The 132,377-nt window shown below is 40.8% G+C and overlaps 3 protein-coding genes across 6 annotated transcripts; 2 read left to right on the top strand and 1 right to left on the bottom strand.

Annotated features, from left to right (window-relative positions):
* The first annotated feature begins 30,206 nt into the window (after positions 1 to 30,206).
* On the top strand, positions 30,207 to 68,294 carry ITIH2 (inter-alpha-trypsin inhibitor heavy chain 2). The gene is made up of 21 exons (XM_036843654.1): positions 30,207 to 30,443; positions 33,153 to 33,227; positions 36,153 to 36,185; positions 37,742 to 37,911; positions 41,051 to 41,155; positions 43,426 to 43,588; positions 45,220 to 45,327; positions 46,147 to 46,275; positions 47,676 to 47,792; positions 50,038 to 50,206; positions 51,173 to 51,298; positions 52,702 to 52,883; positions 53,763 to 53,948; positions 54,322 to 54,461; positions 56,282 to 56,451; positions 57,980 to 58,117; positions 63,178 to 63,291; positions 63,730 to 63,928; positions 64,486 to 64,658; positions 65,906 to 66,017; positions 67,988 to 68,294. The coding sequence occupies exons 1-21, from the start codon at positions 30,360 to 30,362 to the stop codon at positions 68,133 to 68,135; spliced, it is 2,841 nt and encodes a 946-aa protein (XP_036699549.1). The 5' UTR covers positions 30,207 to 30,359; the 3' UTR covers positions 68,136 to 68,294.
* Positions 68,295 to 75,132: 6,838 nt separating this feature from the next.
* On the bottom strand, positions 75,133 to 111,472 carry KIN (Kin17 DNA and RNA binding protein). 2 transcript variants are annotated; one of them, XM_036844015.1, is made up of 13 exons: positions 111,306 to 111,472; positions 107,422 to 107,516; positions 105,396 to 105,439; positions 105,189 to 105,311; positions 104,188 to 104,369; positions 101,718 to 101,766; positions 100,699 to 100,756; positions 88,873 to 89,002; positions 86,877 to 86,927; positions 82,038 to 82,106; positions 80,819 to 80,918; positions 79,251 to 79,351; positions 75,133 to 75,744 (listed from the first exon to the last, which is right to left on the bottom strand). In XM_036844015.1, the coding sequence occupies exons 1-13, from the start codon at positions 111,417 to 111,419 to the stop codon at positions 75,682 to 75,684; spliced, it is 1,179 nt and encodes a 392-aa protein (XP_036699910.1). In that variant the 5' UTR covers positions 111,420 to 111,472; the 3' UTR covers positions 75,133 to 75,681. The 2 variants fall into 2 exon arrangements, with proteins under 2 accessions (XP_036699910.1, XP_036699911.1); XM_036844016.1 differs by lacking the exon at positions 111,306 to 111,472 and adding an exon at positions 110,692 to 111,265.
* Positions 111,473 to 111,618: 146 nt separating this feature from the next.
* Positions 111,619 to 129,602, top strand: ATP5F1C (ATP synthase F1 subunit gamma). 3 transcript variants are annotated; one of them, XM_036842972.1, is made up of 10 exons: positions 111,619 to 111,749; positions 118,726 to 118,760; positions 119,273 to 119,404; positions 122,505 to 122,709; positions 123,306 to 123,449; positions 123,574 to 123,638; positions 125,256 to 125,411; positions 125,825 to 125,921; positions 128,688 to 128,724; positions 129,461 to 129,602. In XM_036842972.1, exons 1-9 carry the CDS (start codon positions 111,694 to 111,696, stop codon positions 128,692 to 128,694), a joined length of 897 nt encoding a protein of 298 aa, XP_036698867.1. In that variant the 5' UTR covers positions 111,619 to 111,693; the 3' UTR covers positions 128,695 to 128,724; positions 129,461 to 129,602. The 3 variants fall into 3 exon arrangements, with proteins under 3 accessions (XP_036698867.1, XP_036698868.1, XP_036698869.1); XM_036842973.1 differs by lacking the exon at positions 128,688 to 128,724 and having other exon boundaries at positions 129,461 to 129,594; XM_036842974.1 differs by lacking the exons at positions 128,688 to 128,724; positions 129,461 to 129,602 and having other exon boundaries at positions 125,825 to 125,925.
* Positions 129,603 to 132,377: the final 2,775 nt, after the last annotated feature.

Genomic DNA, 132,377 nt, shown 5'->3' with positions numbered 1-132,377 from the left:
CCTCCCTTCTCCATCCAGCCTGTGGCACCACCTCCAGGCCCCCAACCCTCTCTTCCTCTCCCGCTTCTTCATGGACTCGCTTCATTCCTGTCGCAGGAGAACACGGTAAGGGCCAGCCTGACCCTCGGTACACAGCCCACCCCTTCACCTGCTATATATACCCCGCATATATACCACCCTCCCACTGCTAATATATACCACCCCCTCACCTACTGTATGTACCACCACCATTCCTCCACCTGCCAGCCTAAAGGCAACAAGAGACCTTCTGCCTTCTTCCGAGAGAACAGCGCATTCCCCTTGGCATCCAACTCTGACGCTCACAGGCCCAATGAAGGGGTGCTAATTTGTAGTCTAATGCAGAATGGCATTAGCAATGTGGTCCCGTTTTATGTGGCTCTGGCATAAGGGAACAGAAAAGAGGAAGCTAGGATTGGCACCATGTCGTAGTATTTCTGAGTTTTTGGTTGTTAATCATGAAAGTGAATGTCATTGTTATCACAGTTACAAACTATCGGTGATGTTTCTGTCCTGTCATAGATAGAATAATTATCTGGCAACCACTCACCCACTGGCCTTTTAGAGTCTGGGCTCCATCTTTGTACCTGGTAGACACACAATGAGCTGGAGCTGTTTGTTTCCTCTTCCAAAAGACAAACACCTCAAAGACAGTTTTTATGTCTCTGTAAAAATTGCATCTAAGTCAATACACTGAGAAGTAGAAGTTGGCATCAATCTCAGTGGCCAAGAACAGGGAAATGGTTAACTCAAATGATGGAACGTCCATCCTGTGGAATATTATGCAGCTATTAAAAATCACGAGGTCTATGGAAACAGGGAAAATGTTTACAGCATAATCTAAAGGAAAAAGATCACATGCCGTATCGAGAGTATGAGTGTAATTAGGTAAAAATACATATGCATGGACATCAGAAGCAGGGAAAAATGAAAACAGTGGGTGTGTTAGCTTATGGTGATATCTTTTTAAAATATTTTATTTACTCTTGTTGAAATGCTGATTGTTTAAACAAAGACATTAAGAGAGGGGGAAATGTTGCTATGGTAAAATAAATGAAAGGAAAATCATCGTCATTAGCAGTTGAACATATAATAGCCTAACCACTGACTAATTTTTTAAAATGCCACCAACATGAAGTGACAGTAGCTGGTCCAGCGGGGTTTCTGCAACAAAAACACTGGTAAAGGAGAAGGAAGTCAAAGGATTTTTATTTTTAGTTCTTTACTAACCGTGAGTTACAGATGTATCCCAGGCGCACTTAGAAACTTTGCAGCATACAAAGCCTGCCTACCCACCTCCTCATTTTAAAACTAAGGAGGAGAGCCCCAAATCTGGAATCAAGGTTTACCTATTCCCCCCACCACCTCCTCGCCGCCAAAGGGAAATACCTACTGGTGAAATGAAAGTTGAATTTGGACAAAGCTGGGTTATTTGAAAGGAAACAATAACAGCTACTGTTATTTCCATCAATCCTCCAACAGGACTGGGACCCGGTCTTGGTCTTTCTACCATCCCTCTCCTACTGGACTCTATTTTTGACCTTACATCTGCTCTTTGTCCCAATTTGTCCCAGCTGGTTTCAGCAGAGGTCAAACAGTCAAGAGAAGAGTTTTATTTTCTTCATCTGGTAGGACTCTCCAATTCTACTGTAGGCTGTGGTGCTAGTGCGTTGTTACATTGTTTTGTGGCCCCTTTGACCAAATGGATCCCACCTTCCCTGAGGGCAAGCATCTTCCACAACTTGTAACACTGTGCTGAGGGTATAGTTAGCATTGAAGAAGCATTCCATGAATGGAATTAGGAGACTGGAGGCCTGGGGGTGCCCCCCACCCCTGCCGCCGAGCTGGCTGTGCTGGGGCAGAGGAGGCCTGGGCTGTATTCACTTTCTAGCTATGTGACTTGAGAGAGTTTCTAAACTTCCCAGTATTTGCAGACTGTAGTAGCCTGGGCTTCTGTGTGATGTCAGAGCATCTGCATGACCAGATAGGGATGGTCTTTAAAAACTAGGTAGTGTGATACAAATAAAACCCAGTGAGACTTCCCTGGCGGTCCAGTGTTTAAGACTTTACCTTCCAATGCAGGGGGTGCAGGTTAGATCCCTGGTCGGGGAGCTAAGATCCCACATGCCTCGCTGCCAAAAAAACCCACAAAGAAACCAAATAACCCTGTGAAAGGTTTGCAAAACTCTTGATAAGCATAGATAATTATTTATATTGACCTTATAAATGTGGATGAAAAAAAATTTAACTGTCCTCCCCCAGAAGGGGCTGAGGTATCCCCACGCCTGTGTCCTTTGATGCCAGGAGTTGCTGACTTTGCGGTTTGAGACCACAAAGCTTCTAAAACCTCAAAGCCAAAACCCTATCCTGACTTTTCCAAGGAGACACGTCAGGGGCTTACCAGGCCCACACTCCAGTTAGGCACAAATCTCCAGCCAGGACCCAGGTGCTCATTGACAGAATCTGGGTCTAGGACTCAGCAGCAAGGGCTTCGTAGTGCAAGAACGAAGAGGAGCTGCCGGTCAGAGAGGCCCCCGTGCCGGCTCTTGCCAGGAAATGGCTCCCCTGTGTAACTGAAGAATGGGCCAGGGATTCCAAAATTTTAGAATCAGACTCATTAGGGTTAGGGGCTTTCCCCTGGTCCCCCACTTGAGACCACCAATTGATGGGCCCAGCTGGCATAGCCAGGGCAGAGACTGAAGAGAGAAGGCAGGCTGTCCATTTGGTTTCTTTTCTTCTCCCTTGAACTTACCCCCAATGGTCACCCCTTGGTCCCTCTATCCAGCTGCTCTGAGATTCAAGCCCTTCCTCCGGCCCCCACCCTCAGTCCCTCCCTGGCCTGTGCTCCTTTCTGAGTGTTTGCAAGGCCATTGTTCTATTCTGGGCCAACTCTTTCTCACCTCCTTGGTCTCACCTTTTTATCTACTTACATGGCCTTGTGTTTCTCCTGGACCCCTGACAACTTTGCATAATCCTGACAGTTTCTTACAACTTGCCTTTTTTTTTTTTAATCAAAAAGACTGGGGAGGAAACGGATTCCTTTTGGCTTTGGCTCCACGGTTTCTCAGGAGCCCTTGATATCTTGGGAGTCTAGTTATACCCACTGTTCACCTAGTTTACAGACAGTGAGTTTTACCCAGACAGAAGATTTGTGAAACTGGAAGCAGAGAATACAGTTTTCCAATTTCTTCTGATTGATGATTTGCTGAATTTATCAACTATTCACAAAGTGTAACACATCATATTTTATTTTAATTATCTGCTTACAGATTTGAGACCCTAATTAGACTTGATTTGCTCATGGGCAAGGATTGTCTCATGCTCATTTTTATATTCCCAGTCTGCCTGGAATAGAGTCGACATGCAGTGTGTTTGATGGATGGTTGAAAGAATGTGTTTCTGTCTTTATGATGCCCTGTGCTAGCTGTGTTATAACAGGGGTTTTAGACACGGTCCACAACCTGGAAGAATTTACCATTTAGATATGAAGGTGGAACTAACAGACAGCATAATTTGAGCTCAGTGGTGAGATGCTAAGTGGAGAGGAGGGTGAGATTGTGATTGTGGTCTAGAATAATTAGAAAAGTCTTTGGGGAGGAAGTGGAAATTATTCTTTGCATGAATCAGATTTGATTCCAGGTGGAGAAGACAGGGCATTAAGGAGACAGGGGAAGGAGAAGGTGCAAGAGTGGAAAAGGCTTTGACATCGGGGAAAAGAACACAGAATGCTGGGGGAAAGGTCCAAGTTTGGGGAGTTACCTGTAGAATGTTCCTGAGCTAACAGGTGGGAAAGGAGATCGCAGTAGTCCCCAAGGGCAAACCTGCAGACCAGTGCAGGCTCGTGACAATGTTTTGTCCAGCCCCTTGCAAAAGGAGATAAGTAAATGGAGGCATTATGGTATATTTTTTTCATCAAGCTAATTTTTTTTAAAGAACTGTCCTTGACTTCAAGGTTTTTGTCACCCTTATTAGTGATAGTGTCTCACTGGGGGTCCTTGGGGTGGGAGGGTGAGAAGAGTATGTCCCTGGGGGTGGTGCGGTGGAGGAGGTGGTGAACCAGAGCCTCAGGAAGGCGTTGGGGGGAAAACATGCCATTTGGGAAATCTCCCAGATGATTCTGAAATCCCGCCCACACCCTCCACAAACGGTACCGTATACCTAGGTGTTATAAAAATTATTACTGTTGCAGTGACCCATGCTTGCTGCCATTATTAATACTATAAAGTGAGTAGTTAAATGTGTATTTTTTTGCTTTTTCGAATAAACCTTTCATGTTAATGAAACTTTAAAAAATACATTTTTACTTGATAAACATGTGGTCTAACCTTCTCATGTAAGGAAAAAGTACAATTGCAAATCAAATAAACTTGACATTTCAGTACAGCCACGTGAAAGTGAGCAACCAGTTGTAAATCAAGCAAGTTGTTCTTAGTAAACCATTAAAGTTAAATTACATGGCTCATCGCCACACGCTGTATTGATAGGTTATGTTGTTTAGGAATCTGACAGAGACGTTTACACAGCCTCCAAAGCTCTCAGTGTAAATTAGGCTCAATAAACATTTCATGTGATGCATTATGCATTTGAAAGAGCACACATACTTTTTAAAAAATTCATTTTATTGAAGTATAGTTGATTTACAATGTGTTAATTTCTACTGTACAGCAAAGTGAGTCAGTTATACATATATATACATTCTTTTTCATATTCTTTTCCATTATGGTTTATCACAGGATATTGAATATAGTTCCCTGTGCTATACAGTAGGACCTCGTTGTTTATCCATTCTGTATGTGATAGTTTGCATCTGCTAATCCCAAACTCCCAATCCACCCCTCCCCCACCCACCCCCTCCTTGGCAACGACAAGTCTTGAGAAGAACACACATGCTTTTTAAGGACACCCATGCTGTGGACTCCCCACCTAGGATTCATCTGGGCTAAGTGACTGTGACGCCAGTCTATAGTAACATATATGTAGAACTCTCTCTAGATTTACGTGGTAGGCCCACTAATGAAAAGCCAAAGAAACGTAACCCTCTGGCAGCAATCTCTACCAGATCTGGACATCCATCTACTCTTTGACCCATCAGTCCCACTTTGGGGGATTTATCATACAAATAAACCTGCTCACATATAAAATGGTGTAGGTACAAGGTTATTCATCACAGCATTGTTTGTAATGCCCAGAAATTGGAAAGAATCCAAACGTTCATTAACAGGAGTCTGGTTAAATATAACATGATAGCATGAAGCTGGAAGAAAGGATGAGGCAGCTTTCTCCGTGTTGCTATAGAAAGATACCCAATATATTATAAAATTAAGAAAAAAGAGCAAGTGTAGCGTGTGCCGTCTTTAGTGTTAGAAAGGAAGAAGATAAGAAAGCATATTCATAATCCCTTGTATTTGCACAGAGAAATTCTAGGAAACATAAACATAGAAGAAGCGTGTTTGGGGAAGGCAGAATGGTGAGAGGGTGGGAACAGGTCAGAATCCAGGAGAGGAAGGGAGGAATTTTGTTTTTACACATAATATTCGATTTTTTTACTTTTGAACACTGTGAACATATTACCTGTTCGGGCTTAATTAATCAATTAATTTAAAATTGTAGCTGCAACAAAACAACAATAATAATGGAAAAGCTGACTCCTGAGGGTTCTCTCACATCAGACTTGATCTCACTTGGGCTTGTTGGGTTAATGCTAGCCTCAGTAGCACACATGGGAGGGACCTGTACGCCCCAAAACACAGACACACACACACACACACACACACACACACACACACACACACACCATACTCAATGACTTCTGGTTTCCTATACACTCTCTTGTTCTGTCTTTCTTCCTTGCTTTGCATGGATTCATCTCTTTGCTGGAATGCATTCCACTGACTCATCAGGTTGGTGAGTGCTGTTTACGCCTCTAGTAGAGACCTCATCTCTTTGTTTACACGTCTTTCTTACTAAACCAAGACCCAGTGGAGGGCAGGCTCTGTGTTCTGTTCATCTTCGTATGCTTCGTCAGCCCCCAGCATGTCCTCCAAGCTTGAGAAATATTTCTTGACTCAGTAAGGAAGACTCAGAATGGCCTACTCTGCACGGTGTGCCTTTCATTGGGAATTTCTACCACACCAGCCTGAATGGCCATAAGACCTTAGACAAAGTGTTTACCTCTCTGGGGGTGAATATTTTCCAAGAAAGAGCAGAATATTGACTTTCAATGGCTGAAAATGCTTTTAGCCCACAATTATCTCTCTTTATTACTTATTCATCTTTGTGAGAGTTATAATTAAAAGAGCAGGGGAAAGACAACAGAATTTGACCCTCAATATAACATTCTATCCGATGTTTAATCTTCTCTGAGAGGATTAGATCCTGATAGGCTTGAGTTCTCATGGTGAGAGAAGCGAGTTCTAATCTGTCACTTTCCCCACTCCTACCTCTATTTTTCTATGCTGGAGACCCTTGCCCCTTCAAGGATCCCCCCAAAAAATCTGCTCTCAGAAATTGCTATCATCTTTCTGCAAACATACAGACTAAGGTATCACCTTCCCTTGAAAAATTTTAAGGATTATATATAGTAATATATTTTTATTATTCCTGAGGTCATCAGAAGGCACAACTAGCATGAATTTGGCCTTATTTCCTGAAATGCACACACACGCAAAAAATCAAAGCCAGTTCCTCACTTTTCAGCATTAGCTGTGGATGGCTGTCTTTACTTTTCTGCATCTGTGTTAAAGAGTAATTCAAAGCCAGGCAAATCATTCTGAAGAAATATTTGTTCGTTGAGCAATGGTTTGTAGAAGTGCTCACTAAACACCGAACAAGCTCAGTGCAAAGTTAGGAATTAATCTTATCCTTTGGAAGGATGCCTAGGGCCCCGAGAGGTGTCCTGGTTTTCTGGGATTTAACCGGGGACCACAGAAGACTTGAAATAGCACAGAGACTTTGCTGATGCTACAACAGGGATGGAGGATCAGTTCAACCTGCCTCAGTGCCCAACGTGAATGCCCCACCAGGCTTTTTCTTTCTCTCTGAGGCACTGAAGATGGAGAAGCCAGCAAAACTTGGAGTTCATCCACAGCGTGAGTTTTCTCCCTGATGACCTGCTGGATCCTTTCCAGACAGATGTTGGGAGATGTCCAGAGAACTTCACTGAAAGCCACAGGTATGTCTTTGGAAGGGTTTTGACTAAAGCAAAACAGTGTTGGGTTTGTGGTTGATGCCAAGAGATAGATCGCACTCTCTGAAATCAAGACTTAACAACAGAGCTGTCATCGAGTTTTTTCTCTGGTAGTCACAGGCTTGCTGCCTGGCTGGTGAAGGAGAAATTCTCTTGTCTCTGGAACACATGCAGCAGGTTTGAATCTCACGGGTGCAGACTCGCTGAACCAAAATATGTAATCCTTTTTCCCCTGTATCTCAAGGTTTTCTCCATACTGAGTTCCCATCCTCCTGTGTAGAATGAACTTTACACTTGCCTATTCATGATAAACCATCCATATGCATCTTTTAAAAATCAAATTACTGTTTTCTTAGTCAATTTAGTGTTCTTTGCCTTCCTTCCTCTCCGTTGGATGGGTCCTAAGTTCCATCAAGTCATTAGGGAATGGATTGGGGGTATAAGGAAGGGTCCACTGGTCCTCAGTCATCACCTGTGTTATAGACTGAATGTCTGTGTCCACCTAAAATTCGTATGTTGGAGCCCTAACCCCCAATGTGATGGTATTTGGAGGTGGGGCCTTTGGGAGGTGATTAGGGTGAGATGAGGTCATAAGGGTGGGGTCTCCTCCTTCTAAGAAGAGGAGGAGACACCAGAGCTCTCTCTCTCTCCACTCTATGAGGACACAGTGAGAAGGTGGCCGTCTTCAAGCCAGAAAGAGAGCTCTCACCAGGAACCAAATCCACCGGCACCTTGATCTTGGACTTCCAGCCTTCAGAACTTGAGAAATAAATGTCTGTTGTTTAAGCCCCCAGTCTGTGGAACTTTGTTACAGCAGCCTGAGCTGACTAATACACCCATTAATGTTGGCACGTGCATCATCCCATCTGGTTGCCAGGGTCTAGGGATGCAGGGAAGGGCTGAGCGATGGAGGGATTGGGTGTAACTATAAAGGAGTAACAATTCAAGGGACATCTTTGTGGTGATGAAACTGTCCTGTATCGACTGTGGTGGTCGTTACACACGTCTACATGCGTGATATAATTGTAAAGAACTAACCCCCCTTCACACACACACACACACACACACACACACACACACACACACACGCAAGTGCATATAAAACTGGTGAAATCTAAGTCTGTGGATCGGACCAATGACAATTTCCCTGATTTTGATCTTGTGCTATAATTATGTGAGATGTTACCAACAGGGAAGTCGAGTTAAGGGTATGTGGGACTCCACTCCCAGGGTACCCGCCTTAGGATACTGGCATATAGAAAGTATTCAGTAAATGTGCCTTGCTCGACTGGCTGATTAGTTTACAGGAAGTAATTATCCATATCTTCTGTTTTCTAAGTGCAGCTCCTGAATAAGACTTAGAAGTGAATCTCTCTTGGGTATTCATGAGTTTCATGTGTTGTATGTCAGGATCAGTATTTTTTCTTTTTTTTTAAGGACACCAACTGTACTTGAACATTTGTTACTTTTTTTAAAAAATTAATTAATTTATTTATTTATTTTTGGCTGTGTTGGGCCTTCGTTTCTGTGCGAGGGCTTTCTCTAGTTGCGGCGAGCGGGGGCCACTCTTCATCGCGGCACGCGGGCCTTTCACTGTCATGACCTCTCTTGTTGCGGGGCACAGGCTCCAGACGCGCAGGCTCAGTAGTTGTGGCTCACGGGCCTAGTTGCTCTGTGGCATGTGGGATCTTCCCAGACCAGGGCTCGAACCCGTGTCCCCTGCATTGGCAGGCAGATTCTCAACCACTGCGCCACCAGGGAAGCCCAGGATCAATAATTTTAATACATGACGATGCCAGCGTTTTTGGAGGGAACACTGCATGGTTGACTGGTGATATTAGGCGTGTGCTTATGCAGTGCCACTACAGTAGAGCTCCTATGATTATTCTAGAATGACACGGGAGTTCGTTTCCACCCACTGCCTGGTCAATGCTTTACTGTTTTTGGTCCCTATTTTGCCCAAGGGCCTTTGGATCACCTCAAAATAGGTGAGCACCTTGCGCCATCTAGTGGAGACACATATGAAAACATTTCCGGTTATTTACTGGCTGAGATTTGCAGATCCACACCTTCCAAAAGCCACTTTGGTTAGACTTAGGAATCGCGGTAAAAACAGAAACTTCGAATAAAACTAAAATCTTTTCCCCAGTAAGCAGGAGCTCTAAAATCATTCTTCCAGACTCTGCCAGACTGTTCTTCCTGATTTCGCACAGCAGCTTTCTACTGAAAACACCCCCTATGTGTCCTAGAAGAGACCACTTTGCTGATCATTTGACCCCAAAGATTTCTTTCCTTCACAGTGTGGTGAAGGGGCTCCTGGCAAAGTCAGCAGTGCTGCTGGGTGCCCAAGGGCGGGCTGCAGGGTGTGGTGGGAAGTGCCAATTCCTGATTCCTGGTCACCCCTTGTCAGCTACTCACCTTTGCTGATTGAATGTGCTGTTCCATGCTTGATGGGAAGTTCAAGGGCCTCCCCAAATTTCTGCAAATTCTGGGCCTTATTCTTAGGTTAGTATCTACTTTTTATCCTGCTGAACCCCCAGTCTCAGTTCTAGCTTTCCTCTGCTGGTAGGCATTATTCTGTACCAAAACCCAGCTTCCTTCTACTTCCAGGCATAAGGAAAGACTACAGTTCCCTGCCCCACTGAAATTAAGCCTAGCCATGTGCCTTCCTCTGGCCAGTGCACTATGGATGGAAATGACGTGTGTCACTTCCAGATAGAAACATCTGAACAATGTACTCCTCCTCACTTTTTCATTCTCCCTACCATTCCTCTTTCAGCAGGTTGTCTGAGTGAGGCAACAGGGAGCAGAGCCCTCTGCCCACCTGCAGTGGACAGGTAGTGAGTGTATCCATGAAGCACGCAAGATTTTGTTGCTTTAAGCTACGGAGATTTGGGGCTTGTTTGTTACCAAAACATAGCCTAGCCTATACTGACTAATACACTCCCCAAAGCAATTCTCTCTCTTCTTCTCGCTCTCTTTCTCTCTCTCTCTCCTTCTCTTCTGTACTGATCTATTCATGGAATATGTCTCCCTCTCTTTTTTAAAATTCACCAAAATGCCACTTATTAAAACCTTCCATGAGTATAGGGAACTTTTAAAAATAAAACATTATATATTCTTGTTATTAAGGATTCTGTGTCCACTCTGTGGTGACCTAAATGGGAAGGAAATCCAAAAAAGAGGGGAGATATGTATACATATAGCTGATTTATTTTGCTGTACAGTAGAAACTAACACAACATTGTAAAGCAACTATACTCCAGTAAAAATTAATTTTAAAAAGGGAATCAGGAAAAATTTTTTTAAAAAGATTCTGTGTCCACACTCCCATCACTAGAACCATCCTTCCGCCTTTTTCTCTTCTCCCCTCAACTCGTGCTGCACACACAGCACTTCAGCAATTCCTGTGTCTGTCTCCTTCTAAACCAATGGTTCTCAACTCTGGCAGATCCAGTATTCTGTCCTTTATAATAAACATTTTTAACACTCCCTTTACTATCTTGAGACAAAATTCATAGCTAATATAGCTTACCTACACACATGATTTTTAAAATTCAATATAAACTCTTCCCTGTAATAGAAGGGAGAAATAATCCATAATAAAATATGATTTTCAGTAAGTTCATGCTCAGAACCAACCACAGGAGAAGATGTGAGGAAGGAGTCAGATGCTTGCACGCATATTGGTCACTGTGACCTTCACACTACGGAGTCAGGCTGATAAAGATACAGATTCCATAAGCACCATTGTCATCGATGATGCTGTTTTCCAAAATGGTGCAAACTTCTTGGTTCAAAGTACAATCATTCATTAATTTGCACAGTAGTTGCATTCCCACAAATTCAATTACATTAAAACATTTTTAAACTATCGCATGAAATAGAATTAGGTTGGAAGACCAAATAATTTTAAACATGCTTTTCACTTACACAAATGTCTGGTGGGGCATTCAAATGCCATGTGGCCCTCACTGTCCTATGCAAAGCAGGACACTTGTTATTCTTGACCTCACCCACCAATTGCTAGCAGCACCTTCCAATCATTAAGACAACCAAAAAGTGCCCCCACAAACTCCCAAAGTAGCCCCTGGTGGAGGCCCACTTCATGGTTCTAAAACATTCCAAAGCGGGCCCCATTTTTTACCATAAAGCAAGCTATTGTGTACATGTGTATGTGTGTACATATTTATTTTTATTTTCATATTTACACACACACAGAGGTGGTCCTCACTTTGCAACGTGAGGCCATAAACATGACCCTAGATGCTGATACTGTGCAAACCAATCAATAATAAATGGGAAAAATGATGATTATTCCTTGACCTTTAAAATTTTTTTGTCAAAACATTAAAAACTCTCTTACTGTTGGTTACAAATGCATAGGAAAATTTTAAAAGAGTAAAACTAGTATTTATTGAATACACCATAAGTTCAGGCATCAAAAACATTGAGAAAGTGTTTCACTTTTTGGTAAAAACTTACCAATAGTAGTTGAACAGTGCTGGCTTTCTTTTTCCCGCTGTGTAACTTCTGACATTAAGTGAACATCTTCTCTATGCCTCGGGGAATTGCCCTACCTCTTTCTAAGTTTGGGTTCGCTTCCAAAATTTCTTCCTTTTTTTTTTTTTTTTTTTTTTTTATATATTTTTTTTATTTATTTATTTTTTTTTATTCACACACACACACACTGTATTTTATTTTTACAAGACATAAATAGACTGACACCAAGCATTGTACATGGATGACCACAACAAAAGCAACAATGATTGCAATTACCAAACATGAAACACACTCATACTATGTCATAATATTGACATTCAGTCCAGTAATCCTCCACTGTAACAGCTCCTTTACTTTGCAGTGAAAATTGATTTGTATATTCTTTGCCTCTGAGTCCTTGTGGGATTTTTTTTTTTTTTTTTTAAATTCAGACAGAAAGTCACAAAAATTATACTCATCCTCATCAGTTCACTCAGTCCCATGTAATTAATTTTTTTTTTCATCTTGATCTTTTGTTGGCACTTTTATGAGTTCATCAGTTTTTCATTAGAGTTCTGAAAATGCTTATTCATTCAGTTCAGCAGTACAGTCAGTTACCAGAAACCTGTACTTGTCAGAGTCTTTTCCATGAATTTCTTGAAGATGAAACCCTTTTATAGGAACATATTTGCAAAATCATCAGAGTACACCCAGAACTGTCTGTAAATGACAAAAGACTTAAAAATGACCACGGTTAAAGATTTGATGAAAGTTCATAATAATGCAGTTGACAAGAAAATTAGTTATTTCTGAGATATACATTTTAAAGTAATAACTAGGATTATTACTTATAACATTATACCAGAACATATAAGATTTTTAGAAATTTCATGTAATGTCTGAAACATTTATATTAACATATTTCCATACATATTTCCATACAAATACAAATACAAGATTTTTAGAAATTTCATGTAATGTCTGAAACATTTATATTAACATATTTCCATACAAATACAAATATAAGATTTTTAGAAATTTCATGTAATGTCTGAAACATTTATATTAACATATTTCCATACAAATAACCCAATGAAAGTTTAGTATTAGTTGTTTTGTTTGTTTTTTTATACTGCAGGTTCTTATTAGGCATCAGTTTTATACACATCAGTGTATACATGTCAATCCCAATTGCCCAATTCAGCACACCACCATCCCCACCTCACCGCAGTTTTCCCCCCTTGGTGTCCATATGACCATTCTCTACATTTGTGTCTCAACTTCTGCCCTGCAAACTGGCTCATCTGTACCATTTTTCTAGGTTCCGCATACATGCATTAATATACGATATTTGTTTTTCTCTTTCTGACTTACTTCACTCTGTATGACAGTCTCTAGATCCATCCATGTCTCAACAAATGACTCAATTTCGTTCCTTTTTATGGCTGAGTAATATTCCATTGTATATATGTACCACAACTTCTTTATCCATTCGTCTGTTGATGGGCATTTAGGTTGCTTCCATGACCTGGCTATTGTAAATAGTGCTGCAATGAACATTCGGGTGCATGTGTCTTTTTGAATTACGGTTTTCTCTGGGTATATGCCCAGTAGTGGGATTGCTGGGTCATATGGTAATTCTATTTTTAGTTTTTTAAGGAACCTCCATACTGTTCTCCATAGTGGCTGTATCAATTTACATTCCCACCAACAGTGCAAGAGGGTTCCCTTTTCTCCACACCCTCTCCAACATTTGTTGTTTGTAGATTTTCTGATGATGCCCATTCTAACAGGAGTGAGGTGATACCTCATTGTAGTTTTGATTTGCATTTCTCTAATAATTAGTGATGTTGAGCATCTTTTCATGTGCTTCGTGGCCATCTGTATGTCTTCTTTGGAGAAATGTCTATTTAGGTCTTCTGCCCATTTTTGGATTGGGGTGTTTGTTTCTTTGATATTGAGCTGAATGAGCTGTTTATATATTTTGGAGATTAATCCTTTGTCCGTTGATTCATTTGCAAATATTTTCTCCCATTCTGAGGGTTGTCTTTTCGTCTTGTTTATGGTTTCCTTTGCTGTGCAAAAGCTTTGAAGTTTCATTAGGTCCCATTTGTTTATTTTTGTTTTTATTTCCATTACTCTAGGAGGTGGATCAAAAAAGATCTTGCTGTGATTTATGTCAAAGAGTGTTCTTCCTATGTTTTCCTCTAAGAGTTTTATAGTGTCCAGTCTTATATTTAGGTCTCTAATCCATTTTGAGTTTATTTTTGTGTATGGTGTTAGGGAGTATTCTAATTTCATTCTTTTACATGTAGCTGTCCAGTTTTCCCAGCACCACTTATTGAAGATACTGTCTTTTCTCCATTGTATATCTTTGCCTCCTTTGTCATAGATTAGTTGACCATAGGTGCGTGGGTTAATCTCTGGGCTTTCTATCTTGTTCCATTGATCTATGTTTCTGTTTTTGTGCCAGTACCATACTGTCTTGATTACTGTAGCTTTGTAGTATAGTCTGAAGTCAGGGAGTCTGATTCCTCCAGCTCCGTTTTTTTCCCTCAAGACTGCTTTGGCTATTCGGGGTCTTTTGTGTCTCCATACAAATTTTAAGATGATTTGTTCTAGCTCCGTAAAAAATGCCATTGGTAATTTGATAGGGATTGCATTGAATCTGTAGATTGCTTTGGGTAGTATACTCATTTTCACAATGTTGATTCTTCCAATCCAAGAACATGGTATATCTCTCCATCTGTTGGTATCATCTTTAATTTCTTTCATCAGTGTCTTATAGTTTTCTGCATACAGGTCTTTCGTCTCCCTAGGTAGGTTTATTCCTAGGTATTTTATTCTTTTTGTTGCAATGGTAAATGGGAGTGTTTCCATAATTTCTCTTTCAGATTTTTCATCATTAGTGTATAGGAATGCAAGAGATTTCTGTGCATTAATTTTGTATCCTGCAACTTTACCATATTCATTAATTAGCTCTAGCAGTTTTCTGGTGGCAGTTTTAGGATTCTCTATGTATAGTATCATGTCATCCGCAAACAGTGACAGTTTTACTTCTTCTTTTCCAATTTGTATTCCTTTTATTTCTTTTTCTTCTCTGATTGCCGTGGCTAGGACTTCCAGAACTATGTTGAATAATAGTGGTGAGAGTGGACATCCTTGTCTCGTTCCTGATCTTAGAGGAAATGCTTTCAGTTTTTCACCATTGAGAATGATGTTTGCTGTGGGTTTGTCATATATGGCCTTTATTATGTTGAGGTAGGTTCCCTCTATGCCCACTTTCTGGAGAGTTTTTATCAGAAATGGGTGTTGAATTTTGTCAAAAGCTTTTTCTGCATCTATTGAGATGATCATATGGTTTTTATTCTTCAATTTGTTAATATGGTGTATCACATTGATTGACTTGCGTATATTGAAGAATCCTTGCATCCCTGGGATAAATCCCACTTGATCGTGGTGTATGATCCTTTTAATGTGTTGCTGGATTCTGTTTGCTAGTATTTTGTTGAGGATTTTTGCATCTATATTCATCAGTGATATTGGTCTGTAATTTTCTTTTTTTGTAGTGTCTTTGTCTGGTTTTGGTATCAGGGTGATGGTGGCCTCATAGAATGAGTTTGGGAGTGTTCCTTCCTCTGCAATTTTTTGGAAGAGTTTGAGAAGGATGGGTGTTAGCTCTTCTCTAAATGTTTGATAGAATTCACCTGTGAAGCCATCTGGTCCTGGACTTTTGTTTGTTGGAAGATTTTTAATCACAGTTTCAATTTCATTACTTGTGATTGGTCTGTTCATATTTTCTGTTTCTTCCTGATTCAGTCTGGGAAGGTTATACCTTTCTAAGAATTTGTCCATTTCTTCCAGGTTGTCCATTTTATTGGCATAAAGTTGCTTGTAGTAGTCTCTTAGGATGCTTTGTATTTCTGCGGTGTCTGTTGTAACTTCTCCTTTTTCATTTCTGATTTTATTGATTTGAGTCCTCTCCCTCTTTTTCTTGATGAGTCTGGCTAATGGCTTATCAATTTTGTTTATCTTCTCAAAGAACCAACTTTTAGTTTTATTGATCTTTGCTATTGTTTTCTTTGTTTCTATTTCATTTATTTCTGCTCTGATCTTTATGATTTCTTTCCTTCTGCTAACTTTGGGTTTTGTTTGTTCTTCTTTCTCTAGTTTCTTTAGGTGTAAGGTTAGATTGTTTACTTGAGATTTTTCTTGTTTCTTTAGGTAGGCTTGTATAGCTATAAACTTCCCTCTTAGAACCGCTTTTGCTGCATCCCATAGGTTTTGGGTCGTCGTGTTTTCATTGTCATTTGTCTCTAGGTATTTTTTGATTTCCTCTTTGATTTCTTCAGTGATCTCTTGGTTATTTAGTAACGTATTGTTTAGCCTCCATGTGTTTGTCCTTTTTACGTTTTTTTCCCTGTAATTCATTTCTAATCTCATAGCGTTGTGGTCAGAAAAGATGCTTGATATGATTTCAATTTTCTTAAATTTACTGAGGCTTGATTTGTGACCCAAGATGTGATCTATCCTGGAGAATGTTCCGTGCGCACTTGAGAAGAACGTGTAATCTGCTGTTTTTGGATGGAATGTCCTATATATATCAATTAAATCTATCTGGTCTATTGTGTCATTTAAAGCTTCTGTTTCCTTATTTATTTTCATTTTGGATGATCTGTCCATTGGTGTAAGTGAGGTGTTAAAGTCCCCCACTATTATTGTGTTACTGTCGATTTCCTCTTTTATAGCTGTTAACAGTTGCCTTATGTATTGAGGTGCTCCTATGTTGGGTGCATATATATTTATAATTGTTATATCTTCTTCTTGGATTGATCCCTGTATCATTATGTAGTGTCCTTCCTTGTCTCTTGTAACATTCTTTATTTTAAAGTCTATTTTATCTGATATGAGTATAGCTACTCCAGCTTTCTTTTGATTTCCATTTGCATGGAATATCTTTTTCCATCCCCTCACTTTCAGTCTGTATGTGTCCCTAGGTCTAAAGTGGGTCTCTTGTAGACAGCATATATATGGGTCTTGTTTTTGTATCCATTCAGCCAGTCTATGTCTTTTGGTTGGGGCATTTAATCCATTCACATTTAAGGTAATTATCGATATGTATGTTCCTATGACCATTTTCTTAATTGTTTTGGGTTTGTTTTTGTAGGTCCTTTTCTTCTCTTGTGTTTCCCACTTAGAGAAGTTCCTTTAGCATTTGTTGTAGAGCTGGTTTGGTGGTGCTGAATTCTCTTAGCTTTTGCTTGTCTGCAAAGCTTTTGATTTCTCCATCAAATCTAAATGAGATCCTTGCCGGGTAGAGTAATCTTGGTTGTAGGTTCTTCCCTTTCATCACTTTAAGTATATCATGCCACTCCCTTCTGGCTTGCAGAGTTTCTGCTGAGAAATCAGCTGTTAACCTTATGGGAGTTCCCTTGTATGTTATTTGTCGTTTTTCCCTTGCTGCTTTCAATAATTTTTCTTTGTCTTTAATTTTTGCCACTTTGATTACTATGTGTCTCGGCGTGTTTCTCCTTGGGTTTATTCTGTATGGGACTCTCTGCGCTTCCTGGACTTGGGTGGCTATTTCCTTTCCCATGTTAAGGAAGTTTTCGACTATAATCTCTTCAAATATTTTCTCTGGTCCTTTCTCTCTCTCTTCTCCTTCTGGGACCCCTATAATGCGAATGTTGTTGCGTTTAATGTTGTCCCAGAGGTCTCTTAGGCTGTCTTCATTTCTTTTCATTCTTTTTTCTTTAGTCTGTTCTGCAGCAGTGAATTCCACCATTCTGTCTTCCAGGTCACTTATCCGTTCTTCTGCCTCAGTTATTCTGCTATTGATTCCTTCTAGTGTAGTTTTCATTTCAGTTATTGTATTGGTGATCTCTGTTTGTTTGTTCTTTAATTCTTCTAGGTCTTTGTTAATCATTTCTTGCATCTTCTCAATCTTTGCCTCCATTCTTATTCCGAGGTCCTGGATCATCTTCACTATCATTATTCTGAATTCTTTTTCTGGAAGGTTGCCTATCTCCACTTCATTTAGTTGTTTTTCTGGGGTTTTTTCTTGTTCCTTCATCTGGTACATAGCCCTCTGCCTTTTCATCTTCTCTATCTTTCTGTAACTGTGGTTTTTGGTCCACAGGCTGCAGGATCGTAGTTTTTCTTGCTTCTGTTGTCTGCCCTCTGGTGGTTGAGGCTATCTAAGAGGCTTGATGGGAGGCTCTGGTGGTGGGTAGAGCTGACTGTTGCTGTGGCGGTCAGAGCTCAGTAAAACCTTAATCCACTTGACTGTTGATGGGTGGGGCTGGGTTCCCTCCCTGTTGCTGTGGCGGTCAGAGCTCAGTAAAACCTTAATCCACTTGACTGTTGATGGGTGGGGCTGGGTTCCCTCCCTGTTGGTTGTTTTGCCTGAGGCAACCCAACACTGGAGCCTACCAGTGCTCTTTGGTGGGGTTAATGGCAGACTCTGGGAGGGCTCACGCCAAGGAGAACTTCCCAGAACCTCTGCTGCCAGTGTCCTTATCCCCACGGTGAAACAGAGCCACTACTCGCCTCTGCAGGAGACCCCCCAACACCAGCAGGTAGGTCTGGTTCAGTCTCCCCCAGGGTCACTGCTCCTTCCCCTGGGTCCCGATGCACACATTACTTTGTGTGTGCCCTCCAAGAGTGGGGTCTCTGTTTCCCCCAGTCCTGTCAAAGTCCTGCAATCAATTCCCACTAGGCTTCAAAGTCTGATTCTCTAGGAATTCCTCCTCCCGTTGCCGGACCCCCAGGTTGGGAAGCCTGACGTGGGGCTCAGAACCTTCACTCCAGTGGGTGGAATTCTGTGGTATAAGTGTTCGCCAGTCTGTGAGTCACCCACCCAGCAGTTATGGGATTTGATTTTACTCTGATTGCGCCCCTCCTACCGTCTCACTGTGGCTTCTCCTCTGTCCTTGGACGCGGGGTATCCTCCTTGGTGAAGTCCAGGGTCTTCCTGTCAATGATTGTCCAGCAGCCAGTGGTGATTCTGGTGTTCTCGCAAGAGGGAGTGAGAGCACGTCCTTCTACTCCGCCATCTTGGTTAATCTCCCAAAATTTCTTCCTTTGAGCTTTCAGTGCTGTGAAACACCTCCAAGGGTTCCTTTAAGTGGGTTTTTTTGGCAGTGTCACTTTCTCTAAGAGATATCCTTCTTTCCATCACGACTGCTTTCCTCATTTATGCAATAAATTCACCTTCACAGAATTTCTCTGGCTGCCCAGCTAGAGTGTCCACATCCCCCATGTCAGCTTTTCGTTGTGACTCCATTTACGTTCAAATCCAAATTCCACTCCCAGCATGATTGCTTTTCATTTTCTTCCTGCACTTTCATCTTTTAGGCCAATTCTCCTTTTCGATCATCCATGTTTGTAAAATGTCACATGGGTTTATCACCGGGAGACAAGGAGGAAATACAAGTACATGCTTTGCTGTCTGTGTTTGAACCCAATAACAGATGCTTAGCGGCCAATCACAGAAAGACCGTGAAAGAAGTGATGTGATTGATCATTGATTATGATGCACCTGCTGTTTACAGAGTGGAATTCTTTCCCTTGAATCTGGGGAGCCTGGAGACTCTCTTGACCCAGTAAAACGCAGCGGAAGTGTGACTGTGCAACTTCCACGGACGGGCCTTACCCATCTACAGCTCCCACTGTCACACACCAGGAATACTCCTGTGGAAGCCCCGCAGCCATGCAGGGAGAAGTGCAGGTCATGTGGGGAGGCCACAGAGAAGAGAGTCAAAACGCTCTGGTCAGCAGCCCCAGCTAAGCTCCAGCCAGCCACCAGCGCTGCCTGCCAGCCGTGTGATGAGCTATTGTGGATGTCATAGCCCAGCTGAGCCCCAGTTGACCGCAGCCCCAGCCAACACTGCATGGGGCAGAGTCCGCCCATCAGAACCCCGTCAACCCACAGACTCAGAAGAGAGATTAAACCCTTGTGCTAAAGCACTGGAACATTCCAGGTTCTGCCCTCTGGGAAGACAGTGATTCATCCATCTCCACAGGGCAGTTAGGTCCAGTTTGCCACCAGCAGAACCTTGTCCTAACCCAATGAGTCCTGCTGAACGGCGCCTCCAGGGAACGTGCCCACAGGTGCTCAGTGGTCTTGGGGTCAGTTCCAGAATGGCCCAGCTCCATCCACTTGACCCTGCCTCTGCCCACAGCCTCCCTGGGGCAGGGTTGGTCTTGCTCATTCTCCTGCCCCAGAGATCGGCCACCTGCCCAGCTCCTTCCAGTTTGTTAATTCTTTTCCTGGGTTCTGAATTTTTCTCTCCATCTGGCATGGCGTCTCCGTAGAACAATAGCCCCATGAATGAACCTCCTCTCTGGCCAGCAGGCTTCAAACTTGGCAGCTGTCATATCCATGCCTTCGCCTCATTTTTGAGTGGCTCTTTTCCTAAATGATGTATAACATCAAGCTCTCTTATGACACAGTTTTCAAATCGCTAACAATCCTGACTACCCTCCAGTGGTTTACCTTCCAATTTATTAGAATCCCTCATAATATTTCATTCAGAATTGAATGCAATATTCCAGGTAGAGTCTACATTGGTGAATGCACTGAGTCTTCACTGCTTCTGGAATTTATTTTGGCCTATCAAGATGTCTTTGAATTCTCGATCTGTCCTCCAGAATATTAGGCATTCTTTCCAACAACCTGTCATCTGAAATTTTGTCCAGTGTTTCATTCAAGTCTACTTCAAATATATCTTATTTGAACAAGTTCTGTGAGTTTTATTTTTTATTTTATTTTTTAAATTTTATTTATTTATTTTTGGCTGCGTTGGGTCTTTGTTGCTGCCCACTGGCTTTCTCTAGTTGTAGTGAGCGGGGGCTACTCTTCGTTGCGGTGCGCGGGCTTCTCATTGCGGTGGCTTCTCTTGTTGCAGAGCACGGGCTCTAGGCGCACGGGCTTCAGTAGTTGTGGCACACGGGCTTAGTTGCTCTGAGGCATGTGGGATCTTCCCGGACCAGGGCTCGAACTTGTGTCCCCTGCATTGGCAGGCGGATTCTTAACCACTGTGCCACCAGGGAAGTCCCTCTGTGAGTTTTAGAATGCTGTTTCTCACCACAAAATCCATTCCTTCAATTTAACATCAATCTATTCATCAAAGCTCTTCTGCTTGGATTTGTTCAAACAATGGGTTCTGTAATTAAGCAGTTGAAAGCTCATTCGTTTTCATTTTCCACCTCATCCATGATAAGCACACTGGAAACCATCTGTGCTTATAAGAAGTCTGGGTCTCTAGCGTAGAAACACTGGGGTAAAAAGAAGTGAAATTAGTTCAATCAAGCACTGCATAATCACTGATCCTTTAGGCAGGAAATGGCCCTTTGCCATTCACAAGCTCACAAATCAAGGGGAAGGATTAGGCTATGATACACGGTACGGGCATGTTAATGGATTATGTGTGTGTGTTACCAGCCCCTGACTCTGCTGACAAATTAGTTTGCATCTCAGTGCCGGACTAAGCTTGGGCCCATACCTCGGGTTTCAACTCCAGCCAACATCAGCATGCACCTGAAGGTGGCTGGTTCCTCCTGCTTCCTGACCCTTGAGAAGGTCTTTACAGTACTCTTGCACCTTCCCGTGGTTTTCAGACTCCCCTTCTGCCTCCTGGGTGCCCACCTCCCAGGACTTCAGAGCCCAGGCTGTCTTCCTCTGCCATCTCTGGTCCGTCTACCCCCGAATCTCACATTGATTCCTCCCACTTTATTCCTATCCCATAGAATCTAGCGAGCCTTAGTCACCAAACCCCTTCCGCACACATGACTTTGTCAAAATGCTTCCTTTTCAAGAGTTCTCAAACCCTCTTTTGAATGGTTTCATTCATTCATACTTTTTCTAAAAAAAATAAAGTCAACCTCAAGCTCCCCAACCTATAATTTATAGAATCTAAATGGCTTCCTTTTTGGAAATTGAAGGAGCCAAATGAGCATCATTTACAAGCTCTTTCTCCAGAACTTCTTTTGGTTCCCTGGCATGTAATTAGTCTTGGGCCGAGACACGATTAATTTGAATTAGTTCAGTGCAACCTTATTACTGGTACATTCCTCCTGGGTTTTACCCATTGCTCATGCTACACCTTGCAGCTGATGATCCTATTCTAAGGAAAAACCAAGCTGAATAAACTCCCAGTTAACATTACCCCTTCTTTCCCCGGCTGTAGGCCTGGTATTGTTCTTCATTGTCCCCCACACGCTCCAAACACAGTTTTAAAGGTGCATTTTAGTGTTGGTATCTCTCACACATCCATTTATTCTTTTTTTTTTTAATTTATTATTTATTTTATTTATTTATTTTTGGCTGTGTTGGGTCTTCGTTTCTGTGTGAGGGCTTTCTCTAGTTGCAGCGAGCGGGGGCCACTCTTCATCACGGTGCGCGGGCCTCTCACTGTCGCAGCCTCTCTTGTTGCGGAGCACAGGCTCCAGACGCGCAGGCTCAGTAGTTGTGGCTCACGGGCCTAGTTGCTCTGCGGCATGTGGGATCTTCCCAGACCAGGGCTCAAACCCGTGTCCCCTGCATTGGCAGGCAGATTCTCAACCACTGCGCCACCAGGGAAACCCTCTATTTATTCTTTTAGACTTCCCAGCACTGCTCTCACAAGTGTGCTGGTCCTCTTGACCCCTTCATTCCACCTGTCCTTCCAAGTCCCTTTCACCGTCCATCTCATTAGAAAAGAGGGTGAGAGTTTATCCTGTTGCCCCGACACCAAACTGCAAGAGGTACGTTAGGGATGAGAGTGAGGGAGGCTCATGAGGCCCCTCCTTGATGCAAGGCTAACAGGACAGCCTTTCTCCTTGGCTGTGTTCATTCCATTTGAAATGCCCTTGAGACACCCTTGAGGAGACAAGAGATGTAACATGAAGAGAAAAAAAGCACCGATTACTTACCTGGAGATCAGAATTCCTTGGATTAAATGTGCTTTGATACCACTACTAATCATCGCTGACATTAACTGAGCACTTAATGTGTTGCAGGCACTGTTCTAGGCCCTTTACATATGCTCAGAGATGAGTACTATTTCTTATCCCCATTTTTCAGATGAGAACATGGAGGCACACAGAGAATTGCCCAAAGTCATGAAGACAGCTGGTGAGTTAGCAGGCTAGGGTTGGGGTTGGAGATGAGGAACCAGTCTGCCCAGTTCAGACACCATTGCCACTACTAGTCTGTCCCCCACCCTATATCACTCCTCTGTCCACGACCAGCTTGTATCACTCTAGCCCCGGACTTAGCTTCTCAAGCCTCACTCTCATCATCTTTTAAATTAGACTCTCAGCTAGATGACTTTGAGCATCCCTTGTGGCTCAGATACCCACATACTCCTTGCCCTATTTACACCTCAGAGGCAACCACAGTAACTCATAAGGAGGTGCTTCCCAACCTGGGACAGCAATACCAGCTGTCAGTGTCATAGTGAGAGAAGCTTCCAGATGTGGTCCCTTCCCCTCCAGAAACACCCAGATTCCCTGGGAGGGATGCAGGAAGCCGCTACACTGGAATTGACCTATAACGTCTGGTCAGTCCCCAGGCACCCATGGACCCAACTGTCTCCCTTCTGGCAGTGAGTTTGAATGCAAACTTCTGAGACAGGGAACACAGAGCAGAAAATAATGGGACCGACTCAACGGCAAAGCCAAGTTTTCGTGGCTCAAGAATTAACGAGGAGTAGAAAACCATAATTTGAAAACATCATATGCACCCCAATGTTCATTGCAGCACTATTTACAATAGCCAAGACATGGAAGCAACCTAAAGGTCCATCAACAGATGAATGGATAAAGAAGATGTGGTACATATACACAATGGACTATTACTCAGCCATAAAAAGAGAATGAACTAGGACTTCCCTAGTGGCGCAGTGGTTAAGAATCTGCCTGCCAATGCCTGGGACAAGGGTTCGAGCCCTGGTCCGGGAAGATCTCACATGCCTCGGAGCAACTAAGCCCGTGAGCCACAACTACTGAGCCCACGTGCCACAACTACTGAAGCCCACGTGCCTAAAGCCCGTGCTCTGCAACAAGAGAAGCCACCGCAATGAGAAGCCCGTGCACCGCAACAGAGAGTAGCCCTCGCTCACCGCCAACTAGAGAAAGCCCATGCACAGCAACAAAGACCCAACGCAGCCAAAAATATTTTTAAAAAAGAGAGAAAATGAAATAATGCCATTTGCAGCAACATGATGGATCTAGAGATGATCATACGAAGTGAAGTAAGTCAGACAAAGACAAATATCATATGATATCACTTATATATCGAATCTAAAAAAAAATAATATAAGCGAACTTATTTACAAAACGGAAACAGACTCACAGACTTAGAAAGCAAACTTATGGTTACCAAAGGGGAAAGGTGCGGGGGAGAGATAAATTAGGAGTTTGGGATTAACATATACACACTACTATATAGAAAATAGATAATCAACAAGGACCTACTGTATAGCACTGAGAACTCTACTCAATACTCTGTAATAACCTATATGGGAAGAGCATCTGAATCTGTATATATACATATATACGTATATATATATATATATGACTGAATCACTTTGCTGTACACCTGAAACTAACACAACATTGTAAATCAACTATCCTCCAATATAAAATAAACAATTTTTTAAAAAGAATGAACAAGGAAATCAGCCCCCCACACTCTAACTCTGTGTTTTTGGCTCATGAAACCTCTACCCAATGTCTAACATTTTTCTTCTGAAATCTCTTTGTGTTCTGGTCCCAAATTACAGCAACCCACACCTACACCTAAGAGAGAGGAAAAAAGATGTGACAGAATAATGGAACATCATCTTGAGAAATTAAAACAAATAATCTTTGAAGAACCTAAGACAGAACATCTTAACCTGACTACTCGAAGGAAGGTATGAGAGTTCAAATACGTGTAGACAACAGACCTGCTCCACATCACGCCCCATCTGAACTCGCGAAACAAGCAGGTAAGGGTCAGATACAGCTATTTGTACGTTAGCTCACCTTTGACTTTGGACTTTTAAAAATAGACTCTTTCACAATGATAGAACTAGAACTGGATTTTGTAAATGTGCGATAGTTACCGCCGCACCGTTATCTAAGCCACAATGCCTTACACCCAGAGCCACAAATCCCAAGTGTATTGATATTCCCGAGAATTCTCATTGGGCACGAGATGAGTTGTTCTTTTATTTAAACATTATGAAGTGTACTGAAATTTTTTTCTCTTAGATTCCTACTGATTCTCACATCTGTGAAAGTGAATATTCTGGCAGCATTTGTGGTAGCGATTTCCATGCTATAAATCGGGAGAATGTAAGTACCAACCGATACTTTCCATTCACCAGTGACAGCTGCCCAGGGCCAAGGCTGGTGGAAGGGCCCCAGGTGCAGGACCCCGTGACCTGAATACACACCTGCCCTGATAGGAAGCCTGGCGCTTCTGGACAGCAGGAGAGATCAAACATGGTGGGTTTTTTCCCAAGACCTTGGAATTTGGAGATAGGCTATCAGCATAAAAAGAGAAGCGTGACCCAGGCTGCCCTTAGCTTGGCTTGTCCTGAGGTCATTCCAAATATCAGATAATAGTCATCAGAGATGAAATGACCAATGGAAGGGGCCAGAATATTGGAAATCATCCTTATATTTGCAAAACATGCCATAAGGTCTTTTTTTTTTTTATTAGACCAACAAAAATGTTCCACATTATCCTTGCCCACAGCCAACCACCGCCAACACACTAGAAATCTCAGAAAACAGCAAAATGTGCTAAGTAACTTTCTTTTAGACCGTGTTAATTTTACTTTCTCAACTTCAGTATCCACAGTATACTATGGAATTTATTTCAACATTAATAACTGTTAAAGATATCCACCGAGAGATTATCTTGGACCTCTTAGTTGAGAAAAAAAAAGTTGTGAATGGTTTTGTTCAAATTTTGGAGATTCTGTTTGGTACTCAACCCATAAGTTCTTAATTGTCTTTATCTCAGCAGAGAATGTAAAGCTGTGACAGGGTTTTTCCGTGAGGGCTAGGCTGAGGCACCCACTGGGCTGGGAACTCCTCCAGCCCGTCCTACACAAGGGAGGGGAGGGGTGGTTTTCCCACTTGCAGTATCCAGAAGATACATTTTTCCAGAAGGTATAGCGCTGTGCGATTTCAAAGGCTGAAGGGAAAACTTAGGCAGAAAAATAGAGACAACTCTCAGTTATATGCCCTTGAGCTGGTTTTCTTTTGCTGTTTAGAACAGTGACAGTAATGATACAAACACAGAACAGCCACTAGATTTGCGCCAGGCACCTATCTCGTTCTTCACTTACTCTTCCTCACAGCCGCCCTATGACGTGGATGGTATAGCCCCATCTTACAAGTGAAGAAACTGATTTACAGAGAGATAAAGTAACCTGCTACAGTCACTAATCTAGTAAGAGGTAGACACTAGATTTTGAAGATGGCATTGCATATTACGTTCCATTATTGGGAGCTAAATAGCTCGATGTGAACATATTTTGAAAAGGACAGTGTATGAAAGGAAAGAATTATTACTCTTGGGCCCAGGTCACCTTCCAACAGTGATTCAAGTCAGTGTTGATACTTAAGGGCCAGTTATGTTCAAAGGCACTGTGGTGAGTACTGTCCACAGTGCTGGGCACATAGTAGGCTGTCTATAAAGAGTGGGTTTTTTAGTTTATTTTATTGAAGTATAGTTGATTTACAATGTTGTGTTAGTTTCTGATGTACAGCAAAGTGATTCAGTTATACATATATGCATTCTTTTTTAAAATATTCTTTTCCATTATGGTTTATCATAGGATATTGAATATAGTTCCCTGTGCTATACAGTAGGACCTTGTTGTTTATCCATTCTATATATAATAGTTTGCATCTGCTAATCCCAAACTCTCAATCCTTCTCTCTCCCACCCCCCTCCCCCTTGGCAACCACAAGTATGTCCTCAGTCTGTTTCTGTTTTGTAGATAAGTTCATTTGTGTCATATTTTAGATTCCACATATAAGTGATATCATATGGTATTTGTCTTCCTCTATAAAGAGCGTTGAATGAAGGAGTGTGTGGTCTCTACACTTGAGAAAATGTAGCAAGGCATGGAGGTGTGTGTTGCAATTATGCCCCCAAATGACATGAATGATGAGCGTCAGCCAGAGGAATCTGCAAAATGTTAGTGACGGAAGTCGCAACTAAGACGGGCTTGGAAAGAGGGATGTGGTTTTAATAGAGAGACATTGGAGGAAAAGGTTGGAATTCCAGACAAGGGGAACTGTGTCGGGGAAAGCACTTGGTTGAAAGGTTTGGAGGTGAGCCAGTAATCTGGCTTTGTGGTGTGAAGGCTGGAGCTCAGGCTGAAAAGGTAGAGCACTGACCACCATGAAAATCAGTCTTGGCTGGATCCTCTATAGAAAGAGAGTGAAAACTTTGGAGCAGGGAGTAAGCGCTTCACAGCTGCATTTGGACGCTGCTTCAGCCGTGGTGTGATGGATTCAGAAACAGCAGCCAAGATGTCTCTGGAAAACATCGCTATCGTTCCAGAAAAATTCATGAGAGTAGTGACAGTGGGAATGGAGAGAAAGTGCAATCCATGTTGGTTGGTATGTCCCCAGAAATGCTTACCACGTTCACTCTTAGCTGAGACCAAGCATTTGGGGCGGGTGGGGAAGGGGCGTGTAAATTCACTACCCAAATCATGCAGTACACACTTAACAAAACCAAATCAACGTACACGATCCGAACCCACATCATCTTCATTCGTAGCAAACGCCGCTCTACCTTCAGCTAATAGATTTATTTGTTTAGCTTAGATCTCTATTCTATTTAAACAAAATTAGGTGGCACGTAAAACAAGGGATTTTCTTTATTCCACCAAGTTTACCTTTATTGCTTGCTGAAAATATTTTTAACTGATTTTTATTTGCTCTTTAAATTGTTTTTAAAATGTTTAGTTATGAAGTATTTCAGAGAAAAGTTTAAAAATACACTTGTTTAACAGACGCAGCCTAAGTGTCCATAGCAGGATGAATGGATAAAGAAAATGTGATATATACATATGATAGACTATTATATTTAGCCTTAAATAAAGAAGGAAGTCCTGACAGGTGTTAACATGGATCGACCATGAGGACGTTATGCGAAGTGAAATAAGCCAGTCACAAAAGGACAAATACTGGATGATTCCACTTATATGATGTATGTAAAGTAATCATACTCATAGAAAAAGAAAATAGAATGGTGGTTGCCAGGAGCTGGGGGAAGGCAGAACGGGGAATTATTGTTTAATAGGAACAGGGTTTTAGTTTTGCAAGATGAACAATTTCTAGAGAGGTACTTCACAGCAATGTGCATACAATTAATAATCTTAGATTTAATTCTCTCTTCTGACTTTCTTTTTACTATTACTTGCTATGACATCTATTTTAACCCGATACCAACTTTGTAACCCCCATTTTCAGGTATTTGAAATAAGTAAGATAGATTTTAATGCTATCTCAACTTTCAGTCTGTTTTTCTCTCGTGAAGATAAAGTGTAATTGTTAGAAACAGCATACAGTTGAACATTTTTAAAAAAATCATCAGTAACCCTTCATAATCTTACAGATAAATTTAATCTATTTGCATTTTATATTACATTTGAACCAGCACTTCCAGTTATTTGGGGCATGTGCCTGGATTTAACAAATAAATTTGTAGTTTTTTAAAGATCATTTTGCATTTTTTTTTTAAATAAATTTATTTATTTATTTTTGGCTGTGTTGGGTCTTCGTTTCTGTGCAAGGGCTTTCTCCAGTTGGAGCGAGCGGGGGCCACTCTTCATCGCGGTGCACGGGCCTCTCACTATCGCGGCCTCTCTTGCTGTGGAGCACAGGCTCCAGACGCGCAGGCTCAGTAATTGTGGCTCACAGGCCTAGTTGCTCCGCGGCATGTGGGATCTTCCCAGACCAGGGCTTGAACCCGTGTCCCCTGCATTGGCAGGCAGATTCTCAACCACTGCACCACCAGGGAAGCCCCCATTTTGCATATTTTAATATGTCAGTTTATCTTTTTTGGCATGGTTTTTGATTTCCTCTTTTCACTTGCATTGTTTCTGAAATAAACTTTAAACCGTGTCCCTTTGACCAAAATCAGAGGGCAATCTCAGAGAAGTGACCTATTTGTCCTGGGTTCACTGTAATCCTCAAGATGAGTGTCTGAGATCCACAGAAACTAGCTGAGTCTGGTCGGCACGGATCTGGTGGAAACAGCCCTACATCACCAGGTTTCAAAGGCCATCGCAGACTTCCTGTTTGCATGTGGGTGCAAGTTCCCCTGTGGGAGTGAACTTTGAGAAAGTAGAGGTTTTTTCAGCAGCAAGACCCGGACCAGGTGATGGATCAGGGAACCTCGGGCAGGAAGCCGTAGTTCCATCCTGGCAAAGGAAACTGCCAGAAAAGACATGGGAGCTGGCCAAATTGGGGTCCACAGCATGGCCCTGTTCAAGCAGATGTCTGGAGTAGAGGCTCAAGAAAAAGTTTCATCAAGTACACTGGCCACCCAGCTTGGGAACTACAGGTAATTGTTAGTCTAAATTCACACTTGGAACACTGATCCCAGAGATAGACCCCAGGCTGCCTCTCCTGGACGTGGTCATGAACAACAAAGGATTTGAGGTCAGGCTGACCTTGAATTAAGTCTCCACGTGCTAACTATGAAATGTGGAATCAGTTATTGTTACTTAACCTTACTTTCCTCCATTGTGAATGAAGATAAATGTAGTACACATCTCACATGGCTCTTCTATAGTTGAAAAAAAAACAGGGGGTTAAAGTTAATGTAGGTAAAAGTGCATGACACCACAAAGGGCTCAATACATCCTAGTTAACATTGTTATTAGGATTCATGACCATGAGCGGGAAGGGATTCCAGGCTGGGCTGTCTCTGGTTCTGGGATGGGGAGAACTGATTTTCCGCTGACCTGAGTGAGGCTGACCAGGGGCAGCGGGAACAGACTCTGTTCTCTTAATCAAAGAGGTTCCTGAAACTTCCTTGCTGAAGGGGTGCCTAACCTCCCACACTGCTGCTTGCCCAGTTCTCTCGTGAAACAGGTTCTCGGTTTTCGAAGGGAGAGGGAGGAACACTGCCAGTGAGTGCTTTGCTCAGAAAACCGTGGGGTTTCTTCTCCCACTTTTCCTAAATCCCTCCTGCTTTCACTTAAACCAAAGGATTTTGTTTCCAGAAGCTTTTCACTTTAGCTTTTTCCTCTCTGACTCGATTTCTCAGTCACGTGCCTCACCTGGTCTTTCAAAGAAGATGATGCTGATCTTTAGGACTCTCTGATTTTAAGATGAACAGAAATCAGCAAAAGGAAAAAAAAAAAAAGCACTGCATATCTGTCCGACCCTGCCTTGCTCTCACAGCCCAGGGACTGCCCCCAGCTCTGCTGTTTGAATAACCTCTGGGTGTGTGATCCACCCCCCCACCCCAGCTTAAGTTTGAACTCCAGAACAAATATTTGTCCTGTTTTGGAGCAAAGTTTGAGAGCTCTCTTCTTCTCTTTTCTCTCAATTCTCTTTTTGAAAACCAACTGTACGGCTCTGTTGTCCCTCTGACCGTGGCTCAGGGAACAGTGGGCTCCTTCCAGACCCGGCACTGGAGAGCTGGGCAGAGCAACCTAGCACAATGAAGGGGCTCATGTGCTTTCTTGTATGCTTCCTCCTTTCTGAATCACAGGGCTTCGAAATCCCCACCAATGGACTTTCAGAGGTAAGTGCTTCCAGAAGACTTCCTTGCTGTCGGCCCCATATGTTAGCTTGGTAAATAACTTGTTACCTGTTGCTATTCAAGGACGGTATTCTGTGTGGAATGGAAATTCATGATAAAATTAATCTGAGTAGACGTGTTCACTATTATAATTACTGGAACCTGTATTTACCCTTTTTTTGATTCAATATTTGTATATATTGGAAAATGATCTCTACAATGTCTTTAATATCTCTCACATACATAGTTACAGTGTTTTCCCCTTGTGATAAGGATTTTTAACTTTTTATTTTATATGGCGTATAGTTGATTACCAGTGTTGTGATAGTTTCAGGCATACATCAAAGTGATTCAATTATACATGTATCTATTCTTTTCCAAATTCTTTTCCCATTTAGGTTGTTGTATAATATTGAGCAGAGTTCCCTGTGCTATACAGTAGGTCCCTGTTGGTTATCTGTTTTAAATATAGCAGTGTGTACATGTCAGTCCCAAACTCCCTAACTATCCCTCTCCCCCTCCCTTCCCCCCGGTAACCATAAGTTCTGGAACATATATTTACCCTTTAAAGCATTAACAGGTTTTGCATGAGAACCAAGTTCATAGCCCGGCCCCATAGTGTACCGTTTACGAAGTACAGCTGCCCCCTCCTTATCTAAAAAATTGGGGATAATAATTGATCTAACCCAAAGGGTTGTTATAAGGATTAAGTGACATATGTAAACTACCCAGCACAGTGCAAACCTGAGGAAGAACTTAATAATTATTAGCTCTCATAACTATTATTATGAAATATCATTATCACTCTTTTACTTAAGAGTATATAGAAACGTCATTTTCAAAGCACTTTGTTTGTCATACCTAAGTGAAAATGATTTCCAAATTAAGGACACTTAATATTCCTGTTAAAGGGGAAGATAGGGCAAATGGACGGGCAGAGTGTAGGAATTACTCCTGGGGAGCTCAAGGTCTTCACTTCAGACCCTTGATCATCCCCAACATATTGAAAGTCTTGGACTGAAAGTCATATAAGAGCTTTTTTTTTTTTTTTTATAAATTTATTTATTTATTTTTGGCTGCGTTGGGTCTTTGTTGCTGCACGCGGGCTTTCTCTAGTTGTGGGGAGCGGGAGCTACTCTTCGTTGCAGTACGTGGGCTTCTCATTGCGGTGGCTTCTCTTGTTGCGGAGCACGGGCTCTAGGCATGTGGGCTTCAGTAGTTGTGGCTTGCGGGCTCTAGAGCTCAGGCTCAGTAGTTGTGGCTCATGGGCTTTGTTGCTCCGCGGGTTGGGTGGGGTCTTCCTGGACCAGGGTTCAAACCCCGTGTCCCCTGCATTGGCAGGGGGATTCTTAACCACTGCGCCACCAGGGAAGCCCCAAGAGCTATTTTGATGCCAGAAAAGCAGCATGTATTCTGGGAATATCCTAGAAGGCGCAGCGGCTTGTGATACTTACAGAGTGGATTACCTACAAAGATGCCAAAGAACACGATGGCATATTTGCAAGAAAAAAAAATCACCCTGTCTGCCTAGAAACTATCATATTTTCTAACACTTAAAAAACTACCAGAGTATGTTGGAAATCTCATTGACGAAGCCAGGAGTTGGAGGCAAGATATCCAAATGTGTTTGTGCTTTTTCAGTCACTTACTGGCATTCCTTTCACATCGCCATTTCTAACTCAATGGATAGTGGTCCACATTTACCTAGTAAGACACCTCTGATGCCCCCAAGATCTACCCAGTACTTCTGCCAGGCACCTACTTGATCACTGGGCTACTGTAACCCCTACTGGGATATCCCATCATCTTCAGGCAAACTCAGAAATGAACTCCTGCCTCCAGCAAATTTGGAGATACTAACTCTCATTTACTCACCTCTGAGACGTAACTAGCAAACAAATATATTAAAGAAATCATTGTAGGGACTTCCCCTGGTGGCGCAGTGGTTAAGAATCTGCCTGCCAATGCAGAGGACACGGGTTCAAGCCCTGGTCCGGGAAGATCCCACATGCCGCAGAGCAACTAAACCCGTGCACCACAACTACTGAGCCTGTGCTCTAGAGCCAGTGAGCCACAACTGCTGAGCCCGTGTGCCACAACTACTGAAGCCCGAGTGCTATAGGGCCCGCATGCTGCAACTAGTGAGCCCATGTACTGCAACTACTGAAGCCTGCATGCCTAGAGCCCGTGCTCCAAAATAAGAGAAGCCACCGCAATTAGAAGCCCGCACACTGCAATGAAGAGTAGCCCCTGCTCTCCACACTAGAGAGAAAAAAAAAAAAAGAAATCATTGTAACAGACACAGAAAACAAACTTAATAGTTCCAAAGGGAAAAGGGGGGAAGGATAAATTAGGGATTTGGGATTAGCAGATACACACTACTATATATAAAATAGATAAATGGCAAGGACCTACTGTATATATAGCACAGGGAACTCTACTCAATACTCTGTAATAAGCTGTATGGGAAAAGACAGTGAAAAAGAATAGATTATATGTATATATATAGCTGAATCACTTTGCTGTACACCTGAAACATTGTAAATCAACTATACTTCAATTAAAAAAAAAGAAATCATTGTATGAAAAAATGAGATTGCCCAGAGATATAGAAAACAAGACAAAATAATATATTGAATACAGTACCTTATGCCTGTCACCAGCTCCCTGTTTTTTGTTGATAGAAATAAACATCCTAAATTCTTTTTTAAGTTTGCAGAATATGGAGACCTTGTGGAACTGGCCCCAGGCAAATTTCAATTTGTGCCAGAGAACCGGAGGTACCAGGTACAGTAAACCTCAGTTGCAAAAGGGAAAATAAGTGAAAGAGATCATGATTGAAGAAATAAGAGAAGGATTGAGGTGATTTTTGCTACATTTTCTCAAGAGCATGTTTTTTTAGCAGCAAAGAGTCCGGTGGTTTTACACCCGGGGGAAACACTGTCCAGCTGAAATAAAGGGAAACCTCCACATGGCTGTCTGTTCATCTTCAAACTGTAATGGTCACCTTGGTCCCTTAGAGAATACATGGCTATGTGTTTTCTTCAAAGTTTAAGATTATGGGATAGTTTTACTGCCTTGTATGGAAGAGTTTCCTCTTAGGACACTTCCTATTGGGGCCGCACGTGCTCTCCTACCAGTCTGCGTCACTACTGTCTCGGGGAGTTGCTCAGAGAGCACAGGGGACCTGACCATGCTGGCGGTCTTCTCCCGGATGCCAGCAACAGCACAGATAAAATGCTCTAACTCATGGGGTGAGTTCTCCAGGGGGCCAAGAAGGGTTTGGCTTCTCCCATGTAGAGCCCAGGTGCTAAAAAAGGAGGTATTTGTGGAAGCAACTCTAAGCTGACCTATGACATCTTTTGTGCGGGTACGAATTTTTGACCTGCTGCAAGTCCAGGCTTTTTGTAGACCGATAATATTAAAACCCAGTAGGCAAGTCCTCACGTCAGGGTCTTCATCTAAAAGGGAAAACTTCATCGTTGGGAATTGCATTCAAAAAGTCCAAAAGACCCACAGACATAGAAAACAAACTTAGGATTACCAAAGGGGAAAGGGGGAGAGGGATAAATTAGGAAGTTGATTAACAGATACACACTACTATATATAAGACAGATAACCAGGACATCCCTGGTGGTCCGGTGGTTAGGACTGCACGCTTCCACTGCAGGAGGCACAGGTTCGATCCCTGGTTGGGGAACTAAGATCATGCAAGCTGCACAGCATGGCCAAAAAATAAATAAAATTAAATAGATAACCAACAAGGACTTACTGTATAGCACAGAGAACTATACTCGGTATTTTGTAATAAACTATAAGGGAAAAGTATCTGAAAAAGAATAGATATATATGTAGGTATAACCAAATCACTTTGCTGTACACCTGAAACTAACACTAAACTAACACTGCTTCCCTGGTGGCGCAGTGGTTAAGAATCCATCTGCCAATGCAGGGGACACAGATTCGAGCCCTGGCCCCAGAAGGTCCCACATACCGCGGAGCAGCTAAGCCCGTGCGCCACAGCTACTGAGCCTGTGCTCTAGAGCCCGTGAGCCACAACTACTGAAACCAGCAAGCCACAACTACTGAAGCCCGTGTGCCTAGAGCCGGTGCTCCACAACAAGAGAAGCCACCACAATGAGAAGGCTGCGTGCAGCAACGAAGACCCAGTGCAGCCAAAAATGAATAAATAAATAAACTATGCTTCAATTAAAAAAAAAGTCTAGAAGAAGGCAGTCATTGGCCTCACTATGTCACATAATACCCCCTAAAATTTCAACTCACCCCAAATCAGGCAAGCTAAGCTAATGTCCCACACCTTAATTATTACTTTAAAATCCATCTGACATTAAAGGTTCACGCATCACTCTAAAGCCAGTCAGTTTTCCATGCCCACAGGACAGTCATTCATGTGGATACAGTAAGTCCCCTACATAAGAATGAGTTCCGTGCTGAGAGCACGTTCGGCAAGTCCAATTTGTTCGTAAGCGTGACAAAGTTAGCCTAGGTACCCAACTAACACAATCGGCTATAAACCTACTGTAATAGGTTTATAATACTTCTCACACAAATAATGCATAAAAAACAAACACAAAAAATAAAACTTTTAAAATAATGTTTTTGATTTTAATTTTTAAAATTTATTTATTTATTATTTTTGGCTGCGTTGGGTCTTCATTGTGGTGCGTAGGCTTCTCATTGCCGTGACTTCTCTTGTGGAGCACGGGCTCTAGGTGCGCGGGCTTCAGTAGTTGTGGCACATGGGCTCAGTAGTTGTGGCTCGTGGGCTCTAGAGCACAGGCTCAGTAGTTGTGGCACACGGGCTTAGCTGCTCCACGGCATGTGGGATCCTCCCAGACCAGGACTTGAACCCATGTCCCCTGCACTGGCAGGCGGACTCCCAACCACTGCACCACCAGGAAGTCCCAAGAAAACATTTTTAATCGTACAGTACAGTACCTTGAAAAGTACAGTAGTACAGTACAACAGCTGGCATACAGGGGATGGCATCGAGTGAACAGGCAAGAAGAGTTACTGCCTGGAGGAGGGAGAGGAGGTGGGAGATGGTAGAGCTGAAGGATCGTCAGAAGTAGGAGACGGAGGGCAAGCTGCGATTTCACTTATGCCTGATGTTGATGGAATGCACATTCGCATCTTCAGAAGTTCGCAACTTGAAGGTTCGTATGTAGGGGACTTACTGTACTTCTCTAGCATAGCGGTTAGAGTACAGAATTTTCCACCGTGCTTGACTCAGGGGCTACACGAAGGAGGAAATGCATCCAAGTCTCTGCTCCCATGTAGCTTCATCTAGTGGAAGAGACAGACACGCCTTCCCGCTGCCTGGCTTTGAGGAAAGACTCTGCTGCTGAGAAAACAATCAGTCAGACAAATAGGATAAAGGTGATCTGTGCTACTCAGCTTAAGTTTGGTTGAACATTTTCATTTGAAAACATAGGTTTTAGCATTGTATCAAAGGATGATGGGCATGCAACCAAAAAGTGACTGAGACATTTGTTCACAGAAACACACCAGTGGGAAAATAGCATTCAAGAATATTTGATAATTATGTCTTGGTTCCAGTGAATGAGTTATAGCTCAGCACTGAAGGAAAAAAATATCTTTTGAGAAAGTATATTTTGAGAAAACAGTTTTTGCCCTCAAGGTAATAAGCAACACGCTTCTGAAGAATGATTATCCAACTTCCTTTCACAGAGGAGTGTTTCTGGAGAATCTGGAGAAATTATGGTAAGTTTACTTTGATTTTGTTAAAAATTGATGTCTGAATGACTTTTCTGTTACCTATTATCGAGAAATCAATACGGGTGCCTCCTTTGTCTTCATCACTGAGAATGTTTACCTGACTTTCGAAATACCCCCTTGCCCAGTTCTGTTTGGAAGTGTGTCTAAAATTCAGCATGAAAGGGTGCAGTTTGTATGCAGCCGGGAGAGCTGTCCCCAGGAGCTGAAAATGTCCCTTCTCTTTACTTTCGCAAGTTTTGCCAACAGTGTAGGTGTTTTTGGAATAAAAACTGTGTATTTATTCCAACAGAACAGTTTTGATTTAAAATAGGACACCTAACAGCTTTGGAGGGTAAAGCGTGAGTGTGGAAAAAGCACTCAAACATGAAATGGCCCGATTCCCTGAGATGTTCGGAGTAGAGCTTCCTGTGGCAAGAAAACATCAAGAGGAAGGGGTTCCCTGGGCTTCCTGCTCTGAACTGACAACAACTGTGAGAAGCTCTGGTTTAAGGGGGAAGAAGGACAAACAATGTAACCTGGGTTTTATCTCAGCTTGATGTGGGCTGGATGTTAATGTGTTGAAAGGTTTAATCTTGGATGACAGAGTTTAGGGATATGACACCTAGTATTGAAATAAGCAAAACCTTTCGGAGAAAAAAGCAAAACCTAGTGGGTCACATCACTGCCATAATCCTGACAGTTTAGAGTCACCTCCTAAAAGATGTGCGTTTGCAGTACTTTGTCTTTGAGCATACGGATACTGGAACTGCCTTAAATCAGTAGAGAAGGATTGGGATTAGGGGTCCAGAGTACTGGACTGCATCAAAACGCCGTCTGCAAGATATTCTGTTCTTTGCTCACATCCATCAGCATTCTCATGTTTTGTTTTAATTTGGGAAAGGACAAGAGGACTGCGGGAAGGTGAAATTACAGTAGATAAGGTTGAAGAAGGTAGGTGGCAGTGTGGGGCTTTGGGGACCACATGTGTCTTCCACCCCACCGTACCCCTGGAAGTGCCCAGGTCCCCTTCCAACGCTGCAGTCCTGCATCCTTCCTTCCCTCTGGCCCTGAATTCGAAGTTATTTCCTGCGCTTTCGTAATCCAATCTTGCTTCCCCACAACCATTTTCTCCTCGTATTCTAACCTTTAAAATCATTTTTAATAGACTCATAGCGCTTGAAAGGCATCTCAAGATATCTCAGGCCTTTTGTTATTAAATTTTATTTATTTTAATTTCATTTTTCCTCTGACTTTTAAATTTTTATTGTTGTTGATATTTATTTAATTTATGACTTTGCTTTTTTAATCTTTGATCTGTTTGGTTCTGAAAGGGGCACATTAAAGTTTACTAATGACAAAAAAAAAAAAAGAAAAGATATCTCAGGCTTCTGCCTGAGGGGTATTCCAAGAAGTTAGGAGAATGCTTAGTAATACCTGAGTTATACGCTTAACGATGCCTTAGAATTGTTTGTAATAAAATGGACCAATGTTAGCATTGAATACGTAGTGAAGTTCTGTGTCATTTTTCTCTGAGTACAGTTGTATTTTCTCACCAATTACAGGAAGATGTTGATCAAGTGACTCTTTATAGCTATAAAGTCCGGTCTACTATCACTTCCCGAATGGCCAACACTGTCATCCAGACCAAAGTGGTGAACCACTCCCCACAGCCTCAGAATGTCGTGTTCGATGTGCAGATTCCCAAAGGAGCCTTCATCTCCAACTTCTCCATGTGAGTAACTCCTGTGCAGAACCAGAAACTGGATATGCTCTGCTCACAGAATTGAACCCCGTCGCAGTTAGGATGGACCTTAATGGCCACCTATTCCAGTGGTTCTCGCTTTCAGAGCTGTGGTCCCACTGGACATCAAGAGTCATCTTGGGGTGGGTCCCAGTATTTTGCGTCTGTTCAGAGTAACAGAATTTATGAAGCATTTGCTTTTCTTTTCTAATAAATTAAAGCATCCTTAAGCCTATCTCTGTGGTAACAACCTCCCACTTACTTGGGGAGAGAAAAATATATGGAGTTGCCCTGGGTTACAGGAAACCATATATGAGTGTGTAGGAGGTGGCAGGTCAGCATCATCTGTCACATGTTTCTTTATGGGGAAGAAAAAGTGGAGAACCGCTGATTAAATCCAGTCACGTGTCCAGCGCTTGAATTCCTCTGTGTAGCCGCTGACAAGTGAATTATCCAGGCTTGACTTGAATATCTCCTTAATGATAAACTCACTACTTTCCAAGGCAGTTCACTCAGTGGTTGGCAGCGCTTAGAATTATTTCTGCCACTTAATTGAAATCCATTCCATTTCCTACTCGATGACTCTAGTTCTATTCACAAAAGAATTCTTAAAAAATTCCCTACAAAATGCATACTGAAGTGTTCAAGGATGAGATGGTCAGCTATCTGAGATTGGCTTCAGAATAAATGAGGTGGAAGGAGGGGGTATAGACAATGGAGGTTGGCTGAGTATTGATAATGGTGTAACTCAGTGATGGTTTCATGGAGGTGTCTTACATTATTGTTTTTTTGTTTGCTTAAAGATTGCCATAATAAAAAAATTTTAAACCACCCCAATGTCTTTCAAATAGTGAAGGCCAGTTATTTTGTTCCCACCCTGAGGCTTCATTCATCAAGGGTAAACTTTCCCTGTTCTGCCAATAGAGGAATAAATAAAATAAAAGGTTCAAATACCAAGCACTTTGGCTTCTAAAAATGACAGAGCCATTTTAATTACATTTTCTAAACAAAACAAAGCTTCTAAACAAAACAAAGGTTAGGGGGAAAAAAGGCAATTTGTGACTTGGAATTGGACTTTTTGGAATTGGAATTCATGGATTTTGAATCCTTTGAATTGTCTGAGAAATTTATTTCCGAAAAAAATTTTTTTAGTCAGCCTTTTCTAAAAAGCAAATGTAGAAGGAAAAGCTTTTATGTAGTGGTATTATATGACACTGTCTAAAACATTATATTAAAACTAGTTTAATAAATTCTTATTTTTAAACTATATGACTAGATATTCCAGGTATCTCATCTTTCCGTTTTCCTTCATTCTTTCAATTCGTCCTCATCTCATTCCTTAGAAGATTTGAGGTGACGAAAGACAGAATTGTGAAATATATGTTTATTTTGATCTCTCTGTACTCCCGGCTGAATGTATAAGATCAGAGAAGATAGCTCCTTACATCACCACAATTTAACATGAACTGCACAGACCTCCATCTCCAGTCAAAAAACTTCTCCTGCCTATTTATCAAGGTTCCGAATATTCCACCATTAGAGATTATTTCCTTTTGTCATAAAAACTTTTTGGTCTTCGAACCTTAGCATGATTTGATGGAAATAGTGCCGACCTGGGCACACGGGGTCCAGTTCTAGCTCTACCTCTGAGCAAGTGTGTGACCTCAAGCAAGTCGCTTGTCTCCTTGGCTCTGATTTCTCTCACCTACAGAGGTGAACCAAGCATGCTCGACAAGCGTGCTGTTGGCATTTGGGACAGGAAACTCCACCTCACGTTGCAGAATGTCTAGCACTCTTGGGGTCATCCCATAATGCCAGTAGCCCTTCTCAGTCATCAGAACAGCCAAAAACTTCTCCACGCACTTCTAAATACCTCCTTGGGGAGAGATACTGCCCATTTGAAGGCCAGATGTTCCATTTTGCTTCTAAAATTCTGTCATTCGACTGCTCCAACTAATCATTATTGGGACGGATTAGGTGATGGCCAGCTAAAAGACAGAGGTGACATGAGCACACAGAGGTCCCCGAGGGAGATATTGGAGAGATAAACACAAACTTTTCGAAGAGATTGACAAGCACCTTTCTTTATCTTTCTTTGCTCTTTTCCACCCTCACAGGAGAGCGGAATGCCCCCAGGCCACCCCAGATCCTTAACACACGGGAGAATGATCTTATAAACCAAAAGTCAGCCAGATAACTAGTGACTTTTCAGTCACCAATCCTCGGCACATTTGTCATTCCAAAGGGATGCACAAGAGAACAACCCTTAATCTGAAGGGTAAAACTGGAAAATGAAGAAACATTAAAAAATTTTTTTTATATTGGAGTATAGTTGATTTACAATGTTGTGTTAATTTCAGGTGTACTGCTAAGTGATTCAGTTGCACATATACATGCATCTATTCTTTTTCAAATTCTTTTCCCATTTAGGTTATTACAGAATATTGAGTAGAGTTCCCTGTGCTATACAGTAGGTCCTTGTTGGTTATCTATTTATATGCAGTAGTGTGTATATGATAATCCCAGTCTCCTAATGTACCTCTCCCGCTTCCACATTTCCCCTTTGGTAACCATCAGTTTGTTCTTTAAGTCGGTGAGTTTCTTTCTGTTTTGTAAATAAGTTCATTTGTATCACTTTTTTTAGATTCCACATATGAGCGATATCATATGATATTTGTCTTTCTCTGTTCAACTTACTTCACTTAGTATGATCATCTGTAGGTCCACCCATGTTGCTGCAAATGGCATTATTTTATTCTTTTTTATGCTGAGTAGTATTCCATTGTATATATGTACCGCATCTTGTTGATCCATTACTCTGTCGATGGACACTTAGGTTGCTTCCATGTCTTGGCCATTGTAAATAGTGCTGCTATGAACGTTAGGAAGAAACATTTTAACACTACAATATGCGAGAGGAAGCTTTTAGGATGGGAGCCCACCTCACCTCTCTTAATCACACCATCAGATAAAGGGACTCCTGTGAAATATGCAAACGTCTCCGTGTTTCCTGCAGGTTCAAAATGATAATAATTCATTAAGTCCACCTGGTTGGGTTGTTGGCTTGTTGTTTGTTTGTTGGGCTAAGACTACTATTTGGACCAACTGTAGGCCCTCTGTCATTTTTTAGGACTGTGGATGGCACGACATTTACTAGTTCTGTTAAGGAGAAAACGGTGGGCCGGGCCCTCTACTCGCAGGCCAGAGCAAAAGGCAAAATGGCTGGATTGGTGAGGTAAGGAGGGGTCCTCATCCACTGCTGCCCCTGCTTAACCCCAAAACCAGCCTCCAGGAAGGCACAGAACCTCACCCTCAGGGGGCAGAGTTAGGTATCGCCATTCCTGTTTCCCTAAGGCCTCCTGCAACACATGAGTTTTGGATGATCTCACACGTGTTAGCCTTACATAGCTTGCCTTGCATGTAGATGGCTGTCCTGTCACTAAACACTGATTCTCAGCAGAGTACAGAGAGGAACTACGGAAGTATTGGTGATCTTGTTACAGCACTGACCACATACACAGAAAGAAAGGTTTGGAATTTGTCTTAATGATTTTCTTGGCCTATTTTTATGGAGTGGTACCTTTTTCAGCACCAGTTACTTAGTTTAGATTCTGTTTATTTTTTTCCCCTTATGGTCTTAAATAAGACACTGGAAATGCCATGCCACCCTCAAAGAGGCAGCCTCTCCCACCAGAAATGTCAGAGGAATGTTCACTGATCCCACACTGCGTATCTAAGCTGCTCTCAGATCCTGCCACCTTTTTTTCTTCATCTCCTCCTCCTCCTCCTCCTCCGTACGCCCAAATTTCCCCTTAGTTGAAGTTCTTTTCATTTCATTCATGTGTTCATTCATTCAAAAAAATGCACTGAATGTTAACACTGTACCCAGCTCTGTCAAAGGTGACAGCAACGCTGCAACAAACACCGTCAGGCCAGTGGAGGAGATGGCCACGGAACCAACAGTGTATAGGTGACTGTAACATATAGATGACCATAACATATATAGCATATAGGTGACTATAATATATATATCATACAGGTGACTGTAATATGTATAATATTTAGGTGACTATAATACATATAACATACAGGTGACTATAATATATGTAACAGATGACTGTAATATATATAACAGATAGGTGACTGTAATATATATAATATATAGGTGACTATAACATATATACCATATAGGTGACTACAGTATATATATTATATAGGTACGTGTAATATATATAATATATAATGGGGTAATATATAATGGTATAATGCGCTAATGTAGAGATGGTACAAAACCCTATGGGAGTTCCAAGTACCAAGTGAACAGTTCTGCCCGGGGGTCCAGAAGATCATCACAGAAGACTCGATGTTTGAGCTGAGCCCAAAGAGATTAATAGAATTCAGCCAGGAGAAAGGACAGGAGAAATTCCAAGCCAGGGGAACATCTCCAGCATGCATCCAGGTTAATAAGTGCTTTAAGTATCATTTTGCCGTCTTTACCCATCACTTTGACCACATCATCCATCCATTTATTATTTCTTCATTCCACAAATATTTCTTTACAGCAGAAACTCCTCCAGGTACTGCGGATACAGCAGAGAACACAGAGCTCACATTGTAGCCTGCCCCCCCACCACCCAGATACATCAGGCCTCTCACCCCATGCTCTACTCCTAAGCTCTGTACCCGGCCGTGCTCGTCTTTTTCTTCAGCTGCCCTGTATCCCAAGCTCATTTCTTCATGGTACTTCCCTGATCCCAAACGATCCCATTATGCATGGTCTCACCTTGCTTATTTAGCCGTTTAATTTTTTTTTTTAATCACCCATTGTTTCTCCTAATGCTCAAATCTCCCTCATTTGACAGTCCTGCTGTTTTCTCTTTAAAACCATAAACACCTCAAGATTAATGATCACATTGGACTTGGTGTGTATGGGACTAAATAAGGCATTAGTGCTGGAAATACACATTCAGTTTGATGAAATAATAGATGTCTTCTTTCTGAAGACTTTCAAAATATAAAGAATCTCTAGAACGAGTCTCAAAAGCAGTAGAGGAAAGGCGTGCTGTCTTTGGAATCATCTAAACTTGGGTTTGAGTTCCTACCGTACAACTGACTCACCGTGTGGTCTAGAGTGATTACTTACCCTTTGTGAGCCTCACCTGTCATCATTTGATAACAGGGTATTGGGATCCAGCTTGCAGAGCTGCTATAATAGCAATGATATGTGTGTCCAGTTCCTGGTACATAGTAGGTGATCAATAACTAGTAGCTCTTTGCAGATGACACTCAAATCTGTAAGAAGCTCTGGAAGAAAAAGATCAGGTAGGAGAGGAGAAGAAAATTCCAGGCTGGTGGAATGAAATTTATCTAGAAGTTGCAGTTACCTCTACTGTACGTACCGTTCATTCTTCTGAACACTGAGCAGGTTGTTAGCCCAGGGAAGCCCGGCTGCCCTCTGCGTAGGTTCTGCCTCTGATGACTCATGTGGGGGCCTTGCACCTTTAGGAGCAGAGCCCTCGATATGGAGAACTTCAAAACCGAAGTGAACATCGCCCCCGGAGCAAAGGTGCAGTTTGAACTTCATTACCAGGAAGTGAAGTGGAGGAAGCTGGGGTCCTACGAGCACAGGCTCCACCTGCAGCCGGGACGACTGGCCAAGCACCTGGAGGTGAGCCCATCCTCCTACGGCTCTGTCCCTCATCTGTGCTTTCTGCCTGTCCCCACTCCTTGTGGTGTTCCATGCCACTCGACACTGCAGGTCAGGGTGGTGTGCAGAAAGGACTCTGGGTTTGGAGTCAAGCAGGCCACTCCCTTGTGGATTTCAGTGCCAGCTTATCTCCTTATTAGCTGTGTCAGCTTCCTGTGGCCTGCTGTAACAAATGACCACACACTGGGTGGCTGAGAGCAACAGAAACGCCTTCGCACACAGTTCTGGAGGACGGGAGTCTGAAATCAACGTGTTGGCAGGGCTACGCGCCTAAAGGCTGCCAGGGAGAGTCTGTCCTTGCTTCTCCTGGTATCTGGAAGCTGCTGGCATTCCTTGACTTGTGGCCACATCGCTCTAATCTCTGCCCCCCTGGTCACATCACCAGGGTGTGACCTCTTCTGAGTGTCTTCTGAGTGTCTCGAGTCTCCCTCTGCCTTGCTCTTATAAGAACACTTGTCGTTGACTTTAGGGCCCATTGGGTAGTACAGGATGATCTCATCTCAAGATCCTTTATTGCATCTGCAAAGACCCTTTTTCCAAATCAGGTAGTAGTCACAGCTTCCAGGGATTTGATGTAGACATGTCTTTGGGGGGGCTCCATTTAACCCACTACACTGACCTTCCAACATGGGACAAGTTATCCTGAGCCTCAATATTCTCACCTGTGAAAAGGGTACTACAACGTTCTTAGATTCCTTGGTTACCAGTGAGATGAGCTTATGGAAGTAGGTGGCAAATAATAGGAGCTCAGTGAAGGTTGACGTAGTCGTCTTCATCTGCTCCACGTTCCTCACATTGCACCCCAGCTCTCTTCACCTCGAGAGCAATGCCTGTGGCAGGGCATTGGCTACCGATTTGAACTCACCTCTGCTGTAATCTTCACCTCTTGCCTTGAGAACTGAGCTGCTCTTTTCTTGGCTCGATTCTTATTGACATCACGTGAACACTTGTGTAAGAGGCAGAGCAGAACTGGAAGAAACCCAGGGAAGTGCACAGTTCAACCTGCTCTGCATTTGACGCATAGGAAGGTGAAACAGACAGGTTGTAATTTGCCCATTGATGTAGAAGATTCAAGGGGATGAATGAATGGATCATGGTAAAATTCTCATTCCATTCTTGTTTCTAAATAAGAATAGAATGGGGATTCTCCTGGTGGTCCAACGGTTAAGACTCTGTGCTCCCAATGCAGGGGGCCCGGGTTCGATCCCTGGTCAGGAAACTAGATCCCACATGCCACAACTAAAAGATCCCGCATGCCGCAACTAAGACCTGGTGCAGCCAGATAAATAAATATTTTTAAAAAATAAATAAGAATGGAATGAAATAGAGTAGACAAAGGGGAATTAAATCCCAGAGAAATGAAGCAATAGAAGGGGAATACTGGGTTGCCCAAAAGGTCTTCAGCCTACATGGTGAGATGCATTGTGTCACACAGAATTTAAAGAACTTGCAGAAGTGATGGTGGAGCCATGCTGGGTCATCTTTGGGAAATCCTGAGGATGAGAAGAGCAGCAGAGGACTTAGTAAGTGTGCTTCTTGCTCAATCTTGAAAGATATTTTAATGCTTTGAGTAATTTCTTTCCCACCTCTAGGTAGATGTGTGGATTATTGAACCTCAGGGAATGAGATTTCTTCATGTTCTGGACACATTTGATGGGCATTTTGATGGAGTTCCCGTCGTATCTAAAGGACACCAGAAGGTACCGCAAGCATTAATGTTACAGAGTCTAATAGGCCACTGGCTCCTGGGTTCTGCTCTCCTCCTCTGCTCTGGGGGATAGAAAAGCCGTCAGGTGCTGAGCTGAGGGAACTATATGAAGGAACAGTGATTCCTGAGCAAAGTCTAGGGTCTCCCACAGGATATACAGAATAATATTACTGATTGTTTCATTGCATTTTGACCAGAGTCTGTCCCTTTTGGGGGTCCTGTCCCACTTCCCCCAGGTAATTTCACTTGACCAGTAGCTAAAAGACAGTTTTCACAGGGACTTGAAAACCACTGGTCCAGTGGTTAAGACTCTGTGCTTCCGCAGCAGGCGGCAAGGGTTCGATCCCTGGTTGGGGAACTAAGATCCTGCATGCCGCGCGGCGCAGCCAAAAAAAGACAGTTTTCACATAATACACAGTGGATTTTCATTAATCACAGCAAGAAATACTCAGCCTAATTCTCTCTGCCTTAATGGCCAATAGTAACCACCTTTGGAGGGATCGAAGTCCTCTAAGAACCTTTCACCAACTCTTTCTAGAGCTGGTAGCTGTTTCTTCCTTGGGGGGAAAGGGAGGAATTCTTTGAATCTCTTATGAAGGACTGAAATCAGGCCAACAGCACCGCAGGCTGTTAGATGCCCCCTCACATGCTTTGGCACCATCCCTTCCATCAACAACGAGACCACCGATGCTGCCCGGATGCAGAATGGCCCTGACCTCCACCTGTGTGCACGAGAAGGTGCAGCTGTCAACTCCTCACCTGGAGACGGAGGGGGGCCGAGACCGGGCTGTGACACTACTGTTCTTTCCAGGCACACGTCACCTTCAAGCCCACGGTAGCACAGCAAAGAAAATGCTCCAACTGCTCTGAGACTGCGGTCGATGGTGAGCTCGTGGTGATGTATGATGTGAACAGAGAGGAGAAAGTCGGTGAGCTTCAGGTGGGTGAAAACAGACTCTGGGAGAATGGCCCTGCCAAAGCCTAAGAACTGTTTTTTGTTGAATAATCCCCCCTCATCCCCCCACCCCGGAATAAACCTTGCCAGCCTCTGGTTAGTTCCCAGCTGCCCAGGTGAGTGTCAAGGCTGCAGACAAGGGACTAAAAGCATATTTCTCTAAGTGTCGCTGAGCATTTTATGTCAAGATAACTGAATAAAGGTCATTGGGTCTCATGCCTTTGTCCCAGGAAGGTACGTCTAGGCCTCGAATGAAGAACCATAGGAAATCACAAAATGGGAATTTTCGATAACCTTCCAAGGCCCTTTGCAATGAGATGATCAAAGAAAGCACAGAGATTATGTTCCTTGTGAGATTTCTTGAGCATTTCCCTTTCCTCTTTTGTCACGTCTTAGATGTGTGTGCATATTTCCCTGTGCTAAAGTAATGAGGCCTTAGTAGCCAAGAGCCTCTCTCTTGGGATGAGAGAAGCACTTGAGCCAAGTGCTTCTCTCCAGGGATGGGGGGGGGCGGGTCGGGAAGTGTCCACAGCTACACACCTGACAGCTGGACACTGTAATGTCCTGGGGGAAGCAACCAAAGGGCAGTGGAAAGAGAATGAGGTGAGCCAGTCTTTAGCACCTACAAGAGAAGACAGAGGCGGGGATCAGGAATCCAGCTCCTCCCATTAACTTCTAGAACAACCCAGACTCCCCGGGGTGCACATCAAGGTCATTCATGGTCTGCCCAGTGGGTTCTCTGCCCTAACTCCTTGAATTCATCGTGCTGAACCACTTATAGAGCCCTAAGTGTGCCAAGGGCTGCCCTGTCTGGAAGTCTCTTCCCCGGCCTGGCCCCCACCCCCCAGCTCAGTCCAACCCCGACGCTGGCAGCCTAACTGCAAACTCACGAACCCACGTTGAAGTCCAGTGTAGTTGCCCTTTCCCTGGGGAAGACTCCCCTGTCTGACTTAGATGCACCGCCACTGGGGGTGTTCTCGGAGCCTTTTATTTTTCGTGATCACGGACTTAACACCCTGTGCTGCAAATTGCCTCTTTATTTGTCTGGGTCCTTCATCGCCCGCGAGCCTCAGGAGAGCAGGGACTCTTCCTGATCCACCTTCGGTTAGCAGGGTGCCTGGGACGGAGGCTCTCGATGAAGACTGGGTGGGGTGGCAGGAGTGGAGGGAAGTACCCTAGGAGGTGAACTGCTGAGAAGGCTCAGACCTTCGCAGGGAAGGACAGAGTGGGAGCAGGAAGGAGAGAGGAGAAGCAGGTGGACACCAAGCCTCTGTTCTCTCCTGCTCCCTGTGACCACCCCCTCCCCTCTCAGTCCCCAGACCCTCGTCTTCCTACATTCCGAACATTGGTAATGGTTTGGCTCACAGATGTGTTCTGGTTTCCAGGTGTTTAATGGATATTTTGTCCACTTCTTTGCTCCTGAGAACATGGACCCAATTCCAAAAAACATCCTCTTTGTCATCGACGTTAGTGGCTCAATGTGGGGAATAAAAATGAAACAGGTAAGTACCCCTGGTGGGCAGTGGTACCCGGGGCTCCCTACCTTTTCTCATCCTCTCCTGATGATGCAGTTGTTCGAGGCCCCTTCCCCACAGGGCTTGTCTCAGCTCAGGCTGCTAACGAAGTCACACAGACTGGGGGGCTTCTGAACAGCAGAGATTTATTCAAAGCTCACCTTTTTGAAAACTTTCATCTCAGTGTAACCTCTGCTCACTCTTCTGCTTCATATTCTTTTGGTTCTTCTGCATATAACCCTTTAATACCTTGCCATTGTTCATGAATAGCTTTGACATCACTGTATGCATATATTTTCTAATTATGCTGTAATTCCTTGAGGGTGGCCATCCTGTCTCACGTCTTCCAGTTCAGAGTTCAACATAGGCTTATTCAGGGTTAATGGTATAGATGCAATTCTAAACAAACAAGGAAATTTCTTATTTGATTCATCAATCCATCCATTCAACCAATTTGAACCACCAACTAACCATTCATTCATTCAACAACCATTTCTGACCACCCAAGTGTTCACTACTGTTCTAGGATCCAAAAGATGGAAAAGACATGGCCCTGCCCACTGTGCTTCTACCCCGGTACCCGGGTCTCCACAGTGGTGTTTTTGACAGTTCGGCTGGCTGATCCTTTGCTGTGGGGACCACGCTATATGTTGTAAGATGTTTAGCAGCATCCCTGGCCTCTATCCACTAGATGCCAGTGGCACCCACCCTCCCAGTCATGACAATCGAAAATGTCTTCAGACATTGTCACATATCCCCTGGGGAGAAAATTACCCTCAGTTGAGAACCACTGCTCTAATACAAGAGTTTTTTCACCCCTCCCTCCCTCCCTTCCTTCCTTCCTTCCCTCATTTAACAAGTATTTATTAAGCACCCACTATGTGTCAGGCACTTAGTTCATCACCGAAGTCTGAGATGACTATTACACACCCAAGTGAACATGTTAAGCAGGCTGTTGGCTCTACAGATCTGGTGCTCAGAGGTGAGATATTGAGATAGACACTTAGGAGCCACGAGTATGTAGAAGGTATTCACAGCCATGAGACCAGGTGAGAACATCAAGGAGTAAGTGTAGATAAGAGAAGAAAACCAAGAGTCAAACTTACACTATTCCAGTAATTAGAATTATCTGAGGAGAAGACGAGGAACCAGCAAAGAAGACTAAGAAAAAATAGCCAATGAAAGAAGAAGAAAACCAAGAGTGTCCAACGCTCTGGAAGAAGACGAGGAAGTTATATTAGGAGAGAGATGTGACCAGTTGGTCCAAACGCTGCTCAGATTGAGTCTGATGAGGTGAGAATAGTCCACCAGATTTCACAACAACCTTGACGAGCGATGTTTCAGTGGAGGGATGATGGTGAAAACCTGAATGGAATGTGTTTCAGAAAGAATAGGAAAAGAAGATTTGGAGACAGTATGTTTAGACAGTTCTTTCAAGGAATTTTATTGCAAAGGGAAGTTGAGAAATGGGGCAAGTGGGTACATTATGAGGTTTTTAAAGGAATGAGAAATGATAGCATGTTACTCTGTTTATGGAAATGTACCAACAGAGGGAAATTCAAGATGCAGGAGAGGCAAAGGGCAGTTGCTAGAGCCATGTCCTTCAGTAGACGAGAGAGAATGCAATCTAGGTCACAGGTGGATGGATTTGCATTAAGCGGAAATACAACTACTGGTTCTTCTACATTACCAGGCGGGAAGGAAAAGTTTATGGGTACAAGTACCGGCAGGTGGGACTTTATGGCGGTGGGAGTTGTGGAAATTTTCTTCTGATTGCTTCCATTTCTCAGTGAAGTAGGAATCCAGGTCATCAACTGAGACAGGAGAGGCGGGTGTTGGTGGTTTGAAGGGGAAGGAGATGGGAAGCAATAATTACGTGGTAGTGGATGAGAAGGCTGAGTAGATGCACTTGAGAAGTACATTTGATTTTCATGCACCACAGAGGGGACACCTGAAGCTCATAATCCTCAACTTAAAGTCAAGCTAGTGAGACTGGTCATGCATGACAAAAGAAGACAGTAAAAGTTTAAGTATCAAAATACAGACAATACATGTTCAGAATACAGGAGAGGTAGATCTGTGTTGACTCAAGTGGATTTATATCGTTTTCTGGAAAAATTATAGCTTGAGCCAGTACTTGAAAGATGACAAGGATGAATTATTGGTCTTCCTCATTTCATCTTAGGCTTAGAGCTTATGTATTAAGACCCTTCTCTATTCTCTCTCAAAACAGACAGTGGAAGCGATGAAGACCATATTGGATGATCTACGCGCTGAAGACCATTTCTCCATGGTTGATTTCAACCACAATGTTCGAACCTGGAGAAACGATTTAGTCCCAGCTACTAAAACACAGATTGCAGATGCCAAGAATTACATTCACAAAATCCAGCCCAGTGGAGGTGAGTAGGGTTAGCCCACAGCCCAGTGAGAAACTTCCATAGGATTCAAATCTTGGTTCACTTAAGAAATACGATTCCCTACCCCAGTGGTCTTTGCCCAGTCTGCAGTGGTCTGCTTTAAATAATACATTTATTATTAAACAATGAATACTATGGTCGTGGTGAAAGCATAATCCATACCCCATCCCACACACATTTTTAACCATTCCATCCTCAGAAAAGGGTGTCAGTAAGTGATACTAGCCTTCTTATGACTCGCATAGCAAGAGAGAGACAAATACCATATGATGTCACTAAGATATGACACAAATGAACTTATCTATGAAACAGAAACAGACTCACAGACATAGAGAACAGGCTTGTGGTTACCAAGGGCGACAGGGACGTGGGGGAGGGATGGACGAGGAGTTTGGGATTAGCAGATGCAAACTATTATATACAGGATGGATAAACAACAAGGTCCTACCGTATAGCACAGGGAACTATATTCAATATCCTGAGATAAACCATCATGGAAAAGAATATAAAAAAGGAATGTATATGTATGTATAACTGAATCACTTTGCTGTAAAGCAGAAATTAGCACAACATTGTAAATCAACTAAACGTCAATTAAAAAAAGAGAAAAAAATCACATGTCATAACACATAATTGTTTACAGAACAGTGTCCAAGTATGTCAGCAAGGCTGAATTAGGTGACTTCAGTTTGGTGGTTAACAAAATGACTGTTGCTTTGAAAGGGTTAATTCATCTCTAAGGGAACCATTTACTACAAAGTGAATATTTTATTCCACTGGGGGATCTGGACCAGCCTGGTCAAAATTTGGAAAGCAATCGAATGATTTGGGTACTGAATAAACTATACATGAGTCATCACCAGACAGATGAACCTGAACCCAAGACGTGATTGTTTCTGTGGAAAGTAAGAGTATGTAACAGAACAGCACATTCTGTGGCTTTCACAGGGACGAATATCAACGAAGCACTCCTGCGGGCCATCTTTATTTTGAATGAAGCCAATAACTTGGGACTGTTGGACCCCAACGCAGTCTCGCTGATCATTTTGGTGTCTGACGGCGATCCGACAGTAGGCGAGTATCATTTACATTTTTAGTGATAAATATTTTTACTCTCGTTGCTTGGGAACGTGATTTGCTCAAAATGGGAACTCAAATGGCATTTGCCTGAGTGTCTAAACCATTTTAAAGCCATGCTTCCTAAAAGAAGGATTCTTTTGACCCTGAAGCATTCACTCCACTTAAAGCAGTCCCCAGACGTTTGGGGGCAGGATGCTCTTGAATGCCTCAGTTTCCCCTCCACAATGTGGGAAAACTTGCATTCGAATTTGAGTCATATGCTATGAGGATTGCTGATACATACTTGTGCAGTGTGTTTATTTCCTCAGCGTAAGGTGTGTGAGGTGGTGTGTGGAGTGTGTGTGTTGAGGATGTATCCTCTGAGTCTGCAGTGACCTGTTCTCCCACTGTTCTCCAAATTTCCCCCATGTACTCACTGCACCTGGGCAGATTACTTCTCTCTGATGCATCCTGTGTGTTTTCTTATCCACACAATGGCTCGCCATCTCCCTGCTTCTATTGCATATACTGTTATTTTCACTTGCTTCATTTGCATCTTTACACGGACAAGCATCAGTGAGAGTGAATGCTAGATTGCGCTGCAGTCCGTCTTGTAGAAAGGTTGTACCTAACTGTGCCTGACACAGCTCAGTGGAAGGAGAACCAGTGGTGCAATCCTGACAATGTACCAGAGTTCTAGAAAGAGGGAGGGCGAGGCAGAATGGCAGTTGTTGTGTATTTGTCGTAGATTCAGTGCTTGGATCAGATGACTTTTAAAATTCAATTTTAGAATAAAATCCTAAGGAAAAAAAGGAAAGAAGCTTAAAAAATTGTCAGTTTCTTACTCCTGACCCTCAACCATCCATTTCCTGTCCCGGGAGCCAGTCACTGGTTACCAGTTTCTTGTGTATCTTTCCAGAGATATTCTATGTGTATCTGTATACTGTATATACATGTACACACAAATATATGAAAATATATACACACACACATATATACATGTATACAAATGCATCCTGCATACACTGACCTTCACCTTGTTTTTCTCCCCTTTAAAAATGTGCCTTTGAGATCATTCAATATAAACACATAAAGAGTTGCCATGTTCTTTTTTATAACTGCATAGTATTTCACAGTTTGAATATACCATAATTTAACCCATCTCCTTTATCGGTGTACATTTAAGTTGTTTCTAATATGTTGCTATTCCCAATAACATTGCTATATACCACTGCCCGTCCTTCATTTCAACATGTATGAGGGCATCTCTAGGGAAAATTCCTAGAAGTTGAGTGACTGAGTCAAAGCATAGGTGCATTTTGAATTTGGACAAATTTTGCTAAACTGCCCTCCATGGGTTTTCCCAAATCTTGATAGCATTACCTCCTCACTCCTTTCCTTCCTGTCATCATCTTTAGGGGAATTGAAATTGTCAAAAATTCAGAAAAACGTGAAGCAGAACATACGAGAAAACATCTCCTTGTTCAGTTTGGGGATAGGATTTGATGTTGACTATGATTTTTTGAAGAGACTCTCCAACGAAAACCGTGGGATCGCGCAAAGGATTTATGGAAACCAGGACACTTCTGCCCAGCTCAAGGTAACTTTTTCTTCTGTTCTTTTTTTTTTTTCTTCACTTGAAATCATTCAACTAGCAATATCTGATGCCCAAAAGAATATGGCTGAATTTAAGTAAAAATTGTCATTATGTCAGCTATATTAGGTCACAAGAATCGGGGAAGTGTTCTTTTCCTTTCTCATGCACCCCACCCCCACTTGTACACCTGCAGTAACAGTGAGATGAGAGGTGGTAAGGTGATGGATACCAAGTTCCCTACTCCCTGAACAGGTCTTGGGAGACACCATCACGGCTTCCTGTGTCTCTCCAGTCCTGCTAAGCCATCGGTCCTCCTAATCGCCATGGGCACTGGTCTCCCTTTAAAGTACATTGGCATCTTGGAAATCAACTTTCTATAATGCAACACAAATCAAACTATAGCCTGTACATTTCCTTAAATATAAAGGATATCAATTACTTGTTTATTTTGACTAAATGGACAAGAAAAAATGAAGGAGAAGAAGAATATACTTTACTCCACCCTCTGTCAGTACCAGGTACCATCTATCAATAGCAGGCACCATATTTAAACCTGGGAACAGGTAAGAGACGGGTTCTAACTTGGGGATATCCACCCAGCTGACTTATTATGAGAGTCCCTGAGCTTTTCATGCTCGTCATAACAGAAAGAAAATATACTGGGCTCTTAAATCAAGAGTAATATTCTTAACAAAGTCTTGATCGTCTCTGTTTCAGTTCATTGAATAACTATGAGAATTTTCCATAGCTTTCCACAGAGATCCTGGGAGAATAAATTGAGCGATGTCTGCTAAGCACTTGAAGAATCTCAGAGAAAAATGCTTTAGGTCTATAAAGTGATATGAAAATAATGATTTCTCTGTTTTTTTCTATGAATTGTAGAAATTCTACAACCAGGTCTCGACTCCCTTGCTCCGGAATGTTCAGTTCAACTATCCCCAAACACCAGTAACAGATGTCACTCAAAACAGTTTCCATAACTATTTTGGAGGCTCAGAGATCGTGGTGGCAGGAAAAGTTGACCCTGATAAATTGGAGCAGTTACAGAGTATTATCACTGCAACTTCGGTACTTCTACTTATCTGCTTATTCTAAAAATACTAATTGTCCCCTTAGTATACAAGAGACATCTTGTATATTAACAGGCTGATACTCTGAATTCCAAGAATCTTGTGGGTATGATAAAAGCAAAAAGCGAAAGGGAAGGCCTGAGAATATCTGTGCCATCTTCCCAACTATTGTGTAAATCCTTACCTTTTTCATCCCAAACTCTAGAGGTTGGCACTTACTTCCTCTTGTATATTCTTTTGGATTATTTTGCATTCCCCTTCAAGTTGCCTGCTACCCTGATTCACTCACAGTAGATCCTTTGGAAAATGTGAATTGATTAACTACAATTCTGCCCCACTGGTGTCTTTCAACTGAACCTTCCATTGTCCAGGCTAATGCAGAGTTAGTGTTGGAAACCCTGGCCGAGATGGATGGCTTGGAGGATTTTCTATCCAAAGACAAGCGTGCAGATCCTGATTTCACCAAGAAATTGTGGGCCTATCTGACCATCAACCAACTTCTGGCTGAACGGTAAGAAGACCATACACCACAGGGATTTGCAAACGCAAAAGACTTGCCTTGGATACTTGACATAATAGACAAAAAAAAAAGAGTTTGGAACCAAGAGAGGCAGCAAATTATTACAGGGTTTGGAGTATTCATTTCCACTGGTTTCAGGCAGTTTTAACTCAAGCTGGGTTCACTCTTTTTTTCTTTTTTCTTGACATGTAACATGCATACAATAAAGCATGTGAAGTGCATTCATTTTAAAGGTACAGTTTAATGAATTTTTACGCACATCACCCACGTAATCAGCACCCGATCCAGACACGGAACACTTCTTCCATTTCTGAAGTCTCCTTCATTCTCCTTTCCACTCAACACCCACCTCCCACCTCGAGTAGAAATCACTATTTTGACATCTGTCACTATCAATTAGTTTTGTCTATGACGAGATTTCATATAATGCTACAAACTGTATTTTTTGTTTCTGGCTTCTTTCACTCGATGTGATGGCCATGAGATTCATCCATCTCATTGCTATGGGTATCAGGAATTCATTTGCATTTACTTCTGAAAATAGATTATTGTCCAAAGAGAAATTTACGCTTATGCAATTCTGATATCACATAAGGAAGGGCTTCCTATAGGTACCTGTTTCATCTCTGGCTTCTCAGCTGACTGATATTTAAATGCTCCAATATTAAAACTATATTTCTAGAGTAATGTATGGTTCTTTGATCACGTGTATCAGAATTACAGGGGGGTGATTGGATAAGAAAATTACTGTTCCCCAGCCCGCCTCCACCTATTCGATCAGATTCTTAGGAAGCGGGAGCAGGGTGGTGTGCACAGGGCTGGGAAAAATGAAATACAGCTGTATAACTGTGCTCAGAGAGAAAATCCTTAATGTCAGTAAGATTATAAAACAGACACAAGATTGTAAGCTGTGGCTTTAGAGTGAGTGGGAACTGTCCCTGCATCTTGACAGAGGCAACTGGGTGTATGTAAAGGTACATAGCAAATTGCTGCAGACGTTAAATATTGATTTTTAAGAAAGAATCCCTGTAAAGTGGATCAGTGTTTGCCACTGAGCAGTGGGTGGAAAGGATGAACAGGCAGAGCACAGGGCATTTCTCAGGGCAGTGAAACGACTCTGTATGACGCTATAATGATGGATACCTGCCATTATACATTTGTCCAAACCCATAGCATGTACAACACAAAAGTGAACCCTGGGTGATGGTGATGTGTAGATGTAGATGTATCGATTGTAACAGATGTACCACTTCTACTGGGAGATGTTGATAATGGGGGAGGTTGTCGGGTGGTGAAGGGGCAGGGAGTATACGGAAAAGCTCTACTTTCTGCTCAGTTTTGCTGTGAACCTAAAACTGCTCTCAAAAATAACTTATGTAGACTTGTTGTTTCCAAGGGGGAGGGGGTCGGGGGAGGGGTGGAGTGGGAGGTTGGGGTGAGCAGATGTGAGCTATTACATCTGCTGAACAACAAGGTCCTACTGTAGAGCACAGGGAACTATATTCAGTATACTGGGATAAACCATCATGGAAACGAATATGAAAAAGAATGTATATATATGTATAACTGAAGCACTTTGCTGTACAGCAGTAATTAACACACAGAACACTGTAAATCAACTATACTTCAGTTAAAAAAAAATAATAATCTGTTTAAAAATTCCTTAGGACTGCATGGATAGACAAAATACTAAGCTCCATGAAGCCAGTTAATTCTGTTTTACCTCGTGGTCCCCAGGGTCCCAGTTGGACCCAGAAGTGGTGGAGTTAAATCTAGTGATGCTCTCCAATGTCTCTGTTTCCTGAGTACAGGAGCCTGGCTCCTACAGCTGCTGTGAAAAGGAAAATTACAAAAACAATCCTGCAGATGTCTCTGGATCACCATATAGTGACCCCCCTCACATCCATGGTGATAGAGAATGACGCCGGGGATGAACGCATGCTGGCAGACTCCCCTCCACAAGACCATTCTTGCTGTTCAGGTGAGTCTGCCTACCTGGTGGAGAAATTTTTCATACGATGTTACGGAAAAACCCAAATGAACTTTTTGGCCAACCCAATATTTTTTTATAAGCCTAAGGCCTGATAAGCCTTGTTGACATACATAAAAGTAAACAGGAATGGAAAGAACTTGGTTATAGCAGTGGCACCACTTATCTGAACTTCTTTGAAGCCATATACAAAACTCATATAGAATCTAGTACTCCAAAAAGTATTTTTAATGGTCTATCAGATGACAGGTCAGGCCCTACTCCAATCCTGTTGAAAGCAAAGAGTTGAAAACTGTCTGACTTACAAATAGATTTGTTTCCTAGACATTGGAGTTATTCCATTTGGGGGCACTACACCGATTTTCAAATGGACACTTAGTTCCCAGGAGGTTTTTGGTGAGGCAGGCAGGAAAAAGGTGTGCCTTCCATTTCTAAACTAGGAGAAAGGGGTTTTCTTGGGAAAAATATATATGGAAGCTAAGAAGCTCAAAATTGCCATAAAAGCTATCCATGATCTCTGTGTCTTGTGGAATGTCCGAAGGTACACCCAAGGGCATGTGTGCCCACATTTAGAAGAGCTTGGTTTACTCATTTTCTTCCTTCCTCCCTTTCTTAGGGACTGGTCCTGTTATAACAATCTTGAGAATGACCAGCATTCACCGGAGGGATCGTTTTCTGCATTTTTAATTCTGTCCAAGTGAGATGCCAACTTTATGACAGTGGTCCAGGCTTCAAGAAACTCTTACTTCTGACTTCCAGTTACAATAGCCTGGAGCCTCACAGCTAAATTTATGCAGGGAGAAACTCACACTAGATGACCTGGCATTTATAGGTGATTTTATATCCCCTGGATAAAATGCCTAGGTGAACTGGCATTTTTTCTCAGAGACAAGGAGCTGACTGCATATCAGAAAGCCAAATGAATTTTTTGCAACCAGTAGGGGATATTGGTTGGTTGGGAAACTAAATCGTTCTGATTGTTTTGTTTTGTTTTCTTTTTTATTGAAGTATAGTTGATTTACAATATGGTGTTAGTTTCAGGTGTATGGCAAAATGATTCCATTTTATATATATATGTATTTTCAGATTATTTTCCATTATAGGTTATTACAAGATATTGAATATCGTGTTATACAGTAAATCCTTGTTGCTTTCTGATTGTCGTTTGGTGAGTAGATAGGAATAGATCCGAGAAGATGCCATCCAGAGTCTGGCTGGACCTCATCTCCCCAGTTTATGGTGAAGGCACAAGGTCCTTCCCCAACCTCTGAGGGCTGGTTCCTCGTACTACTGACCCTAGCCCGGGACCCAGACTCTGCAGAGAAGCCTACAGCAGGCCCTCACAGCATGATGACAGAAGGAGCTGGAAGATAGAGAACTCAGGAATAAAAATAATGGGAGAAAACCTTAGCTGAGAACCTCTGGGGTCTGTCTGCATAAAACAGATTCTTGATATTGTAAGCAATGTCCATGGAAAAGTAAACCCGGAAACTAATGGATACAGTTTTTTTCTATGCAGGTGCCCTGTATTATGGCAACAGAGTTGCTCCAAATTCATTCCCACCTTGGGTGAACCCTTCACCGACACAAATGGTCCCAATGCCCGCGGTTGGCGCTCCAGTGCTTGAGACAACCCCTCCTCCACACGTAATGAGAGGTAAGGGAACTTCCACAATGCTTCCACATCCCAGATCTCAATTGGACCATAATGCCATGGAGCATTTGTATACGTTTAAAAAATCCTGGTAAAACTGGGAGCCTTTTATAGGCATCGTTGCCTTCCATGGAAAGAAGATGGCCCCGTGTATTAGTCAGCTTGGGCCACCAAAACAAAATACCATAGACTGGGTGGTTTAAGCAACAGAAGTTTATTTCTCCCAGTTCTGGAGGCTGGGAAGTCCAAGATCAAGGTGCCAGCAAGGTACATTTCATTTTCTTCGTTTGTAGGCAGGACCTGTCTTCCTGCGTGTTCACATGGCCCCTTTGTGTATGCACTGGAGAGAGAGATAGAGGGCAGGCTCTCCAGTGTCTCTTTTATAAGGGCACAAATCCCATCATAAGGGTCCCACCCTCATGACCTTGTCTAACCTTCATCAGCTCCCAAGGCCCCACCTCTAAACACCATCATGTTGGTGGTTACAGCTTCAACATATGAATTTGGGGGGGACAATGCATTCCATAGCACCCCATTTCCAACTGTACGAGGCAAACCCTCTGGGATGGAAGAGATGCACCTCTCGTGTGGGGAGGGCCAATGGGTATCAATGGAAAGGACATCTTCTTTGGAGATTGTTCATGACACTCATTTGAACTTAAGTTACTAACATTTCTGCACTTCACTTCCTTCATTTTGAAAAGAGGCATCATGATACTTACGTAGCTGTAAGTACGTAAGTATCATGATGTAAGCTACTTACATAGCTGTCGATTAAATGTGTAACCATCTTTAAAGAGCTGGCATGTTATAGTCACTCAATAAATAAGTGTTTTGTTTGTTTGTTTTTGGCCGCACCGTGCAGCATGTGGGATCTTAGTTCCCCCGACCAGGGATCAAACCTGTGCCCCCTCCAGTGAAATCGCAGAGTCTTAACCACTGAGCCACCAGGAAAGTCCCTAAATAGGTGTTATTATCAATTTTATAATCAAAAATACTTGAATGTTGTTTCCTATATAACTGCATTATCATACATTATTTTGTGGGGTTGTTTGTTAATTTGCTTACTTGATTTTAATCAACAGCATATTTGAAAATCCTCGTTTTGCTCAGCATTTAAAAATCTTTCTACCAGTGGTTTCAGTGGCAGGCATGGGTAGCAGATGCAATCGTGTGAAAGCCAGGAAAACGAATTTCCTCGTGAGAGTCCTGGCAGCTGCAGCTGGCTTCCTTGTGCAGATTCTTTCTTTGCCTTCTGGTTGTCAACCTCTGCAGGGTCTTATTTCTCAACCAGAGAGAGGAGCTGCCTGGGGGAAATAGGAAACTATCTTCTCTCCTGTTCCTGGTCTGCACTATGCCTTTCAGTGAAAGGGATTTCCACTGCCTACCCATTGGCTGGTCCCATGTAGAAAGCTTGTGCCCCTTTTCTGCCTTTTACTTAGGAGTAAATTTAAACATTCAAAGAAGGAGCACATCCCTCTCCCTCTTGGAAGTTCCAAAGTACCAGCTTAACTCAGGTGGTTTGCAGTTTAAATATCAGAGTAGCTTCTGGTGTAGCTTCTTAGAAATGTGCTGCTTTTCTAGACTGCTTGGAATGTAAGACTCTTCTATCCAGAAATCCTCAGAACTGATTTCTCAGGACTGTACACCTACCACTCACCCGACATCGAATTATAACAGAGAGAACACAGCAAGGGCTTTGAATCGATATTTATGATATCTTTAAATATCTTTAATAAGTATCTTGATAGAGATATTTTGAAACATCCCACCTCTACGACTTAGCTCTGAAATTGTTATTTGTGGGCCCAAAGTGATCTTCTTCACGCTTTCATTGGTGGTGATGCTTCAGACAGAGGTCCCTCCACTCCCCTCCCACATCACCTCCAACTATGGAGCTTTGGTGAAGGGCTCTGCATGTGACTCTCAGAAGTGACAGCCTCGTAAAGTGGCACATGAGGAGGGAATCTATGTGACCAAGGTTGCTGTGCTTGCACAACAGCCATTTTTACTATGTGTTTCCAACGAGTGGCTTCTGAGAACAAGACCTGATTGCAGTGACAAGATCATGAGTCACTTAAACTGTTCCTTTGCAAAATAAAACTTTGCGTAGAAACATGTAGAGCCCGAGCCAATTTATTTTGAAGTGTTCTTCTCAGTAAGAATGCAGTGCTTGCTCCGAGTTTCTTGTCTCTGCTGTATGAAGCAACCAAAAGGACAAGGTCTTGAGAGTCAAACAGTTCTGGGGTCAAACTCTGCCCCCATGACCTTGGCCTGGACACTGAAACATCTATAGGTCTCAGCCCACCTTCAAAATGGGTATGATGATAACCTGCAAGGTGGTTCTAAAGTAGGTTCCTGGTTCCTAGGAGAAGCTCAGTAAATGCTGGCTAGTCTTACACCCATTAACCCCAGGTCCTCAATCTCCCTCCAACCTGATCAGAATGGAAGGCTGCACAGACTAACTTCAGTATGATCCTTTGTTTCTGGTAGACGTCTATCAACTCATTACGGCAGTACTGATTCACTGCTGCTCACCAAAAGGTCTGATGGATGGGATTTAGGTTCATCAAAATGGCAAAACCCATCATTATCTTTAATGAAAGCAATTTCCTTCAAGCCAGGTTATCTCAAAACACCCTATTTGTGTAGAGGAAAGAAGAGGCTATCATAATAAAATGATTCTTTTGATTAAAAAAAACAAAGAGGTGGGAACCTTTGTTGCGTGTTTTAATGATGCCCTCTCATGCCCAGCTCCTACACAAAATCAATTAACCAAGTATTTATTGACTACAGAACATGAGCTTGGTGGTGTGAGGGGTGCAAAGAAGTACAAGATTTTGTTCCAGTTCTGGATGAGTTTATCCTCCATTTCGAGTTCCCAAACACACACCTGAAGGAGCATATCAGGATGGCTGGGAGAATGGGCATGTAATCAGACGGCGTGGCTTTGCGTCATAACTCTGCCACTTATTAACTCTGTGATGTGACCTCGGGCAGGTCACCTGTCCTCTGCAGGACTGCGGTGAGAATTAGTTAATATTTGCAAAGAGCTTTGTGATAGCATCTAGAAAACAGCGACCTCTCACTGGATGGTAGCCCACTCTTCCAATTTTATTCTGGAAAACACAACCACTGCAGGTCTTAAGTCAAACCTTCCTCTTCAGTTTCTTCAATTCTGAGGCTAGAAGCCTGGAAGTGCTAAATGACTCCTCTCCACTCGGTTACCAGATACTGTGGATTCTACCAGATGAATCTTGAATTTCCCCTCTCTCGCCAAACCCATTCACCCGCCATGCTGGGTTTTGCATTTAACATTTCTTGCTTGAATTACTGCTGCCTTAGCTGCTAAATGATCTTCCTATGTCTACTTTCTGATCCTTAATTCATACTGCGACCAGTAATTTCCTAAATGAGGGTCAAAATCATATCACATTTTTCTCCAAAACCTTCAATAGCTCCCCAACAGAATAAAAGTCCGTTCTGTGGCCTGGTGGTCCATGGTTCCCTACGACCTACATTCTTAGTCTTATCTAAGACTTCGCAAAAACCCATCCTCTAGTCATCTTGAGTTACTTTCTTAACAAATCATCAACTTCTCTCCCTCCATGCCTTTCCTCATTCTGTCCACTCAGCATAAAATATCTCTCTCCTGTGTCTTTTATCTACCTGTGTTTTCCTACCTTCAGGACTTAGTTCAAAAGCCAACCCTTTTATAAAGCCTTTCTCCGCTTGCCTGGGTGGAATTGATCATCCTTCCATCTTCATTCCCAGAGTCGTGTGCTTGGGCCATTTTTCAATCATATACTTTAGTCCATCTCACATTAGTGGTTGTGTCTGCCTTCATGAAAGAAAAAATGATATTCTGTTAACGGAAAAAATTATTCATGACATTTGTTAAAGCACGGTAAGGAACAATTTATTCATGATGGGTGTAGGGACCACTGCATTGGGGTATTGCAGTGCAGGAGGGAGATTAGACTCAACTCTGAACACAGCATGGGAAAGTGGGAATTTACAGACAAAAACCAGGCTGGGGTCAGTAAATGGAAGATTACTAAGAGGAAACATCAGTGGAAAGGGGGGGTTCTGGTTAAACTAACCTAACAGGATTCTTGCTGAAGGCAGGCCAGGTAATCAGACCTCACTTGAGGATGGTGGGGGGAGGAGGAACCTGAATAGATATCAAGGGTGATCAGATTTGGAGGGTGGGGGATTCTAGCTAAACCTACTTAGTAGGATTTTTGCTAAAATTAGACAATGCAGAGAGGAACATGGAAGTCCAAAAGCTGAGGTCAAACTTGGAGAGTTCAGGGAAGCCTGAGTAGAGTTAGTCCCAGGAGAGTCTTTGTCACTCCTTCATTAAATTGTTTCTCTCTTGAAGGTAAAGACCATGACTTATTTATAGCTACACCAAGCATTGCCTAATTCAGAGTTTTGCACATAGTTTGGGTTTTTTTCTTACCAAATATTTGTTGAATGGGTAAACAAACAAACAAAAAAGATCAGCCGGAATAATGGTGTCTAGTAACAAAGGAGTACTTTCTTGGGAATAGCTTGATCCTTCATTGCTCTTGGAATTGATCAATATTAATCTGTATGCCAAAAGGTAATATTATGTCTTTTTTATTTTTATGCACTGTATATGACTACTTAAAAATACAGGTATTTTATCTATCTATACACACAGTCACTGTATATACACATATGTAGTGCATTTGTAGTATATATTATATATATATAGTGTGTATGCTTGTGTTTCTTATTCCTTATGTCTTTCTTATTCATTTTTTTCTCTCTAGCCTAGAATATATGTGATAGCTACAAAACGAGTATACACTATATTTGTAAGATAACCTAGAACTCTGATGGCAGCTCCATGAGGGAGGGACGGCGCTTGGACCACTGGGTCCCTGGTGCCTAGAACAGTACCTAGCATATAGTAGGAGCACAGTAAACATTTGTTGTTGTGAAATTAAAGATGTTCGGGAATAAAATACTGTTCAAATTAACCTTCCTTTCTATGATTTTGTTTGTTTTCATTTTCTTTGTATATTTTCCAGTTGAAAATGACCCACACTTCATCATCTACCTACCAAAAAGCCAAAAGAATATTTGTTTCAATATTGACTCAGAACCTGGAAAAATCCTCAATCTTGTTTCTGATCCAGAATTAGGTAAAATAAAAAGATATTATATTAGAATTGGACTACTAGATCATGGTCATTCTTCACTGTCACTACCTGGGATTTCTTTCTTTTCTACCTTAATAAAATCTTATATATATATTTCAAACTACTCTTTTCAAACTCTGATAGTGAGAAATGAATTATAAATATATTCCTAACTATTTGAACTATTATAGATAAAATGCTCTGAGTATGAACTAGCAGAACTTGTTGTGATATGATTAATTTAAACCATAATAAAATAGTTATAAAATGAGAATTACAGAGGAAAAAAACGTTATGTAAATCCTGAAGCTAAATAAAAAAATAATTTTCCCATACTGTCAGGTTTTATTAATTTGAATTATGGTGCCCATATGTACAAAAAAAAAAGAAAGAAAGAAAATGAGCGCACAAGAGAGAAAAAAACATTTTTTTTCCTTGCAGGGATTTTGGTCAATGGACAGCTCATTGGTGCCAAGAAGCCCAAGAATGAAAAACTAAGCACCTATTTTGGGAAACTGGGATTTTATTTCCAACATGAGGGCATGAAAATAGAAATCAGCACCGAGACCATCTCCCTGAGCAGGGGCTCTCGAACATCCGTCTTGTCCTGGTCTGACACGGCCCACGTTCTTAACCAGAGGCAAGTACAGTTACATCCGTATTCAGGTGTATCCTTGGTACGTGACTACATCAACAAATCCAGACATGCGTGACACAAACATAAAATTCAAAATCATCATTTTAAATGTGAAGAAGTCAAGGTTCAGAAAAAATTTTGTTACTTTCTGCCCTGCTCCTGGCAGTAGAGTCTATGTGTTTTGGTCACGGTGTGTCTCAGTGCTAGCCTGGCGCCTGGCATACAGTAAGTCCTCAAGAAGTACATGTTGGACGTGTGAATGAATCCATCAACTGAAATCCAGCTCAGAGTGTCAGAGTGCTCAGAAACACTATGATTTTGTCCTGTGAGTAATATCTTCCCATTAGTATCTGTTCATTGTTGATACGGAAATGTATACATTGACAGAATTTCAGCGCTGGGAGATAAATCAACGTTCTGTGGCCAAAATGTTGTAAAGCTCTTAGAAAACTGGGGGGATTGTACGGGGCAGAGTGAAGTCATATTAGGGGTGAGAGAGGAATGACATTCTAAAACGAGTCTGTTCTGGAATCATTAATTCCTTTTTGACTTCCCACCAGGGTGCTTGTCTCGGTGAAGAAAGAGAAAACTGTGACTATCACCCTGGATAAAGAGATGTCCTTCTCTGTTTTACTTCATCGCGTTTGGAAGAAGCATCCGATCAATGTCGACTTTTTGGGGATCTACATCCCCCCCACAAACAAGTTTTCTCCTAATGTACACGGGTTGATAGGTAAAGTGTCTGTGGACCATCCGGCAGGTGTGGGACTGACCACCCTAGGTCTTGAACAACTTTGGCTCAAGGTTAGAACATTTGGTTAGAATGTGGGAAAGTGACAGGTATGGACTCAAGGGTTCAGGGAGGACCCACACTCTGTGCCCTGGTCTTAATTTATGAAGGTGCCTGAGTGGCACACAAAGAGGTCAGTGTCGCTGAGAGAGTGTAACATTTACCGTTGCTCGCGGTTTCCATAGAAACATGAGACACATCTCACCATGCAGGGCCATGGGGAGGCCAGGTTTGGGTCAGGAACCAGAAGCAGAAGCAAGAGGTAGGCCCAGGCCAGAGCCTTTATTGGGGTTTCTGTGGCAAAGACAGGACAGAGCAGGATAGTTTGGGGTTGGCTAGCTTAATAATTTCAGTGGGCATTGGGCTACAGGGTGGTCTTTCCTTGCCTGGCACCTGGCCCTGGAATGATTCCTTCTGGGGCTCCCAGGCCAGAGAGAGGAGGTCCGGCTCTGGCTTGGTTCGTTTGCAGATCCCCGCCATGCTCCCGGCTGAGTCCTTTGCTCTCTTCAGAATTGGCTTTCCCAGGGTGGCGCAGTCTCTTCCCAGCCAGACGGAGTTTTTAAGATGTCAAAACATCATAATATACAGAGAATAAAAAACATGATTCCTACAACCCAATACAGCAGTGCAGGGCAACTCGTAATGCTATAGCTGGGACTACTTGCTGCTCCAGACAAAGTTTCCCAGGGCTGGGATTTCATCACATACTGGGCAAATTAAGAGAAGGGATGGATACATTGTAAGTTTTGTGCTGAAGATTTTTTTCTCACTGAAGAGAAGTGAACTGGTTTAGGAAGTCTGTGATAACAAGCAGGGCGTCCAGGTCAACCTTCCCTCCTTTTTAAAGAACGGTGGCAATTTAAGCGTACTGTATAGCATCACAAACCAAACGTGTTTCTAGATTTGAGCTGTACTCTCAGGTGCTGACCTTTACCCCCACCATCAGGGTGTTCGATTTACTTAGGGTCCAGTCGATCAGACTCATATGTCAAATGACCATGGGGTGAGCAGCATGGATTTGCCCTCAGGAAGAACCCATCCCCATCTGCATCCTTTTCCTCTCAATACATCTGCCTACCCCAGAAAGTCTAGATGGGGGGACCAAAATGCAGCTTGGATCACATGACCAGGCTGTCCTTCTGTCTTCCTTTGAGTTACATGTAAATAAACGTCTGGACTTTGTTTCATAGGCCAGTTCATGTATGAGCCAAAGATACGTATCTTCAATGAGCGACCAGGAAAGGACCCTGAGAAGCCAGAGGCAAACATGGACGTGAAGGGACAAAAGCTGATTGTCACCAGGTATGTCTCAGATGCATACTGCGGGAACAAAAAGGGCTCCTGTTAGGATTGGACTCACTCGGCCAAATAGAAGAACAAGAAAAGCCATTTCAAGCTTTACCTGTGTCACACTAAACAATTCACCAGGAAGAGACACATACGTGGCATTGGCGTAAGGACACTGCAGAGAGTTCATCCGAAATGCAAAAAATGACCAGGTACATAAGTACGTACCATCAAATGCCAAGATTAATTAATCTACTATTCTCACCTTCATACATTAGAAGCCATATGGCCACAAGCTGGATAATTGAAAAAGCAGATCAGAGGAAGAAATCATAAAAATATCTACGCGCCTTAGTGCTAGCGAAAGAATGTGTAGATTTTTACGTAAGCCTAGAGCTTTCTTTTTGAGTATTTATCCACTGAATGCATGTTTGTGTTTGAATCTACTGAATATGTCTTGGTGTAGCTTTTCTTACACAAACCGGATCCATATGTTTCATTTTGAAGTGAAAACATAGATACCTGTAAAGCATCCTGAATGTAAAATTTTTATACGTCTTTTTCATTTTTCCCAGTTTTTTACAGTTGTCTCACCCAGGCCTAATTTGGTATCATATTAAAGAATTCGGGGCCTTTTTAGAGTTTTTACAAAGCAGCCAACTTTGCTCAATGAGAAATGACTCTTTTGGCACACGGATGTCATTGGCTTCCATGTACTTCATTAAACCATAAAATTACAACAATTAAGCCATAAAATTACAATAATCATTAAACCATAGAATTACAACAGTAAAATAAAATTACCACAGAAATAGATTTGTGAACTGAAACAATGGGCTCTTAGTACACTACTCAACTAGTACGGGTTTACCAGAGATCAGTGAGTTACCACTGGGCGTCAGTAAACGTGTTTCGTAGAAGCAACACTGAGCACAGTTGATCACAGTAATAACAAGTTATCTGAGGTTGGTAAACACACATCTACTCTATGCTAATGACCAAAGGTAAAGGCTGGGCCCCATTTTCATCTACTGCCAGCACCTTGTGACGCACAGCGGAAACTAACTCGACCAGTGGGCCACGCGCAAAGATGTACGTTTTAAAGCTCATTAATGGCAATATACCGTATAACTTCTTTACCCTTAAAACGAAAGACATGAATGTCTCAGGAACAGCCGGCGTCGCCCCTAAGTAGAACAGTCACCCCTGCAGTCAAGGTGAGAGGCACCTCAGATTCATCCTGCAGGGAACCTGCGAGCTGGAGCTTCGTTTCCACTTTCTTCCCATTTGAACGTTATTTCCGCCCCGCAGCCTCCCTGCAGTAGCCTCAGCTCCCCAGAGAGCACGATGGCTGGATCCTCTTCCAGCCTCACCAGATAAACACAAGACACCCAGGAAATTGTGAATTTCAGATACTTGAGACATACTTCTGCTGAAACATGAGTGGTGTTTATCTGAAATTCAAATTTAACTGGCATCCTGCGTTGTTATCTGCTAAATCTGGCAGCTTCTTCCTTGCTCTGGGCTAATTTGGAGACTATACCAGCCCTAGGCAACCTTGAGGACACAGCCCCCAGCCAGTTCCCACTGCCCCCTTGTCCCTTTCCCCGTGTCCAGAAAGAGGACTGCCTCTGAATACATGGGCCTCCCCTCTGCTAAGGCGGCAGGGAAAAAATAAAAAAGGAAAGTTAATTTGCACTCTTTACCTTCCTGGAAAAGTCCATATTGGTCAATCTCTAGACAGGTTATTTGAATTTCTAAGGACACAGTGCTTATTGTCTGTCTTTCTAAACCAAGCCCCAGACTCTGGTGCTTTGTATGACTTGGGGAAGACTTGGGGAATGGGGATGGGGCACGGGGGTGTTAGCAGATACGGCGCTAGAAGAGGGCAGAAAACAGAGAGGGAGAGTGTGTCTTCTTTCTGGATACACAGGCTGGCCACGCCCCAGTCTGTGTCCTAACCACGCGCATCGTTCTCCTTGCAGAGGCCTCCAGAAGGACTACCGGACAGACAGAGTGTTTGGGACCGACGTTCCTTGTTGGTTTGTGCACAACAGTGGGAAAGGCTTCATCGACGGACATTACAAGGATTACTTTGTGCCTCAGCTCTACAGCTTTCTCAAGTGGCCTTGAAAAGTTTATAGTTGGGGAAATTCTATGTATAAATATACATTTTTTTCCTGCCACCTTTGTAGTCATTCTTGAGTTTGAATAATTAAAAACTAACCAGATATCATGGTGGTTTATAAAACCTGTTAACACACCTGAAGAGAATAAATACTTTGCAAAGAAGTTTTAGGATGTTGTTGCGTTTTCAGATGGGAAGGTGTGTTAATCGAGGTCGTGCAGAGGAGAGCTGCGCTGGTGAGTGAAGCTGCCGTCCAGACGGAGTCCTGGGTTTGGCATTTACTGTAAGGACTTCACTGTTTTCAGTGTCAGGTCCTCAACCTTGCAACTGAATACATTATTAGGTTGTCAGTTACATGGGAAATTCCATTATGAGGTTATTTGGTGAACTTGGAATAAGAACAGGGGAAGTCACTTATCTTGTTTTGTAGTTATATATATATGTATATAAAGCCCTGTCACCCTCTGTAGGGATAACCTTGCCAAGGTACCTATGATGCCCATGATGCTTTGCCAAAATTCCCTCCTTAGTGTTGGCCTCAGAGACACTTTTTAGTCCAAGAAGCCTGTATTAGTCAGGGTTCTCCTGAGAAAGAGAACTAGTAGGATGGCTATATCATATATACACACATATATAAACGTACACACATATACAGTTGGCCCTTGAACAATGTGGGGCTTAGGGCTGCCAAAATCCCACACAGTCGAAAATCAACAAACTTTTATCTATGTCTCAAAGACAAAGGAATTGATAGATGACTCACCCAAGGGCAGGAAACTGAAACAGTATAGAACAGATCAGGACTCAAACCCTAGTTTTTTTGTTTGTTTTTTTATAAATGTATTTTTTATTTATATTATTTATTTTTGGCCGTGTTGGGTCTTTGTTGCATGTGCACGGGCTTTCTCTACTTGCGGTGAGCAGGGGCTACTCTTCATTGCGGTGCACGGACTTCTCATTATGGTGGCTTCTCTTGTTGCAGAGCACAGGCTCTAGGCGCGTGGGCTTCAGCAGTTGTGTCATGTGGGCTCAGTAGTTGCGGCTCACAGGCTCTAGAGCACAGGCTCAGTAGTTGTGGTGCACGGGCTTAGTTGCTCTGTGGCATGTGAGATCTTCCCGGACCAGGACTCGGACCCGTGTCCCCTGCATTGGCACGTGGATTCTTAACCACTGAACCACCAGGGAAGTCCTCAAACCCTAGTTCTTTGATTCCACATACTGTGATCTCTAATTAAACACAAACTTTTCCCCATACTTAATTTTAAAGATCTGTAAAATGAAACAACAGGTGCTATATTTTTTTTTTAAAAATCCACATACAGGTGGTCCCATGCAGTTCAAACCCATGTTGTTCAGGGGTCAATGGTATATATATATATATATATATGAAGAGATCTATTATAAGGAATTGGCTTACGTGATTATGGAGGCTGGTGCAAGTCTGATCCATTACCATTCTGTGCTTTCCTTTGTTTATAACTTTCCTTTAAATCTATTCTGAAAATGGATATATGTTCAAAGGCCAAAGTGATGAAATTGCACTTAAAAAAGTTTTTTAAGTTGCATTTTTATGAAGCTTTCTCTCCATAATTTGGTAAAAAACATTTTTCATTTTAGAAAGTAGACAAAACTACCTCTTTTTGGACGTACCCAACCAATACTTGAGAAAGCAAGCGATCATCTTTTGACATAATTGCAAAATATTAAACGTGATTATTTCTATAATTTCAAGATAACCTCAGTGCTGAAGAGGTAAATAGCATTGCCTTTTAGTTTCATTCCTCTATAAAAATTGGTCATCTATGGCACCTATGATTTTTTAAAAAATCTATTGCATCTTTTCTATCCCTATTTCAAAAATACTAATCTTAAAATGCTAATATTCAACACAAACTTCAAAAGTGGGTTCTTATACTGGTTACTTTGTAAAAAATTTTGACCTTAAAACTGCTACCTTTAGCTATATAAGGTTAGTTCTATTCCTAGTATTTTACATGTGCTCAGTAGTTTTAAAAATAATGATGAAAATCTTGGGGTGTAAATTTACATGCAGAGTACTGAGCAACATAGTCCTAGCAAAAGAAACTAGATTTAAAATCAAACCCATGTTATTCAAATTATCAAAACTTTTATTAATAGCTGGTGTTTTAAAATTCATTTCCTGTAAAAATAACCTTATTAAATACTGTTCACATGTGTCCCTCTTGAGACCAGAAAATTGCCTTCTCTATATAATTAATTTTGAATTATAAGTGAATAATCAATTTTGAATTTCAAATGAAGAAACCAAATTAATGGGAATCATTGGAAAAGAAGGAACTATTCCACTGTCTACCTCTTGATTAGTTCTGAAAGTATTATGCTCTCAGTGATGAAGAAAAACAAGTTGACAATTATCTATGTTTATTCGTTGAAGCACCTTGGAACCCATTGGTAATTGATCAATATTTAATTTTGTATAAAGCTGGGGTATTACAGGGCTGGTATTTGTCAAACATATTCCTCTTTAGGACAAAAGTAGCCTATCGTCAAAGCTTTTTGTAAGTATCAATCTAAACAGTTCCCATTAAACCAGTTAGATATGTATGTCTTATTGTCAGAACTGTCAGGAAAATAAGAGCCTTTGTTTGAGAAACAAGACTGCGTTCAGATCATACTTCTGTCATAAGTTTGTTTGTTTGTGTTTTTTAATATCTGAAAATTAAACAAGGCTTCTTAGAGTTGGAAAATTGGCAATCCAAAGAAATAAGTAAAAAAAAGGGAATTAGAGAGTGTCTCTATGTGTAGTAGAAATGAACTATGAATCAGCAGTTATTTTAGTACCTAATGGTATGAGGTCTTATGCAAATCATTCTACTTGCTTTAAAGGATCACTTAATACCATAAGGAGGAGCATCTTCTCTTCAGCCTTATCCCAATCGAAAGAGATGTAAGACTCCAAAGACCCAGTAAGATGAAAGCAGAAATTACCTGGCTGCCTAGATACATAAAAATGCTTATATGCTGTAATAATTTAGTAGTCTTATTCCTTTCTTAACACTTTTTCAGGGAATTCCCTGGCAGTCCAGTGGTTAGGGCTCAGCAGCCGTGGTCCGGGTTCGAACCCTGGTCAGGAAAGTAAGATCCCGCAAGCGGCAAGCATGAGGCATGGCCAAACAAACAAAAAACCACTTTTTCACACTGGCAAAGTCTACATGGGTGACTTTTTCTGAAATATCCATGTGAGAGAAAGAAAAATCAAGGATGCTTCCTTTTAATGGTATAGTGATTCAATTACCCAGTTAACGTTTCTGGGGTCACTTCAGTCAACCTAATGACGAACTTACAACGAAGGCTGAGCCATATTCTAATCCTGTGATCCCATTTCACCAGAGTGGGAACTGAGGTATATACGGATAACAGTAAAGGTCTCTCACTGCAGTACGTCAAAATCAGGGCGGGTTTTTTTTTTTTTTTTTTTTTTTTTTTTTTTTTTTTGGCTGCACCAGGTCTTAGTTGCGGCATGTGGGATCTAAATCCCTGACCAGGGATGGAACCCAGGCCCCCTGCATTGGGAGCGCAGAGACTTCACCACTGGACCGCCAGGGAAGTCCCAGGGTGGGTTTTTAAGTAGGTACTCCAAATTAGCTAATTTCTCTTTATCGGCTAATCATTTCATTTGAATATCAAATGAATATCAATTCACTGAACATTTCAATTCCTACACGACACCCATCTTGGGCCTACACCTGCTTCTCACCGTTTTATCTCCAGCACCTCCTGCAATCGTTTACTTACGGGAGGCGCTTTAGTAAATGTTTGTTGAATAAATTCACTCAAACGTGTCAGCAAAAACTGATAGGCAGTTAGAAGTACACAAGGGGAAAAAGAGCAAATAAGGCAATGGGATCTGACGGCATTCCTAATGAAGAAAACTCAAGGAATTTGGTTTCCTAAGATATCAATGCCAATAGTTTGATATGACCTCAAGCAAGCTGGTGAAAAAGAATAGCTTTCCAAAAACTGAGAAGCCACAGACTGAGAGAAAATATTTGCAAAAGACATTATCTAAGACTATCAATCATGCAAAATATACAAAGAACTCTTAAAACTCAACAGTAAGGAAGTGAATGACCCAATTTAAAAATGGCAAAAGACTTGAATAGACACGATATACAGATGGCAAATAAACATATGGAAAGATGCTCAACATCATATGTCATTAGGGGTTGCAAATTAAGACAATGAGCTACTACTACACACCTATTAGAATGCCAAAATCAAGACAATACTAAACGCTGGCGAGGATGTGGAGCAACAGGAACTCTCATGCACTGCTTGCGGGAAAACAGAAAAGAACAGCCACTTTGGAAGTCAATCTTACCATTCAATCCAGGAACCACGCTCCTTGGTATTTCCCCAAATGAGCTGAACACTTAGGCCTACACAAAAATCTACACACGTAGGTTTATAGCAGCTTTATTCATAGTTGACAAAACTTGGAAGCAACGAAGATGTCCCTCAGTAGGTGAATGGATAAATGTACTGTGGTATATACAGACAAGGTGGTATTATTCAGCACTTTAAAAAAAAAAGAGCCATCAAGCCACGAGAAGACGTGTGGAGGAAACAGATGCATATTACCAAGTAAAAGAAGCCAGTCTGAAAAGGCTACATACTGTATGAGTCCAACTATCAGACATTCTGGGGAAGGCAAAACTATGTAGACAGTAAAAAGATCAGTGTTTGATGGAGGCAGGCAGGGGAGGGGGGCTTAGCAGGTGGGCGTTTAGACTGATGAACCTATTTTGCATGACACCATAATGGTGAATATATTTCATTATAAATTAGTCCAAGCCCATAGAACGTACAATCCCAAGAGTGAACCCTGACGTCAGCTACGGACGCTGGGTGAGGATGACGTGTCCATGCAGGGTCATCAGTTGTAACAGATGCACCATCTGGTGGGGATGCTGATGGTAGGGGGGCTGTGGCTCGGGGGGCAGGGGGCACGTGGGAAATCTCTACACGTTCTGCTTAATTTTGCTGTGAACTTAAAATTGCTCTAAAAAATAAAGTCTATTTTTTTTTTTTTAAAAAAAGAATAGCTTACGATGCTTTAAAAAGAAAAAAAAAAAAGTCAGGGAATTCCCTGGCGGTCCAGTGGTTAGGCCTCTGCGCTTCTACTGCAGGGGACCCGGGTTCAATCCCTGGTCGGGGAACTAAGATCCTGCAAGCCATGTGGCTCGGCCAAAAAAATAAAAAGAAAGAAAGAAAAGAAAATAGAGAAAAAAGTCTACATAAGACTTGATTTTAGGTGTCTGTAGTCACTCTGCTTAACATAACCATATTGGCCTCTAAAAACTTACAGGAAAAAAGGTTCTACAGTCTAGCACCATATTTTTGTGCTTCAGACTTTTTCAATTAAGTTGACCTTCAATAATGCTACTTTATTTTATTCTGTGATAATTTCAGGAAGATGCTGGAGAAAAGAATTAAACGTGGGCGGTAGGGATGAAACATAGTTTTGTAAGAAGAAAACCACTGAGTTGATTCCAAACTTACAGATTTGGGGGAGGCCTATGAAATTTGTCATGTTTCATTTCTCCACTATAATCAGGGAGAACCATTGCCCTTATGGAAATTCCTCAGGTCACAAACGCTCGCCCTCATTTACTGACACTACTGCTTACTTCCGTTTATCAAACACCTACTAAGTGCTGGGCTTTACGTCTGACACCCCATATGCATTTTCTGTAGTTCTCAGAACAACCCTGCCGGGACACACTATTTTTGACAATTTATACATTAAAAGCATTGAAATTCAAGAACATTAACTTTCCTGAGATGACTTAGCTAGTGAATAGAACAGCCAAAATTCAACCTAAAGTCCGCCCAACTCCAAAACCCAGCTCCTTTCCCCAGTACGATGCTGTCCAGCTATTTCAGAAACGCTTTAATTCATCCCAGAACATTTTCTGTAAAGCTACTGACATCATCCTATTACTATTTCTTTCGCTGCCTCCTCTGTCTCTGTTCACCAGCAAGTATTCTCCCGCCTTCTGATAATAGATTTATCACCCCTCCCCTAAGGGTGGGGTTCAAGAGGGATGGCCCATGGGTTGGAATACAATCCAAGTCTGGCCAGTCGGTAGTACTCCAATCCTTTTACTTGGAATGATCTGTCCCGGTGTGGATCCATAAGACTCAATCCCAGGTTTTTTGCTGGAACTGTGACAGAAGGGTAAGATGTAAACCTGGAGGCTGGAGACGCTGGCAGTCATCTTGCTGTTTTGAAAAGTACCTGCGAATGAACCCAACACAGAAGCCAGAGATGACAGGGACCCAGCCCTGAATCTGGACTGCTTGCACCCTGAATCTCACTTGAATCGAGGGTCTGCTCCTTCGCAGTTATATGAACTATAAACTTCCTTTTTTTTTTTTTTTTCCATAAGCAACTGTGAGGTGGGTTTCCTGTCTTTTGTATCCCTTCATAATATGCTGCCCTACTTATTTAAAAATGGATAGCTCACCATTGCTGGTGGGATTGTAAAATGGTGTGGCCACTTTGGAACACAGCCTGGCAGCTCTTCAAATGTTAAACATGGTATAACATGAGTAAGTTACAGTATGACTCTGACTCCAGTCCTAAGATCTGAAAACGTACGTTCACACAAAATCTTGTACACGAATGTTCACAGCAGCATTATTCATAATTGCCTCAAAGCGGAAACAACCCAAATCCAGCAACTGATGAATAGTTTTTTAAAAATGTATACCCATATGATGGATAATTGTTCAATGAAAAGGAATGAGATAGTGATCCGTGCTACAACGTGGATAACCCTTGAAAACGTGCTGTATGAAAGAAGCTGGTCATAAAAGACCGCATATCGTATGATTCCATTTATATGAAATGTCCAAAACAGACAAATACACAGAGATGGAAAGTAGATTAGTAGTTGCCAGGGGCTGGGGAGAGAGGGGGAGTTAGGAGTGACTATGGATACAGGGTTACTTTCGGGGGTGATGAAAATGTTTCAAATTAGATAGTGGTGGTGCTTGCACAACTTTGTAAGTATTCTAAAAACCACTGAAATGTCCACTTTAAATGGGTGAAATTGTATGGTGTGTGAATTATATCTCAATAAAGCTGCTATTCTATTTATAGTTTGACTCTTTAAAATGCAATTATATTTATAGTCCAACTTTACTACTTTACTGATGAAAATAGAAATTTAGAGTATATGAAGGATTTCCTCTAACGATATGATTCTAAATTGTCCTATATAAAACACTTCACAATAATGTTCTTTTAATGAAGATAAAAAATCATCAAGGAAATATTACAAAGGAAAAAAAAATAACAAAGACAAAATTACATAATTTTGATACTTCATGAGATATAATTAGATTTTTCTATAAGTTTAGCTAAACTATACAGTAATATTTAAATAAATCCTTTTGTTTCATACAAAAGAAACACCCTAACACAGTAGAGTCTTGTAATGCCTTCGTGAACACCAATTTGATGCTTTAAGATTTTAATGTGCTGTTAACAAGTTTTCAAACTCAGGCAAGTTTAGAAATGTCTTCGTATTGAATTCCTTCAACTCTGCGTCCTTTTAAAGGGCCCTACAAATTAAAATAATTGAAGAAGAGGTTAAGAACACACATGTACTTACAAGACAAGAAAAGGACACACACTTCTGGATCCAAATTTGCCTTTTTCACATCCCTAAGATACCATTAAGGTAGCTAACAGTTCCACACATCTGTGAATTTTAAAAGTATTCTAAAGTATTCTACGGCATCCTCATCAAGAACTGGCCATATTTTCTTCAGTGCTATGTGGCATGTGTTATCTCTAGACCCTGTGGCAGAGCCTGGCTAGCTGGTCAGTATCTCCTCTGCTTCCTGGATAAAGTCACACTTCCTGGCTCCTCCTGTGGTCAGGTATGGCCGTGAGATGGAGCTCCGGCCCAAGGAAGGGAACAGAAGTGACGCGGGCCACTTCCAGGCCCAGGCCATGCTCCCCTCCACAGGCAACCCGTCACGCTCCCCGCGGCCTGCCTGAAGCACACAGACATGGCAGCTGTCAAAGCCCCGGCTGAAGGTGGTAGAGCCACAAATCAGAAGGACCCTGGGCTCACAAATCACCCCTAAGAAAAGAGCCATTCCCTGATTCAGAAGACCTGTTCTGGACTTCAAAATGAGAAGTTAATGTCTATCATGTTTGTGCCATTATCAGCTGGGTTTTTTTTTAAGTAACAAATATTATTTTAAGCAATACAAATCCTCATACTCAAACATATTTGTCTAGTTTAGCTGTGACAGGCTGGTCTTATTGCAGAAAATGAGTCTAACCTGAAATATGTTTTCTTCTTCCCTTCATATCCAACAAAAAGGGAAAGGGGAAAGAAAACTGGATTAATGAAAGATGATACCTGTCATAAAAGCTGATACAGCCTGGGAACACAGAGGCTAAGAATATGAGCTCTGGACCCAGACTCCCCAAGTTCAAACCCCACCCTCAGCAGGTGACAAAACCCCTCAGTGCCCCATTATCCCCTAGTGGGGAACAGTAACAGTACCTACATTACTGGCTTGCTGAGAAATATAAATGAGTTAGCACATATAAAGTGCTCAGAATAACATCTGGAACATAATATGCATATGAGCTCAGTAATTCTTAACTCTTATTATTAAATCTTTCAGTTAAAGTTTAAAAGTTGCTCCTCTCCACTGCGAAATATAAAATGATGACAATGACTCTACCCCTGGGCTGAGATTTCAGCATTTCTTAGATTCCTTTAAAAAATGCTTTTAAAATGTCTTCCTTTTAATGTACTATAATGATTACATATAAAGGAAATAAGTTCCCAGATAAAGCATGACCCAGCTTGACTCTTTCATTATCAAGTTTAAAGGTCAAAGGTGAATCACACTTCTGTGATAAGAAGGCCAAGCAAGGGATAAAGAAGGGGGCCAGACTTGGGTTAACTAGGCAAGTAGCTAAAAAGCTGGGGCTGGTTTTGAACAATTTGTGAGCTATTTAAAAAATCTGCTAAATAAATGTGTAAATTTCAAATCTTATGATACTGATACTAAAATTTAAGATGCCACAAATAATAAAAAAAGGAGAAACCACTCAAAAAGTTCATGTTTTTCAGGGCATTGACTTGGAGAAAACATGCGGACGTAGAGACAAGCTGACCGACATGCACAAACCAACACAGATATTTTTAATGGAGGCAGGCTGCAAAAGAAGAAAAAAACAAAAAATTTGCATGTGGGTTTCCTCTCCCAAGAGTACACACTGCTTTGCAATCAACCAGAAAGGCTTTCCCTGCGATCACCTCCGAGGTTCTATCTCGGTCCGGCTCTGAGAGCAATGAAAGCATTAGAGGGGAAGATGGAGCTATGGGTTCACAGCAAGGCCGGGAAGAAAGCAGCTCTCGAAAATCATACAGACTGGAAACCAAAGGTGTGGATGGAACCTAGAATATCCTCAACAGTACTGAGTCGTTCTGTTTCCCTTAGAGGAAAACGTGAAGCGAGATCTAAGTTGGATAGTATTAGGAAACTAGAAAGTGGAGGAGATTCAACCTGCCAAGGAAATATGAGAGTTTCCACGATCTTATGCTGATTGAATCAGGAAAAAAAAAAAACTGATTTAAAAAAGAGCTTCAATCTGTTCATGTAGTCAGATTAATAAATTCCCTACTGACAGGTGACATTCCCTGTTCCTTTTTTTCCCCTTAGAGTTTATGTTAGTTGGTGATTAGGTTAGTATTTTCAAGGACAGGGAAAAAATGCTTAATTTACTGAAATGTGATTTCTTTCAAATAAGAACCTAAATGGTTTTTCTAGAAAGCTTTCCTGAAACACATATTCTCAAACCAGTTCATAGGTGGGCTCAGGGGACCTAACAACTCCTTAAAGGGAACACATAAAATTTGGCAGTTTATGTGCAGTTTCTTGCAGAGAGCCCAAAACTTTCATCAGACTCTTCAGGAAGTTGATTATTCCCCCAAACACTAAAACTTCCTGTACTGGAGATGAAAAAGCCTCTCGTTTAGAGATAAAGATACACGGTGCAGTAGCGCAGGGATCTAAAAAGAATCAGGCAGTTAGGAAAAAACATGTTTCAGACCCTTCCTTCTGAAGACAGCTCAGGTCTCACTCAGCCTCATGCGCAGACCTGTCAGGGGACCATCAGTTCTAAGTCAACGAGCAATTTTACTTAAATGTCAGATTTCTTAAAATTAATTACTTTATTGATCTCTCCTACCTTAAATCCTTTATGAAAGAAAGAAGGACATTAAAAAATATTATTGAACTCTGTGGCTTTTCCCCCATTAACTCTGACTATACATTCCCCACTAATCACACTACTACGGCAGATTGAATTTTATGTTAGATGTGGGGGAAAAAAACTGGGATACAAAACTATGTGTAATATATACAATTTTATAAAATACAAAGACTGAAAAAAACAGACCAAAATATTAATGGAGGTTATCATTTGCCTGGAGGTTTAGGGGCAATTTTAAAAATTATTTATATTAAATTGTATTTTTCAGCTTTTATACAAGAGAGCTGCTAGAGACTGAATGTTTGTGTCCCTGTCAAAATTCATTCAATACATTCAAAACGTGATGGTATTAGGAGGTGGGGTCTTTGGGAAGTGATTAGGTCATGAGGGCAGAGCCCTTGAGAATGGATTAGTGCCCTTAAAAAGGGATCCCAGAGAGCTCCCTTTCCCCTCCCACCATGTGAGGACACATTAACCAGGAAACAGGCCTTCAGCAGACACCGAATCTGCCTGGGCCTTGATCTTGGACTTCCAGCCTCCACAAATGTGAGAAGTAAATTTCTGTTGTTTCTAAAGCCACCCCAGTCTATGGTATTTTGTTATAGCAGCCTGAACAGATTAAGACACATAAGGAATTTCTTTTGTAATCAGAAAATAAAATGCTTTAGTAATGTCAGTCATTAGAGAAAATAAGCTTACAGATTTCCAAATAGGAGAGAAGGCAAACAGAAAACCCAAACTTAAAACACCAATCCAATAAAAAAAACCATAGCACATTTTAAAAGCATTTTGAAATTTCTGTCTTTGTGTAAACTATACTTACGGTTTCAATGACTATAGTAGCTGAAAAAGTCTTCTCATTGATGGATTCTAGGGTACCTTCATTTCCTCTGTAGCCTCCATTTAAAACGAGAATTCTTTTTCCTATAACAGAAAAGGGTTAACACTTAATAAAAAGAAAATGGCCACTTTCTTCTACTTTCTTACAGCCAAATGCAATTACACTGAATCAACGTAGTAGAAAACAAAACTATTCTCTTAGAAGTTCTTAATCATTTAATATCTGTATGATTCTAAAGTACAGTTTGTAGATACTTTGATTACTATAACATTACAAGACTCATCATTTTTTCTACTTATTTGTCAAGAGATGTTTTAATTTTATACCAAGGAGTATAAGGTTCTTGGAGGAGATGCCCAGAGCCCAGAAGTAATCAGAAAAAATTCAGCTTACTTTTAATTTCTCTCTTTTTAAAATCATAAGATGGTTGCTAGTTTCATAAAAGCGTAAATATATGCCTGCTATTTGGTTGAGCCATTCTATCTCTAAGAATTTTCTCAACAGAAATCATATATCCATACAAAGATCTGTATGTGAATGTTCATATAGCAGTTTCGTTTGTAATGGCCAAGAGCTGTAAACAGCCCCAATGTCCATCAGTAACTGACTGGATAAAGAAACTGGAACATCCACATAATGAAATACTTGGCAATAAAAAGGAATAAAGTATAGATGCACACAACAATGTGAATGAATCCAAAATGATGCACTTAGTGAAAGAAGCCAGACAGAGACACAGGACACGTGGTATGATTTTATTTATATAAAATTGTAGGAAAATATGAGCTAATCTATAGTCACAGAAAGCAGATTGGTGGTTGCGTGGGGGACACGGGAGACAGAGCAGGGAGCGAAGGATTATAAAGGAAACAGAGGAAACTTTGGGGGGTGATGGACACATTTGCTAACTTGATTGTAAGGATGGTTTTCACGGGAGTATGCATGTGTTGAAAACATCAAATTATATACTTTATACAGATGCAGTTTATGTCAATTACATCTTACTGAAGCTGAAAAAAAAGTCCACAATTTCTAATCCATAAAATGAATTTTATTTTAGGGAGAAAGAATACAGGAGACTAGAGACTAACATTATCACTGTGCCAGCAATGATACCACCATGAAGAGTCTGGGTCAGAGGCAAACAACCTAACTACAGAAGCATTTATACTAGATATGTGTAAGACAATTAAGGAAAAGAAAATGCAAAATAATACTGACTTTTACTCTACCATCTCAAATAGCTAAACAAGTATATTAATAATAATCCTAATATGATTGATTTTATCCAGATATGTCTGTGATTTGCTTCTGGAAAGAAAACAAAGATTCTAGAAAGGGAAAATTTATTTATGCCACAAAATAGCTTTCTCAGAGGACTGGTAAACTACCACCTCACCAAGTCAAACTGGGATCAGTTATACTGGCAATTACATGTTTCTAAAAAGGAAACTCATACCCAGAACTATCAAGTAACGTCAAAAACTAAGGTTTTAAGAATGGAATCACTTATTTCGATGGTATATTAAATGGTCTGCAAAAAGATTTACCTGGTGCTGGAATTACTGTTTCTAAATGAGTCTGGTCAAGTTTCAGCTTGTCTCCAGAATCAATCATCTTCACGACAGCTGTGTAATTGTCAATTACTTCCTGCCATGTAAAACCAACACTTTTATAACAGAAGAGAGATGTGAACACAAAGTCCAAAGGACAGAAATAAATGTAAACAATGAAATTCTAACCAAAAGGTAAGAGTAACTTGTTTTAAGAGTAACTCCTTGTATCAATGGAGTTTATTTTCTAGATGCCATATATGACCTCAGGCTATGGTTCTTAAAGAATTCAATTCAAAGCTTAGTTAAGGTTTTCATCTGGAAAGAAAAGGCTGGTGATCTTAGAATAAGACTTTAAGAAATACAATGAGAGGGATAATTCTGTGTCATTTCAAGTACAGTAGGAGGGCAACTTATACACGCACAAGGCTGGGTGCTAGCATGAAACTATACTTAGGAAAAGCAAAAGAAAGAAAAAGACTGGGACTTCCCTGGTGGCGCAGTGGTTGAGAATCTGCCTGCCAATGCAGGGGACACGGGTTCGAGCCCTGGTCTGGGAAGATCCCACATGCCGCGGAGCAACTCGGCCCGTGAGCCACAATTACTGAGCCTGCGCGTCTGGAGCCTGTGCTCCGCAACAAGAGAGGCCGTGATAGTGAGAGGCCCACGCACCGCGATGAAGAGTGGCCCCCACTTGCCGCAATTAGAGAGAGCCCTCGCACAGAAACGAAGACCCAACACAGCCATAAATAAATAAAATTCTTTAAAAAAAAAAAAAAAGAAAGAAAGAAAGAAAAAGACTGGAGCATTGATTTTTAAATTTTAAAATCCTAGAGCAATCAAAAGATAAGTCTCTCAGGCAAACCACAAGGAAGTCCTCCTTGGAACTCTGGGGCACTATCACATTGCCCGTCATTAACAAAGGGAATGTACCTTACTTACTAGCAAGGTGCGCTCACTGCATTTTTTTAAGTGGGATTTCATACATACCATTTGCTCTAGTAAGAAAGTGGACCTAAATTAAGTATAAACTATGGCTGGAAATGAAAAATTTCTCCAACCATTGTGAAGTCAGCCTTCCTTTCATGGAACCAGCAAGAACCTTAGACACACTGCTTCTGTTACTAGGACTTGATTTTTAAGGAATATCAAAATGGCTTCACTCAGCCACACGCCAGCTCCTTCCCCAAATTCCGTCATAACTTCATGTTCTTACCTTAACAATCCCCTTTTTCTTATGATATTTCTCTCCAAGTTTTTTGGTTATAATTTTCACTACAATTTCCTGGAAAATAAGAAAAAAATAAAGATGGAAGGAATGATATAAATTATCTTTCCTCTTTTGATCCTTCATTTTAAACATTTCCACCAAAAATCATAGTAAAATGTTAACTGCTTTGCTAAATAAGACATTCTGGAGTTGGAGGCCTTCCCAACGATGGCAGATCATTTCCTTAGTTGTCTCTTTTTATTCAACACAGTTGGTTACCAAGAGGAAAAAAACGCATATCTCATGGCTGATTTCCATAGTGAAGGTTTCCAGAAATCTAAGACTTTCATCCACCAATCTCAACTCTATTAATCCAGGTCTTTCATAGACAGCTTCTTTCTTTCTCTCCATTCAAGGAAGAAAAAATGCCAAGGATGTTTTATGTTGACGTTCACCGCTGACAAAAAAACTCAGAGAGCAAGAGTCTCACTGGGAACTGCAAGAAACGGAGGCTTCGAGCGAAAGCACAGCACTTTCCACAATGCTCTTTTCTCACGATGTTGCTCTGGCTTTTTGATAAGACTGGACTCCTCCAGACCAGCTCCAGCTGAAAGCATCGCTCTGCTGAGCATCTAGTTCTCAACGGGAGAGAAATCTGAGTTTATTTCTTTTTCTTTTTTTTTTTTTTTATAAATTTATTTATTGATTTATTTTTGACTGCATTGGGTCTTTGTTGCTGCGCGCGGGCTTCTCATTGTGGTGGCTTCTCTTGTTGCAGAGCACGGGCTCTAGGCGCGCTGGCTTCACTAGTTGTGGCTCGCTGGCTTCACTAGTTGTGGCACACGGGCTTAGTTGCTCCGTGGCATGTGGGATCTTCCCGGACCAGGGATCGAACCCGTGTCCCCTGCATTGGCAGGCGGATCCTTAACCACTGCGCCACCAGGGAAGCCCCATGAGTTTATTTCTTATTAATGCATTCTGAGTTTGCTTCTTTATCATTGTTTTCCTGAGTTTGATTAGCTAACGGCTGACGATGAAAATTAAATCACCTGACTTAATTCCAGATTCACTACAGCAATTCTGTATTTGCTACTTCAAGTGGATACAGCAGAAGTACTAGATGGTCACAAGTACTTCAATAAGCCAGGCTAAACATTACATTAACAAAAACCTAGTAAGGACTTTGGGGGAGAATATTTAACAGCAGAAAAATATGTTTAAGAGAAGGCTTGAATGTTCTTATTCTTAAGCCAGTATTCTATTAAGACTTTCTCAATGAAGCCATATAATACCAACAGCTTCTCTGATTTCTGGGCTAAATTTCTCAAGGCCCTCATGGGTACACACACTTATAATTTAAACGTAATTCATTACTTCATTGTACTATTGACACTTGCTCATAGCACATCTGTCAAAACTTTCTTTTCTGAGTTTAAAAACTAAAGCTCTCCAATCCATCTCTGTGGGCTGCTGGTTATTTTAACACACATACTGCCCATTTCAAAATGAGACACACACTGAGTCATTGGATCCCTGTTGGCTGATCTTCACTTTTAATGTAACATTCTCCAAGAGGAACTAGGAAGAAAATCTGAATAATTTACTATACCAGAAGATTATCAAACTGAAAATAAAATTTTATTGAAAGTATTGTCAATGCAGGGACTTCCCTGGCGGCCCAGTGGTTAAAGACTTCGCCTTCCAATGCAGGGGGTGCGGGTTCAATTCCTGGTTGGGGAGGTAAGATCCCACATGCCTTGTGGCCAAAAAACCAGGGCATAAAACAGAAGCAATACTGTAAGGAGTTCAATAAAGACTTTAAAAATGGTCCACATTAAAAAAAATCTTAAAAAAAAAAGTATTGCCAATGGGAAGAGAACTTTTGGACTAACTAAAAATGCTTTGCTTTTTTTTTTTTTTTTGCTTTTGGTTTGTTTTCTTTTTCCTTTAAACCAATGGTTCTGAACAAACGTGATTCTAAACATGAGAATCACCTAGGCGGTTAGTGAAAATAGCCATTTCACCCCAGGAGACTGGATAGTGGTAGTACTGAAGCATATATATCTTAGAAAGAAATGGTCTAAATTTTTTTGAATTGTGCTCTGTTTAAGAACTACTGCTCTAAGCAAAATTCTTGATTACACGTTCATAAACAATATATGAAACTATTAATATCAAATGCTAAGCTACTCCGACAGGGAAAGCAAACAAAATAATTCATAGATGGTTGCCTCTCTCTAGGTCCTTCCTTTTCTAATCCTGACCCAAACTTCTACTCAGAGACGGAAGTAAGGGAGACTAATGCATCCCAGGAAGTACTGTTTATCAGGGCAGAGTACAACCTAGTGAATCTGACTGCCAGGGAAATCCTAGCTCACCACTTTCTAAATGGCCTTGGGGGAATTACTCAAATAATCTATACCTCAGTTTTCTCACCTATAAAAAGGGAATAATAACAGTAATTACCTTGTAGGGCTGATACGAGAATCACCTGAAATAATTCATATGAAGCACTTTTTTTTAATATATATTTTTTTAAATTGAAGTATAGTTGATTTACAATGTTATGTTAGTTTCAGGTGTACACCACAGTGATTCAGTTATATGTATATCTATTCTTTTTCAGACTCTTTTCCCTTATAGGTTATTAAAAAATATTGAGTATAGTTCCCTGTGCTATACAGTAGGTCCTTGTTGGTTATCTGTTTTATACGTAATAGTGTGTAACTGATAATCCCAAACTCCTAATTTACCCCCTCCCTACCCCCTTCCTTTCCCCTTTGGTAACCATAAGTTTGTTTTCCATGTCAGTGGGTCTATTTCTGTTTTGTAAAGAAGCTCATTTGTATCTTTTTTTTTTTTTTAGATTCCACATATAAGCGATATCATGTGATATTTGTCTTTCTCTGGCTGGTTTATGAAGTACTTATTTTCTATTTAATACAGCAAGGATTTTCATTTTACATAACTTATTTCATGATCTTTCATGTGATCACCAGGCAAATGTTTCCCACTGTAAAAGGACATAAACTAAGACATGGAAACAAAATTATTTTTAAGCTAGTGAGGGAATAACTATGAAGATTTAAATTAGAACTTTATGCTTTTTGATCTTCCAGATTATTATTAATAATAGTAATAAATCAGAAATTTTCAAATCAGAAATTACCCAAATAATTACTTTTCACTCTCGTGTTATTGATCAAGCCAGCTTCTTTAAGGATAACTAAGATACCCTGAAGGTTTTATGAAAACTTCATATTCCAGTAAGTTCAAAATCGAGCAGCAATGAATAAAACATATTTAAAGTACTGAAATGTTTAAAAATTATTATGCAATTGTTATCTTAAAAGAACAAGAAATAAAGTGAAATAAGTCAGAGAAAGACAAAAACTATGATATCGTTTATATGTGGAATCTAAAAAATACAACAAACTAGTGAATAAAACAAAAAAGAAGCAGACTCACAAATATAGAGAACAAATTAGTGGTTACCAATGGGGATAGGGAAGTGGAGAGGGGCAATAAAGGGATGAGGGGAAAAATAGTTATTACAGGCTTACATGAAATCATGTGTGTGAAACTTTTGAAAACTGGAAAGCACTACAGAATTTAAAGAGTCTTTCCTTCAATAAAAAAATTTTTTTAAAGACTTTAGTAAATTAGATTAAGAAAAAATGAAGAAAAGAAAGAAGAAGCAATAATAAAAAACAAATCTTTCCTTGAACGTATATAATTAAAACCTGTTTTTAGAAAAGGGAACCCTCTTGCACTGTTGGTGGGAATGTAAGTTGATACAGACACTATGGAGAACAGTATGGAGGTTCCTTAAAAAACTAAAAATAGAACTACCATATGACCCAGCAATCCCACTACTGGGCATATACCCTGAGAAAACCATAATTCAAAAAGAGTCATGTACCACAATGTTCATTGCAGCTCTATTTACAATAGCCAGGACATGGAAGCAACCTAAGTGTCCATTGACAGATGAATGGATAGAGAAGATGTGGCACTTATATACAATCGAATATTACTCAGCCATAAAAAGAAACGAAATTGAGTTATTTGTAGTGAGGTGGATGGACCTAGAGTGAAGTAAGTCAGAAAGAGAAAAACAAATACCGTATGCTAACACATATATATGGAATCTAAAAAAAAAAAAAAATGGTTATGAAGAACCTAGGGGCAGGATGGGAATAAAGACACAGACCTACTAGAGAATGGACTTAGGGACATGGGGAGGGGGAAGGGTAAGCTGGGACAAAGTGAGAGAGTGGCATGGACATATATACACTACCAAACGTAAAATCGATAGCTAGTGGGAAGCAGCCACATGGCACAGGGAGATCAGCTCGGTGCTTTGTGACCACCTAGAGGGGTGGGATAGGGAGGGAGACGCAAGAGGGAAGAGATATGGGGATATATGTATATGTATAGCTGATTCACTTTGTTATAAAGCAGAAAGTAACACACCATTGTAAAGCAATTATACTCCAATAAAGATGTTAAAGAAAAAAAAAAAAGCTGTTTTTACAACAAAGTACCTAACTGGGTATTCTTATAGCAAAAATTGAAAATAATTCCAGGCTTAAATTCAAGGTGTCCATACACAAATCTGGCATTAAACTCAAGAAGCATTACTGGTCCATGAACATGAAGTAACCCTCTAATAACAATACAACCAATACTTACAGAGTAGAGGCAAAGACAAGTCATTAAAGTTATAAATCTATCTATAGAATTTACAGATATTTAAAACATTTAGCCATTTATACCAAATGCTATTTAAATCATTCGCTTAAAAGCACATTTAGAAGTAAGAAGCCCCAGCGGGATACGTACAGGCTGGAGCCAGTAATCTGTTCGGGCAGCTCTTTTCTTCTCCTCTTCAATCTAGAGGACGCATGAGACATTCATAAAATTACCTCTTTAAAATCCTCAATTTATTTCAAATAACATTCCATTTAGCAAAAGAACACCATAAAACACACTTCACAGAAGATCGATATAATTTGCAAGCTCAGATAAACACAAACCTTTTTTTCAATTAGTTTTTGATTGAAAAAAAAAGCAACTTGGATTTAAGAAAATAAGTGATAGGCAAGTCAACTGACCAAGAAGATAAACGCAAACAACCTCTATTGGGTCAATACTGCAATGCCACCTGCCAGCATTACTCTGCCCTATCCCTGCTTCCTCCCCTGGACTGTCATGAGCTGGAAAACAGGCGATGTTTTCAGGGGGTAAAAACATAACTCTTACAGACCAATTTAGCACAGCATAGTTGGGTATACAGTTTGATGGCAAAGAGGAGCTTCCCTGTTTGATAAGGATAATAAAGCTTGTGAATGGAGGGGAAGAAAAACACAACCAGGAGAGAAGTAAATGAAAGGGTGACCAAAAGGAAAACGTGCTGACCAGCCGACCTGGCTGTATCTCACAGCTTTTTCTTTCTCACCTGCTCAGTTAACCCTAAGTACCTACTTTCAAAGGGACTGAACAATGTCGCTCTTTGGTTGATTCAAAACCTCATCTTAATTCCTCCAACTTTCCAATATGAACAAAAAGTATTCTAAACTTGGCATGGTTATATTCTAAGCAGGTAGATCTGGCTTTCCATTTTACTTTGAATTAAATTCAAAATGGCTTATAAGACCTCTGTGGTGTTGCCCCTGTTTCTCTCTCCAACCTCAAATGTCACCACTCTTGTGTTTACCATGCTCTAGCCACCTGGATCTTCCCTTTGGATGCTGAACTAGAGACCTCCCCTGCCCTAGCGGGGGAACAAGCTATCTCACCACTCCCTGCCCTCAGACCTCCTCAGCACATAGCATTTTGTAATTACTTATCCACTGGTTCACTTGGTCGTGGAATGCCTCCTTCACTAGGGTGAAAGCTACATGACATGCAGGGACTGTGTTTTTCTCCCTACTCTACACATGCAGGACCTCACATGATGCCCAGCACATAACAGCAACTCAGTATCTGCTGAATGATGGAGTGACTACATCTCACAGCGTACACACGTTATATTATACTTTAAGCTTTTCTAACTGTCCCGCATTGTGTGAGGACTCAGTAACAGGGAAGACCAAACAGTTACCCACATCCCTTCACAAATGAAGAAAAGGGATGAGGAGACCAGAGGAAATGATGTTACGGGGAAAAACGTTAGCTTCTTGTATCCATTTATTCTTTCTCTTCACCTTTTCTACTTATTTCATAAATTTATTGATAAGGGAAGGTGATGTGTTGGAAGGGAGAAAGGAATATTTAGGAATATATTAAGAACCTTCTGCAGAACGGCTCTAGAATTTCAGGTAAATTTAGAGCAAAAGTATAGCCCTAGATCCAGATAATCATAGGTTTTCAATGATTCATCGTACAAACTTGGCCATCAGGTTAAATCAAATTAAAAATATGTCAGAGCTTTCTCTCCCGGCTAGGAGGTGGTAAGTGGAAATCAGAGGCAACACGAGAGCCCAGGTTGGTGGGGGCATCCATGGAGGATGCCAATTTCACGAAGCCACCAAAGGTGAGCAGAGCTTTCATTTCTGGCTTCAATTACCACTGAGGTTCTCCTAAACTAACTCTATTGACCATAATTTCATGGAGTGTTTTGAAGATAGCACTTGAGGCAAGAAAATAAACCTATCTAAGGAGGTTCCAGCTCCATTCAGATGGAACTACATCTAGGCTCTTTTTTCCTAACCTGGTATGAGCACATTTTTCTCACTTTATATTAATCTCATAATTGGTGAAACTATTTAACTTTCCTTGGTTGGAATCACATCATTCCCCAAACAGCTAGAGTTGACAAGCAGTTCATAAAGCGTACCTCCATGATTTCATCGAGTGCAGATTTCTTCTTCTTCTTTTCTTTTGACTGAGCTGAGCTCTGGGAAGATTCCTTCCGTTTCACCGATGCTGCGTTCCCTATTGTCTTCAGAGCACTTGGTCCCAAAGAACTGATGGGAAGAGGAACCGTGCTGTTAACAAAAACTGTGCAAAGACGTAGGCTTTATAATGTGCAAAAGGAACAATACAGAAGAAATCTGTTATATGGTTAGTTTCCAACAGATTAGTCAAAACTACGAAGGGTGTGTCTATCACGTACAGACTGGCAGCACCATGAGAACATGGAACCCTTCCTGTCCCTCCCACCTTCAGTTAGTGCCACTCTATCAGTGTGGCTGAGTGACGGATGACAGCATTGGCTTCAGGGTTGCCACCACCAGGGTTTGATCCTACTTCTGCTGGGACCTTGAGCAATTAACTTTTCTAAGCCTCATTTCTTCACATATAAACGGGGATAATAATGTGACCCAACTGTAGCTCGACCGGCAGGATTAAGTGAGATGTTTGTAAAACAGCTGGTAGAAGTCCAGCACATTGTTATCAGTTCTATTTCTTTAAAGCAAAGATCTCAACATTCAATTAGAAATTTTTTTATCGTTCCCAATTGCCTAACGTCATCAGTGTACATTCTAAATTCCTGAGTGCCATGATAAAATTGTCACCACAGGCCCCAGAATGCCATCCCTGATGTATTATGTATACTTGTCATTCTGAACAATTTGCTATTGACTGAGCCATGTCCTGTGCTTCAAGCTTTTGCAAATCTGCACATGCCTCTTTTATACCTAAAATAGTCTCTCCATTTATCTCCATTTGCTGAACTTCTTTAAGATCCATTCTTCATGAGGCTTCTTGGAATTTGTCGTTTTTGAACCACCATAGCACTTTGGGGCAGGCTTCCCACTCCACCTGGTATATAACCATTTGTATACGTGACTCCTCTCTCACAGTAGGGGAGAGAATATATATAGCCACATATATATATATATATATTTTTTTTCTTTCCCCCCTGTAAAGTAGCAGTAACTATCTTGTGACTCAGATAAAATAGATGCTCCATTAATATTTGCTGACTCACTGAATATTATCAGTCTAGTTATTTGATTTGTCATACTTGTAAAATACAAAGAACACATATTTGCACAAAGCTACCATGGAAACAAGAAAAAAAGTATGATTAATAGAAAATACAGTAGAGTTAATATTTTCCACTCTTTGGACCTTTTCCTTAAGGCATTTAAAGGCAGCATTAGCTTTATTAGCAGCCAGATGACTGTCAGGACTCCCAGTGGAGCCTGCAGTCAACTGAAATCCCTGCTTCTTATATGGGGAGGCTGCAGGTCAGGACTCCCCCACCCTGTCTTCATGGAAGCCATTCTCTCTTTATCTAACTGGAAGGCTTTAAATTTACCCTTGCAACATTTCACTTACTAGGTTTTGTCCCATAATTCAATCCTCTGACATACTTTTAAGTTCTAAGGTTTGTGACAACTGTAAATAATATACATTGGTTGTGAACAGATTAAGTCCAAATAAAGATAAACTCTTCAACGTGCTACTCAAAATAAATATTCTTTAGATTTAAATGTACTTTGAGCTAGGAATCCACTGAACTTAGCAATAATTCCAGTTCATAAACAACCACAATATGTCTATATAAATAGGCACTAATAATCCCAGCAGAAGGGCAGTTAGGATTATGTGGCTATTTTGGGGTCTAGTAATTACCCCTTCCTTACATGTTCACAAACCACCTATTTCCTACTATAATCACTAGGAAAACAAAATGTGTCTATATATACAGTGGGGTATTATTATTCAGATTAAAAAGGAACGAAATTCTGATCCATGCCACAACATGGATAAACCCTGAAGAGCTTATGCTAAGTGAAAGAAGCCAGACACAAAAGGACAAACACTGTATGATTCCACTCAAATGAGGTAGTCAAATTCATAAAGACAGAAGAGTAGAACAGAGGTAACCAGGGGCTAAGGGGAAGTGTAGTGGGGAGTTATTTTTTAGTGGGTTCAGAGTTTCAGTTTTGGATGATGAAAAGATTTGGAGATGGATACCGGCGATGGGTGCACAACAATGTGAGTCTACTTAATGCCACTGAATTGTATACTTAAAAATGGTTAAAATGGACCATCTTATGTTATGTATATTTCACCACACAAAAAAATTAAACTGAATAGGAAAAATAAAGTTTTCTATTTAGAAAATGTATTCAGCATTACTAAATGATTAAAATGTGAGCATCATTGGAAATAAAAAGATGAACAGAATAGCCCATCAGGATCTCATGATGTAGTGGGAGAACAGATACGGACGGCATTCCGGGAGAAAGAGCAGTAGATGCAAGCGAGGGTGAGACCACAGAGTGCTTAGGAGACAAATGGCTTAGCGGAGCTGCGGTGCAGATGGCAGGTGGTACACCTGTAAACATAACTAGAGGTTATCATATAGACGATGGCTTAAATTGCTGATGGTCTTTAACAAGAGAAAGACATGGTAAGATCTGACATTCAGAAAGATCCTTTCTGCTTGTGATATCAAGAATCTCTTAGAGGGACTTCCCTGGTGGCACAGTGGTTAAGAATCTGCCTGCCAACATAGGGAACACGGGTTTGATCCCTGGTCCGGGAAGATCCCATGTGCTGCGGAACAACTAAGCCCATGCGCCACAACTACTGAGCCAGCATGCCACAACTACGGAAGCCTGTGCACCTAGAGCCCGTGCTACACAACAAGAGAAGCCACCACAATGAGAAGCCCACACACCACAACGAAGAGTAGCCCCCGTGCACAGCAATGAAGATCCAACACAGCCAAAAATAAATAAATAAATAAATAAATTTTAAAAAAAGAATCTCTTAGAGCTAAAATGACCAAATGAAAAATATAAAGAATGTTGATGAGACATGATGAAGGACAGTATTTTAAAGATTAATAAAACATAATAAATTTGAATACCTAGTTGAAAGGAATATTCTAAAGAAACAAAAATTATACAAATGATCAAAATTGACACAAGATTAAATTGAAAAACTGAATAAACTAATGACTAAAAAGAAACTGAATCAGTAAAAACTATTCCTTCACCTGCAAAAGACACCAGCACAATATCTTACAGAAAAGTTTTACCTTTCAAGAAGTGATGATCCCGTCTTAAAAACACTATTTAGAGTAGTCAAAAGAGAATATGTATACAAATCATTTTAAGAGTTTACTATCACCAGGAGCACAGAAAAGAAAATTAAACATCAATCTCACTTCTGAACATGAAATTAAAACACAAAAGAAAATAGCCAATTTGTTTCCAGCTTTGCTTTGTATGATATTTAATCTTACACCAGCTGCTGTAACAATAATGCCCCTCCTCCCCAAAAAAAGATTCTAGTAGAAAGGTGAGAGATTGAGACAGGGTCAAATGAGGTTAAAATCAAGGCAGGAAATGAACAGTAACAGACTGGAAATGGAACGGAAGGCTTCTAGAACAGCCCTAGGATTCTGCTTTCAGTAACTGGAGTGGGCATTTGTGCCAAGCCTTCCTGGAGACGCGGAGGTGTGTGGAGGCCAGGCTGTGTCTGGAGACGGAAAACCAAAGACAGCGAGCGTGTGGCTGACAGGGTCTTGATGTTCTGGTTGGGTGTCAGGTCTGAGCCTCTGAGGTAGGAGAGCCAAGTTCAGGACTTTGGTCCACTAGAGACCTCCCGGCCCCACATAATATCTATAGTCAAGAGCTCTCCCAGAGATCTCTGTCTCAACGCTAAGACCCAGCTCAACTCAACAACCAGCACGCCATGCCAAACAACTAGAAAGACAGGAACACAACCCCACCCATTAGCAGAGAGGCTGCCTAAAATCATACTAAGTTCACAGACACCTCAAAACACACCACCGGATACAGTCCTGCCCACCAAAAGACAAGATCCAGCCTCATCCACCACTACACAGGCACCAGTCGCCTCCACCAGGAAGCCTACACAAGCCACTGAGCCAACCTTACCCACTGCGGGCAGACACCAAAAACAATGGGAACTACGAATCTGCAGCCTGTGAAAAGGACACCCCAAACACAGTAAGTTAAGTAAAATGAGAAGACAGAGAAATATACAGCAGATGAAGGAGCAAAGTAAAAAACCACCAGATGAAACAAATGAATAGGAAATAGGCAGTCTACCTGAAAAAGAGTTCAGACTACTGATAGTAAAGATGATCCAAAATCTTGGAAATAGAATGGAGAAAATGCAAGAAACGTTTAACAAGGAACTAGAAGAACTAAAGAGCAAACAAACAATGATGAACAGCACAATAAATGAAATTAAAAATTCTCTAGAAGGAATCAATAGCACAATAACTGAGGCAGAAGAATGGATAACTGACCTGGAAGATAAAATAGTGGAAATAACTACTGCAGAGCAGAATAAAGAAAAAAGAATGAAATGAATTGAGGACAGTCCCAGAGACCTCTGGGACAATATTAAACACACCAATATTCGAATTATAGGGGTCCCAGAAGAAGAATAGAAAAAGAAAGGGACTGAGAAAATATCAGAAGAGATTATAGTTGAAAACTTCCCTAATATGGGAAAGGAAATAGTCAATCAAGTCCAGGAAGTGCAGAGTCCCATACAGGATAAGTCCAAGGAGAAACATGCCAAGACACATATTAATCAAACTATCAAAAATTAAATACAAAGAAAAAATATTAAAGGCAGCAAGGGAAAAGCAACAAATAACATACAAGGGAATCCCCATAAGGTTAACAGCTGATTTTTCAGCAGAAACTCTGCAAGCCAGAAGGGAGTGGCAGGACAAATTTAAAGTGATGAAACGGAAAAACCTATAACCAAGATTACTCTACCCAGCAAGGATCTCATTTAGATTTGACAGAGAAATTAAAACCTTTACAGACAAGCAAAAGCTAAGAGAATTCAGCACCAACAAACCAGCTTTACAACAAATGTTAAAGAAACTTCTTTAGGCAGGAAACACAAGAGAAGGAAAAGACCTACAAAACAAACCCAAAACAATTAAGAAAATGGTAATAGGAACATACATATTGATAACTACCTTAAATGAAAATGGATTAAATGCTCCCACCAAAGGACATAGACTGGCTGAATGGATACAAAAACAAGACCTATATATATGCTGTCTACAAGAGACCCACTTCAGACCTAGGGACACATACAGACTGAAAGTGAGGGGAGAGAAAAAGATATTCCATGCAAATGGAAATCAAAAGAAAGCTGGAGTAGCAACTCTCATATCAGACAAAATAGACTTTAAAATAAAGACTATTACAAGAGACAAAGAAGGATACTACATAATGATCAAGGGATCAATCCAACAAGAACATATAACAATTGTAAATACTTATGCACCCAACATAGGAGCACCTCAATACATAAGGGAAATGCTAACAGCCATAAAAGGGGAAATCGACAGTAACACAATCATAGTAGGGGACTTTAACACCCCACTTTCACCAATGGACAGATCATCCAAAATGAAAATAAGAAAGGAAACACAAGCTTTAAATGATACATTAAACAAGATGGACTTAACTGATATTTATAGGACATTCTATCCAAAAGCAAAAGAATACACTTTCTTCTCAAGTGCTCATGGAACATTCTCCAAGATAGATCATATCTTGGGTCACACATCAAACCTTGGTAAACTTAAGAAAACTGAAACCAAATCAAGTATCTTTTCAAAGCACAATACTATGAGACTAGATGTCAATAACAGGAAAAAACCTGTAAAAAATACAAACCCGAGGAGGCTAAACAATACACTATTAAATAACCAAGAGATCACTGAAGAAATCAAAAAGGAAATCAAAAAATACCTAGAAACAAATGACAATGAAAACACGACATCCCAAAACCATGGGATGCAGCAAAAGCAGTTCTAAGAGGAAAGTTTACAGCAATACAATCCTACCTTAAGAAACAAGAAACGTTGCAAATAAACAACCTAACCTTACACCTAAAGCAATTAGAGAAAGAAAAACAAAAAACCCCCAAAGTTAGCAGAAGGAAAGAAATCATAAAGATCAGATCAGAAATAAATGAAAAAGAAATGAGGGAAACAATAGCAAAGATCAAAAAAACTAAAAGCTGGTTCTTTGAGAAGATACACAAAATTGATAAACCATTAGCCAGACTCATCAAGAAAAAAAGGGAGAAGACTCAAATCAACAGAATTAGAAATGAAAAAGGAGAAGTAACAACTGACACTGCAGAAATGCAAAGGATCGTAAGAGCTTACTGCAAGCAACTACATGCCAATAAAATGGACAATCTGGAAGAAATGGACAAATTCTTAGAAAAGCACAACCTTCTGAGACTGAACCAGGAATAAATAGAAAATATAAACAGACCAATCACAAGCACTGAAATTGATACTGTGATTAAAAATCTTCCAAAAGACAAAAGCCCAGGACCAGATGGCTTCACAGGCAAATTCTATCAAAGATTTAGAGAAGAGCTAACACCTATCCTTCTCAGACTCTTCCAAAATATAGCAGAGGGAGGAACACTCCCAAACTCATTCTATGAGGCCACCATCACCCTGATACCAAAACCAAAGATGTCACAAAAAAAGAAAACTACAGGCCAATATCACTGATGAATACAGACGCAAAAATCCTCAACAACATACTAGCCAACAGAATCCAACAGCACATTAAAAGGATCATACAGCATGATCAAGTGGGGTTTATCCCAGGAATGCAAGGATTCTTCAATATATGCAAATGAATCAATGTGATAAACCATATTAACAAACTGAAGGAGAAAAACCGTATGATCATCTCAATAGATGCAGAAAAAGCTTTTGACAAAATTCAATACCCATTTACGATAAAAACTCTCCAGAAAGCAGGCACAGAGGGAACTTACCTCAACATAATAAAGGCCATATATGACAAACCCATAGCCAACATCATTCTCAATGGTGAAAAACTGAAACCATTTCCTCTAAGATCAGGAACAAGAAAAGGTTGCCCACTCTCACTGCTATTATTCAACTTAGTTTTGGAAGTTTTAGCCACAGCAATCAGAGAAGAAAAAGAAATAAAAGGAATCCAAATCAGAAAAGAAGAAGTAAAACTGTCACTGTTTGCAGATGACATGATACTATACATAGAGAATACTAAAGATGCCACCAGAAAACTACTAGAGCTAATCAATGAATTTGGTAAAGGAACAGGATACAAAATTAATGCACAGAAATCTCTTGCATTCCTATACACTAATGATGAAAAATCTGAACGAGAAATTAAGGAAACACTCCCATTTACCACTGAAACAAAAAGAATAAAATACCTAGGAATAAACCTACCTAAGGAGACAAAAGACCTGTATGCAGAAAACTGTAAGACACTGATGAAAGAAATTAAAGATGATACAAACAGATGGAGAGATATACCATGTTCTTGGATTGGAAGAATCAACATTGTGAAAATGACTATACTACCCAAAACAATCTACAAATTCAATGCAATCCCTATCAAACTACCAATGGCATTTTTCACAGAACTAGAACAAAACTTTTCACAATTTGTATGGAAACACAAAAGACCCCGAATAGCCAAAGCAATCTTGAGAAAGAAAAACGGAGCTGGAGGAATCAGGCTCCCTGACTTCAGACTATACTACAAAGCTACAGTAATCAAGGCAGTATGGTACTGGCACAAAAAACAGAAGTATAGATCAATGGAACAGGATAGAAAGCCCAGAGATAAACCCATGTACGTATGGTCACCTTATCTTTGATAAAGGAGGCAAGAATATACAATAGAGAAAAGACAGCCTCTTTAATAAATGGTGCTGGGAAAACTGGACAGCTACATGTGAAAGAATGAAATTAGAACACTTCCTAACACCATACACAAAAATAAACTCAAAATGGATTAAAGGTCTAAATGTAAGGCCAGACACTATAAAACTCTTAGAGGAAAACACTCTTATGACATAAATCACAGCAAGATCCTTTTTGACCCACCTCCTAGAGAAATGGAAATAAAAACAAAAATAAACAAATGGGACCGAATGAAACTTAAACGCTTTTGCACAGCAAGAAAACCATAAACAAGAAGAAAAGACAACCCTCAGAATGGGAGAAAATATTTGCAAGCAAAGCAACTGACAAAGGATTAATCTCCAAAATATACAAGCAGCTCATGCAGCTCAGTATCGAAAAAACAAACAACCCAATCCAAAAATGGGCAGAAGATCTAAATAGACATTTCTCCAAAGAAGATATACAGATTGCCAACAAACACATGAAAGGATGCTCAACATCATTAATCATTAGAGAAATGCAAATCAAAACTACAATGAGGTATCACCTCACACAGGACAGAATGGCCATCACCAAAAAATCTATAAGCAATAAATGCTGGAGAGGGTGTGGAGAAAAGGGAACCCTCTTGCGCTGGTTGGTGGGAATGTAAATTGATACAGCCACTATGGAGAACAGTATGGAGGTTCCTTAAAAAACTAAAAATAGAACTACCATATGACCCAGCAATCCCACTACTGGGCATATACCCTGAGAAAACCATAATTCAAAAAGAGTCATGTACCACAATGTTCACTGCAGCACTATTTACAATAGCCAGGATATGGAAGCATGCTAAGTGTCCATCGACAGATGAATGGATAAAGGAGATGTGGCACATATATAGCATGGCATATTACTCAGCCATAAAATAAACGAAATTGAGATATTTGTAGTGAGGTGGATGGACCTAGAGTCTGTCCTACAGAGTGAAGTAGGTCAGAAAGAGAAAAAGAAACACCGTATGCTAACACATATGTATGGAATCTAAAAAAAAAAAATGGTTCTGAAAAACCTAGGGGCAGGACAGGAATAAAGACGGAGACATAGAGAATGGACTTGAGGACACAGGGAGGGACAAGGGTAAGCTGGGACAAAGTGAGAGAGTAGCATGGACATATATACACTACCAAATGTAAAATAGATAGTGGGAAGCAGCCACATAGCACAGGGAGGTCAGCTCGGTGCTTTGTGACCACCTAAAGGGGTGGGATAGGGAGGGTGGGAGGGAGATGCAAGAGGGAGGGGATATGGGGATATATGTATACATCCAGCTGATTCACTTCGTTATACAGCAGAAACTAACACAACACTGTAAAGCAATTATACTCCAATAAAGATGTTAAAAAAAAAAAAAAAAGACAGGGAAGCCCAAAGGAAAAACAGAAGTGAGAACTGAGTAATCTTTGTTCCAGCAATGGGGAAGCAGGGCTTATCTTTGTGCCTCACACAGCCTAAATTATCCATTTTTGATATCTAGATCACTTAGTTAATTCTGGGTTTTAAATATATAAGAGATATAAATCAACAGGAAAATAAATCCCAACCTCTAAAAAAATACACCCTAATTTCAGAAAAAGAAAACTTAGATAGTCTCTCCATTGTATTATCTACGACACTATTTTCACATTACTGTAGACAGTTGAGACTGAAGTCACAGAACTTGGTCAAATAAAACTAATGTGTTTACTAATAAAATCACAGTTTGGCATAGGGATGTAATAGGCTGAATAGCAGACCCCCAAAGCTATCAGGTCCTCATCCTTGGAACCTACAAATGTTACCTTATTTGGAAAAAGGGTCTTTGCAAATGGGATTAAGTTAAAGATTTTAAAATGAGATTATTCTGGATTATCTGGGTGGGCTCTAACTGCAACCACATGCATCCTTTAAGAAGGAATCAGGGACTTCCCTGGTGGCACAGTGGTTAAGAATCCGCCTGCCAATGCAGGGGACACGGGTTCGATCCCTGGTCCAGGAAGATCCCACATGCCGTGGAGCAAATAAGCCCGTGTGCCACAACTACTGAGCCTGCGGTCTAGGGCCTGTGAGCCACAACTACTGAAGCCTTCATGCCTAAAGCCGAGCTTCGCAACAAGAGAAACCACTGCAATGAGAAGCCCACGCACCGCAACGAATAGTAGCCCCCACTCGATGCAACTAGAGAAAGCCCACGTGCAGCAACGAAGACCCAAAGCAACCAAATAAATAAGTAAATAAATAAAAATTAAATTAAAAAAAAAAGAGGGAAGCAGAGGGGGATGACACACAGAGGGGAAGGTGATGTGAAGACGGAGCAGAGATAAATCTGAAGGGATGCAACCAAAAGCCCAGGAATGCCTGCAGCCACCAGAAGCCGGAAGAGGTGAGGAACAGAGTCTCCCCAGAGACTCTGGGGGGGAGCACAGGCCTGCAGACACCTTGATTTTGGCTCAAGGATACTGATTTCAGAACTCTGGCCTCCAGAGACAGAATCAATTTCTGTTGTTTCAAGCCACCTAGTTTGTGGTAACTTGTTACAGCAGCCATAGAAAACTAACATAAGGGCGATCAATTTGGGGCCCAGTGGGACCCATCTCAACATTCATCTACACTTAGGAATAACAAATAATAAAGGAAAATAGAAACACATAAGGGTCCAAAACTATATGGCACGTGTTAAGATATACTCCAGCCTGTCTTCCAGGTCATATCACAGCAATATTTTGAAAAGAAATTTTCTTTTCAAATGTATCATATATAGAACCCAATTAACCAATTTCTTCATGATATCTAATATAGATGTTACTACTGAAACGCTTTGATCAAAGTTAAGACAGTTGGCAAGTCATCCTGAAGCAGTTAGGCATTGTTGACTCAGACTGCCCGTTTCCTTCAATTCTCCTAGACACTTATTTAGTCGTGCAAATAACCACTAGCCTGTAAACTAATCAAAAAAAAAAAAAAAAAAAAAAAAAACCTCCCACAAACAAAAAACTGAGTTAGGTTAAATAAGCACCATGTAGAATATTAAGTAAAACAGCAAATCACCCAGCTTAAAGCTAAATTGCAGTAGATACTGAATATACAGTGCCCTCCTGAATATCCTGTCTGATTTATCTGTTCACCTCCATAACCAAACTGAATGCACTGCACATCACAAGTACTGCACAGATATTTGGTGAAAGAATATATGAGAACTGCAAGAGAAGAGAACACGAAAAGTAGATATAAATACCTGACTACGTGCCATACCAGGGCTTGAAAAATTGCAGTTGAGGGCCAGATCCAGTCTGCTGCTTGTTTTTATAAATAAGATTTTACTGGAACACAGCCGAGCTCATTCACTCATGTATCAACTATGGCTGCATCCTCGCTCTGAGAGCAGAGTTAAGTGATGACAAAGACACATGGCCAACAAAGTCTAAAACATTTACTACGTGGCTCTTTATAGAAAAGGCTGGTCAAGTCTTGCTCAGTACCACACCATCTAGAAGGGAAGGCAATTATTACTGACTGTCTACTAATGCACTTATATTCTACCAGGTGCTAAGGAGATAGCTGAATAAGTTAGTCTCTGTTCTCAGAAAATCATAATAGAGCAGGTAAAACAACAAGTGTGTACTCCAGCTAACAAACTTGATAGTGGGCTATGACAGAAAACTGAATAGTATTGCCATAGCACAGAAAGAACCTTTAAGTGGAGAAGCTTTCAGGGAGAAGCAAATGTTTACCATGTGAAGCATTTAATCAAAATGAGCTTTTCCTTAAAAGATAGAATCAGCTCATCACAGGCAAATAAGAAAAAAACCAGTTCCTAAGAAAATAAAACAAAACCACCATTAAACAAAAAAGAGATGAAAATAACAACCAGAAAAAAATAATTCACAGTACTGCACCTTTTAAAATGTAGTAATCAACATTTCATCAAAATTTTCAGGTTCTAAGATACCTGTTCACATAGCTCACCTTGATTTGGAAGATGCTCCTCCTGAACTACATGCTCCTTTATTCAAATTAAATGTAACTGCAAGAAAAGAATTGGTATTCCATATATATTTCAGGAAAATTATAATAAAACAGCAGATATAATAAAACAAAATTATAATAAAAATTATAATAAATATCACAATGCAGCTACGTAGAAATTCATGGACATTCTGAATACATGAGAGCTGGAATGCTCCTACCCAGAGATCATAAACTCCTGTAAAATATAATGGGCTGATGCTTAACAGAGCTGGGAAAGACCATCATATGATGTAGCAGACAGCCTTGGCCACTTCCCCACTCCACTGCCCCTCTCCCCTTGGTAACAGGAATCCAATTTTGTTTGGGTGTCCAAGCCCCTCACATATGGCTTGGAGGATGCTATGGTCCGAAGGTTTGTGTCCCCTCCCAAATCCAAATGCTGAAAACCTAATGCCCAAGGTGATGGGACTAGGGGGTGGGACCTATGGGAGGTGATTAGTAAGGCTCTTTGGTCTAAACCAATCAAAATAATTCCACTCCCTTTCCAGTGACTGTTTTTGAGGTGGACATGTGATACAGTCTGGTCAATGACATTCAAAAGGAAGTCTGCTGGTGGGAAGAAGGTCTTCTAGGAAAAGTTTCCTTGCTCACAGGGGACTCCAAAGGAGAGAGATGCTCTCTGTCTTCTTCTGGACAATGCTGGGTCTGCATATGACGGCTGGACTGCCGGCAGCCACCTTGTGTCCAGCTGCTGATAGTGTGGCATCTGGAACCACCCTACCTCTGGGACTCTTGGTATGGCAAGGTATTTCCTTATTGTTTAGGCTCATTTTACTCAGTCTGGTTACTTGTTGCTGTCAGCATTCCATCCAGTTCATTGTTATCACCTTTTCATTTTACTGATGAGAATAATCCAGACAGATAATACCTCTTGCTCCCAAACATGTTGCTAGTTTCTGGCAGAGCCAATACAAAAGCATCCATATTAAAAAAGGAAGAAAGAAAAGTAAAACTACCTTTTTCTTCATCATTTTCTCTGCTTAATTCCGTAAAAACAGGGACTTCCTTTAAAAAAAAAGTTTGAAGGTTTGGTTCACAACTGCATTTACCATCAATATTCAATAGTCCTTAATTATGACTTGCTACCTAAAATGGTTTAAGATACTAATTAAGAAATTATATGTATTGCAAATATTCTCCAATAAAGAATTATTCTACAGGGGGAAAAAAGTAGCTTTTCTGTACCAAACTGCAGAAGTTTACCTACATTTTTATTTCTATTACAATTTAAGCAGGAAACAACAACATAAAGCAATAAACTCTAGGAATCTTAGCTAGAGGATTACTTTAAACAGCAAAACCTTTCTCTTTTGTAGTACGCTTTAGTGTAATGATCAAGGGTCTAAGACTAACTCAAAGACGACTGTGTATAAAATCCACCTCTGCCACCTATGAGCCTTGTCATCTCGGTCAATCTCATCGTCTCCCTGAAGGCTCAGTCATTACATCTTTAAAGTAGGGATAACCTACATATTTAGAGTTACAATAAGGGTTAATTAGGATAATATAAATAAAACACTTAGCATAGTGACTGCTGTAGTGTTTGATAAATGTTAATTATTGTTACTACTGATAAATAAGAAGGATGACCTTGAGATCTAGCTAAAATATTTTGTTAGGTAATGTCCATATAGGATTTCACAAAGGAACACAAAAGAACATGATCTTACTTTGAAAAAACTGATATGTTTAAATGTGGAATGAGGAAGCACTCATCAATAGAATTTCCCCTGCTTTTTTGGGTAAAGATACTGTTTACACCTGAAAAGTACAATTAACTTGAAGGTTTTAGCAATATTAAGCTAAAATGTTACAGAGCAATAACGTTATTCCAAAAAGTAAACCTCTTTCCTCAGTACAAGATGTGAATCCTTTGTAATTTCCACGATAGGAAGTTATAATTTTTTCTCTATTGAAAATGAAGATTTAAATTTTTAAAAAGCAAGAGAATAAAAAGCTTTCAGTCATAAGGAGTTTAAATTTCACATTTACAGCAGTTTAAGCACTGTTCCTGTTTTAATTTAATGTAGAAAACTCCTAAAAGATTGTGTGACAATACGCATGTTAATGTAAGTAACGTTAACACACACTCACTCTCTCACTTATCAAGAAGTTCAATCAACATGGTACAAAAGTTGATTCACAAAGTGATCCTCACTGATGTCTTAATTCTCATCGCCTGCTACTGCCTGCATCACTCTGTACTCAACGGCTTATACAACATGTGCTCCACAATGATCAGAACAGCTGTACTCATAATAGCTAAAAACTGGAAATGAGCCACATGCTTCTCAACAGGAGAATGGATAAATAAATTGTATTATATTTGTAAAATGAAATACATCAATCAAAAAAAAGAGTGAAGCACTGATAGGAAAGGATGTAGACGAACTACACATACAGAACATTATACAGAGCTAAGGAAGCCAGACACAGAGAGAACAAACTGGATGATTCCATTCCTATGAAGTTCAATGGCAGACTAAACTAACCAACAATCAATAGTATATCAGAACAGTGCTTCCTTCTTGGAGGACAAGGAATATTAATTGGGAATGGGCATGAGGGAACCTTCTAGGATACTAGAAATGTTCCATATCTTGATCTGAGTGGTGGCCACAGGGACTACCTATCTATTGATCCATCCATCCATCCATCTAAAGACACATACATATGTGAAAGTTCATGGAGCCGTAACCTTAAGATAAATGCACGTCATCCACTTTACTTCATGTGTGCTACACCACAATAAAAAGTTTTTAAAAATACTAAATGGCTAGTAGTTTCACATACACACTAGGCTGTATTTTCCTGCTCACACACAACTTCTAGTATGTAAGCTCCTTGAGGGCAGGGATTTTTATCTTTTGTCCACTGGCTGTATCCCCAGTGCCTAGAAGAATGCCCGGCACACAGGAGGTGACCAATAAATGTCTGTTGAAATAAATGCCTTGATCTAGTTATTCTAACACCTGAACCAACTTTATCGTGCTCTCCCTCCCCCATTTACCTGGATTTTACCCATTAATTCCTCAAGACTCCTCAGCCTAGGGGATATATCTACCTCCAAATATTCTAGGTCCTCCCCAGGCTGGAGCAAGTGCCAGCCCTCTGTGTTCTCACACACTGTGTTCATCCCCAGCACTGCATTAATTATAATCAGTTGAAACGCTCTGTTTATGTCTTCGCCACTAGCTACTGACTCTATTTTAGAAATGAGGAAACTGAGGTTTAGAAGATTCCATAATTACACTTGTGAAGTCAGTAAGTCAGGAATGGACCCAGGTTCGTCTCAACTCCACAGCCTGGACTTTTATACCTGGCTATGCTCTTTCTCCTACAAAACTCATTCAAGGCTTAAACAAACAAGTAATTTTACTTCTTCAGACCTTTGTCTATTGCCTCTCTGGATGATGCCATGCCCACCTGCTCTCTCCCCTCCAGACCTCTTCTCACTTGTTCTTGAATAAATTTCGCAGTTTTTTCTTCATCATCAAGGTCCTGCTTCTTCTTCTTCTCTAGTTCCAGCTGCCGGCGGATCGTCTCAGGGTCCCTATCTATATACTGAATATACCAGCCTTTTGGTGTTTCGTCCACTTTGCACAAGCCTTAAAAAAAGTAACGGACACTATAATTTTGAATACAATCAAAGCTGACAGTACATATAAATGTGGTCTCTCTCTGCAGTATTTACTCATTCATTCAAATACACTCATTCAAAACACATTCAAATACACAAATTCATACAGCACGTGAATTTTCCATATTTACAGTTAGTGACATTTAGACTTTAATTGGAATATTTTATCTCTTTAAAGAGAAAAGAAATATTATTTTGATTTTTGACTAGGTTGAGGCAACACCTTTAAACAAGGGAAACATAAAAAAAGCATTATCTTGCTTAGTAATTATTCAACTGTCTCTAAGTACTTAACATCCACTGAGTACAGGATATTCTGCTAACTTAACTAAGCAGAAATCTTCCCCAAAATGGAATAAAGAAACACACTGAATAACTAACACCTTGATACAAAAGTTCTTTCTCTGTTCTTTTCCTGAACTTTCCATCCTATTAGAAAATGGGAAAAGAGGCAGCAAATTTAAAAACTGCCTTAAGAAGGGGTAACAGAAGTTTCCGAAAGTGCAATGAAGGTAGGGGGAAGAGTGGAAGAGGACGGGTACTGATCCTTAACCTAACGAGTGGATGCTTCAGGGATACATCTTTGCACTGTTGACAGAATCACTCCAGACGCTCTTACACACCTGCAGCGCACGAAACCAATCCTGGAAGACTATGCTCCTCTCCACCAGTTTCTAACTGCCCTACTCATCCTCTTTTTCATAAATTTACACAGAAAAGATGATCATTCTCTCCCTGCCTGCAGTGCAGCCACATAACAGCTGCTCACCTCATGTCTCGTTCTTACCTTCTCTGCCCAGCCACTTAGTAAAGTCTGTCAGCGTCTCCCACTGAGTGGCGTTCATGTGGATGTGCTCTCGGTGGCTGATGTACTCATTGTAAACGATGTTGTTGTGAACCCTCTTGGTTCCTAAGAAGAAATTACAACACTGCTGACCCTGAGCAGATTATGAGATTATAAAGTCATTATGTGCACAAGACTTAAGATACTTACCAAAGCGTCTCCTGAGAAGTTCTAGAAAGTCATTTCGGAATTCCCTAATAAAGCAGGGAGGGAAAGCATTAAGGTAATGTCTACAAATACATAGCATCACCTTCCTGAAATTTAAGCCATCATATAGTTTGCATGAGCACATGATATATAAAACATCTACGTGAATATCTGTTCCGAACCTTTACAAACTGAACAAGGGAAGAATCCTGAAAGATTACAGCTTTCAAGAATTAAAGTTAAACGTCAAGTTGGAGTTGGAACTTTTTGTCTTGGTAAAGGAGGCACAGCAAAAGTGCCCACACATCTTTGGAGCGGATTCTTCATGGAGTCTCAGTGCTACTGAATGTGGCATAATCATCCCATTCTATTGATAATAAAACGTGAAGTTGGCACTTAATGTGTCCCTCTGAGCTGAGCACACTGTGTTAAGTGACAGATAAACATAGGTGAATAAGATATACATTCTGACCAAGACGTTTACAGGTGAAGAGAAAGAGAAGGCTGTTCCCATCTGGCACAGAGACATGAAAGCGTCACTTGATATTTGAGAAATGACAGACATATAGACAATAGTTATTTCAAATTAAGTATTCAGTAGATATTTTCTCAAAAATAAACAAAGTGAGCCTGTCACGTCAAGAAAAACAACTGACGGTATTTGTTGCCAATGATAAAATTTGAGCTTTCAAGCAAAAAATGTGAATTCTGGTAAACTAGTATCCGCCACCATGAGTCTGACATACTTCCCAATACTTAAAGATGTTTCTGACAGCACTGAGTTGACATTAGTGAATATGATTTTATGATATTGCATAATAAAATGTATCACCGTTCAGAATTTCAGAATACCTGTGTAACTCAATGAAGCAATATTTTCCAAATGACTGATGTGTGATGTTACAAAACCATGCATGGGTACAAGATCCACTTAAAGTAAAAGATCACATGGATTTTAATGTCATAGAGTACAAAAGGTTTGCTATATGGTCTCTGATTCCACATTGCAACTAATCTTTAAGAAACTACCACGCCATTGTGTTTCAATGTAGTATCACAGAAAAATAGCCAAAATTATGTGAAAAGGCTACTAAAATACTCTCCCCGCTTCCAACTACACATCTGTGTAAAAGCTGGACTTTCTCTATGTATTTCAACCAAGCAACATTTCAGAAGAGAATGAAGGTAGAAGCAGATGTGAGAAATACAACTGTGTTCTATGAAGATAGACACTGAAGAGATTTGCAAAAATGTAAAACAACTCCACTCTAATTTTTTTGTGTGCTTTTTGTGTGTTGGAAAATATAGTTAATTTTCATGTAACAATGTTATTTTAACTGTAATAGGCTTATATTGTGATTTTAAATGAATAAATTTTTTTTAATGTCTCAGTTTTAATCCCTAATTTACAAGCTATAACCCACATAAACAAAAGTCTTTGGGGTTTAAGGCCAAAAGGTCTAAAACCCTGGAAAGAAAGAAAGGGATGGAGGCAAGACTAAATATTAATTGTAATAATAATAATTAACAGCTAATATTAATCGAGTACTGACCACTCCTCTAAACACTTTCAAAGTATTAACTCATTTAATCTTCGCATAAACCCTATGAAGGAAAGACAGTACTTGAAAGGTACAAAACCTACAGATGAGGGGACTAAAGCACAGAGAAACTGAATAAGTTCACCCAAAGTCACACAGCTCCTGAGTGGAGAAGCCCGGGTTTAAAGGACTTAAAGACAAGCAGTCTGACTCCAGACCTGTGCTCTTAGCCACAATTGTTTTAGACTGAGAGATGGTTTTTCATATGTTTGAAGTGAATGGAAGAAAGACTGATTTGTGAGACATACTTTTTTAACAATTCCACACAATGATAAACTGTCAAAAGAAAACAAAAACTGAGCACAAAGATAATACAGCTATCACATTAATATGTAAGGAATAAACAGAGCTTCCAATATATTAAATATAAAGCATCTATTAAACGTCCAACTGAATAAAGCTTATAAGGATGGCTTTGAGTTACTTACTCTGAAAAATAATCCATAAACTGCTGAGGATTTTCTGAAGCCAGCAATAGTTGTCTCTGATGAGATTCGGACATACAATGACACTTAAAGCCATTCTACAAAAATGTAAAGGTAGTGGTTAAATCTTGATTTAGCTCATTATAATGGGCCCTAAATATAAGTATTTAATTAAATCCTAAAAAGCTGATGATAAATCCTAAAAAGCTTTGATGATAAATTGTAAAAAATAATCAAGTCACTGGCTGTAAGCACTCTATCGTTTTAAAAATTTTTTTTTATAAAGTTGAGTTTTGCAACCCTGCTAATCAAAGAATCCCAGAAGATTAAAGAGACAAAAAAATACTGCTTTGGAAAACAGACATTAGTAAGAAACATTACAGGGCACAGTAACAGAAGAGCGATTTTATTTTTTGACTCAATTTAACAAATTCCTATTGGGCACCTACTTCATACAAAGTGTTATGCAAGCGTTTCGAGGACTATAACAAAGTAAAATGGGTCATCAGTGAAGTTCCATTAAGGAAACTATTTTCACTCACTTTCCTATACTTTAGCTCATTACCCAAAATACACTTGCATTTTATACATAAACCTTATTTTATCATACTAAATCTGTATCTTCTTCAGATGATTGTAAAAAACATCCAAGTTTTGACTTTGTGTCTATTCTACTTAACATTTGAACCTGATTCTCCACTAGTAAGAGAAATGAAAAATGTGCCTCTCCTCTGTCTCCCCCATCTTGGTGAACAGCACTGTCCTGTACCGTCACTCAGGCCAGGACCGAGGACAGCATCCCAGCGTCCTCCACCTCCACTCAGCACTACGTCTACTCCGCCGTCCTAATAACTTACCCAGTCCCTCGGCTCAATCCCATTGCCACTGCCCTGATTTCAACACTCAGTCTTGCTTAGAGCAGTTTCCTAATCTTCAGTCATCCACAGATGCCTACACAATTCTTGCCTCTTCTGTGCCCTACCTATGCATTACTCCTCCTTAACTGCGTCTTAAAAGGAAACTTGATATCAGTCTCATAAACGAAAAGCCAGCACCACTTTCCATAAATTACAAATAAATCAGTTAGATGAAAGCAAAATAATGTTATTAAATTCTAGAAACTCAAGGGAGTGGATGGGCAGGAGGGGAATACTCCGGATCTGACCTTCCTCCCCCTCAATCTGCCGGTATTAGAGACAGAGACAGGGGAGGGGGCTTGTAGGGGTCAGCTTCTCCTCCCCCAGGCACGGAAGGGCAACGAAAAGATGTGAGGGCAAACAGGTCAGAATCACCCCAAGTGTCTTACTCTGAAAAGTAGTAATTAAAAGAGAGAATCAAACGTGTCTTCTCTTTCCCTGAGGAATTCTATTTTAGGATAACATTTGAGGATAACCAAATAACCCTAGTTAATGAGAAAAAGCTCATTGTTACAAAAGAATGGTGGTCAACAATAAATGTAAAAAGAACTAGAAAAATAACCACTTTGCAACTTCTAATGAAATAAGTGACACAAGCAAAGATGTTAAAACACGAGTAAAAGGCTGATGGGAAATTGGAGCTATGGGCACGATTCCACACTCCACTAGTATTTGTTCCTCGTTCCCCCATAGTTACTTGCTCTTGCAAAGGGGAAAATATTACTTTCCAACATTACTTTACAGGCTGTCAACTGTACCCAATTTTCTTAGCACTACCAGACATCATGGGCTTCCTTATTTGATGCAATGGGATATACACAGGGTCACCTATCAAGGATTCTGCTCCCAAATATTTAACCTGAACCTAATCAAGGCTTCAGACCTAAGTTCCAGTTTACAAAAACTACAAGAGTTAGAGAAAGAAGACGAACGACAACCACAAGAAAACTTAATTGTTAAAGGGGGACTCCTCTAGGATCATTACTGGCCTAGCCTCTTCAAGTCAATGTCAAGAAAAACAACTGAGGGGAAGGGAGGGAATTCTATTTTAAATTTAAAATTGAGAGAGAATTAAAAGTCCTAACACCTGACACCACAGAGATTTTTAGGGCAGTGAAACTATTCTGTATGATACTATAATGGTGGATATTTGTCATTATACATTTGTCCAAACCCACAGAATGTTCAACACCGAGAGTGAACCTTAATACAAACCATGGACTTTGGTGCTAATGATGTGCCAATGTAGTGTTATTGATTGTAACAGAAGTACCATTCTGTTGCACCAGGCTGATGGTCTGGGAGGCTGTACATATTGAGGGCACAGTGGGTACGAGAAAGCTCTGTACCTTCCGCTCGTTTTTGCTGTGAACCTGAAACTGCTCTAAAAAATAGTCTAGTTTTTAAAAAGTTCAAACAACCAAATCCAACTATAGCTTTTGACTGGATCTGGGTTTTTTTGTTTGTTTGTTTTTGTTTTTACTTTATTTTATTCAAGTATAGTTGATTTACAATGTTGTGTTAATTCCTGCTGTACAGCAAAGGAATTCAGTTTTTTATACATATATATACATACATACATATATAATTCTTTTTCATATTCTTTTCCATTATGGTTTATCACAGGATATTGAATATAGTTCCCCGTGCTAAAAAAACTGTTTTAAAAAAGCATTCACGGGAACAATTGAGAAAATGTGACTATGGAGTATGCACCAGATGATATGAAGAAATATTTATTAATTTTGTTACGTGTGATGACATATATGGTGGCTATATAGAAAAATATCCTAATATTTTAGAGGAGCATATTTAAGTATTTATAGGTGAAATATCCTGATGCTTGTAATTTACTTTACATATTTCAGAGAAAAGGAAACATGGCAAAGTACTTAAAATGTTAAGTGAAACTTAAAGCGTTAAATCTGGGTAGTGGATATATGGCCGTTCCCTGTACTAGTCTCTAGTTTTCTGTGTGAGAATTTTACCTTGACTAGTAGTAAAGAGAACTAAAGAGAAATGAAAGAGAATAACTGTATCAATGTAATTCAACGTGAGGCCCACCTAAAGTATCTCATCCCTCACTTGCAGAAACACTGGATTAGATTATTCCAAGTGCCCAGTGTTCTTCCTTTCCTACCCAATTCAATCTCCAGAGAAAAACGTGATCCTGTCACTAGCCTGCTCTCAATTTTTCCAGGTGCTTCATCATTCATCTAAATAATGGGGAAAAGTGTAAGCTCCACAGCACAGCATACAAAGTTTCCTCAAGATCTGCTCAAAGACCCCTTGAGCCACTTTACACATAATACACTCATTTAAAACTCACAACAATCTTACAAGTAGAGACACTTACTATTCTCACTTTTCAGATAAGTAAACACGCAGAGAGAATGTGACTTGTAAGTGGCCACAGCTTGGCTTCCTAACTCTGATTCTGACTCCAGAGGCCACATCTCACTCGCAATAACATCCTGGTCCTGGCACATGGCAGGTGCTCGATAAATGCTTGTTAGGTGACTAGTGTGCAAGAGCTTAGTTCTCCTTTTTCATCTGATCCCGAAAAGAGGTGTACACCCTGATCATGTCTAAGAGCCACGTCAAGTCAGAGACGTCTGTTACTGTCACTCCCGGGAGTCCGGCTCGGCACTGTTCACCCCGCGTTTCTTGACGACTTGAGTGGGGTCACTTCTCCGAGGGCTACAAAACCTCTTCTTACTTCATTTCTTTTTTGGGGTTAGACTGGGGAACAAGGAGGTGTCAAAGGCCACTGGTTCCGCGCAAGGACGGGGCTGAAGGGAAGGACGGCCCTACTGAGTTGAGTCCTTGACTCACCCTGCGCAGCCCCCACGACTAGGGACGGGAAACCCAGGCCCTCACCCCGGCGTCGGGGACCTCAGCCTGCATCTCCAGCGGGGTCCCTCCGGGGAGAGGAGGGGGTGGGCAGGGGACCGCCCCGGGCCCGCTTACCTCGTCCCGGCACTGCTTCTGGCACATCTGGCAATACCAGCGCAGCTTCTGAAGCCCCTTGGACTTGATCCTGTTGGCGATGGCCTTAGGGGTAAGAAAATCTGATTTCCCCATCGCGCCCTCCGCAGCAACAACTTTCGGGAGCCCAGCGCCGGGTTGACCGGAAGCGGAACAGGGCTGGCGGGGGTGGGCAGGACAAATACCCTCCTCGAAAGGAGGTGGGGCTTCGGAAGCCTGGGCCCCTCCCCAACGCTCGCGAGGCTTCGTTCCATCCTGCGGGAAGAAGCGAGACTGAATGAGACCACGGGGTGGGCGGGGCGCGTGGGGCAGCTTCCGCGCAGGCGCGGTGAGGCCTGGCTGATCGACCTTCAGCAGAGCCGGTATCACCATGTTTTCTCCGGCGGGCCTTGCCGGGCTCTCGGCCTGGGCCGTGCAGCCGCAATGGTATGGCAGCTCGCGGTGGGAACGGGAGGGTTGCGACGGATGGAGGGGCTCAGGCAGGGGGCAGGGGAAGCGGGTGGAGGCGAGTGGGACGGAACCGGGGTCGCAGGGCCGGCCAGGCCCGGGTCCCTCAGAGGCCCCGGAGCCCGGGCTGCAGGAAGCGTTCGGAACCGGGAAGGGCGCGCCACGTCTCCGGAGGCGGGCTGGGGCGGGGTGAGGGCCACGAGGAGTGCTCATCTGGGACCTCGAGAGTGGGGCCTTGGGCCCAGTTAATTTCAGGGCAGTCGTGGATCCCCTCAGCTACTAAATAAATGCTTAGGGAGCCTCTGCTGCGCGCCAGGCGGCGAGCCTCTGGGAGGCCTTACCCGGGCCCTCAAAGTGGGGGAGGGGAGGGCCCCAGGGAAGGTCCAGCGGAAGGTTAAGGTGTGCTTTTTGTCCTTGGCGCCTTTTGAAACTCTCCGGTGCAGAGCGCAGTAACCCCCAACGCGAACTAAGCAACGACCTTGCAGCAGGCGCTTTGCTGGGCCCAAGTGAATGAAATAAGTGCCCTCGTGGGTTGCAAAGGGGACTTTAATAATCTGTTGGCGAGGAAGGGGAAGACACCTTGCACTACCTCGAAACCGTTGTGCTGAATCAGTAACCCTGCAAGGTCATGACATCGTCCCAAGGCCCCGAGGAGGAGGAGATAGATGGACTTTTATGCGTCATCTGTTCACTGCCACGCAAGTTTTAGGGATTTTAAACATTGGTTTCCCCCCACCCCCAGAAAAAGCATCTTAGAAGGCCTAGGAATAGGCAGACAAACGTTGGTTTGTATGGTACCCTATAATAGCATGAGATGTGTTGAAGCTAGACAGAGTCTGGAAGAATTTCAGATACAGTGCTAAAGGGTTAGCTATAGACTGTAGCACTTCTCCGGTTTTACAGTAAAGGAGAATTCTAAAGAGCCACCCCACTAAACTAGACTTTTGTATCCTAATTTATGAGAAGGGACTATAAAGCATTAATTAAAATAGATATGTGTTCATTAAGCAAAATATTTATAACAATAAAAGATTTTCAGCTTAATGAAGTAACTAAATCTGATGTGAAAAACCTACATACAAATGTTAGTGGATTTGCCTTGGAATTCAGAGTTTCTTTCCCCTAATACTGAAAGAGTATTCATGGGAAGTAAGAAGTCACCTTAGTTGGATTCTCACTGGTATAGGTTGTCCCATTTCTTAATCACTCAGCGCACATTTGTTGGGTGCTTGCCCTGCGCCAAGTTGGCACTGTGGAAAGTGCTAAAATGTGGTGAACAAATTGACATGGTCCTGGTGAGCTTTGTGGGACAGTTCCTCACATGCAGTGGTGCTCTGCAAACATCAGCTCTCCTTCCTTCCCATCTTCCTGTGCATTAATGTTATCTGGAAGTATTTTTAGAACGTTAAGTTACCCAAGTTGATCTTTAAAAATGGACAGTTTCTGAAATGAGGACAAAATATATTACATAAAATTGTAAAAATAACTTTTAAAAAACCTGTAAGATCTTTTGAAGATCTTTTAGTAAAGAAGCATTTAAGCGCTCGCTGGGTCTGAGACAACTACTGCGTGGGGTGGGGCTTAAACTGGAGCCTCAGTCAGCAAATAAATGTCGAAGTCCTGACCTTACTCCCTTTGGAGTGTTGGTTTTAAATTGTTAGGTTATGAATATTCATCAAACATCAGTTTCCACCTTGGAAAGCATACTCTCTCTGTCCTCTTCCTTTTCATATGTTCCATCACTCTGGGTGCCTGCTGTCTTTCCTGCCTCTTCTGCCTTTTCCCTTCCACTCCCTGTAATTGCCTTTTAAATTCAGAAACTAAAGCCATCTTAATGTTTCACACTCCACAGAATTAATTTGGAAGGGAAATATATTATACTTTTGTCTTTGCAGAACCAGAAAGAGGCATTTCCTTGGTTGTGTTTTGGTTATTGAAAGCTTTTTAAAATGCAATTTGTTGTTATAGTTTTGGTTTCAAGGAGGTTAGCATACCAACATTAACTAAACATTAGGCTTGATTAAACATAGTGAAGTTGTTTTAATTGTTCAGGGTGTCAGTAAAATACCCTAAATTTTTGGAAATTAAACTTTTTTTTAAACTAGTATTTAAGAAAATGGAAATAAGAAATTTGGTATCTCAAATCAGGGGGAAATACATTTCTATTTCCTAGTGTTCCACATTGTCTAAAATGGAACTGTTTTATAATAGGAAACCAGTAGGCCGTAAGTTGAACTATGGACACTGAAAAGGGAGAGAGATGGCATTTCAGGGGAGAGAAGAGAGGCCGTCATCTCAGGCTGAGATAGCAGATATTTACTTTTAAACTTGAGGCAGCAGCCTGTAGTGTACCTGATGGAGTGGTGCCAAACTGCCCGGCTTTGAATCCTGACCACCGCTCACCTGGCAGTGTGGCCTTGGGCAAGTTACTCAGTGTCTCTGTACCATTTCCTCATCTGTTAAATGGGGGTAATGCTAGTACCCCATTCACTGGATTAGTGTGAGGATAAAGTGAGTCAGTATTTGTAAAGAACCGAGGACAGTGGGAAAAATGCTTGTGAGGATCCAGATGTATCAGTTGAAAAATGAAAACGAATTTATACATACACGTTCTACATAAAATGTAATGTGAGAAGGTTAGAAGCCTAACAAGACTGGTTTGTGGGTCATGGTTGGTGATAAAGTTCTGGGGAGTCACTTGGTGGAGAGGCCGGGGTCGGACTTTCACCCAGGCATTCAGTGTTAGAATTAGACATACTTCATAATTTTCTTTTCCTTAGGAATTAGTGGATGCTACTTCTTCCTTAATTTTTGTATTATTCAGCATTATGCACTCCTTAAAATTCATTCAAGCTGTCTGTAATTTCTTTGAATGTTACATAGTTCACCCACGAACCTGCTGTGTGATCATAGTAGATCATGGTAATCCGCCATCTATCTGTGCAATTTGCCCTCTGCTGTATTTGACGTGTTTCTAGTTTCTCACATAATCTCCCGAGAATTTTTCAGGACATGATGCAATTCTCCAGAACACAAAACTGACTCAGAACTTCCTTTATCTTCTCATTTGCAAAAACTGTATATTCAGTAGAGCAATCTGTCGCTAGAGAGAGTTCAGATCAGCTCGTGGTTATTTTGCACTCAAATTGTACTTAAAAAATAACTTTGTAACACAGATAGACATGTTTAGAATTAAATGAAGTCTAAACATGAGAGTGTTTCAAAATTGGGGAAATTAGGGTGTGTGCACAGCAGAAAGAATCACAAAAGATCCTATATCTTCCTGCATACCTTTCACTTGGGATACGTGTGGAGACCCGAACATTCTGTGTTCCTCCAGATATGGCATGCAGTTCAGAATTTGTTCCATATGATGTGCTCTGACTAGAAACCTGTGTCAGTTAAATTGGAATGCATGCCTAAGACCATGCTGTCCCAGTGTCACTCTTTATAGTCTCTAAATTTAGAGTGGGCAAAAAAGTTGTTATTCCAAAAAAAGAAAATCATCCCCAAAATATTACTTTTCAAGTGCCATGATGAAAAGATGTTCATGGGATGGTCATTATGTCGATAAGTCTGCCCTCTGAACTAGCAGAGCTTGTCAGTGTTTGACAGCTTTTATCTTTGCCTTTGGGGGATCCACTCTTTTTTTTTTTTTTTTTTTTTTTTAATGGCTGTGTTGAGTCTTCATTTCTGTGCGAGGGCTTTCTCTCTAGTTGCGGCAAGTGGGGGCCACTCTTAATCACGGTGCGCGGGCCTCTCACTATCGCGGCCTCTCTTGTTGCGGAGCACAGGCTCCAGATCTTGTTGCGGAGCACAGGCTCCAGACGCGCAGGCTCAGCAATTGTGGCTCACGGGCCTAGCTGCTCCGCGGCATGTGGGATCTTCCCAGACCAGGGCTCGAACCCGTGTCCCCTGCATTGGCAGGCAGATTCTCAACCACTGCGCCACCAGGGAAGCCCTGGGGGATCCACTCTTCAAACCAAACCTAATATTTTCCAGGTAGTCTTCTTCCTCTTATTTTCTTTATTTTTCTTTCTCCGTGGCTGAGTAATACCAGTAGTAAGATATATAAGTCAAGAGATTTTTAAAAATAACTGTTCTGGTTATGAACTTTCAGACTTACTTTTGTGCACATAAACACATAGAATCACAAAAATGGCATCATATCTTATTTCATAGCCTGCATTTTAAAGTTATTATAGACTTTTTTAGTCTGTTTTTTAGTACAGTTTTAGATTTATAGAAAAATTGAGTAGCACAGAGAGTTGCATATACCCACACCCCGCTCTGGACATTTTCCCCAGTCATCAACATCTTGCATTAGTGTGGAGTGTATACTACAATTAATGAACCCGTGTTAATGCATTATTAACTAAGGTGCATAGTTTCATTAAGGACACTCATTTTGTTGTATACTTCTGTGGGTTTTGACAAATGCATAGTGACCTGTGTCTTCCATTACAGTATCATGCAGAATAGTTTCACTGCCCTAAAAATATCTCCCTAAAATCCTGGCAACCACTGATATTTTTACTGTTGCTATAGTTTTGTCAGTTCTGGAGTCTTATAATTGGAATCATACAGTATGTAACCTTTTCAGACTGGTTTCTTTGACTTAGCATTATGCAGTTAAGGTTCCTCCATGTCTTTTTGTGGCTTGATGGCTCATTTATTTTTATTGCTGAATACTGCTCCAGCTATATGGATGCACCTGTCTGTTCATCCATTCATTCATGTATTGAAGGACATCTTGATTCCTTCCAGTTTTTGGCAATCATGAATAAAGCTGCTATAGGCATGTGAATGCAGGTTGTCATGTAGATGTAAGTTTGCAGCTCAATTGGGTAGGTATTTAGGGTTATGATTAGGGGTATGATTGCTGAATCATATGTTTAAACTATGTTTAGATTTGTAAGAAGCTGCCAAACCATCCTCCAAAGTAGCCATACCATTTTGTATAACCACTGGTGATCAGTGAGAGTTCCTGTTACCCCACATCCTTGCCGTCATTGGTATTGTCAGTTTTTGTTTTAATTTTAGCCATTCTTTGGGATTTTCTATGTAGTTGATCATGTCATCTATGAACAAAGACAGCTTTATTTCTTCCCTCCCAACCTGTATACATGTTGTTTCCCTTTTTGTCTTATTGCATTAATTAGGACTTCAGTACAATGTTGAGTAGGGGTGGTGAGACAGGACATCCTTGTCTTGTTCCCAGTCTTAGGCAGAAAGCTCCTAGTTTCTAACCATTAAACCTTAGGGATTTTTTTTGTGGATGTTCTTTATCAGGTTGAGGAAGTTCTCCCCTATTCCTAATTTGCCGAGAGGTTTTTAATCATGAATGGGTATTTGATTTTGTCAGATCCTTTTTCTGCATCTATTGATGATATAATCTTTCTTCTTTAGTGTGTTGATGTGATGGATTATATATTTGAATTTCGAATGATGAACCAGCCTCACATACCTGGAATAAATCCCACTTGGTCGTAGTGTATAATTGTTCTTAATACATGGTTGGATTGCATTTGCTAATATTTTGTTGAGGATTTTTGCATCTATGTTCATGAGAGATATTGTTCTCTAAATTTCATTTCTTATATAATGTCTTTATCTGGTTTTAGTATTAGGGTTATGCTGGCCTTATAGAATTAGGACATATTCCCCCTGCTTCTTGTTCTAATTCTCTTTCTTTTTCTTTTTTTCTTTAATTTTATTTTTTTTTGGCACCAACTACTATGTCTACTGATAGTTACAAATCTGTCTCAAAATTCATTATCTCCAGGGAGATCTCCCCCACCCAGTTTTTCTCTCTTGGTTAAATGACAACACTGTTCATTTAGGTCATTAAATTAGAAACCTTTGGGTCAGCTTGCTCTCACATCTGGTCTTCTGTTGCCTAGCCAACCTCTCAGTCCAGGTGCTTGCCTTCTCTTGTCTGGAAGCCCCTTGTTTGGCCTCCATGTCATCAACATTTGGTATCATTTTATGCTTTTCACTGCCATCCGAGATACCTTACTGAAAAACTAAACTGATTTATGGGCTTAGAAACATTCATCATTTCCCCAGTACCTATAAAATAATATTTAAACTTATTAACCCAAGCTATGTCTCCAGCTTCAAAACTACATCCAGTTCCTAGGAATGCCCTCCTTAGGCCCTCCTTCTTTGTGCACAAATTTATCGATTCTTCATTTCTCCCGTGGAGCTTTCTAGGCCAACACAGGTACTTTATGGACTTAAGAGCTAAAAGATAATGTATATTCGATAACATGTCTTCACCAGTAAGAGGAGGATCCTCTCGTAATTTATCTTTCACCAACATTACTTTTAAGTCAAGTTATTTTGACTTTAATGCATTAGCACTTTAAAGACTGTAGAAAATATTTAATGTAAATTTCATGTAAATCTAAATTTGCATAAATCTTGTTTATGAGATAATAGTATGCTTCTTGTGGTCAGAGACCATGTCCTGGAGCAGAGTAGCTGCTTAGTAAAAAGCTTACTGAATTGAGTTGAAAAAGTTAAGAATTGGTTTAAATAAACTGTACTTTGACACATGTGGTCATGTTAGAATGTGTAGTTGACCCTAAATGTTATTTGAAAAGGTTTCAGTGAACTGAGGAAGTCAGGAACAATATAGGCAAAGACATAGGGGTGGGAAAAGAGCATGTGTGAATGCCATTGTGACTTCAGTGGAAGCTTTGTGTTAGATCAAATAGAATGAGACCTTTGATGGTATAGGGTTTGGTATCAGTATTGAGGAATTTATGTATATATACACACACACATACATACACACACACACACACACACACACACACACATACACATTCAGAGTCTTATAGATCATTTCTTTATGGGACACTCTTTAAATTAGTTCATCAACTTTGAGGGTTTTTCTTTGAGCTATTTTTCAAAAAACTAAAATGATTTTTACCACCTTTATTCTCAGGATCCAAGTTCGAAATATGGCAACCTTGAAAGATAGTAAGTACTTTATCACAATATGTGAATTAAGAAAAACTAAATTTTGACAAATAAAAATGTGCTGCTTTAGCCCATTTACGTATTTGGTCAAAATGGACACAGTGAAGCTATGTCATCTGTGTGCAGCATTGAACTTGTTTTGGAAAAGACCCATGTGAGGTCAACAACATGGTTGTTGATTCTGTTGTCTGTAGAATGATAATGATATAACTAGAAAAAACTGTGTGTGTATAAAATGTTATGGAATATGTGGCTAAAGGCCATTTTCAGTACCATTTAGTGTTTTAAATACATAATTTATTGATACTATTATGTTGCCGTTTTGCTTGTCCTGTCCAGGTAGCGCAAGGTCTGAGTTATTGGTACTCTAACATTAAGCCTAGCTTAGCAGCTGCTATTAATTGAAAGTCTAACTGCTGATTATTCTACCTTGCAGTTTAGGAAAATATTTCGATAAATTCACAAATGAAATCGTAACTCCTTTATCTTAACACAGCACTTCTATTTTTCAGTTACCAGGCGACTAAAATCAATCAAAAACATCCAGAAAATTACCAAGTCTATGAAAATGGTAGCAGCAGCAAAATATTCCCGAGCCGAGAGGGAACTGAAACCAGCCCGAGTGTATGGAATAGGATCCTTGGGTAAGAGGAGAGTACAGTCACAAATTACGAAGTACCGTTTAACCTAGAGATCACTGCTCGTGACTCATCTGTCCTGAGTACTTCCCGGCCCCCATCTATCACAGCAGCCCTGTGCGGGTGGGGACCGTCAGAGCTCCCGCTTTGCAGATAAGAAAAACTGAAGCCCAGTGCAGTCATAACTACACCTCTGTGACTTGGCATCTGAGCTTCTCTATTTGTTAACCACTGTATGTGATCATGTTCACTTTTAAGATATTCTGAAAATTTTCTTAGATTATTAAATATACCATCAAAAGAACTTGGAAATTTAGTGCATCAGACTCAAATGCTTGATTTCTTCCTGTTACACTGTGATGTGATCTTTTAGGACTGCAGGGTGGGGAGGGGGTGCCCTGGAGTGGAAGGTGACTGAGTAGTCATGGATATGACTCTGAGTACATGAGCGGAATGTTTAAACATCAACTGTAAAGAGGGAGAAATTTGCTTATTTCCAAATTGAAGAAAAGATGTATCTGTATTATCTATGTGTTAGTACATCTATGTATTACATATAAATTACCTTGTGCAATAGTTTTCTTGTGCTCTTCATATTTTTTAAGCATGCATTTATAGCATGCTCTTTTTAATCAGTGTTTTATTTTTTGGCTGCATTGGGTCTTCGTTGCTGCGCGCGGGCTTTCTTTAGTTGCTGTGAGGGGGGGCTAATCTTCATTGCTGTGCGCGGGCTTCTAATTGCGGTGGCTTCTCTTGTTGGGGCGCATGGGCTCTAAGCACGCAGGCTTCAGTAGTTGTGGCTCACGGGCTCTAGAGCGCAGGCTCAGTAGTTGTGGCACACGGGCTTAGTTGCTCCGTGGCATGTGGGATCTTCCTGGACCAGGGCTTGAATCCGTGTCCCCCTGCATTGGCAGACAGATTCTTAACCACTGCGCTACCAGGGAAGTCCAGTCAGTTTTTTTACATATAAATTTATTTATTTTATTTATTTTAATTTTTGGCTGCGTTGGGTCTTTGTTGCTGCGCGCGGGCTTTCTCTAGTTGCGGCGAGCAGGGTCTACTCTTTGTTGCGGTGCGCGGGCTTCTCATCGCGGTGGCTTCTCTTGTTGTGGAGCACGGGCTCTAGGCGTGTGGGTTTCAATAGTTGTGGCTTGCGGGCTCTAGAGCACAGGCTCAGTAGTTGTGGCGCTCGGGCTTAGTTGCTCCGCAGCATGTGGGATCTTCCCGAACCAGGGCTCAAACCCATGTCCCCTGCATTGACAGGCGGATTCTTAACCATTGCGCCACCAGGGAAGTCCTAGCATGCTTTTTTAAGCATGCTCTAAAGAAACTTTTGTATGAGAAAACGATAGGGCACTAGGCTTCAGTGGAAATGGCTCCTTGCTTTAAAAATGCCATATTTAGGGAATTCCCTGGCAGTCCAGTGGTTAGGACTTGGCACTCTTACTGCCAGGGTTCGGGTTAGATCCCTGGTTGGGGAACTAAGATCCTGCAGGCTTCATGGTGCAGCCACAAGAAAAAACAGCCATATTCAGCTTTTCCTAGGAGGCATAATGGACACTTGCTAGGTTAGGGTTAGCAATCATTAACAACCCCAGCCGTTTGCTCTCCTGAGTCCTGTTCTCCCACCAGCATAATACTGAGCACCTAGTTAGCGGCCCAGTAGAGGTTGATAAATTACTCTAGCCTATTTCTATGAAAAGGGGAAAGTCATTCACTGTTCACCTTTCATGCTGAAACGAGTAAGTGTAATAAATTTGTTTCCCCTCAAAACTCTATAACCACAAAACTATCAAATAAGGAAATTGGCTCAGATATCTAATTATAATATTTGTGGTGTAATATTAAAAATTCAAGTTAAGGCTGCCATTCAGCTTCTAAGTCCTTCAAACAAAAAATACTAACTGCTAGATATTAAATAGCTAATCATTTAAAATATTTAAGAACTTTAAAAAAAAGTTTAAAAAATAAAAATAAAAAATAAAATATTTAAGAACTTTAAATAGACATTTTATGCTGTACAATATAAAACATAAAAAGAGACTGAAAAGGAATATTTTCTCCACTTCCCTAAACTTTAGAGTTGAGTATTTACTTCTCTCTGCTTTTTATGGAGGGTCCTCAGGTATTGAAATTTGAGAATCACTGCTCTATACTGAAAAAGGCAATAGCAGGAATTTTGTTGAAGTGGGGGAATGTGGCAGCCGTGAAGATGCACTTTGTAACTAGAGTGAGCACAGCTGCTGAATCGTCCTGTGTTTTTGCACCTAAGCCATGCTTCCCACGGGCTGCTCCTGGCCAGCACCTGAGCACAGGTGGGATACTCAGGTAGGCGTGTTCTTGTGAGACTTGGGGCTCCCTGGCAGCCTCGCTGAACTTTCCCTCAACTGTACAGCGGTCCAGGAAGCTGCCACCCCACCTTTCTTCCCACTGGTCAGACTGGCATCCTGGTGTGATGGCTATTCTGACCTCCTTCCTATTTTCTCTCACATGCATTTCCCCAGTAAAATCAATGTATATTTTGTCCTATTTAAACACCTCTTGCCTTCTGCTTCTTGGAAGACCAACAAAGTGAGGTTGTTAGTAATACCAAAAATAGGGACTTCGCTGGCGGTCCAGTGGTTAGGACTCCGTGCTTCCACTGCACGGGACACAGGTTTGATCCCTGGTCCCGCAAGCCACGCAGCCCAGCAAAAAAAAATAATAAAAAATAAAATGGCGTCCATCATTTTAATGTCAACAGTTTTCATAAAAGCTTGCTATGTAGATTATATGAGCATTTCAGTAAATATTTGTTTTCTCCTTTTTTGGTTGTACACTGAAGATTTGTCTTCTTTAGAAATTTGGCAAGTCCAGAGAAATTGGTACTTCTATAAGTCTGGCCTTTTTACAAGTTCTTTAATTGTGCTAGCGATTTCTTTTAGTCAGTATTTAAGATAATTTGGCCCTTAGGAACCTTTGTCTTAATAGAGATTTAAACCTTTATGGTTTTCAGCCTGATCGTAAATGAAATACGTGCACAGACACTTGATTATATTGAGGCATCATTTTGTAAATTAGGAATTATTGCTGTATTTAGTGTAATTACACATACTTTTTTTTTTAGCTCTATATGAAAAGGCTGATATTAAGGTGCCTGAAGACAAGAAGAAACATCTCCTTATTGGTGTGTCCTCAGACCGAGGGCTTTGTGGTGCTATTCATTCCTCGATTGCTAAACACTTAAAGAGTGAGGTGGCCAATCTCACAGCAGCTGGGAAAGAAGTTAAGATTGTTGGAGTTGGTGATAAACTCAGAAGTATACTTCACAGGTAATTTAAGTATATATTGTTTATGTTTAAAAGGCTGCAAGAATGAATAAAGGGAAGTTTCTTTGATAGTTTATTTAAGCAAGGTGTCTTTTTTTGGTTACCGTTTTATACCCAGAGGTTTTGTTTTGTTTTGAATTTTTTTCCAGAATATAGTAGAATGGATAGATTCCTCTGTTTTCTATTTATCTTTTGTTTTTCCTTCTTCCAGACCATAAATGGAATACAATAGGAATATCAGAAGCTATGGGTTTTTGTTTTGGGGGGCGTTTTTTTGTTCTTTTTAATGAGGACTCTAAGGAGCTCTCACAGCCTAGAAATGCCAGAAATGAATGACAGTTGATTAGGACTGGAAGGAGAGAAGTAAAGGCAGAGAGAAATGTAAGACAAGAAAGGCCTGATGTTAGTCCTTAGTTCTTGGCAGGTGCTGAAGGAAAGGGACAATCATGATAATGTAGGGGCACCTTAATTCAGTGAACACCCCTCGGCCCCCTCAAAAAAGCTTGATCTGTAGCGAGAGTGTTTTTTCCTTGTTCTCTGTTCTTTCAGCAGAAGTATTCTGTTAAACTATTTTATGTGACCTCTTCATTTTCATGTAGGACTCATTCTAACCAGTTTCTGGTGACATTCAAAGAAGTGGGGAGAAGGCCCCCTACCTTTGGGGATGCGTCGGTCATTGCCCTTGAACTGTTAAATTCTGGATATGAATTTGATGAAGGGTCTATCATCTTTAACCGATTCAGGCAAGAAAAATGTTGAAATCCGAGCTTTTTTATGTTTATGTTCAGATTTTTCAATTAAGTAAATGTCTACTTAACAGTTTAAAATTATACTTTTGGAATTTACATTTGCTTTTGCCATTTCTAGGTCTGTCATCTCCTACATGACAGAAGAAAAGCCCATCTTTTCCCTTGATACCATTGCAAATGCTGGTAAGTAGGTTTTGTATGACGAGTATTTTTCCTATAGAAAGGAGAGATTTGTACATGTAGGAAAACAGTGATTGTCAGGGTGGCTTTTTTTCAGCAGTAACAAAAATAACATTGGGCTGTTTCTGTCACCGTCTATTAGTGGCTTCCATGAAATCATAAACATTTATTGTTTGACAACTCTTACTCCATTCTTTCATTAATTGAATAAATAAATAAATATCCATTGAAGGCCATCATTAGATATGATTTCTGTCCTTGGAGATTGAAGAACTTAGCTAGAATGATCTATTGGCTTTGCAATCTGTGTGTGGGAGCCCTCCCTAACCACAAAACAGATGCTCTAGAATAGAGATTTGAACACTATTCACAACTAATATACGTTGAACAACTCAGTTCTCTTGTTTTGCTGTTTAAACAAAGTGATCGTTGCTCAGTGATGCATCCTGGAAATAATACTCAGGAACTGATTATTTTCCCTTTTTGTATGTTAGATTTCTCCTGTTCTAGGTGTATAACTTTGACATTTTTTAAAATAAATTATTTATTTTTTGGCTGCGTTGGGTCTTCATTGCTGCGAGCAGGCTTTCTCTAGTTGAGGCAGGCGGCAGCTACACTTCATTGCAGTGTGCAGGCTTCTCATTGCAGTGGCTTCTCTTGTTGCGGAGCACAGGCTCTAGGTGCGGGGGCTTCAGTAGTTGTGGTGCATGGGCTCAGTAGCTGTGGCTCATGGGCTCTAGAGCACAGGCTCAGTAGTTGTGGCGCACAGGCTTAATTGCTCCGCGGCATGTGGGATCTTCCCGGACCAGGGCTCGAACCTGTGTCCCCTGCCTTGGCAGGTGGATTCTTAACCACTGCGCCACCAGGGAAGTCCCTGTAACTTTTACGTTTTAACGTCTTAGAAACTGGGATGCTTCTACCAGTCGATGACATGTCATTTTTAATTGGCTATGTTATTTTCTTTCTTCATGGTACATAAAATAGGAGTTATAATCCACCGCATCTTAAGTTTGATGAAATCCAGTACTGTCTCAGCACTTTACACTAATGAATGAATTTTGAAGTCTGCTGCTACGTTTCCACTGCCTAATTACTAAAACGCACAGCAGCCTCTTAACTCTTCCTCTCTTCCACATTCTCAGAAAAGCTTTCCCTCCCTTATTTTCCTGACACTTTCAGATTTCCCCAATAATCAAATGGCTGAAATGGGATTTTTATATTACACTATACGAGTCTCAGTTCTTTCCTTAATTTTTTTTATTGAAAAACACAGTCACTGACTGTTGGGTGGCTTCGTGCCCAGCACGCTGCCAGAGACTGTCCAAAGGATTTGTATCCATGAAATGTGGTGCTGTTACTTTAAATGTGGACTTCTTAAGTTTTATGAAGTTAAGCATTTGAAGTAGAATATCAAATGCTTTGTTTACACATCATATTTTGCTGAAAATCTGCTATTATCTGTAGTACGGAAATAGATGAAGCTTTTAAAACTGAATCCTTTAGCCAATCTTATATTGACTTCTCTGTAATTGTAAAGAGTTTTTATACTAGGAAGCTGTCTTGATTAAATCAGTCTTTGTGCTGTATCGCTTCAGAGAAATCCATGGCTTGTTTTAACAGAGAGCATGAGTATCTATGATGATATTGATGCTGACGTGCTGCAGAATTACCAAGAATACAGCCTGGCCAACATCATCTACTACTCTCTGAAGGAATCCACCACGAGTGAGCAGAGTGCCAGGATGACGGCCATGGACAACGCCAGCAAGAATGCTTGTAAGCGCTGAGCATGTTCCTGAGAGAATTCCCTTGCGGAAAGCAGCATGAAGACCCTCACGTCAGAAGGCATTAGCGATTCTGGAAGTGGACCAGGAAGCAGGAGAGCTGGGGTCTAGTCCTGGGCTCTGCCACCGATTCTGTGAGGATAGAAAAATTATATTCTCTGCCTTAAAGGAAGTAATATCTTACTTGGTACGCAGTAAGTGTGCAGGTACTTTGAAAAGGTATCTCGTGGAAGAAACAAAAATACCTTCATAAAATTTTTTGAGTGGCCAGTTTGGGTACCCAAAAGGAAACAGAATCTTATTTTTGAATTAAGCAACACACGTCTATAAATGAGTTAGTGAAAAAGGTATTCTTTTCTAGTTTCAGATCTTGTTGTCTAATCTTTTGTTTTGTTTTGTTTGTAGCTGAGATGATTGACAAATTGACTTTGACGTTCAATCGCACCCGCCAAGCTGTCATCACCAAGGAGCTGATTGAAATCATCTCCGGTGCTGCGGCTCTGTAAGTAACCGTGCGTCGCCCTCAGACTCCGTGTGTCATCTGTGCCTGCTAGTTTAACCTTTGCATGTTTGAGTTTCCCATTTTGTTTTGTCTGTTAAAGATGAAATGATCCATTGCTTAATCTTGTTTCCTTAATCGTAGAACATAAAGTTTGATGTAAATGAGATCTCTGGTGTATTTTGATTGTTTCAGCTGAAATATTCAGGCTTAGTTTCTTCTTTTTAGAAATTAGTATATTGCTAGCTTGCACTTTCTTCAAGTTTTAGGAATAAGGATGTGAATAATTCAGTATCATTTATAAAATCTGTCTTTGAAACTTAAAATATTATAAATCAAGCTTTCTGAGTTACAGGACTGGTTTGGGGTTTGGTTTTATATAAATCTGCAGATCATTGAATGGTGGTAGGGTCCTGGAATTTTTAAATTAAGTTTTCTGTATCAGTACTGTCTTAGAGTAGTTCTTAAAATACCGCTTTCCTCAAGAAAATGTCTTGGTTGTCTAGCTAGATATGTTAATGTTTGTGAAACCAGGGTTACGATAATGGGAATTCTGTTTTAAAAATTATTAAGTTGAACACCCATTATATGCCTCATACAGTGCTAGGCACGGTGTTAAAGGATGTGATCCTTTCTTCCAAGGCATTTACGTGCTAATAGGATAAGAAAAAAATGCAGATAATTGTGCTGAAAGATAAAATATGTCGTAAGTTATCTTTGACTCATTCTCTCTTACCTCCTGCTAATTGGTCACCAAGTTCTGTAAATTTTACCTTCGAAATATCCCTTGACCCTTTCCCCTTTATGCCCTCTTCACGCAGATCCTTGTCATTTCTCTCCCAAATTAAAAAATATATTTTTTGAGTGGCACATGTTTTTTTCCCTGAAATGCCATCCTTCCCCTACACTCTTGATTCTACATCTGACTCTGTTTATCTTTCCTAACGGAGCTGGGGTAATCCTTTCTTCCAGAAGTCCCCCCTTCCTGGTTTGAGTGGGGCAGCCTCCTGTGCTTCCCTTCATCATAGCACTTACACTGTTTTACTAGGAGTTGCCCTTTTGTTTTTCTGTGTCCTCCTGCGGCTTGGGACAGGGAGTGTCTCATTCAGTCTTGTAGCCCCATCACCTGGCACATACTTCCTCAGTAAATATTTGTAGGGTGAATGAATGACGTGCCATGAATATATATATATATATATTTTTTTTTAATTAATTTATTTATTTGTTTTTATTTTTGGCTGTGTTGGGTCTTTGTTGCTGTGCGCGGGCTTTCTCTAGTTGCAGTGAGCGGGGGCTACTCTTCGTTGCAGTGCATGGGCTTCTCATTGTCGTGGCTTCACTTGTTGCAGAACGTGGGCTCTAGAGCGCAGGCTGAGTAGTTGTGGCACACGGGCTTAATTGCTCCGCGGCATGTGGGATCTTCCCGAGCCAAGGATCAAACCCCTGTCCCCTGCATTGGCAGGCGGATTGTTAACCACTGCGCCACCAGGGAAGCCCGCCATGAATATATTAAGACCTGGCAGTTCAGCAGAGAGAGAAGTAACATTTTATTGGGGATGTGAAAACGTGAATCCAGGTTTAAGAATCAGGGAAAGGTTTATCACTACGATGACATTTAAGTTGGTCCTTTTGTCTCTGGAGGATAGAAATGGGCAGAATGCCAGAGACACAAATAAACTGGTTGAGACTGTCCTGTAAGTGTTGGTTGGATCCAGCAGCCTTCCTTCTCTTATTTTGCTTTCAAGCGTGAGTTTAAGACTAATCCATCTCTCAGCCTGGTCACTCCTGCTCTGTTAACATCAGAGTCCAGTGCAGTGATGAGCGGCCCTGCCATTTACCAGCTTGATAGACGTGGTTAAGATACTCTCCCTGCAACGCAGTTGTTTTCTATGACATGGGGGCTAATACAGGGATTAAATAAGTGTATTATTCACGTCCTCCTTGCTGTACTTTGTACTGCTGGAGCCATGCCGACTTCTTCTCGGGTGGCGTGCATGCAGAGGCCTGGGGGACAGTTTTGACTGCGCTCTGAAGGTCCGGGAGCTGAGAGATGTGGAGAGCCAGGGAAAGAGGAATGAATGCTCGGAATAGACGGAGGCTACAGCCTCTGCAGAATTGAGGACCAGGCTCTTTCTTGATTAGGAATGCGGGCACTTGGCTGAAAAGTAGCAAAACCAGAGAAATGAGGAGAGGGAGATTGGGACATGAAGACCAAGAATTTTAAAAACTCAAATAACTGGAAATTGACTAGTTTTCACTTTCTAGAAAGGCAGTCTAAATCCTTTATTGCAAGTTAGCTGTGCAGCCCCACGGTGGATTATTTATATGAATGGACCTGCATGCTCTGTAACCTGTCAGCTCTTCTGCTTAAAGGCTTTAATACAAACACATTTGGCTCTTTGGTAATAATATAATAGGCATGAATAAACCATAATTGAGGTACCAAATATTTAGTTGCTAGCCTAAAATTTTTTAATATATTGTATGCTATTTATAGAAAAGTTGTGGTTTAAAGTATGCTTTCATAGTCCTGCCTACTTGCATGAACATGGTTTTATTGCTTCTAACCAGATTCAAGTCTATGACCTTTTATAACAATCATTGAATCTGTTTTAAGGGAATATTTTGGTAAGTATTTATGTGATATACTCAAGGTAGTGAGTGAGGAAGTGGGCTTTTTTCGTCAGAAATTGTATGATTAACCAGCATGGATTGTTTCTTGACCTGCTTGTTTTGTGTTTGTCTTTTTCTTCTAATATAATAACCCAGGAACTAATGAAAATCGAGTTTCGTCCTCAGACAAGAGGTAAAGTGGTAATATTTCACACACTCTCCCCTACCCCGTCAGAAAAGAAACCCAGTCAGGTAGAATTGAAGGTAATTCAGCAGCAGTGAAACTGATTCCCTGAGAGATGAGATGGCCAGGCCATTGGAGCAGCAGCCAGCTTGTGGGAGTATGTGGGTGATGCTAGTGGGCAACTGTAAGGATAAAGAATTAGCATTCTTAGGACCTCTCTGGTGGTCCAGTGGTTGGGACTCCACGTTTCCACTGCAGGGGACACGGGTTCGATCCCTGGTCAGGTAACTAGGATCCCACATGGCTCGTGGTGCGGCCAAAAAGAAAAAAATTAGCATTCTTTTGAGTTATTAAATACAGGCTGGTGAGGAGCAGTGGTTCTCAAACTTCCTGGTCTCAGAACGCTTTGATATCTGACTTCACAGAGGATAGCTCAGTTCTCTCCATTTCTGTATTCATTCTGTTCTGATATTACATGTCACGTAGGCTCTGAAAAACTCCACCGTGTGCACCTGAGAATGAGAATAAAATAGGCAAATAACATTGTTATGAAAATAGTTTCGCCCTCACGGACCCCATGAAAGGGTCCCCAGACCAAAATTTGAGAACCACTGGTGTAGAGTAGTAGCATTTTATTATGTAGAGTCAGTTCTTTAAGTCCCACTGAAATATGTATTATCTCTTGACATCTTTATTTTTCAAAAAAAACATTGTTTTTTATTTGTTCTGTACTTTTATCTTTCAGGTAAAGAAGATTCAGCAAGCTGATTTTGTTTTTAGCTTACTGCTGTCCTTGTCAGAAGAAATTGTTGGTCCATTGTTTAAATCAGTAAAGACAGCGAGATATTTGTAAATTATCTTACAATAAATGACTCACCACAAGAAAATCACTGTCTTTTCTTATTATATAAGAACAGCACTTTTCCAAATGAGATCTTAAAACACTTAAAAATATTAACATGCTTCTATTAAGAAGATAGTTGAAGAGGCTCCTCTGATTTTCTGGTTGCCTAACAGCCGTGGAAAGCCTGGCCTCCGTGGGGTCAGAGTGGAAGGAGGAGGCATCAGGCCACAACCCCAGCCCAGGCACCCGAGCGCCACACCTTCATAGAACAGCCAGCACAGGGAAGCAAACGCGCTGTCCGGGTCATCTGCTGTTTCTCACGTGCACGGTGTAGAATTTCAGGCATAAATCTAAATAAATTTTTAAATCTTTTCCAAGGACTGAGAAACATTTCAGTAGGATATTTACCCCATATTCGCATTTAGATAACCATTAAGATTGGGCGCGTGAGCTATTCCACACAGCGAGTTGGCCATGCCAAAGTGTCAGGGTTTTTTCCTATTTATTTAAAAGAGGGCTTAGGGGTTTTTATTGCAAAAGTAGTATAGGAATTACAAAAGACTGTAGAACTATAAAAAAATACAAAGCCCATTCTCACTTAACACTTTATATTACTCTTTTAAAAAACATTAAGTAAATACATGCATATGCTATTATTTTACCAATAACTATTCATAAAAATGAACAATAAGTAATATAAAAATGGATTAGCAACCACAAACCTGTAAAGAGCAGTGTTGCCACTTTAAGAAGAAGGCTGCCAGGGAAAGATAAACTGAACAGAATCTCAGGGTCATTTTCTAGCTTCCCTGAAATGTTACAAGAGGCATTTTGATTTCCGAGCCTTGGTGACATTTGTTTTTCTCTGAAAGCTCATAGGTCTTTACCTGTGTTGCTCTGAAATGTCACAAGGATGATTGTTAATAAGCATCCTTGGGGAAGTCTTTGCACACTTGGACGAGTACTTCTGTGTTCTTAATTTTTGGAAGTGGAATCGATGACTCAAGACTATGTACATTTTTTAATGGACACTGCCAAATGGCTCTCAAAAAGATTGTAAACTTGTGCTAACTGTATAAAATTGATTTCCTCTACTCGCTGAGACTTTGTCTATCTTTTAATCTTTAATGATCTGATGGGTGAAAAGAATAGACTACTCATTCATTGCCCATTTTTTTAAGTGAGTTTTTCTCTTTTTCTCATTGAAACATAAAGAGTTCTTTGCATATGAGTGACATCAGCTCATTTGTGTTGCAAATTAATTTGTGTTAGAAAGTTTGCACTTCCACTACTTGCAGATGCAGCATGGGGTCTTGAGAAATAAAACTAAGCAAGGATTTAACACGAGTGTTCGATGCATAGAGCAGTGGTTAAGAGCATAAACTTGGGGCAAACTGGGTTGGAATCCCAGTTCAACCCTTAACAGCTGTGTGACATTGGGCAAGTTACTTAATCGTTCAGTTTTATCATCTGTAAAATGACGATTAAAATAGTACTTACCTCATAGTGTTGTTATGAGGACTAAATGAATCAATATTTGCAAAATACTTAGAAACTGATGTGGGACGAGTGCTGTGTCTGATTAAATGTTACCTGATCTATGTAAGTGACCATCGGTTCAATATCATGTTTCTGATGTTCTGTGTATTAGCACTCGTAAATTCTGAAGCTACGATGATAATAATTATACTTCCCTATAGGAGCTTACAGTCTGGAGCAAAGACAAGCAAAAAATGAAAAAAAAAACGTGGTAAGGTTTTTTGGTAAACTGTTATTGAAGTATAGTGTATGTACAAAAGAAGGCATAATTCATAAGTTCATGGCTCAGGAAAATTTGCGAAGTGTAAACACTCATGTATCTACAATCTAGATCAAGATCTAAAAGGTCCTATCGTTACAGAAGCCTCCCTTGTGTCCCTGCCCTTTTTGTTATCTCCACAAAAGTACCCACAGTCATGACTTCTATCACCATAGATGTGTTTTGATTGTTTTTGAAATTTAAGTAAAAAGAATCATACAGATGGAGCCTTTGGGGTCTGCTTTTTCTTAAAATTCAGTATTATGTCTGGGAGATTTCATTCACATTTGTAGAGCAGTTTTTTTCATTGTTTTATGTTACCACATGTGATAAATATCTTAGAGTTTAGTAATTCTGTTGATGGACGTTTAGGTTATTTCCAGCTTGGAACAATTATAAATGCTTCTCTAAATCTTTTGTGCACCTCTCTTGGTTTAAATTTGAAAGAATTTCTGTTGTGCACATACCTAGCAGCGGGATTGCTTGGCCATAGGTTCTGTAAATGTTCTGCTGCTTTGGCACTGCCAAACACTTTCACAGAGTGGATGTATTGATACCAATTTATACTCTCTGGCAGTTGTCTACATCCTCATCAACACCATTTTGCCATCTTGATAGGAGTGTAGTGTTATATAATAATACCTTTAACTTGCATTTCTTTGATGGCCAGTGAGTGGGGTTAATCATGCATATTGGTTGTTTGGAACTTAGATATTCTCTTTCCAAAAGTTTCTGAGCACTCTGTGTGTGTGTGTGTGTGTGATTTTTGCTTGTTTTCTAATTGAACATTCTATTGAGAGAATTGTAGATTCACATGCAGTTGTATGAAATAATACAGAGCGATCCCTTGTACAGTTGCCTCAACTCCCCTCAATGGGGGCTTCCCTGGCGGTCCAGTGGTTAAGACTCTGCGCTTCCACTGCAGGTGGAGCGGCCAAAAACATAAATAAGTAAAAATAAATTCCCCCAATGGTAATATTTTACAAAACTATAACATATCACAACCAGGATATTGACTTG

The sequence above is a fragment of the Balaenoptera musculus genome, chromosome 2, assembly GCF_009873245.2.
Source record: "Balaenoptera musculus isolate JJ_BM4_2016_0621 chromosome 2, mBalMus1.pri.v3, whole genome shotgun sequence".
NCBI classification, from domain to species: domain Eukaryota; kingdom Metazoa; phylum Chordata; class Mammalia; order Artiodactyla; family Balaenopteridae; genus Balaenoptera; species Balaenoptera musculus.
The sequence above is the reverse complement of the archived record's forward strand: the minus strand, read 5'-3'. Positions and strand labels throughout refer to the sequence as shown.

Coding starts and splice junctions, on each gene's coding strand:
- ITIH2 (XM_036843654.1), top strand. CDS start 30,360: ATGAAGGGGCTCATGTGCTTTCTTGTATGCTTCCTCCTTTCTGAATCA. Junction 30,444..33,152: donor CCACCAATGGACTTTCAGAG/GTAAGTGCTTCC, acceptor TTCTTTTTTAAG/TTTGCAGAATATGGAGACCT. Junction 47,793..50,037: donor GGGGAATAAAAATGAAACAG/GTAAGTACCCCT, acceptor CTCTCAAAACAG/ACAGTGGAAGCGATGAAGAC.
- KIN (XM_036844015.1), bottom strand. CDS start 111,419: ATGGGGAAATCAGATTTTCTTACCCCTAAGGCCATCGCCAACAGGATC. Junction 104,370..105,188: donor TAAGTGGCTGGGCAGAGAAG/GTAAGAACGAGA, acceptor ACTTTTTTTAAG/GCTTGTGCAAAGTGGACGAA. Junction 82,107..86,876: donor CAGATTACTGGCTCCAGCCT/GTACGTATCCCG, acceptor CTTATTTTCCAG/GAAATTGTAGTGAAAATTAT.
- ATP5F1C (XM_036842972.1), top strand. CDS start 111,694: ATGTTTTCTCCGGCGGGCCTTGCCGGGCTCTCGGCCTGGGCCGTGCAG. Junction 123,450..123,573: donor ATCATCTTTAACCGATTCAG/GCAAGAAAAATG, acceptor TGCCATTTCTAG/GTCTGTCATCTCCTACATGA. Junction 125,412..125,824: donor CAACGCCAGCAAGAATGCTT/GTAAGCGCTGAG, acceptor TTTTGTTTGTAG/CTGAGATGATTGACAAATTG.